The sequence below is a fragment of the Balaenoptera physalus genome (assembly GCF_965194825.1).
Source record: "Balaenoptera physalus genome assembly, chromosome: 20".
In the NCBI taxonomy this organism is placed as follows: Eukaryota; Metazoa; Chordata; class Mammalia; order Artiodactyla; family Balaenopteridae; genus Balaenoptera; species Balaenoptera physalus.
The window spans coordinates 44593939-44737096 of record NC_138901.1 but is presented as its reverse complement, the minus strand read 5'-3'; the positions used below and the strand labels follow the sequence as shown (position 1 = coordinate 44737096).

The 143158-nt window shown below is 52.2% G+C and overlaps 1 protein-coding gene across 1 annotated transcript; it reads left to right on the top strand.

Annotated features, from left to right (window-relative positions):
* Nucleotides 1–30305: 30305 nt before the first annotated feature.
* On the top strand, nucleotides 30306–87587 carry TMEM132E (transmembrane protein 132E). The gene is made up of 9 exons (XM_082441578.1): nucleotides 30306–31937; nucleotides 70511–71444; nucleotides 72930–73076; nucleotides 73338–73530; nucleotides 74194–74337; nucleotides 76812–77017; nucleotides 78837–79125; nucleotides 80082–80273; nucleotides 81200–87587. Exons 1-9 carry the CDS (start codon nucleotides 31871–31873, stop codon nucleotides 82253–82255), a joined length of 3228 nt encoding a protein of 1075 aa, XP_082297704.1. The 5' UTR covers nucleotides 30306–31870; the 3' UTR covers nucleotides 82256–87587.
* The last annotated feature ends 55571 nt before the right edge of the window (nucleotides 87588–143158 follow it).

Below are 143158 nucleotides of genomic sequence, written 5' to 3'. Positions count from 1 at the left end.
ACCCCTGGGCCGCGGACCGGTACCCATCCGCGGCCTGTTAGGAACCGGGCCACACAGCAGGAGGTGAGCAGTGAGCCAGGGAAGCTTCATCTATCGCTCCCCATCACTCACATTACCACCTGAACCATCCCACCTCCGCGCCCCACCACTGGTCCATAGAAAAATTGTCTTCCACGAAACCGGTCCCTGGTGCCAAAAGGTTGGAGACTGCTGCTTTAGGGGCATTTTAAGCTACATCAACAGGCGTCAATCTTTTGACTTTTTTTGGCTCCATTTACTAGTTTCTGCCAATGTCATGTCCCTGGGCAGTGAAAAAGTCACAGAACAGAATTTAGAGTGAGATTTACAGAACATGACAAGATTTGGGAGAATCATCATTTTGAATAAGCAAGTGGACTTTAGCTCCCTTTTTTTCTTTTTCACAACTATTAACTTTAAAGTGACACAATAATTTTTTTCAGTAAGAATATAGCTGCTCACGGCCAGAATATTATCCAGGACATCTGACCTTAAGGCTACAAGGAAAACAAGACAGTGGGAAGGAAATTATGGAAGGCATTATGCTGAATTCTGAATTTTGTGACATCTGCCTTATTTTGGTCACTCAAAATCTTATTGCATTTGAAATGTCTGGGTGATCCCTAGACCAATTCAACAAACTACAACCTAAATCTGGGATGTGCCTCACAATAAATGACAGGATTCTTAATCAGAACGTGATTCTTAGACTGAAAATGCAATCATTTTATAAAAATGCTGTGGTGTACTATTTAGCTATATCTTTATAATATGAATAAATCTACCTGAGGTTTCCAGCCTCCTCCCTGCTGCAAAAAAGACCCTGGGTGATGGGATGAATGAGCAAAGGTCTCAATCACAATCATGCAATTGATACAATGATACAACAGTAAGCTTCCCGGGGCAGGAGTATCCAGCTCTGCCTGCAGAGATCAGGGAAGCCTTCCCAGAGGAGGTGACTTTGGACTGAGTCCTCAAGGATCATTAGGATGTTGCCAGCCCAGGAAGAGAGAGTGAGTGGAAGGAATTCCAGGCAGATGGAAAGGCAGAACCCAGTGCACCAGATGCCTTCCATGTGCCCCTTAAAATCTCTCTCTCTCTGCTCTGCTCTGGGTTCCCTGGCTGTACTGAGTTTGACCAAAGGGATGCTGAAGATGCCAATGCATTCCCTGTGTCAGCGAGGATTGATTTCCTGCCTGAATTTCGTATGGTGTCCTTACATGGCCAAGAGAGACAAAGACAGAGAGAGAGAGAGAGAGAGAGAAAGAAGGAGATCATTTGCCTTGCGTCCTTTTTTTAAGGGCACTAACTCCATCATAAGGGCTCCACCCTCATGACCTGATTACCTCTCAAAGGCCCCACCTCCTAATACCAACAAACTGGGGATTAGGGCTTCTATGTGTGAATCTGGGGGTCTGGGGGACACAAACATTCAGTCCATAGCAGCAGGTTATAAACAAAGAGCCCCTGCTCACCAAAGCTCTTAATTATTCCAGCCTTGAGCCAAAAATCCCATCCTGACCCACCAGGAAAGCAGAGGTGAGACAGACACAGCTGTCTGCCTGAGTTCCAAATGCAGGTCTGAATAGGTCATTTCAGGCATTTTCCCAGAAAGGGTTGGAAAGCTTGTCCAACACAGGAAAGTCAGAACGGGGTCAGTCACAAAGCCAGAGCCTGTGGTCTCAGAGAAGCTGCTCAGAAACACCAGTGCCTCCACTCTTCTGCCCTCGCATCCTCCTGACCTTGGTTTTGTGGCATCTTTCCAGATACTGCCAGCAAAAGATTCAAAGACCAGGATAATAGTGCTCGGGATTTAGTACATATCAGAACTCGGGGAGCTTATTGAGAATATAGACACTGAGATGGTTACCAAGCTGCCCTTGTGGCTCTGAGGCACACCAGAGTTTGAGCTCACTGGACCAGGGAAATCCTGACATGGGATAAAAGAATGGATTTCTCTATTTGGTGGATATTTCTTACTGTCATTACTATTACTAAGTCACTGAAGAACTGAATTTTATAGCAAATGTTTATAACAGTCAAGTAGAATAATAATAAGTACCAACAATGACAATATCACAGGACTTGTATCTAGCATGTACCAGGTTCCTTACATGCATTAAAAATGCATCCTTATATAAACAAAACATAGTATATACATATAGTGGAATAGAATTCAGCCTTAATATTGGATACAACATGGATGAACCTTGAGGACATTATACTAAGTGAAATAAGCCAGTCCCAAAAGGATAAATACTGTATGTTTCCATTTACTCAAGATTCCCAGAGTAGTCAAACTCATAGAGACAGAAAATAGAATAGTGATTGCCAGGGGCAGGAGGGAGATGGGAGTACAGAGTTATTGTTTAATAGGTATGGAGTTTCGGTTTGGGAAGATGGAAAAGTTCTGGAGATAGATGGTGGTGATGGTTGCACAACAATGTGAGTGTACTTGACGTCACTGAACTGTACATTTAAAATAGTTAAAATGGTAAATTTTATGCTATGTATATTTTAGCACACACACCAAAAGAAGACATGCTTACAACAAAGCTGGGCTAGGAGATGAATTCTGAACTTCAGAGTCGAGGGAGTGTGGGTGTGAATCCCAGCAGTCTCAGTGATCTTTGGCAAATACAACTTGACCTCTCCGAGCTTCTACTTTCTCTTCTGTGATATGGGCAGGGAGGGAGACCAGGACAAGAATTAACGTCTCAGGGTATTGACAATGGCTGTCATTCCACAAACATCAAGCCACTGTCCCACAGCCCTGTGAGGTGGGTGGGTGTTATTAGCCTCATTTTGCTGAAAAGGCAGTTTAGACCCTGAGAGGTTGTGTGACATGTCCAAGGTCACACAGCTAGGATGGAAGTGGTAGGGTTCCAAATATAAATATGAGTATAAAACTGGGCTCTGTGTTCCGTACTCTGTGATCCCCCAGATACCCCTTGAAGCACATGCAGAATCTCACTTTGGACTTGAGGACCTGGAGGGTGCAAACCCAGGTGCTTGATTTAGGGCTTATCCTTCAGGTTCTGATATAAAATGTATTGTTTTTGAGGCCAATATGCAGCATCTCTCAGTTTACGGGCCTCCTTTATATTTACAAGTCCTATGAATGCACAATTGAAATAGACCCAAAAAATGTGTCTCTAGACTCTTACGTGCTTGGAAATCAAAGCAGAGCACATCAGTGAAGGGAGAAGTTGTTCCGAAAGCTGAAGTCTAAATTATGGGAATCAAGTTGAAATCTCAGTTCTGGGAGTAAAGTTCAAAATACACAGCGAGCCAGACAAGATGACAGGTATCGCTGCCAAGAGAAGGGAATGGAACTTCAGCAGAAGAAAAACAAACTCAGTAGAGTTCTCCATCTGAGAACTCAAGGATGCAGGTTTTTCCATCCCTGCCTCCCTGCCAAAGGCAACACTACACAGAACCACAGAGATTGCGCTCACCTCCAGGGGTTGCCATTTGCACGTTCAATAATACAAATGGCGCCCCCAAAGCTATGCAGTGTGGCAGCCCTCTCTGCCTTCAGGTTAGGGGGATTTCTAAGGATATCAGACACGGTGGGCATCCAAGGAGGATGGTGAAGAAAGACGTGGGAAATGTCCTGACTTTCTTAGAACTTGGAGATCAGATTTTAGAAGGTGAAAGAAATACCATCAATCTGTATGGAACCCACCGTGTGCCTCCACCATGCTAGGCTTTCAGCCATTTTGTCTCATTTAATCCTCAGGAAGAGTGTTCAGAGAGGTTTGGTAACTTGTCTACAGTCACACAGCTAGGGAGTGGTAGGGCCAGAATTGGAACCAGGGCAGTGAGTCCATGTCAGCTCCTCTCTATCCAGCTGCCAGCTGGGAAGGCTCTGAACCCGTCTGGACGTGGATTCATCTAGGCCAGGCTGGGCTACTGAGCCACTGCGGGGAGATGCAAAGAGGAAATTAAGCCACAGAAAGGCAACCTGAAGGGTTCGGGGAGAAACAGAGCAGGGGAAAGAGACCCAGTTCCTCTAAGCCTTGAGGATTGGGGGGGACAAGAGTAGGGGTTGACCGGTTATCAGCAGCAGGGGTAGAGCTGTCTTAGTCTGTTCCCTCTTCCCTGAGTCTCTGCCCTTCCATTTCTCACTGATGAATGACCAAGCTGTCCCCTGGATCCTGCACATCCTGAAGGTGGCTCTGTGGAAGGACTGAAATGCAAAGCTCTGAATGGGGGTCAGGAAGCCTGTCACAGGCACTTGGGTCCAGAGGTAACCTGTGGGCTCAGCACTGTACCAGGAGACAGAGGTCTGAGTTCCAGGCCTGCCTTGACCACTTTGGGTCTGACTTGGGCATGTATCTCTCCTCTCTGAGACTCCATTTCCTACCTCCATTCAGTGTAGGCATGTTGTCTTAGATGGTTATTTCTAAGCTTTTTCCATCTTTAATATCCTTTGGTCCTAGAATTTACCTCTGCTTCAATTAGAAAGGCTAACAGAAGCCTTCTCCAGGATGCTGGCCTTGTTTTGCAGGTTCTCTTGGTCTGAGTGGCTCAGCTGTGTCCTGCCCTGTCCCTAGCCCCACACTCCTGGGCTCAGGCTTCGTTAGCCGACCGACAAGGGGAGAAGGACGGGAGGGGAGCAGAATTACCTCACCTTCCTGCATCCCAACACCTCCCTACCTTTCTGAATTTTTAAAAATGCCTTTGCTCAGAATTCATCAAAGATTCATCAGGCTTGGGATTGGCCCAAGCATTTGCCTAAGGAGCCAAGTGGAAGTGAAATGAGAGAGGAGGCCAGGGGGCCGGCAGGCTGGGCAGGCATGTGGGCCTCCAGAGCTGCACTGGGGGCTCCGCCGGCCCTGGCTCTCTCGCTCGGTGGAGAGAGACAAAGGAGGCGCCCTGGGCACCCAAGGATGCTCGACCCCGGCTCTGGGCACCCTGCCTTCAACAGTGTGGGCTGCACCTTCCCCAGAGTGGGAGTACCCCTGTCTGCCCTCCAGTTTTACAGGAGGCGGTGAGGAACCATGGGGCAATGGTGGGACCCCGCTCTCCACGGGAAGCCAAGTGGGTAACGTCCCAGCTGACTGTCAAGGAAGGCATTTGAGAACTGCTGGCATCATGTCCCAGACGGGGCAGGTGCTGGGGCAAGGGAGAGGCCATGGGTTAGGCTCTCTGCTCCTGGCTTCCAAGCTCCCTCCCTCATCTGCCTTCAATCTTTAGTTTCTATAAGAGATGCTCTTTGGGGAACAAAAAAAGGGAACCATTAATGTTTTAAAGCTTGCAAATCATTGAACAATCTACCCCTTCATTTTACAGACAAGGAAACTGAGGCCCTGAGTGGACAAATGACTTGCCCAAGGCCATTGGCCAGTCAATGGCAGAGCTGTGACTAGAGCCCAGGGTCCTGGCTCCCAGGCCAGGAGCCTCCGCCTTCTCCACTGGCCTCACCTTGCTGATGCCTTTGCGTGGCTATGTCCCTCCCAAACCAGAGGTGACCTTGCAGCAAGTAGGCAGCCTGCCTGACACGGGAGAATATTCCCCAGGCCAGGATAACTAGGTTGGGCGGATCTTCAGCCAATGCCCATGATGGAATATTCTGAATTATGTGTGCCTTGTCAGCGGCCTGGCTCGGGTCTTTCTGCAGAACAAAGTGAAGTTCCTCCAACCCCAACAGATACTTGGATTTCAGCTCTCAGAGCACTGGGTCATCTGGTTCAATTCTCAAGTTTTCAGAAGACACTGAAGCCCAAAGAAGCCATGGGTCAAACTGGCACGAGGTTTCCCAGGTCCCAGGTTCGTGCTCTTTCTGCCACATCACCGCCCCTCCCCAGGGTCTCTGTCCTCCTTCGGAAGTATCTCTCCGCCCCCACTGCCACCTCCTCCCTTAAGAGGTGTGACAAGGCCAGAAATCAGAGCAGACCCTCTCTGGGGGGTCTTCACTCCTCTGTATCCGAGAGGCTTGGCTGGCTCTCAGCACCAGAACACCCACCGCGGACCTAGCGAGACAATAAACCGTGATAATCATGTTTTTAATAATCGCCTGGAGTTTGTTTAACATACAGTCATGGCCGGCAATAAATCCAAATTAAAAGCCCAACTGGGAGGCCTAAGTTAAGCTTCCTGGTGGGAAACGGAACAGCTGTGGGAGAAGAGGGGGTGGGAGAGGAAGGGTGCGGCCAGGAGAAGGGGAGCGATCTCCCTTCAGGGCTAGGATGCCCTCCGGAGGGACAGAAAGGCGACTGCAGGGAAACGGGCAGGTCCAGGTCTGGCCCCAGCATCAACCTCAACCCTGGCGCGTGTGTTGCTTTCTTAACCCGAAAGGATTTCTTCAATGGTCCAGGCAGAGAAAATATCTAAGTTCCCAAACCTCAGAGCTGTAAAAGAGACAATATTCATCCCCCTGCCTGGAGGCACATCGGCTCCATATGGCAGGACCTTGCTTGTCATACTCAGTTCTGCTTCCCCAGACAGTCAGCAAATATTTGCAGAATAAACAAATGGATGGATGAATGCGACTGAATGCTTCCCCTTCCATTTATTAATTGCCTCGGGTTTTTTTCCCCCTTCAAATATCTACTGTACCTACAGCACCTGGGGATGCAGATGAGCGAGATCTCTGCTGTCTAGGGGCTCCCTGCCAAGGGGACAGGAAACTGATAGATGATTCTGGTCTGTTTGATGCACGCTGAGAGAGAGTGCACCCAAAGGGATGGAGGGCAGGATTCACAAGGGCTTCCAGGAAGAGGTTTCTTGAAGCCGAGTCCTGAGAGTAATTAAGTGTTAAGCTTGGTGGGGAGAGAGGGCAGGGTTGGGAGGTGACCCTGACCTGAGAATAGTGTTCCAGACAAAAGAAACAGCATGTGCAAAGGCAGGGAAGCAAGAGAGGATGTGGCAAGTTTAGAGAACTGAGGAAAGTTCCATGAAACTGAAGAACAGAATTAGGGCTGGAAGATGAGGAGGGAGGGAGGAAGGGAGGGGGTGGGGGAGGGAGGGAGGGAAGGAGAGGGAGGGAGGGGGAGGGGGAGGGGGAGGGAGGGAGGGAGGGATGAGGGCAGACTTTGGCAGGGCCCAGATTGTGAGGCCTATGTGAGCATGCTAAAGAGTTTGGACTTTATCCTGAGGGCAAAGGGAAGTTACTGAAGGGTTTTAAGCCCAGCACGAACATGACCGGAATTGCAGTTTGGAAAGCTCACTCTGGCCACAGCGTGAGGTAAGGGAGCCTGGGGCCAGGCAGAGTGGTTAGGAGGCTGCCGCAGTGATCCTGGCGAGAGAAAGTGATGGCCTGGACCAGGCAACCGCAGGGAGACGGAGGGACCAGGACACATCCACGGGGAAGGGTCAAGGATGGTGGGCAAAGGGTCATGGCAACTAAACGTGCGAGGGAGGAGGGGGACTCCCAGGTATCGTGGGTAGTTGAGCAGACAGCTGTGATGCTGAGGACGGGAGCAGCGACACGCCTGGCAGAGGTACTGGGTCTGATGCAAACATCTCTTGGGGAGAAAATAGCCACTTGTCCCAGTGCCTGCAAACTCTACAGGGAAGATGGGCGGAACACGTCTGAGCCAGCCAGACAGAGCGAGCCCACAACACAAGGCCACCCCCCTGGGGAAGATGTGACTGAAGCAGAGGCAACATCCAAAACCTAAGGGGTTACTTGCTGCAGAGCCTGCAATTTCTACAGGAGATGTTCTTCCAGACATCTGCCTTCAGTCCAGCTTGCTGCTGTGACTTGCCCAGTGTCCCCTCTGGAAGGCAAAGTTTTGACTCCTACAGTGTCGAAGCTGGAGTGAGCCTTCAGGAAACATCTCAGTCAACCTCTTCGTCTGACAGTCTTGGAAACTGAGGCCTGTTGACTTGCCCAAGGTCACCCAGCAAGTTGGTGGCTGAGCTGCAAAGAGTCCAGGCGTCCTGACTCCAGGCAGAGATGGTTTACAGTGATTGCTCCAGTTGCATGCAACTTCCCAGCCCTCTCTGTGCCTCAGTTTCCTCAGCTGTAAAAAGAGAACCAGCTGGGTTGGAGGTATGGGTTGAATAAGAAGACACACATGAGAGACCTTTTGAGCCGGAAAGCACCGCAAATCAATAACAGCTTTATGCTTCCATTATTAGTTGTGTTTTTTTTTGTCATTATTACTTTTTTAACAGATACTTGGCCTGTGCCTGTTCTGTACCAGCTATGCCTCTATACACCATGGGGGGTGCAGAAGTGACTGGGACAGGGGCCGCCAGTGGAACTGCACCCCCACCCACCCACCCCCCGCACTGGCTCTGCACGCTGGAGCCTGGCGCATTTCAGCAGGTGGGTCCTTCCTGCTGCCTCTGGCCTCACCCACACTCCCTCCAGGACACTGAGATCCCACCCAGACCCATCAGCCCAGGGAGGGGACTGCTCGCAGGCCCTCCAATATTCATTCAACAATCCTTTGTTGTATGCTGGTCTCTCTGCCCTCAGAGAGCTGACAATCTCATTGCCCTGAGGTGCACAGCCGTCCCATCTGCAAACATATCGCATTTCCCATCACACTTAGGATAAAAAGCCCAAACCTTCCCTTGTCTCAGGGCATGGTCGACCACACTGACCTCAGGTGCCAGCACTGCCTCTCCCTCATGTCACTCCAGCCACACGTAACCCCCATCTTTCTTCAAACATGCCAAGAATGGTCCCACCACACGACCTTAGCACTCACTGTACCCTCTGCCCGGAATGCTCCTCCGCAAATACCCACACAGTTCACGCCCTCCCTCCATTCAAGTCTCTACACAAATGCCCCCTCCTCAGAGAGGGCTTCCCTGATCACCCTAGCTAAAAGGGCCGCCCCTGACCCCTCTCCATCCTTCATCCTGCCTTACATTTCTTCAGAGCGCTTACCGTGACCTTCCTCTTAAATGATTTAGTTTAGATTTTTATTTGGTTATTTATTTACTATTTGTTTCTCCCAATGGAACATAAGCCACATGAGGTTAGAGACTTGGTTTTATTCACTGCTTCATCTCAGTGCCTAGAACAGATCTCCATAAATATTGGTTGATTGATTGGTTGAGTGAATAAACGAATGAAGTCAATCCTTGTGGCCCTCAGGCCATGAGAGAAGCAGCTACTGCATATCCCAGTTTCTAAAAGGCATTTCTTGAAAACATCTGCACAATTCTGAAATGTAGATATGTACACTTACAGCAGGGTTTCTTTTACCCCCAAAGCTATTATGAAATCGATGGTGCATCTCACAGTCAATGGCATCTTCCAACTGAGGAAATGCACAAGAACCCAGAGAGGCAGGGACTCGTCCTCCCCAAGGAGACTTGGTGGAAACTTCCCCAGGCAGAGCACATTTAGCAGAGCTTTGAGGGATGAGTGAGCGTTTTCTGTAATGAGATTGTACAATAGAAAGGACATTCCAGACCAGAGAAACAGCACGTGCAAAAGCACATCTGTTATCTTCTCTCCTTGCGAGGTGAGTAACATTATTATTCCCATTTCACAGATGAGGAAACTGAGACTACCATTTCAGCACCTGCAAAATGCCTGGTCCATAATGGACACTTAATAAGCACTTCATTTTCCCATAAACATTAATTGAGCATCTATTATGTGCAAGGCCCTCAGCCAGGTCCTATTTCTAAATAAGGTCTACGCACGTCATGCTCGTTCTTGTCCCTCGGCATAGAGGCCTTCACTACCTGAAAAACTCCCCTGATGCTTCAAGATGCTGCTCAGATGCCCCTTCTTCTGTGGCCTCCCAGAGCAGGACCTGTCACTCCCTCCTCCGCTTCCCTCCTACTCTGCAGGGCCCTCTGCAGAGCATAGCAGGGTTCACCTCTGCTTCCCCTTCTTCTAGGGCAGAGACTGGGCCCAGCATGCCACCTGGCACACAGTAGGTCTTCAAAACACGTTGGTTAAATGTGTGAATGAACGGATGGACAATCAAGTGATCCACAAAAAGGTGCTGCCCTAACAGAGACCAGAATGAAAAAGGAAAACTAGGCAGAGCTGAAATATGTGTCAGGGAAGGCCAGCCTCGGCCTCCACCTCTGGGTTCAGCCAAGCCCTGGGGTGCTCAGAGCACAGAGGGAGGGGTTCTGGGCTTCCTCCAGCCAGGGGCAGAGGATGAGGGAGGCATTCATTGAGATAGCTGTGCACGGTGCTTTGAACGGGGACAGAAAGCACTTTCCTGGGAGGAGAGCGGGGCTGAGGGGGTTAAGGACGGCCAGGCAGGCTTGTCCTGACAGCAGCCACGCCCGGGGAAACCAGGGGCTGAAGTGCTCATTTAACAAATGGATCTGGCATTCCACAGACCTTCACCAGCAGAACAAAAGTAATCTTTGGATTTTCAGTTAATTTGTTCTTTTAATGGATCCATCTTGTTATCAGCTGTTAAAATGGGCTTTCCCCATTAGCTGCTGGAGTCCGGCAAGGCAGCTGGTTTCCTAGCCCCTCTGCCTTAACAAGAAGCAAGTGGGCTGGCACCTATGTGTCCAGAAACTGGGGGGGAGCAGGGGGCTGTTAACTTGACAACACACACTAGCTCAGGGGCATTTGAACCCTATGGACATGCACAGTGAAATTTACACAGGATATGTTGAACACAGAGAGTCATGATTCCCACTAGTGTCCACACTATTCCTATGTGTATAAAAAGGCAGAGCTGAAAAGGGCCTTAGAGAAGACTGAGCTTAAAGCCCCTCTTTTGACAAAGGTAAAAGCCCAGAGAAGGAAAGCAACTTTCCTGAGGCTGCACAGCACCTTGATGCCAGAGCCGGGCCTGGAACCCAGGTCTTCTGGTGCCCAATTGCTGTGGTCTCCTAAAATATCAGCTGCAAAGGCTGCTCCAGCTTCCTCAGAACTGGGGTTCCCAGCAGTCCCCTAGGGTTCCCCTTCTTGTTCATTTTCCACTCCACCAACCTTTCTCTCAAACATAAACCTGATTATGGCATCACAGCTCAGCTTCCAATAGTTATAATAGTTACGCTCCCAGGCATGTGTGCAGCACTTTACAGTTTACAAACTGCTGTATCTCATTAACTCTCCGTCTCAAAGGTAGGCAGAGCTGGTATTATTTTAATCCCCATTTTCCAGATAAGGAAGCCCAAGCTCAGAGCTATTGGAAAGATAAGGCCAGGATTCAAAGTCAGGCCTCCCAAATCCAAATCCCAGTACCCCCAGGGCAGCGCTGTGATTGCTAGGTGCAGAAACCAAGGGTCCCTCTCCTAAAACCAAACTCAGAAACACGCGCCTGCAGGCACACGCACATGCGCCCATCACCCCAGCACATGTGTCTGCACAAATGAGCAGGGCTGGAGTGTGTGTACAGACAAGCAGCCTCCCCTCCACTCACATATTCCTCCCCCCAGCCAAGGCTGGCCCGAATCTGCCTACACTCCGGGCACTTAATAAGCAAAAACATCAAGTCACTCAATCAATAAGCTCAGCTGTTGACAACAAGCGAGGGCTGAGAGCTCCTAAAAGCTAATAATGCTTTGAGCTATAAACATGGCCATTAGCCGGGTTCCCGCCCTGCCAAGCTGGCTCTGCTGCTGTGGACAGGGGCACCCGCGCCTGCAGCCAGAGGCCATGGCATTTTGAGGTTGGCTGAACCCACTCGGCCTGCCCAGACTGGTCTGCTGCTGCCATACCCCTCTCCTGACTTGAGTACCCCTGGGGAGCCTTTCCCAGGACCCAAGAAGCGGCAGCCAGGCTGAGGAGGCCCCAGCTGGATCCCGCCAGAAGAACATGTGGGAACCCTGAGGGCCACCTCCAGGACTGTTAACTTTGAAACTCGTGCTGTCTCACAACCACCAATGCCACCCTCGGGAAGCTGCCAGGGAAAGAGGTGACACACCCAGGCTTCAGGGAGATGTGCTTCAAAGAGGATGCCTGACTCCTGGCTGAGCCATTTACGAGCTGCAGGACCTTGGGCAAGTCACTTAACTCCTCTGTGCCTCTGCTGCCCCTTGTGTAAAATGGGAATAACCACCGCCTCCCAAGGTGATTGTGAGGCTTGAGTGTGATCCCTGCACCTAGCAGAGTGACCAGAACAAGAAAGGTGCCTGATAATCGAGGAAGGAGGAAAGTGACCCCGGAGGCCACCTGCAAGTGTGGGAGAAGCCAGCACTGTTGGAAGGTGGGAGAAACATGAGCCAAGTGACACACCTTGATGTCAGACATGGTCAGGCAGCCGGCAGAGGGTCTGCCTGTTTCCAGCTGTTTCCTCCAGATGACGTCTGATCTTAAAAACTCTCTTCAGCCAGGGCAGGTGGGGTATTAGCAGATCTGGACAGCACAGGAAGACAGTGACCTGCCGGGACACCAGCCCTGGATTAAGGAGGGCACTGGGGTCCCATCACAGATCTTAAATCTGGACACAAGATTCCACCAGCCTCTCCTTGTAAATGAATCAGCCCCGGCAGGGAGTTGCAACATCTGAGGGTTGCCCTTAATTAGTTGTTGTTTCAGCAGATAGAATCAGGGAGCATGTACTCCCCCAGCTTCCCAGAGGAAAATAATATGCCTTCTTCGTAAGTAAGATTATTTGAAAGTGATGTCAAAACAGAAGCCATTTTTTTTTTCCTCTCTGGAAATCTCTCAGCATTTCTGACTTTCCAGTGGTTTCTCCTATCTGCCTGCCTCTCTCTCTCTCTCTCTCTCTCTCTCTCTCTCTGTGTGTGTGCGTGTGTGTGTGTGTGTGTGTGTGTGTGTGTGTCTTCTCTGTCTCTTAATGTCCTTTTCTGTCTCTCTCTGTCCCTCTTTGTCTCTATTTTGTCTCTCTTTTATCTCTGAGATTGTCTGTGTGCACGCATGAATGTATATGCAATCTTATTTCTCCTACTATTGACTCTTTTCACCCAGTTCAGAATTTCTGAAAATTTTTGGATAAGAGTTCCCACCTATGACCCAATATTGAAGGGGGGATTACCTTCGTGGGGTGATGGTTCAGGACCATGGACAGAGTTTCGCGTTGGCCACCCAAGGACCTCCAGGCCCTGAGGAAGGCGTCCTGGATCGGGGTGAGTGGGGTGGGAGGAGGCTGGGCAGGATGTGAAGAAGCCCCTGGAACTGGTGAGGGAAGGAGAGGAGGGGCCTGAATTGATGGGAATGGGCTGGGTTGAGGAAAAGAGTGAGGATAAAATCATAGTGAGGGTGGAGGGCTGCATGTACCAGAGTGAGTATAAGGGGGTGAGGCTGTGAGTTCAGGGCTCCTGAGCGTGAGTGAGGTCAGCAGAACTGTGAACAGCCGTGCGTGTGTAAAAGAGCATGTGTGTTCATTTGAGTGGATGTGAAGGCAGATACCAGGGATGTGCCGATGGGTTAGAGTCAACCCAGAGTCAGAACTGGGCGGCTTTCAGCCTTTCTGTTCCCTCCTCCTTGCCTTCTGGGAGGCAGCAGGGGCCACTTGCAGGGCTCAGCCCCAGGCAGGGGCTGAGTGTCAGGAGAGCTGAGCTCACACTCAGGGCTCCGCTTGTGGAGGGAAGGCAGGGAAGGGAAGCAGGCCATTCCACCAGGCTGGCAGGTAAATATTTAGAGGACTGTTTCCATGAGTATAAAAACTCAGCCCGTCTGCTAGGCTGTGTTTGCAGAGGCTGGGAGGGGAGAGCTGGATCTAGGCCAGCCAGGAAGCCTGTTTAAACCCTCAGACACACAGCTCCCCCAGCCCACGCTGCAGCGGCCTTCTGGCTCTCAGACACACACACAGGGCACTCGGCCCACTGGCACACACGCCTGCACTCACCAGCACCCTGTGCGCGGGTACACGATTACGCACACGCACACACACACACCAGCCACGCTGTATCACATACACAACCAGACCACACAGCTCACATATCATTACAAATACATCCACAGTGGCCCATACAACTCACACAATAACACATGCACACACTCAGTTCACGAGGCATTACACCCACAAATGTACCTACGACTTAAACACACAGAAACCAGTCATCATAGACGAAACAATATCACGGGTGGACCAGCCACATACACAAAACGTATACATGAGCCCTCCCAGGGACCAAAGTAGACTTTAAAGAGCGTGTCACTTACACACCCAAGTACAGGCGCACACACACAGGCACTGAACACTTACGGACTCACGTACCTTTGACATCATCACAAACACAGTTTATTTATCAAAGGCCCTAGATGCGTCCTGCAAATTCACATGCTGTCTTACCCGGGCAACTCACCACCCTCGGGGAGGCTTTATACGGTAAGAATAATGTTTATAAGGTAGTGGTTAAAAGGCTTACTCTGGAATCAGACGGCGTGGGTTAGAATCCCACTTCTGCCATTTATGAGCTGGTCTTGGAGGGGGGGCGTGTAATAATTCAATGAATTCATGAACTTAGAATGGTACCAAACACATGGCGAACACTCAGCAAAGTCTATCTATAATTATCACAGAGTTTACATATATAATTACTGTCCCTATTTCATAAGGAAGATGAGGCCCAGAGAGTGGAAATGACTTGTCCAAAGTCGTAAGACTGATGACAAATATGGCGGTGGGGATGATGGTGATGGTGATGACATAACAGCAGATACTTATTTTGCTCTTATGAGAGCCAGGTACTGTTCTAAGTACTTTCAACCTATATTATCCCAGTTAGTGCTCACAACAAGCATAGGAGGGAGGCCCTGTTATTATCTCCACTTTGCAGTTGCAGAAACTGAGGCACAAAATTGTTGAGTAACTTGCCCCAAGTCACACAGTAAGGGTAGAGCAGGAGGTCGTTGCAGAGTCATTGCAGAGTTAAGTAAACCCTGCCCTGCCATCTTGCCCACTTACTTCCCAGCCACCCTCCACATGAACTGCAGGCCCCTTGAGCGATACTGCGGTTTCTCCCTGTGACTCCTACTCTCTCCATCTGCAGGGGCTTTTCTTACCGACTGTCAAGACCTCTTCTCTGGTTTGCATTCTTTCCTAAGAATCTCGGCCTTACCCTTGGTCCAAGGTGTGGGAAACACAAGGGGACTGGAGCCAAGAGCCTAGATTCCACTCCCTGTTCTGTGACTCAAATAACCCATGGCCTGGCCAAGTTCCTTAACCTCAAGTTTGTCATCTGTGAAATGGGAATGCTGTATCTCCCCCGGAGAGATTGAGCATATTCGTGAGCATGAATAGTCTTTGCAGACTATAGAACCATCTATAGACATTGATGACAGCGTCAGGGAGCTAGGAAGCTCCCAGAAATCTTGGCTCTCAGATTCAGGCTCTCAATTTAACTTGGTGGGAATGTCCACATATCCTGAGGTCTTTCTAAGAAGTGCTTAGGGAGCGACATCCCAGGACCAACAGGTGCCTTGGAAGCAAACTGGCCTACATGCCTTTTTACAGCAATGAGGAAAAGGTATGTCTCAGGCAGCATGGGTCACGTTACACCATAGTAACAAATAGCCCTCCAATCTCACTGGTTGAAACCACATTGTTTCTTGCTCACATTAATATCCATCCCCAGTCAGCAGGGGGCTCTGCTCTTGGTCATCACTGGACAAGACTGATAGAGCAGCTACCGTCTCTCCTGTTGCCAGTCACTCTACTTGAAGGAAAAGAGAGCTCTAGGTCTCACTCTGGCAATTAAGTGCTTGGCCTGTAAGGGACAGGTGTCAATTCTGCTCACAAGGCAGGAGTCAGAACAAACACAGAGCCCCATGCGAGGGGACCAGGCAGTGCAATCCTACCATGTAGATGGGGACGCTGGGAATAACTGGATAGCAGTTCTGATGGAGGAGGAAGGAGGCAGCAGCTGTGACAACGCCAGGGTGGGCTGCGCCCTGCACCCACAGCTCCCGGGGGGGGTTCCAGCCTCTGTGGTAAGCAGGCCCAGTCCTGTGACTCATTCCCTCCCAGCGACTTTCCAGAAGGACATGGGCTGTGGAGTCCCAGACGCCTGGATTTGAATGCTGGCTCTGTGTGACTGCGGGACGGTTATATCAGTGATGCTCTGTGAGTATCAGTTTCCTCATCTGAAAAGCAGGGTAAACTCCCTGCCAGAAAGCATGGCATGAAGATAGCACCTATATTGTGCCTGCCACCCTGCCTGGAACATAGAGGGCACTCGACAAATGGTGGCTGATTCTCCCAAGGACTAAGGTACTGGAAAGACCCATCCTCCACCCTGGCTCCAGTCTCTGAGCCTGGCTTTGCACCATCCCCCCGCCCACGTATTCCCCCTGCTGTCATGGGTTTCCACAGTCCCATCATGCTTTGTAGTGAGGCTGACCCATTCCCCGCCGGTGGTACCAGACCCCGTGGAAGGAGAAAGGGCGATGCTGGCTACCCGGCAGAGGGTGATCCAAAGGAAACCTCAGTGACTGGTCTGCTTGCTCCTTAATGAGGAAAACAGTCATCACTGAAACCTGGGGACTGGAGAGGGAGAAAAATGTTCCAAGCGGCACAGATACCCGATCTTGAGCATCTTGACCTCCACAGAAGGACCTCCACAGAAGCTGGGAAACCCCCAGCTCAGGTAGCCAGAGAAGGTGGGAGCCTATCCTCTGCAAGCCCATCCCTGCTCAGCTTCCTTATCTTCTCTCTCTATGCTTTCTCCCGAGCTCCAGGCTCATAGGCCCTTTTTGTCCTGGACACCCCTATGTCCGAGTCCACAGACGGCCCCAGTGAAACCCGCCAACCTCATTCGTTGTCTGTCCCCAGCCCACCCCAACCTGGTCTTCCTCCCACATTCCCGCTGTCCATGCAGGAACTTTTGAAGCTATTCATTCGGTCAACACGGCTCTAATGCTGCCTGCATGCCAGGCCCCGTGCCAGGAGCTGGGGATGCTGAGATGAAAGACATGGTCTCCGCCCCTGGCAAGTTCTCAGTCTAAAGGGGAAGACAGACCGGGACCAAGCACCACAGGGCAATTGTAGGGGCACGCTGGGCAGGCAAAGGTGTGACCGACTTTGCAGGCGAGGCAGGGGATGGCCAGTAAAACTTCCTAGCAGAGACAGCCTGAGCGATGAGCGTCCTGGGAATATCTGGGAGGGGGCATTCCAGGCAAAGGGGATAGCACAGTGTTAAACAGCATGATGCATTCAAAGAATACAGTCCTCTGTGGCTAAAGCATTAGGTGCAAAACTGGAGGAAAGGAGTGAGTGGGGGAAACGAGGGTGCAGACAAGCAAGTTCACTCATGTATTGCCTTGCTGGGTTCCTTCCTCCACCAACGGGGGCGTTGTTAGTAGGAAACACGTGAGACAGGTGGTCTCGCCTGGGAGCTGGAGCTCTCTGGGGATCCCCTAGCAGAGCCCGGGGCCACCCAAACCTCCCACCTGCGCTGCTGCTTCCTCCTAGCCTGTGCTTGCCGTGACCCCTTCACGCTCTGCTTCTGCCTCATATTTCTGGCCCCTTTCACGCTCTCCAGTCCCCTGCAGCCTTGGGTGGCCTGCCCTTGGGTTAGGTCCGCCCCAGGTACAGCCAGCTGAAACCTAGGGGGTCCTGTGGCTGCTCCTTCAGTGGGGGCTTTGCAGAGACGACACTGACGTGGGTGGAGGCAGGAATGAGCAGCCCAGGTACCTCCAAGTCTAGTGCTGCAGCAATTCCAAGCACTTGGACTCTGAGGGCCATGGGAAGCCGTAGAGAGATTCCGAAGAGGGAAGTGACAATGCTGGATTCGTGAATGAAACAGATGATGGGAAGATGTGAGTCATGGCCGCAATGAGTACGTGGCCGAGTAGAGGCTGGGGGACACTCAGCAGGGTGTACACAAGCTGAGCTTGAGCCCAGCCTCCACCCCAGGGTAGCAGAACCTCTGTGGCCGAGAACTGACATGGGAGCCTTACGGGAGGGAAGAAGCCATCCCCAACCCTCTGAGAGGGCGTGGGGAGCCCCTACAAGTCCCACCCCAGCTCCCTTATGAACGCAGCCTGAACCTGCCACCCCACTTCCGCTGCATCCCATTTTTCCGGACTTAATGTGACAAGGGCAGTGGCAGCCAAATCAGCATCATTGCTGCCGCAAGGACCGGGCTATAAAGAGGTACGAAGCCATGGTGGGAGTTCCGGCATCCTTCCTGGTATCCAAATAGAAGAATTCCACGACCCGAAACTCCACACGCGGGGACGTGCACATAGACACAGAAACACCCAGGAGCTGCCCTCACAGCCACAGCCTTTCAGAAGCACCTCGAGGTGCCCCTGGCTGTCCCTTCTTTAGGCAGTTCTCACTCTGAAACAGGGCAGGGGGCAGGCAGAGAGACCACCAGGCAGAGAAGTAGCCGTTCCATCCTGCTTTTCCTCCTGGGCTTTGGCCTCTTACATCTCCTCTGACATGTTCTTGGTTGCTTTCCTGCTTTCTGTCTCTGTCTCTATTTCTGTATATTCCTGGATCTTAATGAGTCTTTCAGCTAGGTCTTCCTTGGTCGCTCTGGGTCTCTTGTCTGTCTTGGTCTATATGTGTCTATGTCTCCATTTCACTGTCTTTTTCTATCTCTTCCTCTGTTTCGATGACTTTTTTCTGCAGCACCATCACAGACTAGCAGGGTAGAAAGAGCCCATAGATTTCATCAGGCCCAAAATGTACTTACGGAAATGAGGAAACCGGAGCCCGACAAGGGGAAAGGAGGTGGCCCTGGGCAGACACCTGGGCTTGTACTATTATGGCCAAAGCCTCTCTTGTTGTAACAAAGCTAGAGTCTCCCTCCCCAGTTCACGTTGATGCCAAGCAGGAGGAGGACACACAGGAGAGAGAGGGCGATGTTGATTCTGCAGCAGCAAGGCGGGGGCAGGAAGAGCGTTGAGCCAGTGGACAGACCCAGTTCTAGTAATAGCTTGTCCGTGAGCATGCCGTTGAACCTTGGGCATGTCACTTACCGTCACTGAGCCTCAGTTTCCTCTGCTGTGAAATGGAGATAATCAGAGCAACCCTGTCTGCTTCACCAGCCTCTGATTAATTTTTTATTAGAGGAAGGATATGGAAGTGCTTTGAAATAAACTGTAAAGCATCAGGCAGGAATGGAGGGCAGGACGAGGACAATGACCAACGACCGATGATAATGATGATCCTTGATGTGGATGGTGACAGTGGCGATGATGGTGGTGGTGGTGGTGACAGTAATGCTGGGAGAGTGGTGATGATGATGGTAATGAGAGTGATGATGGTGATGGTGGTGATGACGGTAATGCTGGTGAGAGTGGTGATGATGATGGTAATGAGAGTGATGATGGTGGTGGTGGTGATGACGGTAATGCTGGTGAGAGTGGTGATGATGATGGTAATGAGAGTGATGATGGTGGTGGTGGTGATGACGGTAATGCTGGTGAGAGTGGTGATGACAGTGATGCTGGTGAGAGTGGTGATGATGATGGTAATGAGAGTGACGATGGTGAGGGTGCTGATTATTGTGATGACGGTGACCGTAGTGATGGTGTTGATGAGAGTTGATAATGATGATGGTGATAATGGTGATGGTGAGAGTGGTGGTGATAACGGTCAGGAAAGTGATGATGGGGATGGGGATGATGGTGATGGTAGTAATGACGGTGACAATGGCGATGGTGTTGACGAGAGCTGTGATGAGAGTGACTCTGGTGGTCATGGTGGTGATGATGGGGATCATGTTGACAGCAACCAAACGTAATGTCTTGGATTCAGCCTTCTGAGGCTGAGGTGAAAAACAGCGGGTATTCTTTGCAGAGAGCAACCCCCTCCAATCCCACCTTCTCCTTTAAGTCACCCCAAACTGTAGATCCAGCCTCCAGCCTTCTCATCTCCTCCAGTCCCTCCCCCGCCGTTGCCACTCTAGCCCAAGCCTGTGTGTCACCTCTCTCTCTCTGCAGCCTTGGCTCCCCTTCCCCAGCCACCTCCCCAGCCTGTTCTTTCCCTCGACTCACTCCTACGCCCAGGCAAGGAGAGGAACCACACTCGCCGTAGCTCTTTATACCCGGGAGCACCTCACATTTCTCCTGCCTTGGCCTCCTTCCATTCCCCACCGGCCTGCGGTCAGCTTTCTAAGACGGGAGGTAAGATGGACAGGGCCCAGCCTGCTGCCCACCCCCAGCTCTTCCTCAACCCCTGGGACAGGACCATGTGGGGTAGAAGAGGGATGATCATGAGATGGCACCAAGCCCAGCTCCCTGCCTCAGTTTCCCCACAAGAAAGTGACCTCAGTCTCTGGAAGCGATGAGAAGAGTTTCCTGCCCAGCACAGGTGAGGGGCAATGGCTTCTGAACTCAGTTGCCACCCTGCCAGTACTCAGCAGGCCGGAGCCAGCGGGGTGATGGGAGGCTGTAGGATGGGCTGTGTCCTACCTGTGTCCTGGGACGACCATGCCCTCTCCCACGGCCCTCCTCTCAGCACAGGGAGGGGACCAGAAGGGATGGAGAGCAGGAGGGAAACAGCTGTCAGCCAGAAATGAAAGCTGAGGTTTGAAGCTCTGGTATCCTCATCCCCGTAATGCCTCCCACCGTGTCACCCTCTCTCACCTGGTGCCTCAGTTTCCCCTTTGCAGTAGGCAGAAGCCCGCTGGGTGTCCTCCCTGAAGATATAGACAGGGGCTGGCAGCCTCCCACCACCCTGGCCTCCCCAGGGTCACTGGCAGACTCCCCCGCACCTCCTTCCCCGCCTTGGCTGCTCCTTTGACAAGCACCACCGGGAAATCAATCATCGCAGCAGAGCCAGGCCCCGGCCCCTGACATTCCAATTAAGCACTTCACTCTGACCTTGGTTGCATCATCTCGGCTTGGAATAACGTCATCTATCTTCCCTAGATGGACGGAGCCCACAGGCCAGGCCGGGGGGACAGAAGTGCCCCACCCCCTGGAGAAAGCCTCACCACGACAGGGACACATTTCAATCACGAGGAACTGCGGCACTTTAGGAAGAAAAGCTGTCAGCCTTCCCAGGGACAAGCATTCATCTCCCCAGGAGGAGAAAAACAGCTTGGCCCCTGCCAAGGGGTGCCCCATGTTTATGCCTCTGCCCTTCCCATTTGTCGGGCTGTCACCAGCCAGCCGGCCAGCCGGGAACTCTGGAATCCAGGGAAGTGGCAAGTGGGGGGATGGGAGACCAAGGACAGCGTCTGATGGGACTTAATTTGAGGAGGGTGGGGCCCCTGGGAGGGGTGCCCTTGCCTGATGGGGCAGCTTCAGCCCTTCCATAAAGCAGCCCCCAATTCGAGCGGGGAAAGAGGGGTCCTGCCCCGGGGCCTCTCCCGGACTGAGGACAGTCTTGCTGGGGCAAGTCCCAGACTAAGCAGGGAGGCCTGCCCTCGGGAACCTCCTTTCTGATGGGAGCGGGGGGCCATAGCCCTGCCTCGTGGAAAGCCCAGTCTGAGAGATAAAGTCCCTGCCCCGGGGACCTGCCCTCCACCCCCCGACCCCTGCTCCCAGACTTAAAGGGCAGACACAGCACCTGCCTTGGGAAACTCATTCTAAAGGGCAAATGCAGTTTCTGCCACATGAACATCCCCCCGGGACCTCCACCTTGTGTGCCCTGGGGATGGAGAGCCCCTCAATTCAGGGCTGCCCAAAGGATCTTTGGCATCAGGCAGACTTGACCTGAGTTCAAATTCTAACTCTATGCTTTCCTTCCTGTGCGTCCTTGAACCAGTGACTCAGCCTCTCTGAGCCCCCTTTCTTTACCTGGAAAACAGGACCTGCCTTGCGGAGAAGGTGGTGAGGCTGTGTATGTAAAGCATCTAGCAGAGTGTCTGGCACACGGGGACCCTCAGTGGAGGGCAGCGGCCTCCAGGGCAGGCTAACTCACAGGACCGGGCAGAGAAGCAGCCCAGCCAGCTCAGGAAGCCTGGCCCTCGAGAGGGGAAAGGAGCCCAGGTCCCACAAGGTAGTAACCGAGCCAGCGGTGGGACCAGGAAGGGGGCCCCAACCTACCGCAGCCCTCCTTGGGCACCAGCAGATTGTGCAAGACCGGATGCCCAGGAAGTTTACTGAATATGACCTAGAGGCTTAGACTGCGGGGTCGGGGGCCAGGACCCACCACCCAAAGCGACTCCAGATTTAAAACTAGAATCTATTACCCCAGAAGCAACAGAAGAGTTTCCTTGGACGCACCCATCTCCAAGGAACTGCTTCTGTGCTGGCACTGCTTCCTTTGGGGTTATTTTTAGCTTGTTTTCTCAGTAATGATTCTTTTGGGTGGATTTCAGGGTTGTAGCTGTGTGCTCTCTGAGAGATGGGAGCGGTATTCATACAAAAAAAAAAAAAAGGAGGGTTTTTATTCATAGTAATTCAACTGGATTTGTAAAGTTATTATTAAGCATTTGTCACCACAAAAGTCACTTTGATTTGGCTTTCCTTGGAGCTGTTCTCCCTGCCCAGTTTTGCTTGCTTATCTTACATAGGACGCCTAGGAAGTTTAGGGGGCCCATCAAGAACACACAGAAAAAACCAGAGACCACTCTTCACAGAAAGAGAGAGGAGAAGGCAAACCCTTTGGGGTTTGCCTCCCAGAGAGGAACTTGATACTGATAATAATGATACAAAACACGCACGAAGTACTCTCCAGTTACTGCTCCCAGGTACTTTGCAACACTGCCACGTAGGTACTATCACTATCCTCATTTTACAGCTGAGGAACTGGACAGGAGACGTTAAGTAAGTTGCCCAAGGTCACATAGGTAGTAGACAGCAGAGCTGGGATTTGAACCCAGGCAGTTTGGCTCCAGGAATTAGACTCCGAACCACCTATAGACAGCCCCTGGTAACTGTCCGTGAGATTCTGAGAGACAGATGGGGAGGTGGAAACAAAGATGCTTTCGCTTAGCCTGAGGATGGGGTGGGGGGCGGAATCTCCAAGCGAGGAAACCACTGCGGTGGCCCCAGACTCTCTTTCAGTGTCCCCTGCTGCTGGATTCCAAGGTGGACTTAAGGAGTGCTGGGGAGATTATCTTCAGAGGGCATTTTTAATCCTATGTGCTCTGAGCAGGTGAAACGAACACAGGCTTTACGGGCAGACAGAATCAAATCCCAGCTCTCTCACTTTCAAGCTGTGTGACTTTGAGCAAGTTGCTTTGCCTCTCTGAGCCTCAGCTTCCTCATCACTAAATGGAGATAATATTTACATACTGCTCAGGATTATAGTGAAGATTCAAAAAGGTAATGGATAAGGAGACACTGCAGGACACTGGTGTCCAAACTATTGCCTTTTCTGCCCTTCATTCATTCATTCATTCGTTCATTCATTTGTTCGTTCATTCAGTAAACATTTATTAAACACTTAAGGCATGTATGGGACTGTGTTCAACGTTGTGGAAGACTGAAAGATGAATAAGACATAATCTTCGTCCTTAAGGATTTTATAAGGAGAAGCTAAGAGAGCGGGTGAATTCCAACTACAAGGCAGACAGTGATTAATTCCCTCTGGAGTGATGAATAAGGCTTTGCAGAAAAGGCTCCATAAGGAAGTGAGGAAGGAGGAACAGGTATTCCAAGCAGAGACAACCACAGGCAAAAGGCACCAAGGCAGAAAAATGTACAGCCTGTTTGGGGGAGAGTGGCCAAAGGGGGAAAATGTATGTATCAAGCAATAAATGCAAACCTGAAGAATTGGGAATTAATCCTATAAGCAGTGGGGAGCCATAGATGGTTTTATAGCAAGAGTGAGACAGGAAGAAACTGAGAATCAGAGTTGGGAGGTGGGGTGGGAAATTAAAGCAAGATTCCCATGTTAAGGGAGCAGGAAGGAGAACCTGGATTTTGATCCCAGCTCTGAAATGAGTTCCCTCTGTGAAGTCAAGCAAATCACCCACTGCTCTGCTCTCGTTCCCACCTGTAACACTCATGGATTTCCTGGATGGCCTCTGAAGATCATACAAATCTGTGGTGTAAGGGCTTCCTCCCCCTTCATGGCTCCCCTCTCATCTTCCCCAGCAGCTTTGGGCAGTCTCCACCCAAAGCAAGAATCCTGGGCACTGCCAACCCCAGGAGCCAAGCGGAGCTGGCTCGAAGACTCTGTGGGCTTGCAGGCGACAGTTGGGGAGGCTCTGGGGAGAAGTCGGGCCCCTGGTTCTTCCTCTTCCACCTGCACCTGGCAGCCAAGTTGGCTAATGAGAGAGAAGTTGAGTAAGTTGTAGGAACGTCACGAGTTGACTGCCATTTAGCTGCTGGGCTGTGGCAAAAAGCGCATGCTTGCTCACTTTGTATTTTTCTCTCTCTCTGGCTCTGGCTCTCTACTTCTCTGCTTCACATTTGATCAGAGCTCTGCCCTGGAATTAAGGGAAGCTCTGTTGGGGGTGGGGAGGAAAGGATGGGAGAGCAGAGCCCAGCCAGCATGGCCTGAGTCCAAATCCTCCCTTGGCTGCGTGCCCAGGGGTGGTCCTAGCTTACTGTCCCTGTGTGCCAGAGGGAGGAGGGATGGGGGACGCCTAGATCAGGGTTTGGCAGAGAGTGAGAGTTGGAGAGAGTGTGCTACCTGCCGAGGAACTCAAGGTGGAGTGCCCTAGGGAAATGAGAGTAGAAAGACCCTAAACAGACAGTTCAGGGGCCAACTCATTTTGCAAAGAGATTGTGTGTGTGTGTGTGTGTGTGTGTGTGTGTCTGTGTGTGTGTCTGTGTGTGTCTGTGCACCCGCATAAGCTGATAAGATGCTTTACAAGCATTTCCGAGTCTGTGACCATGTACATGTGAAGTTGTGTGTAACTGAACATAATAACCCTGGGAGTGCATGTCATCACAGGCATATACCTTTGTGGGCAGAGGCCGTGTGCCCGCTTGCCTCTCCAGCATCCCGCCCCAGTGCCCCCCCTTCCCAGCTCTCCATGCTCCAGCCTGCCGTTTCCTGATCACACTGTATCCCCTGCCTGACGCCACGCCCTTATAAAAGCTGCTCCCCCTTTCTGTAACAGCCTCTTCTCCTCTCTCTTCTCCCCACTCCCCTGGCCCACACCAACTTGTCTTTCCTTCAGCGCAGCTCAAAGCTCACCTCCTCCAGGAAGCCCTCCCTTTTCCTGCCCCTCTTTGCAGCCCCCACAGCCACTGTGCTTCCCTCTATGGCAGCACTCACAGCCACCCTGTGTCATAATCCCGTGCATCTGCCCAGTTACCTCTTCCACACAATGGTGAGCTCCTTGAGGGCAGAGACCATTTTATTCGGCTAGCATAGCTCCAGACACATAGTAGCTGATTAATAATTCATTTATTCAATAACCATTAACTGAGCACCATTAACTGATGTCAGGTGAGGGGCATACCATGGGGACAACCTCTCTTGGGTCTCCCCTTTAAAGGAAGAGGTAGACAAATCAACACACTCTGATGTGTGCTTAGATGCAGGAATCAGGGCCTTAGAGGTGCACAGAATAGAGATGGATGGGGTGTGGGCAGTGTCGGGGAAGGCTTCAGCGAAGAAGAAATATCCAAAGTGAGATGGAATGAGTGAATGAGGATGTAAAGGCAATTACTAAAACTGGAGGCCAAGGTCTGGGTTAAACCAGTAGCCACAGTGAATCAGGACTGAACCCCTGAAATAATGACCTGGGGAGCCTCATTCCCTCCATCAAAGGGAAGATTGATTCCCAAGTCCACGGTGGCACTGAGCCGGGTGTTGAGACTTTGGGGATGGGAACACTGTGGGGAGGAAGCTGGGCCCATCCTTACCTGGGATATACTCCTGTCTGCGTCAGTAACTGGCTGGGTAACCTTGGGCCAGTCACTGGCTCTCTCTGGGCCTCAAGTTTTTTTAATCTATCAGATAGGAAGGGGGTAGATTCTGACCTAATCGAGAACATGACCTCATCTCAGAGGATTTACTGTGTAGTGACGACTGGGTGCTCACGACGCAGGGAGAAACTGGGCAGAGGGCAACGCGATCTGGACTTGAGCCCTGACTGATTCCATAGCCTCTGTTCGTTCCTTTTTTCCATGAGGTCATATAACCATATCACATCGAGTCTGGGAAGACTCTTGAGCTGAAAAGTTAAGATGGGCAGGATGTTAATTGGTGGAGAAGAGCACTAATGAAACAGGGAGTACAGCACAAGCAAAAGTGTGGAGGGAGGAATGAGCCTGGCATGAAGAGGGACATCCCTGGTGATGCTCTAGCTGGCGTGGCCTGGCTGGGGCGGAGGGTTCAGGCTGGGGAATAGCAGGAGACGCAGATGGCTCTGTCCTCAAGTCTCTTGGGTCCCAACCCCGCCCCCACCAGTTACGGTGAGATTGGCATGGCAGCTGAGGGAACTCCAGCCTCAGCAGGGAATAGGGCACGGTAGGAGTTGGGACAACCAAGAGGCGCATCAGGGGCAAAGGTGGCCTGTGCAGTGGACTCCCAGGCTCTGGAAGGTCAGGGGAGTGAGGTTCCAGGCAGAGCCCTTAAGCGAACTCAGACCCAAAACCTGATTATAAGGACCAGGTAGGATCAATGACCCAGGTACAGAAATAAACGAATATGGATAAATAATCCCAACAGTCTATTTTGTTGAATACATATGCCAGGCACCATTCTGGGCACTGGGGTACACTGGTGAACGGTTCATATAGAAGAATCTTGGCCTCTGGGGAGCTTACATTCTATCAAGGGAGATGGAGTAAATAAACAAATTGTAAAATTAAATGTCATCTGCTATGGATCAAACTATAGCAGAGCATGAGGATAGAGCAACGGGGCAGAGTGAGAGTTGTGTTATTTTAAATCAGGTGGTCAGGGGAGGTATCTCAGAGGAGGTGATAGTCGAGCAGTGACCTGAATGAAGTAAAGGAGCAAAACATGAGGTCTAGGGGAAAGGCGTGCCAGGTGGAGGGAACAGCAAGTACAAAGGCCCTGAGGCCGGGATGGGCTTGACATATTACTGCAGGGAGGCCTTTGTGGCTCCAGTGTAGTAAAATAGAAGGAGAGTGGTAAAAATGAGTTTGGAAAAGCAGCTAGGGGTCATATCATCTAGGGCCTTGTATACCATAGTGAGTAACGTGGTTTCAATAATAACAACCGTCAACATTACAGAGCACGCATTTTGCCCAGTACTGTTGGGCAATCAGTATGCATTAGCTGTAAGTGGCTGGGGGTTGGTGTGATATCCATGTTTAATCGGTGAAGAAACGGAGGCTTGGAGAGGTGAGGCCCTGAGCACCTGCCCTTAGCTGCTGACATTCTCCTGGCTTGAGGATCAGTATCGGTCCTGAGCTGGGAGGTCAGCCTGCAGGGGGAGGCAAGGTGGTCCAGCTTCAGGGTTGAGGCAGGAGGTTATTGTAATAGCTACACGTATGCAATGCTTGACTGTGTGTTAACTGGGTGTATATCTAACAGCATGTAGGTTTGAGTCTGCGTGTTGAAGAAGGGGAGGCTGCAGGAAGAACACCCTCTCATCACAGGCTCCTGTGGCCCCCAAGAACCCCCGTGCTGGCCTCCACAGCATTGTCCCTCCCTGCACAGAACGGCCTGGTTATGCCTGGTGCCCCACTCACCATAAGCGGCTCCAGCCAGGAGCAGTAGCTTTCTCATCTGTGTAATCCTGGGAACTTACACCTCACAGTAAAGTTGTTAAGTGGGTGACATACCTGAGCTGTGGCTCTGCTGCCTTCCAGCTGTGAGACCCTAGGCAAGAAACTTACCTTCCTGAAGCTCAGTTTTCTCATCCGGAAAATCGCAATAATAATAATAATAATAATAATAGTAGTAGTAGTAGTAGTATCTACTTAACAGGGCCCAGATAATGCGTGCAAAATGCCCAGCACAGTGCCTGGCATGTTAAAAAGCACTCAGTAAATATTAGCTGTTAATAGGACTAGATGCTCAATATGGGTTTGTGGAACTAAACTCTTGAAGTTCCCCGTCTGGGTCTTGTCTGCCTATTCAACCTATGTATTCTAGTACCTAGCACAATGCTTCACACACATTTTAGAGCTCAGTAAAAAAGTCAAAGTATCTAAGACAATGACTGAATTAACAGGCCTCAGTATTTGCAGCTGTAAAATGAGAGGGCTAGCTTAGGAAATGTCTGAACCCCTCCCTAGCTGAGCCAGACCAGGACCTCAGGGGGATCCCAGGAGCAGCCCCACACACACAGTGAGCGCCCCTTAGTGAAGGCCCACACTGACCTGTCCTATCTCCTTCTGCGGGCAGGGCTCCTGAAAAACAGGGGCAGATGTCACGGGTGCCACCGTCGTGGCAGGTCAGGCAGTTTCCGTGTGGGTCCCTGATGGGCCTCCATGCAGGGAACAGGGCCCAACTTCTGCCCGGCTGCCTGGCAGGGTTTGGCAGAGGGTCCATGAAGGTGGATCCACATTGAAGGTACCGGAAGAATCTGAGGCTGAAATTACATATTCCCTACTGATAGCAGGCTGCCCCCGCCCCCCAACCCTTCCTGACTCTGGGTCTCAGTCTTCTCCATAAGATGAGCAAAAATGCATGCATTTTTATGCCACATACTTATCACAGCTTGTAATCAATCACAAGTTTAGTGTCTGTCTTCCCCTCTAGAATGGAAGTTCCACGAGGACAGGCTAGGTCAGTTGTGAGCAGTGGCTGTGATATCAGAAATATTCACCATACTGTTGTGAAAGGGAGGGAGGGAGGGAGGACGGGAAACTGAGTGGGCAAAGGGAGACTGGATTCCTATTACTTAAGGGCTGTGGGTTACGGGGGCAGGGGTAGAGAGAAGAACCGGAACACTGTGCCCAGTCTCCAGAGGAAGCTGGGAGAGTGGACTGAAATCGCTGACCCACATCACCGGAGCAGTGGGTCCTCAGCTCAGAAAAGCAAACTCGTGTCTGTCCTCTGGACTTACTCTTTCCAAGCCCTGTGCCCCTTCCTTGTGGGGAGGTGGGCAGAGGTAGGAGACCTTCCTGCTTCCCTCCTCCTCCTCCTGGACACCACCCCCCACCCCCGGCCGGTCTCAGGAGGTGGTTTCTTTCCCCCTTTCTCCCACACAGGGCCTGATGGCTGGCTCGCCTCTCAGTGGGATGGTGAATAAGCCCTTGGGTGACACTAATTGCCATCAGGCATTAGAGGCCTAATGAGAATCATCTTCCTTGACGACACCAGCACCTTCCATCCCCAGGGCCGCCAAGAGCCCGGCCAGCCCTCCCCACGCTGCACCTCCGAGCTCCAGACAGACGTGGGGTATGGGGAGGGGCGAGAGCCGCTCTCCGCAGGCCCCCGTGCCAAGCTGAGGCAGCAACAGCCAGCAGCCGGGGAGGAGGGAGGCTTCCGGGAAGGCTCCAAGCCCATTTTCCAAAAAGAAAATGTCACTTTTCTAGATGAAAAGGAAACTCACAGTGTCGAGAGTTCTAGGACCGAGACAGGCAGATGAGGGACAGAGACGAAGCGCCCCAGCTGGCCTTGCTCTGACCTACCTCTTCCCACATTCTGTCTGGTTGAGTGAAGAGATATGGGGGGCGGAGGGGTGACCTTCAAGATGCATACACCCACCCCCCCGCCATAAGAGCTATGTCCATAGGATTGAAGACCCTCTTCCTCCAGAGTAGAGTGGGATTGAGAGCCGGTCCTTGGGGGTTGAGGCGTGATACCCAACGATGCTACAAAATCATTTTTATTGATCCAATGCCTGGCTGACAGTTGACGGTTGACTCGTCTGGTCTGATCTGGGTTGCGCTCGAACAGAATGGGCCTGATGGTGGGAAAGAACGCCACCCCCCACACACACCCCTCCCCCTCGGCAGCAGGTGCCTGGGTGAGTGTGCAAGAGGACAGTTCCCCACCCCCACCCCATGTCCCTTTAAAGGCTGGCAAAACAACTTGTAGGAAGGCATGTCCCCTCCTCTCCGTGTCCCTCCACCCCCAGCAGCGGACAGGTTTTCCAGGAGCTGCGTCCCAGACCCATCCCCAAACGGAGCTGAGCCGGAGAGCGCGGCCCGAGAGGGGCTGGGCGCGGCAGCTCGGCTGATTCCCACCCAGGGCTCCGAAGAGCCCCACGCAGACTCTGGGGGTGGGGATAGGGTACTCTCTATGCGCGCCTCTATCTGAGAGGCTGTAAAACACCTCTGGCGCCTGGCGAGGAGAGAGCATCCTTTGAAAAGGGACAGCAGTGGCTGCGGTGGCGTCAACCCGGGGGGAAATGCGGCCGCCGCAGCCGGCCGGCCCCACTGGGGCCCCAGCGCTAGCCTGCTCTGGGGAGGAAAAATAAAACATGAAACAGGGGTTAGCGGAATCGTGAGGTCGGCCCTTGCCCAAGTCTCGTTAAGGAGACGCGCGCACTCCCAGGCTGGGAATGCGGAATGGACACGTGGACAGAGGAGGGGGAGCTGGGGCGCGAGGCAGGGCCGGGCGGGGTGGGGGGGGGGCGTCTCCGTGGCGCGCGAGTTGTGGGCCGCGCGCTCCGGGGCCACGTGACCACGGGGAATCGGGGAGGGGAGGGGAAGGGAGCGAGCGCGCCAGGCTCGGCGCCCGCTACTGCCGGGGTGGGCGCTGAATCCCGGACGAGGGAGGAGGGCGGGAGAGCGCCAGTGTGTGTGTTTCTCTCGAGTCATTTACGGCGGAGCAGCCGGCGCGATCGCCGAGGAGGCGGCGGCGGCAGCGGCTGCTTCGTGCAACTGTGGCTCCCCCCACCTCCTCTTCCTTTTTGCTCCTTGATTCTTCTTCTCCCCTCACACTGGTCCATGGGGAGCCGGCCCCCCTGCTGGCACCTCCTCTCCACTCGGCTCCGTAGGAACCAGCTGCCGCCTCCTTGGCCGCGGGCTGCGCGGGCGCCCGGTGCCCCGGCCCCTGGCGTGGCGCCCGGGTCTCGCTGCCCGCAGCCCAGGCAGGCGCGGCGCTCCGCTCACCCAAACTGACTCCGAGAGAGAGAGCGAGCGAGCAGATGCCCGGCTGCACCGAGACATCGGGCATCCGGGGGCAGGGCGGGGGCGGCGGGGAGGAGGAGACATCGGAGACTCTGAACCCCGGAAAAGTTCAAGGTTTGTTCAGGTTCCCCCGGGGAAGGCGAGGAGCGAGGCGGAGCAGCGTGGCCCTCTGCTGAGACAGCGAGACCTGGGAGGAGAGGGGGGCGACCCGGGGCTGCAGCGGGCTGGCCGAGCCCCTCTCCATCCTACGACGCTCACGGCCAGGAGGCTGGAGTCGGCGCACGGGGCAGGAAGGGCTGGGGTCAGGCGGAATAGCCGGGTTTCCCGCTCACTCGCTTCTCCACACCCCATCTCCATGGGGCAGCCCGTTCCGGCCGCGCCACCCTCGCGCCAGCCGCGGTGCCGCTGCCCTGGCAGGCGGCGCTGAGCCTGCCTTCGTGGAGCCCGGGCCCTGATCGAGACTGGCGATAGCGCGCTGGAGCCAAGCAGGGAGCTCGGCGAGGGGACAAGCCGCGGGCTGCCCATCTCGGGCATTCGGTCCGGGCGTTGCCTCGGGTCGTGGCGACCCGCGTCGCCGGTCTCATCACTGCACAGAAACTTTTCCTTCTCCAGATGGATTAAAGTTGCCTGGATTTTCTCTTTCTCTGCGAAAGAAATCATTCATTTGCACCTAACCTGGGATTTTTATGCTGGAGCTGCTGCTGCAGGGCGCTCAGAGGAAGGAAGCCGCTCTATCCATGTGGGGTTACTACCGAAACCGAAGAAACTGGGGTTTGCATCGGAAATCTGCACCCTCGAACGAGTTCGGATTCGAGCCGGACCGCGGGGCTGTGGAAACCGACACTTGGCCCTAGGCAACCCGCGAGACGCCAGTGGCCACCCGGCCCCAGGGCCGCACGTGCGGCTCCCCCCTAGCCGCACAGATCCTGCAGGGGGCACCAGCCGGGAGGTGGAGCTCCTCCCGCCTGGTGCTGCGACCCCACCAGTTCCGAGGGTGTAGCCGGCGGCGCCCGGGACGCCCCCTCCCCTCAAAGTGTCCCCGAATTGCACTCCCTGGCCCCCAGAACCTCAGCAGAGACAGCCGGGCGCCACGGCCACCCTAAGTTGGATGTGACCAAGCCCAGCCTGGGCCCAAGTCGTCGTCGACCGTTGCCCCCTCGGCCCCCTCCCGCTCCCTCCTCGGCCATGGCCCCAGGGATGCCGGGCCGCGGCGGCGCCGCCCTGCTCTGCCTCTCGGCGCTGCTTGCCCACGGTGAGTATCGCGGCGCGGACTCGGGAGTGAAGATGCGGCGGGAGCAGCTGGAGGGGGCAGAGAGGAGCCTGGAGAAGGAGAACCTCCACCCCCGGACTCGCAGCCGCCGCTCCCAGCTTAGCATCTCGGGCGGCAGCTCGAGTTACCTCCAGCCCCCAAACCCTTCGGCGGGAGCGGAGGCTGCGAGGCCCGCCCTGCGGACCGAATCCGGCCCCGGAAAAGGGCGAGAGGGGGTACCGCTCCAACCTCCTCCTGGTTAGAGAGCAGGGTCCAAACCCGGGAGTCTGGGGGCGTGTCCACCCACGGAAATCTAAAGGGACCCGAGGGATCCGCTGGATCGCGTCCGGGCCGCCCCTCCTGCCACTCCCAGCCCGGCAGCCGGCGGGGCTGAGGGCTGCTGGGGACCGCGGGGATCGTGTCTACCCCCGCCCCTGGCGCGCAGGCCGGTGCGGGGCCGCGCCGCCCGCTGCCTCGCTTCCTGCGGCGGTCCTGGAGAAGGGAAGTGGAGACGGGCCCGGGGATCGCCTGCCCGCCGTCCTGTGAGCTGCATCTAAATGGCCGGCTTAGCCGAGCCAGAGGGCGGGGGTCTGGGCAGCGGGCGCAGGCCCGGGCGGCGGGCCGCGGGCGGAGCGAGCGGGCTCCGCGCTCTCGCGTTCTGCAATCTGTTGCGTCTGCTCCCCGGGCTCGCCCCGGGCTCCGCGGTAAAGGGGGTGGGAGAGGGAGGAGCCGGGGTTGGCGCGCTTTGGCAGTGGGACAACAGTGATATGGGTGGGGGACCTAGTGTCGCGGAACAGCCCCCCAGAGTGGGAACTCAGATCCGACGGGAGGAGGCTGCAGCGGGCCTTCCGCAAGCTGGAGGCGCTCCAGGAGGCGAGGGGCGCTGACCGAGGAGGGAGGGAGAGAGCTGGGGGGGGGGAGGGGAGAATGGAGAAAGAGAGGCTCTCTGCCCCCTCCCAACGGGAAACGAACGGAGCGGGCACATAGTTCCCCAACCAGCAAGGGATGGGGGACTTGGCTGCCCCACGCCGAGGGGTGAGCCTGGACAGCCTGGAGAGGGGCTAGCATGGAGGGGGCAGTGGGCTCTCCGCGTTGGCGGAGGACCTTCCATGTGCCCTGCTCAGCTTTTGCCCACGGCTGCCCGGTCCCTAGGAGCCTGCCTGGCGGGCCGTGAGCGCGCCCAAGGTCTCTAACCAGCGGCCTCTCTCACCCAGACCAAGGCGCCTTCTCAAGGTTGAAAGAATAAGGAGAAGGATGGGTTCAGGGAAGCTAGGGTCCTGAGGCTAGGATGGGGTGGGGAACAGGCTGACCTCCCTCTACGAGTAGATTGGTTCTCCCCGGCTTCAGGGAGGGGGTGGCTCGGGGTTGGGAGGCTGTTTTGCGTTCATTTCACCAGGCACAGCCAACCTCAGTTCTTTATCAGAAGACTGGGCAGGGGGAGTGCTGCTGGGAACCAGAAATCTCGGGCTCCGTGTGCAAGACTGAGGGCGGGGAGAAGGTGGGGAGAGGGGACTCTGGATGTCTGCGCACTGGAACTGCAGGGGCTAGGCTTGTGACCCGGACCCAGTGAGCAGGGAGTTTGGGGGCGCAGCAGGAGGAAACCCAGCTCAGGCCTGGGTCTAGGCGTGGTTCTGCCCCCATCCCCTGCGTCTTGCTCCCAGAGCTCCCTTCCGAAAGCCCAGCCATGGCCTCACCTCCAGGCAGCTCAGACACTCTTATTGGGTTCCGACGGCCCACCTTTCTGACCCCTCAGCCTCCAATTAAGGATCCTTTCCCCTCCCTCACCTGCCAGAATCTTGTCGGCATCCTAAAACCCAGCCCCAGTAGGGCCTTGCTGTCCTGACATTGCTTCTCTTGGAATGAATCTGCCTCCTCTTCTCCTTAGATGTCGGTGTCTTCTCTGTACCCAGTTAGTCCTGGAGTGGTGGAGGCAGCTGGTGGGCTTATACTGCTCTGTCCCCCACAGCCAGCGCTTAGCACAGTGCGCGGGACACCCAGGGCCCAGGATTGGCTGGTGATTAGAAGGAAGCTATTTGAGGAGGTAGAGCATGGGTCCCCCACTGGGCAGGCATTTCCCCCTCCTGATTATCTGTCTCCCTTTACAAGTTTCTTCCCTGAATCCCCAGCCCATGCCTCAGACTCCCCTTCCTTAGGGAAGGGTACCAGCAGATGCTCAAAGCTTGGAGACCCCCCTCCCAGATGGATAAGGCCAAAGAAGTTCCTCCCGCAAAAATACCATCTCGCCTGGGTTTCCCCTTCAGGAATACCTAACACCCACCCACCCAAACCATGCCTTTATCAGGAAAAGCGTACATGGATTTAGTCTCATTTCAAGCTAACTCTTGGTAGGGTTTTCTGGGCTCTTCAAAGATGCTGGAGCGGGGATACAGCTGCACTTTTTCGTGCCTGGCAGGCTACCGAGGCCACAGGGCTCTGACCACACAGCCAGACCGGGAGCCAAATAGCCTGGGTTTCTGACTCTGGCGCCATCGGGCAGGGTGACCTCGGGCTGCCTCCCTCATGTTCCCCATCTTCCCCAAGCAGTGTGGCCCCTGGCCCATCCCTCCCCTTCTCACTCTCTGCCAGGACTGCTGGGCAGATACCATGTGTGAACGGAGCCCCACTACCTTTCAGGGCCCAGCTCAGCCTCTGGGGTGGCAGGCCCTACACTGCTGTCAGTCTCAAGGCTTCTGCCAGAAACCATCTGAGAAGGCCACTTTCCTTCGTCTGATCTCTGGGGAGGTGTTCTGCTCCATTTCTAGTTTGGATAGGAGTTTAGCAAGGCATGGTGGTTCTTTAACCTGTTAGAGGACTGATTATGTCAGCTTCCTACTCAGTAACCTTCACTGGCTCCCCACTGCCTGTAGGATCAAGAATACACTCTTTGCCCCCTCAACATACAAGGCCCTCTGTGATCTTGTCTCAATCTACATCTTCACTTTTGCGGTACTGTCCCCTCTCCATCCTCCGTGCATCTTATGAGATATCGCTCCTTTCACCTTCCTGCCTTTCTGCTTTTGCACCCACCAGCCCCTTCATCTGGAATACCTTGCCTCCAGAAATCCTTACCTTGCCTTCAAAGCCCAACTGAAACATCACCTCCTCCAGGGAGTCTGCCTAGATTACCCCTTGACTGCTCATCAGCAGCTCCTAACCCCCAACAGAAGTAATTGGTCTCTTTCCTGTGCTGCCTTGGCCCTTCATGCTGCCTTCCCAGCACTCCCCAGGGACGGCAGTGTGTGTGTGAAGGGTATGTGTGGGCATATTTATGGGCATATCTATACATGTACCCCTCCTGATCCCCACACACTTGCATTTAGGGCAAGAGCCATGGCTTCTTCGGTTTTGCCCCACTCTCCAGTGCTTGACACATAGTAGGCACTCAAAAGAAATGAATGGGGTGTGAAGATAACTCTGTTGGGGGCCCTCGAAGTGTCAGTTGAAAAGGGAGCTCTGGGGTGTGAGGCAGAAGAGGGGAGGGGAAGGAGACAGACAGAGACACCAGGAAGAGAGCAAGGGGATGGGAAAGAGCCGTGCCATACCTCTCGAGTGGCCCGTACAGGATATACGTGTCTGGGGTGACGTGTTGTAACACGGATGTGAATGTAGTGTCCCATCATGCTCCGAATACATGATCTCAAATGTATGTGTCCTCACCTTTGTGGTCACCAGCCTGGCTTCTCTTCCAGGTTGTGTCCGTGCTCTCCCCAGCCCACCGATTACCCAAGTTCTGGGCTCCTTTGGAGATGGAGGGAGGACACAGCAGGAGGACAGGGTCAGTGCTGGCCTTGGGAGGCTCCCTCACCACTGGGAGTGAGGAATGATGCTTCCCCCTTCCCCCTCTACACACACCCATCTTCCTGGCCACATGGAGCCCTATGCCACAACACAGCCTTGTTAATGTTTAAGACCAGTAGGTGGGGATGTGTTATAAACTTGGTGGCAGAAAATGAGCTGTATTGGAATCCATTCTGAGGATAGTGCTTGGCTGAAGGAGGTAAGGCCACTTTGGAACACCAGGACGGGACCCGGGCATCTCCTAAGCCCTCCCTGGGGGCTTGTCTGAAAGTGATAGACCCCAGGCCTGAGATCGGTAGTGAGTGCTTGTGATGCTGCAGAATCTGAGAACTGGAGAGGCACCAACTCCAACCTGGGGCAGAGGGGATGGGGGGCGCGGTGGTCTCTCTTCGTTGCCCTACCCACAATGATGGCCGTTCACAACACCGAAACTAAAAGAGATCACAGAACCTGCAAATCCTACCTTTGTGCGGATGTGGAAATGGACACTCGGAGAAGGAGAGGGACCGGCCAAGGTCATCCTGCCAGTTCATTCTGGAACCAGGACTAGCGCCAGAGCCCAAAGGGGTTTCCTAGATTGGAAGTCTGCTCCAGGCCCCTCGGCAGAGATTCCACCACCTCTGTCGTCCCCTCTGTCTGAGGCTTCGGCTTCATACAAAGCTCTCTGGCCTCAAGCTAGCCTCGGGTCCCAAGCAGTCGAGGTAATCAATCACCAGTAGTGTTAATAAACCTTGCCAAGCACTACAGAGGGCACATGGAGGGGCTCAAAACCTGATCTTCGACTCCTTTTCATGAGCTTGAAGTCCAGTTGGGGAGATGAGAAAAAGGCCCCCGTTCTGAAATTCAAGGCGTTCTGGATCCCTGGGATCCATCATTTAGAGGTTCAAATCCTGATTTTGTCATCAACTTGCTGCGTAACCACAGGACAGTCACCTCCCTCTCCAAGTCTTGCTTTCCTCCTCTGCAGAGTGAGAGGAGGCGATGCCCGCCAAGCCCCCTTCCAGCTCACTTGTTCTGCCACAGAGAAGCCTCTTGTCACCTCCCTTGTCTCTCCGCCCCACACCCATGCTCCTTCCACAGAGGCCAGCCACAGACGCTAGCAAATGGATAGGATTCTTCCTCCCCGTTCCCTCCCCAGGGTCTTCCTTACTTCTTCCTTGCCAGTGCTCAGCACAGAATTTTAATACAAGATTAATGAACCGGTTGTGGGGTGACTTTTTTTTTTTTTTTGAAAATAAATTAATTTTTCTATTTTCCTGCTCTGTCGTTTTAAATGAAAAGTGGGCCTCCTTATCATCAATTCAGCTGGCGGTGCCATACTCCAGCAGTCCCCAGGGATGGGGCAGTGTATCGGGGAGCACCGACTCTCTGCCAGCTATGGCATCAGTCTCTGGAGGACCAACGGGCTGCCGGGGAGGGGGCGGGGCACGCACTAAGACAGGTGAGGCCGGTGTGGTAACAGAGGGGACAAGCCACTCTTGGGAGATAGGCTGAGGGTCCAGAAGTCATTATCTCCTTTCCTCTGCCAAGTTTGCCCCTCTCCGCTCCTCCTCCACCACCTCCCCTCCAGGTCCCCCCCTCCACTCCACCGCCCCAGGCCCTGCTGGCTGTCAGACAACCAAGCAGGATGAAGTGGAAAATGGAAGCAATTACCTGGATTATTCAATGCTTGTTGCACAAATGAATGAACTCAAGAATGAATAATTCAGTGCAGAAGAAAAAAAGGGTAGAATAGGTAATTGAAGAAAACCCTTTTTGGTCCAAATTATCTAGATAATTATCTGCCTTTGGAAAGTTCTGCTTTTTATCAGACTTGAATCCTTCCTGCTGCATTCTCACCCACACCTTTTTTGGCCCATGAGACTGGGCAACTGATTACTCTCTTCTCTTGAGTGACTTCCTGTTCAACTCAAATTGAAGGGCGGTGGGCAGGTCGTGTGCTGGAGGAATTTCTCAGCTTCTCTCTGTTTCCTGAGCCCATCTCCCAGAATCCTCAGAGCTGGGAGAGTGATGTGCCCAGGATCACCTGGATAAATGGATGACACTCAAAATGGCCCAGGTTCTCAGAGGCACCCCATCCAAGGATCCAGGTCTGGACAGCATCAGACCTTACAGGGCGAGTCCTTAACCCTGGGAGAGAACAGGCAACCAGGACACCCTCAAGCCCAAATCCCTCCCCAGGAACACAGCCCCAGAGGTGGTCAGCCCTTAAACAGAATCAGCCAGAGTCATGTTGAGTGACAATCTCTCTGCTTTTCTGAGGGAGAGAAGGGGTGGAGGGGAAATGGTTCCTGCCCTTGGGGATCGCTATGACAAGGGAGTCATTCCCATCTTCAGAGAGGCCCTAATCTGATGAGGGAGGCGCAGCCCCAGCCCTCCAAGGTGGCCTTTGTCCTCTTGCACATTGAGGGTCCGATGGTGAGAGACAAGATGACCACCTTTGCCCAGAGGTTGTAGGACCCCACCTTGCAGGCCTCCACCCACCCTCCCCCAGCCCCCAAGACTGGTGGGGAGCCTGGCTCAGGGCCAGAAGCAAATGTATTTTTGGTGGCTTGGTACAGATGATGCAGCAGACTTGTCACGGAAGGAGAAAGGTGTCGGTGGGAGCTGGCAGTGCAGCGCACTCAAATGCACACCCACACGGTCACGGGCACTCACCCGTACACTTGAGGGTCCCAGCAGTTCTTTGGAGTTTAGATCCATGATCTCATTTGGTCACTGGGAGACCAGTGACCGCCAGGTAAAGGCAGCAACTAGGATCCCATTTTACAGAGGGTAAAGCTGAGGCTCAATGGAGACCTGGCCACACCAGCTCTTGAGGTCAGGTTTTCTGACCATGAATACAGAGGTCTCCTTGACGTACCCCTCTGTCTCATGCACACAGGGAATAAGCACAGATGGGGACTGACAGCCACGCGCCCGCATACCTGAGCGAGGCCCACCCATCTGGCTGCACTCATCTCTCCAGTCCTTTACATGGGTCACGTGCTTTTCCATGTCAGAGCCTCTGTATATACTGTTCCCTCTGACCAGAACACTCTTCTGCCCCATCTCCTACTCAGCCTTTAGGCCCAAGTGGATCCACACTTCCTCCAGGAAGCCTGCCCTGATTCTGAGTTAAACAAAGACCCACCAACCCCTGCCACTCATTTCCAATTTGCTCTCTTTGTAAACTGCACTGCCTGGCCCCCTCGCTGGCATTAAACTTGAATGGACCTGGAAGTTGTGTGCCCTCTTCCCGGTGCTGTATCCCCCGGGGTCTATTGGGATCTCTGGAATAAAGTAGGCATTTAACAATTTGTCAGACGAGTCGCTGAATGTACACTTGTGCACATACGTGTACGCATAGACCGCTTCCCTGTCTCTCAGCAAGTATTCAGTTATTGCCTACTGTGGGCCAGGCACTGTTCCAGGCACTTGGTCTTAATCCATGAATACAGCAAAAAGCCCTGCACTCATGGAGCCTTTATTCTTGCAGGGGACAGAGAGGAGGCCACAGTAAATAATAAATACATACAATAAGTAAATTATATGTCAGAAGGCAACAAGAGCTGAAGAAAATAAAAGAAAGGTAGGGTATGGGAATTGGGAATTCCAGCGTGTGTGTGTGTGTGTGTGTGTTGGGAGGGGTTGTGCAGTATTAAAATGAATGTTCACTTGATTAAATGTCATTAAGCAGACTTGAAGGAGGCAAGGGTGCATACTAAGTGAATAACTGAATATCACATTGGGACCAGTCCTAGGGCAGGGGTGAGCTTGACCATTCAAGACAGCAAGGAGGCCAGAGGGGCTGGAACACAGTGCAGGCTGGGAAGGGTGCAGGGAGATTAAGTAGGGAAGGGAGGCCCTAGAAGATTAACTGGTAAACTGAGTGAAATGGGGAGCCATAGCAGGGTTTGGAGTGAGAGTGACCTGAGCTGCTGGCAGCTGCAGGCTGGCAGAGCTCCAGACCTGTGAGGATAGGGACCCCACCCCTTGTGCCACAGAGGGGACCTCTATCTGCTCTCTTTAGCTCCTTGCCCTGCACAATCTTGGCTGTGGCTCTCTTTCCTGCCACCGCGCGGCCACCCCATCGGAGGCAGGACCAGGGTGTACAGGGGGCAGACTGCTGCAGAGACCATCCAAGGATTTGCAAGGCTGGCTTCCAGACCCGCCCAGCCAAATTAGCTATCTGGCCATCCAGACCTCTTCCATGGACTCAAGCTTCCTGTACGTAAAATGGGGCTGCAGCAAAATCCAGTCTGCCTGGATCTCTGAGAAGTCCCACAGCGACTCCGGATTACCTGTTGCTTTGACCTCTCTGCCTGTCCCTGTTTTACGTCTGCAAGTGCTCAACTGGTGGCCCCTTCCTCCCATGACTGGCCCCCTGCCACCACAAGACCACTGCAGCCCATGCCTCTTAGCCAACGAGGTGACCTGCCCTGAGCTGACCCACTGCCCTGTCATGAGTCTCCCCAAGTCACCCCAGTCTCCCCTGCCCTGTCCCTTCTGGGGAGAGACAGGCATGTGGGGCCTTTGTCCAATAGGAAGGAACTCTTGGATTGGAAATAGGAAAAATTGCCATTTTCTCAGCTGCCAACACAGCAGAGAAATGATCTCAGTTTTCTGTGGCTGTTCCCGACAGGAGAAAAACTGCCAACCGCCAGCCCCGTGCATGAGAGGTCTGAGATGCTGAGGAAAGGGAGCTGGAGCTGGGGGAGGTGGCAGGGTGAGAAGCCGGGGTGGGAGTGGGGCTGGCTTGGTGCAGAGGACTGAGCTCCCCACTTGGCTGCAGTGCTCCTGCCTGGGAAGCCCTTCCCCACCCAGTGCCCGCCGACCACCCACCTGGGTCTGAGCAGCTATTGAACTCTCTAGTTATCTTAATAGTCACTTCTACTAACTGAGCACCTAATATGTGCCATGCCCTGTGCTGGGCACCTTTGGAGCCAGCAGACTGTTCGGTCTCTCCTTATATTCATAGTTCTCCTTGACCCTCACCTTTTCCCTGCACTCGGCTCTAGCACCAACCTGCCTGGCTTTGCCCATCCCCTTGTGATTTCTGGGCAAGTTACTTAACCACTGTGCATGTTTCCTCATCTGCAAATGATTATAAAAATACCCAGCTTAGAGGGTTGTTGTGATGAGTCATTATTCCAAGTCAGATATTGAGAATAGTGCCTGGCACAGAGTGTCTGAAAATGATAGCTCTCAGTATGATTGTTATTAATATTATCAGCACATGCCAGGCACTGTGTTAAGTGTGAAAATGAAGAAAATACAGGGCCTGTCCCACGAGGAGCTTCTAAGGCGTTGTCCTGGGGAGATGAGCTGTTTCTCCACAGATTGTGATAAAATTCTGCCATAGACACGTTGGAAGGGATACAGAGTTATGAAGGGAGAAATCGCGTATCTGCTAGAGAAATCAAGGAAGACTTCATGGAAGAGGTGCCACTGCAGAAGGCCTTAACCCAGGTTCAAGAATTCTGCCTCTTAAGACTAATCAGTCAGCATCCACTCTGTGTCCGAGACCCTGAGGAAGACAGAAACATAGGGCAAAAATGGTCCCTAGCCTACCAGCTCTGAGTCCAGCATGGGAAGAGCCACAGCTGCCTGTGAGGGAATAGCAGTCAAGGGGGCTAAATGCAGCGTTACCTGGATGATCTCTTAAGACCTCTCAGAACTTTGACCCTGTGCTCCCTGGAGCACTGGGGAGCTGTGGAGTATTGTGGAGTGAGGGAGTGGCTTGATCAAAGCAGGGATCTAGCAACAATGACTTAGCTGAGGGCAATTTGCAGATTGGAGCAATATTGAAGGAAGCTGTTCCAGCAGCTGATCTGGGAGTGAGGGCTCTTGGGATGGGGAATGACCATTAGAAGTCATCAGAGGTACCACCACATGGCAGACAACTGGGGAGACGAATCTGAACGCCAGCTCTGCCACTTAGCAGCAGCCTGACCTCTCATTTCTACTCCTTGGTTTCTGCCTCTGTAAGATAGGATGGCGAATGGGGAGCCTGTAGCGTACGGCTCAGTATTTGGAGCTTTTTTATTATTTTAGCAGCTAAAGCCCAGAGAGCAGAAGGGACTTGCCTGTGGCTCACAGCCAGTTCTGACCCCCTTGGGTGGGGACGGGAATGTCTTTATTGTCTGGTCAGGAGTACTGGGGAAGGTGGCCCAGTGAGAGCACTGAGACAGACAAGATCTCTCTCTCAATTTTTAACAGAGGCCCAGCCTCCCTCCTCTTCCCTCACCCTGGCAGCCAGAAGCTCAGGGGTCCGATCTATCCAGGGTCACTGTCAGTGACTGAGGCTCCAGGAAAGCCTCAGAAGAAGCCAGTCACGTCAGACTGTGGTTTTCGAGTCGCCCAAAACCAAACATAGGTTGGAATCGTAGCCCTGCTGCTGTGTCGCTAGGTTACCCGGGAGCACTTGCCTGCCTTGTCTCCCTGAGCCTCAGCTTCCCCATCTGCAGAATGGGCATAATAGCATCACCTCTCTCTGCTGCGCTGCCACAAGGATAAGAAACCAGTGTACATGGACATGCCCAGAACAGAAGCTGTGTGCCTGCCCAAGGGGCTCAGGAAACAATCAGCAGGTTTGTTTCCTTCCTTTCTTGCCCGGTGCCAGGCCTCGCTGCCAGGAAGCATGTTTAAGACAGTGCCAAAGAGTTCCCGGAGAGCTGTTTTTTGGTGGTTTGGTTTTGTTTGGGGTCTTTTTTTTTTTTTTTACCCTCGATGCCCCCTAGCAACATGTTGCTTGTTTTAAAAACAGCAGTGGCCAGCTGCCGGCCCCTCTCCCTCCCCCCTGCCTCCCTCCTTCCCTTCCCAGGAAAACAGCTTCAAGCATCGCCCCCACTTTCCAGGGTCTCTCCATCCCAGGGTGGAGGAGGCCTTCCTGGGAATGCAGCTGGACCCAGAGCACACAATGCCAGGGTGGGTACCTGGCCCTTGAGGCCACGGCTTCCCAATATTTGCATCTCCTCTATGGCAGCCCCCAAGGTGGGCATAAAGGCTACCTGTACACCATCAGGGCAGGCAGCCTGTGCCATTGCCAGAAATCAGGTCTAAGGATACAGGGAGATTCTGACGGAGCCCAGGCATCTCTGAAGCACTTCTGCTGCTGCATCCTGCAGACTGAAAGCTCATGGACACCCTGGTCCCAGAGCTGACCCCTCCCGCTGCCCATCCTGTAGGGGTGTGGGGGGCTGGGTAAGGAGAACAGGCAGAACTCAGTGCGTGGTCTCTGTAACCATTTATAGTTCATCGTGAGCCCTTAGGAGTCGCTCAAATGTCCCAATCCACCCAGAGGACCCTCGTCTCCCCAGCCTCCCACCGGGTTCCTCTGTCCCGGGTGTTCTTTCAGCCAACTGCTTGCCTTCAGACAAATCTTTTCCTCCCGCTGCAGTTTAGTTTCCCTGCCCGTGAGAGCAGGGTTGCCGTGCTGGGTCAGTGCCGTCCAACAGAAACGTACCACGAGCCACATGTGTAATTCCAATTTTTCTAGTTACCACGTGAGGAAAGTAAAATGAAACAGGTGAAATGAATTGTAGTAGTATGTTTCAACCAAAATATTCAAAAGATGATCATTTCAACATGTAATCAGTGTAAAAATAGTTAATGAGATTTTTGCATTCTTTTTTCTCCCTTTTGTGTTACATCTTCGAAACACCCCACGCAGTTTACACTGTCAGCAACACATCGCAACTCCGTCACAACTGGCCTCATTTCAACTGCTCAATAGCCACACGTGGCAAATGGCTGCCATCCTGGAAGGTGCAGGGCTAGGAGCTCCCCAAGGGCCCTACCACATTCTCCCCTTGGAGGTATTTTCGGGGCCCTGGAGTTAGTGCTCTGGGGACCGGTGAGCCCTGGGGACTCTCTGGGGTCCTTCTCGGAGATTCGCTGCCCAGCCTAGAGCCCTCTCAGCTCCTCCCCAGCCCTGGCATGGCTCCTGCTGGCCTCGGGGACTCCCATTCATGCAGGCCGCAGCTCCCAGATGCCCCCCAGAGGCCACGCTCCTTCCCCCTCTTCCCGGAGATGCTATAGACCATAGGCCCGATCAAGTCACCTTGAACTCACCGAGAGTGAAAGCCAGAGTCCTTCAGGGGCTGACAGGCCACACGAGTGTCCCTTTTCCTGACAATACCTCTCTGGCCAAATCTTCCCTGTCACCCACTCAGCTCCGGCCACACTGTCCTTTTTGCTATCCTCACCCATGCCAGGCGCCGAGCCTCAGGTCCTTGCTACCCCTCTGCCTGGTCTTTTCCTCCAAATAAGCATGACTCATCGCCCCCCTACCTCCTTCAGGTCTGCGCTCAAATGCATCTTACCAGGGTGGCCCTCCCAGCCACGCCCTACTTAAAACAGCCCTGCCTGCCCCTCACTCTGCCCCGACCCTGCTCCATTTTTCTCCCCCTGACATACTGTATAGTTATGTTTCTGCTTGTTCATAGACTGACACCTCCTCCCCTTGGAATGGCAGCCCCACGAGCAGGGCCACACCTATTCTGTTCACAGCTGTATTCCCAACTCCTGAACCGGTGCCTCGCCAGAGAAGATGCTCAGTACCTATTGTGTGAAATGAATGAATAGAAACGTTGCTCCTTCCCCTCCTCTCACCCTTTCCACCTGGGTCACCACCCAGAAGAAACATCTGGGCGCTAAATGAGTGACAGGGACCAGAGGCGGGGGATGTTTATTCCTTCCCGCCTGCCTGCCTTCAGTCACAATTAGCTGCCACATCCTTGCTTTGCGGTCTTGGAAAAATTACATCACTGCCCTGTGGCTCAGTTTCCACATCTATAAAATGGGATAATAAGAGTACCCTCCTCACAGGATTGGGGTAGTGAATAAATAATAAATGCATGGAATGTGCTTGGAGCAGAGCCTGGCTTGTAGTAAGTGCTCAGTAAAAAGTAGCTACAGGTTGATTCAGCTCTTGTTTTTGAACACCTGCTCCACGCCAAGCACTGTGACAAACACTGATCATGCAGCAGGAAGACACGGTTACCAGCCAATGTGGGTCGAGGATGCAAACAATTTCAGTGCAGGGAGCAGAGGGGAAGGCAAACAGAGACTGGCTCACCTGGATTTCGGAAAGGGGCAACCACTGCCAAAATCTCTGTGACCTGGTGCATTGAGCTCCACATGGGGTGACCTTTGTGGAGCAGTCACATGGGGTGACCTTTGTCCACCTGCTACAGCAGTGGAAAGACTACAGCACTCACTGCAGCCAGGGAACCTCTACTCTGTCACCGACCTGGAGGGAGTCACTTCTGTTCCCTAAGCCTCAGGCTTCTTATCTGTAAAGTGGGATAATAACAAACAGCACCTGCATCTCAGATCATGGGGATTCAATAAGCTGATGTGTAAAGTACCCAGCACTGCCCAGAGGCTGGATAGACAGGAGACGCTATCAGTACCCTCCCTGCTAAAGAACTGGCCAAAGGGAAGAGAGAGGGTGTGAACCTCCTTGAGTGGTGCCCTGCGTGCAGCTAGCCCTCCATCAGCGCCTGTTGGTTTGCACTCTGAAATTCTCCCTGGACTGTGGCGCAGAGGGGCCGCTCAGTGGGGGGAGATACTTAAAGTTAGGGGAGGTAGATGGGAGCTTCAGGCCCCTCTCATCCTGGAACCATCCTTATCTGAAAGATGGGGAGATTAAAGTCCAGACAGGGGAACGATCTTAGCCCAGCACACAGCAGTCAGGCGTGGCAGAGCCGGACCTGAGACTCAGGTCCCTGCTCCCAGGCCAGTGGGCTTGCTGTTGTGTCTTCAGAGGTTTTGCATGAGGGTGTTGGAGGTTGGGGGCAGCGTGGCCAACTATTGCTGGAGGAAGCTGGTCGGTCACAGATTGGGGCTCCCCCCAACACCTCGTTAGCTTCCCCAGGGGCGTATCCAGGGGAAGAGCCCAGCAGGCATGATGTTTACATGGAGTAACCAGATTCCATCTCCAATAATCGCATCACAAACAGCACGAAATGTGAACTGTGGGGAACACTTTGCTAAATGTATGACTGGTTTTCTCATTTTCCCTACATTCCCCTCCCTAGGACCCCCGCCTCTCCTCTTCCACATCATGCACACATGTACACACACACACACACACCTGCATTCCCCATGCCATCCCGTTTGGGCCTCTGATACCAGCCCAGTGAAGGCCACTTTTGTCCTTGTCCAGCCCTAGAAACATGACTTCTCTGTCTGGGTGGTAGGCAGGAGATGTGAGTATTTGAAGGTCAGGTTCTCAACCTCGAAGTGTCCCACTGTTCCCCACCATGACCGAGGCATCTGGAGCCATTGGCAGTTGAAAAATGGCTACACTTTATGACTTTATTACAGGTAATCCTCACTGCAAAGTTGATTATCATGATGCCCATCATGTGGATGAGGAAACTGAGGCTTAGAGAGGAGAAGTGATTGGCTCAGGTCACAGAAGAAGAAGAGGCAGAGAGACTGTGTCTTCCACTCCCCCGGGCCCTAATCTCCTGACTCTGGAGCTCTGGGTCCCAAAGCCCCTCCTCCAGGCCCCAATATCATAGAAGAAGTGACACACTCATTCAGCTTGATCCCAGTATGGTCAACTCACCCATGCAGGTGCCCCGATCACAGAAGGGGAAACCAAGGCAGGGCGGCTGGCTCACCCACCCGTGCCCCCTTCCCTCTTCCTCATGTGTCTCAGCCGTCTCTGCCCAAGATACACCACCCCGCACAGCCATCCCTTTTCCTCGGTCCCTGGCTGCTGCCTGGGGGGGATCCCAGGCAGATATGTCAGACCAGAACCCTCCCCCAACCCACAACCTTCAGAATCCAGAGTCTCCTTCCTTCTCCGTATCCCTGCAAAGCCGATCTGCATAAAACCATCCCCGGGCCCTGCCTTTAAAACTCTTCATCTTTTCTCTTCTCCCTAAATGGCCCCTAAATGATTTCTGTAAATTGCTCTAAGTAGCTCAAAAAAAAAGAAATAATAATAACTCAGCGACTGGCTGCCTGACCAGAATGTCGATGGCTCTCCTCCTGCCTGGCCGCAGCTCCCAGGTCCTTGCTGCTGGGCACCCAGACGCATGCCCCTCTGCAACACACCCAGGAAGGGGTGCATTGCCTCTGAGACCCAGTCTTGCCTCCTCTCTCAAGCAAGAGGCTGCCCAAGTCAAGTGCATCCCGCATGAGACAGGGAGCTCCCCCGGGTAGCAACATCCTTCCCTTCCTTTCCCTAGCCCCAAGACTGCAGACTGTCCCAGGAGAAGCTGAGCCTCTCTCATCAGACTACGGGCTTCCCCAGGAGAGACTGTGCCTGCCCCATCAGTCAGGGGACTCTCTCTGGGCAGGGCTGCGGGGGGCACTCGGCAGCCCCCTCTGATTCTAACTTTCCTTGTTCCGCAGCCAGTTCCCTTACAGGCCCTCATTTCCTTCACCCCGGATTAGAAATCTTGGTCCTGATTCCTAAACTGAGATCTGTTTTATTGATTGATTCATTCATTCATTCATTCTACACAGCTTTCCTCAATACCTACTGTGTTCCAGACGCTGACCGGACATGTGTGTCCTTCTGTAGATTTGGCCCCTTTGAGGCACTCACCCCTGTGACCAGAGCCCCCAGACATGGCCTGGTTCTCCATGGAATAGGGCATCCAGCCAAAGGGCCCTGTGAACATGAACCCAGCCTCAGCCCCTGGTCACCATCATGATCTCCTGGCCTCTTTTCAGTGTGGACCAGAGAGGGGTCCCTCTTGGGGAGCAGAGGCCAGAGGTGGGAGGGAGGTGCTTCCTACGAGACCCCAGCCTGGTTCACCCTTCCATCCAGCCCTCTCCTCACTTCCTTCCCATGGAGCTCCACCATCTCCTGGCCACTGCGGGCTGAGATCAGGGCCAGGAGACCTTGATCCAAGCAACCTAGCCCCCAAAATGGTGGTGTGGCCTTGAGCAAGTCCCTTCCCCCTTCTGGGTCTCAGTTTCCCTTTCTGAGACGTGATAAGATTGGACTCAATCATTGATTTTCTGGGTTTTTTTCTTTTTTGGCCAGAGAAATACATAATATATATGTAATATATAATACATGATAGCATACAAAATATGTTATATAGAATCCAGATGATATATAATGCAGATCAAAGCAGAGCTGCTGCTTGAATGGAGAGCAGCGGTGTCTCACTGAGTTATCTGCCCCACCCTCTCACCCCATGGCAGCCCTGGAGACCCCCAGAGAGCCTAGCTGGCAAGGTCTGGGTTCACTTAGCCCACCACTGAGGCCCTGCCACTCTGCCATTGGGGGAATCTGGGTGGTGCTGTTGATGGGGGGTGGTCCCTTCACTTCTGCCACCGATTCCCTGGGACCCCACTCTGTTTCCCAGTTGCGGGGGTAGCCCGTGAAAAGAACTGGCTCTTGCCAGCACCCCCTAGGACCTTTGAATGAGTCCAGCCCCCAAGTAGAAAGGCAGGCACGAGAGCCGCTCAGCAGCCGGCAGGTGAGGCCCAGCCCAGGACAGGAGGCGGGATTGTTCCAGATCCACACAGCCCTTTGTCATCCTCCCTGCACTCTCTTTGATGTGCAGAAGGAGGAAGGAGGGGAACAAACACAGACACAGCCCTCCACTTCCTCTCCGATTTAATTGGAACCCAGTTAAGTGAATAATTGTTACAAATGTGAAATCACCTTCCACCAACTTGGGGGTGGGAGCGTGCGCTCAGCGTGAGCCTGTGAGACCCAGGGTGGGCCCTGGCCCTGGCCCAGCAGTTTAGGGTTTCCATGGGGTGGGGAAGTGCTGACCTGCAGAGCTCCTAACCCCACAGTGGGAAGAGCTGCAGGGCGGTCCAATCCAGCCCCTTTTGCAGGAGCACAGCCTCGGGCCCCCAGCCTCCGATATTCACGTTCAGCCAAACTGTATTGACCCAAGATGTGGACTCGCCATCCCAGGTCCCACAGACCCTTGTCTGATCGAGTCCAGGCAGATGGAGATAGTGTCACCGTGGAGACACGAGCGTGGGTCCCAAGGAGAAACAGAGAGAGGGAGGGGAGTGGGGAGAGAGGGCAGGTATGAGTTTTGGTCGTCTGTGGGTGCAGGGGCAGGGAAGGAAAAATTTTGTGAGAAATAGAACAACCCAGGCAGTGGTTCTCAATCTTGGCTACGCATTCAGGATTTTTTTTTTTTTAATAAATGCTGATGCCTTGGGTCCCAGCCTCAGAGATTCTGGATTCACTAGCCTGGGGTGTGGTCTGGGCTCCCAGGTAATTCTAAAGGGAAACCATGATTGAGGCTCACTGCTAGAGCACGACTCCCTAAAAATGGTAGAGGGGGTGGGAAAAGAGTGAGATTCACCTCTCAGGACCCATCCAGAACTTCTGGATTAGTTTGGCTGGGGAGGTGCCTGGGAACCTGCATTCTATAAAGCTTCCTGGAATTAGGATGATCCTAGAGGGGTCGCCTCAATGCTGGGAGTCCCGGTGGGGAGGGGAGACTTGGAAGCTCCAGAGGAGAGGGGCCCTGGGAAGGAGGAGGAGTGTGGAAAAGGTTTTGATGATTGGACTTATCCTATTTTTAAATGATTTGCACAGAGACTTCTTTTCACTTTCTCTCTCATTCCCTTTCTCTCCCTCACTTAGTCCTCTGTCCCAGGACCCAGAACTCAAGGTAACACACTTAGAAACACTATTCAGTCTCATTATACACATAGTAGGTGCTCCATAAATATTTATGGAATTAATTATAGGTAATGTCTCTTTGGTGGGCTGGCCTGGAATGTAACTGCTATTGATATTATTGTCTCTATAGAGAAAGGTGTGGAAATGTGTTTCCCAGTTCTAACAGCCAATTTTCAATGAACTTTTGATAAGTGGCCCACTTATAAGTTGGAGCGAGAGAGAGAGAATGTTCTGCTCTCAATGAACCTAGCACGGACTCCACCCTTGGGGGTCTGTACTGTGTAATATCAGCATCCAGATTGAAGCCAGTGGAGCATTTATGGAGACAAAGAGAGGGACGTGGTCAGAAGGAGGGGGGCCTGAGTGGCGGATGAGAAGAGAAGCAGGAGGGAAGAGCCCAGAGAAGGGCTGACGCATAAGGGCAAGCAGAGCCATGGGTGGGAGGGGCAGGGGCTAGATTGTGGCCAGGGCCAGGACAGATCAGTGAAGTACACAGAGCGCGAGGGTACTTTTCGAATGGCCTCAGGTCTTGGTCGGGGATGCAAAGACAGGTCTGGCAGATCAAAGATTCCAAGCAGGAAAAATAGAGATGCAACTGGAGAGGGGTTGAGGTCACAGGAGGCCCTGAGGTCACAGGACCGCTGACCTGGAGCTCCTGGGCCCAGGCCCAGCTGCCAGTGGGTGTTGTGGGAAGGGAAGAGGGTTGGTCCCCACCAAGGAGCAGGCAGTCACCAGGAGGGGATTGGGGGGTGGGGGAAAGAGTGTCCTTCCCGCCTTCTCACGGCACAGGATTTTGGCAGTAACAGCCAAGAGTAATCTTGGTAACGGTGTCACCGGAGACCAAGGAGGGCTCTGGCTCTAAACCTTCTAAGGGTTTGCAGGAGACCCCGATTTGATCACCACCCTAGCAACACCCCAGTCATCACGGTGGAAAGCGGAAAGAGAGGAGAGAAGCCGGTCCAGAGCCTGGGGCGCCTTCCCTTCCGTGAGCCTCTGTAAAGCGCAGGGATTGGGCAGCATTTCTGAGAAGGCTTGCTGGTCATTTGGCCCCAGTGGATCCCTCCCTCTCCAAGGGGTGGCCATTGAGCTCAGAATGAGGGGCTTGGGAAGAACCCCCAGCTCCCGGGGCCGCCCCCCTCCCAGATCAGGCTGTCTCTCCTGAAGCCAGGCTTAGCTCTACAGAGTGCTCTGACCTCTGGCCTAAGGCTGTCTTTGTCCCCAAAGTCCCAGCCTGACTTCCTGCTGATGGAGGACTCCAGGGAGGCGGCCTTCACAGGGGAGATGACCCTAGCGGCCTTGGGGGAGGGCGGCTGTCCCTGATCACACAGGGGTGACAGTGATTAAATGTACCAGCAGCTGGGCCACTGGGGCCCTCCCTGCTGCTAATTTGGGTCAATTAAGCCAATTTGTCTTTGTTGACTTGAAGTCCCTTCTCTGTAATGGCTCTGGCCCCTCTGGGACTTCCGAGGAAGGAAGGAAGGAAGGAAGGAAGGAGGGGGCAGTGCCCTGGCTACACGGCTGCCTCTCTCCCACCCCGTCCCAAAGCCCTGGGTTCAGGGACATTCCTGGACCTGTGGCCCCCGCCGTGGCACTGCCCGAGGGCCTCCACGGCTGTCCTCCCTGCAGCCGCCCTGTAAGGCAGATCTGGCAGGGTTAATACTCCTTCCGCAGAGGAGCGGTTGAGGGTCCTCCAGGGAGGAGGAAGCGCCAGGTTAGCGGAAGAGAAGTGATCTGAGCCCAGCACTTGGTGCCCTGGGCCAGTGCTCCTCTTGCTGCATCCTTTGGACTCTACAATCTCCTCCAGGCGCTCAGTCTGTGCTCTGGCCCCAGGGGAGCCCTGCTGCCACGGCCCCCAAGGGGTTCCAAGGAACACAGTTTGGAAAGCACTCCCTTACCCCATCAGGCTCCACTTTCCACAAGAAAAGGGAGGCAGGACCAAATTGGTGTCTCCAGAAAAAAGCCAGCTGCCTCTGCTGGGCCTCCCAGCCAAGCAGAGGTCAGTCTTCTAGCAGGGGTAGGAGGGCTGCCTGGAAGCTGGGCCCTGTGAGTCAAGGGCCTGTCTGTCTCTGGAGCAGAGGTAGTGAGGCTGGGCCCCGGCCTGGCCTCACCCAGAAAAGGGGCAGAAGCAGCAGCGTTTTTGGTGAGAACTGAATTAGAGGCCCGATCCCCAGACTGACACGCAGCTCTGTTCACCCTGAGTTGTGTGAGCTGGGACAGGCCCCTTCACTCCTGTGGGCCTCAATTTCCCATCTCTCGTATTGCAGGGCCCGAAGAAGTTAGGCTAGGACCCTACATCTCGCCTTTGCCGAGTCCTCCTGGAGGTGATGGGGGAGGAGGGGGAAGGGGCTGGGAAACGGAGTGCTCCCTCTCTATCTCCATTCGCAACGGGTGACACTTGTCACATTGGGAGACTGGCAGGGAAGAGGGAGATCCAGAGCTCCCTAGTGTCCCCTGCAGCTCAGGTTTCATCCCCATGGAGCCAATCTGGGCCTAACACTCAGGGCAGAGGGAGGGCATGGCCCGGGCAGTGGTTTCTGGAGAGGTCTGTGGGGGAAGAGAGTCTGGGAGCCGTGCACCAGCAGGGCCAGCACCCACCATGGAATTAGCCGAGCTTCTCTTTCAGACCCTACCAGTTGGCTGCCTTAACCTGTCTTGTGACTGGAATCATGTACACCAAGGGCAGAAGATGGGGAAGCAGGTCCAAGTGGGAGAGAAGTAAGTGAACTATCTGCAGAGAAATGAGAGCCACCTCTCAGGAGATCTTTCTGGAAGTGCTGGTGCAAAACAGCAGAAGCAGCTGCGGGGGGCTGGATGGTGGTGCTGTCTCTGCACACCCTCCGCATCTGAGTCAGCTGCCTGCGGATCCGTCCCCCTCAGAGACTACCTGTGACCTCTCTGTGCCCCGCCTGGCACATGGAAAGCCTTTGAAGGACCGAGTAAAGGAATGAATGCATCTTGAGGAAGATAAAGTCCTGAGTCTAATGAGAATGAGTTATTATTAATAGCCCTGCTCACTTGTATCACCAAGCACTTCTCTGCCAGGCACCACGCACAGGACTTGCATTCATCCTCATGGCAACCCCATGGAGTGTCTACTACTGTTGTGGGCCCTTTAGAGGAGAGGTGGCAGAGGTTCAGTCAGGGTGAGCAACTTGCTCAAGGTCACACAGCTGGAAAGAAGCAGGCCTGGGATTCAAAGCCAGGTTTATCTGAGTCTGGAAGCTAAGCTGCAGACTTCTAATGCCCACAGCCCAGCTACCCAGAATCCCAGGGCGAGCCTGGAGGGCCAGCAGATGCCGAGGCAGCACTGAGAGGGACGTGCTTATCCCCCACTGCCTAAAGAGCTGCTTGTATTTCCTTATGTAATCAGCCGTGAAGTCCTAAGTGAGCAGACTCAGGTCCCTCGTCCCTGACTCTCACACGGGCCATTGGGGCCCTCAGAACATGAACTGTAGGATGCGTGAGGCTCAGCACAGCTCCAGAATCACGTGGCTCTTCAAAGCTCAGCCCAGCAAAGTTGTCTCCTTTTGGAATAAGAAGGCCGGGTGTACTCAGCACCCTGACCTCGGTGGTGGGGTCAGCGGCGCCGATGGAAGCCCTTCCCTCATTATCTAGAGCAGGCCCCATTGAGCCAGCCTCCCCGAAAGACACCCCCAACCTCAAAGCAGCCAGACTCCATCCTGCTGTCCCCCTTGGGCTGCAGAGAACCGCCCCATGCCTCCAATAAGCTATGGCCTTATCTCCAGGCAGAAGAAGGGCTGAGACAACCCCTCAAAGCACAGGATTCCATGCATCCAGGAAAGATTTATTAGTCAGCTACTACCATGATAATGCCGCATAACATACTGCCCCAAAATTCAGTGGCGTAAAACACGGCGCATTTATTTCTTGCAAGTCTGCAGGTGTCTTGGGTTTGGCTGTTCAGGACTGGGCTTGGCTGGCAAGACTCCAAGCTGCTGGTTGATTCCTTCTGTCCATGTTTCTTGCATCTTCTTTGGACCGGGCACTACTTGAGGCTTATTCTTCTCCTGGCGAAAAGGTCCAATTCTGCAAGTACATTTCAAGCATCTATGTGTGTTTCATTTGCTAAAATCTCATTGGCTCAACAAATTCCCCATGACCAAGCCCCGAATCAGGAAGTGGGGAAGTAGACCCCACCCACCACAGGCCAGGGCAGGGGTGTGGCTGCATCATACTACTGCAGGGCCCAGAAGAATGGAGATGCTAATTCCGTCTACCATGCAGGAGGAGAGTGGTCCACAGTAAGAAGTGGAAAGGGCCAGAGCGGTCACAGGCATAGAAGCTGAGGCCCAGGGAGGAGACAGGACATGCCCAAGTCACACAGCAGAGGCCGGGCAGAGCTGGATACTCAGGGTTCTAGATCGGTTCTGCCTCTCGGCCCTGCTTCTCCATGCTCAGGAACTTCTATGAGGCCCGGTCCCTGGGAGGGTATGCCCGGGGAGCCATGGGACCCAGCCTCATACCCTTAGTATGTGCTTGTGTCCCCTGGCAAGAGGGGGGGACTGGGCCACCCCAATCCCATGACCTCTCCAAATAAGCAGAGATGTGGCTATTTTTCTCTAGCTGTAGTCCCATCTGCCATCCCTGGCTACACCTGCCCTGCCCGAAGGACAGCACAGGGGCCCTCTTCTCCCCAGCTCGGCATCTCCCACTCACCCCTCCCTCTCTCCTCCTTTTCTTGCCTCCTTCTTTCTTCCCGTGCCTTCCACACAGCAGACGGCAATTCCTAAGGACGGCAGCCTCACAGAATCTCACAGTTGAAAGGTCATCCAGGCCAACCCTCTGCTTGTACAGAAGCCCCTGTGCAGCATCCTCGATGGAGATCGTCAGTCTCAGGTGGCTGGAATCCTCTCGGGGACGGGGATACCTCACAAGGCAGCCCCTTCTATTGCTGGGCAGCTCTGATCCCAAGAAATTACCAGCTCATTCTTAGTTCCAAGTCTGTCTCCACCGTAATTCTGTTCACTGATCTTCATTCAATCAATATTTAGGGAAACCTTACTGTGTGTCAGCTGGGGACTAGAGATACAGAGATGAGGGTCACTGACCACATGCTTAGGGGGCCACAGACCGCTAGGGAAGGCAGACAAGGGTGCAAGGTGACAAGTAGGGGATCCATGGTTGTCCTGGGAAGAACACCTAACCTTTCAGGGGCAATAGACAGAGCTCTTCCCCAGGATGCCTTGGTGCTAGTCAGACATGGGTTTGAACTCCAGATTTGTTATCTGTTACCTGTGACCTTGGACATGGCTAGGCTGTAGCATCCTTCTGCATAAAACTGGGATAATGGATACATGCTCTCATGGAAGAATGGAAGGTAAAGGACAGAAAGCACTTGGCACACGGAAGAGCTCCATGAATGGTATTGTCGTTGTTATTGTTGTTAATTGCACACCCCAAGATGGAATGAGCATTTGGCATGTCTGCACTCATGAAGTTAAAACTCTGACCTTCAAAGTGAGACTTTACACTGCCCCCAAGCTGGAGTGAGCAAAGAACTGTTGGGAAGGCGACTCTGTTATCTGTCTTCTCGTTGCTTCCTCCCAGAAATGAGGACCAGCAGCGAGACCCCAGCTATGGGTGATCAGACCACAGAAGAGTTAATGCAGATCTTTTTAGCAGAGATGGGGGAGGAGGTGGCCTCAGCATTGAAGAGGATATCCTCTGTTTTTGGGCAGCCTCTTCCAGAATCTGAGGGCTGTAGCGACCTCAAAACTGTCTAGTTGGATACCCCCATCTGAGGCTGGGAATCAAGAGGGTAAAGACGATAAAGATGTGACACAGAAGCCACAGTTCCTATCTGGCACTCACAGTAGACATCATTCATCGATTATGGATCTCTTCTTACCCTGAGTGAGGATTCAGAATCATTCTCAGCTCAGATTTTTTGATAGCAGCCCAGATAGACTTCCTGGAAGAGGTGGAATTTCAGGATCTTTTTAAACGGTGTGCGAATCACAGTGAGAAGTGGGGAAAGCATGGTCTAGGTGTGGAGTTTGGGGGATGTCTGGGGAGAATCCTGTGTTCAGTTTTGCACGTGGGCTGGAGGAGAAGCCTTACAGCTGCTCTGCTGTCTGCACAGGTGCTGGGCAAGGCCAGAGGAAGGGGTGAATTAAAGTGGAGTGGGATGGGGATGGGAGAAGGAGGAAGAGGAAGGCCACTGTGAGCAGAATGGGCTATCAGGTGGGGGGCGGGGGTTAGCTGGAGGAGGTGCCCGACAGGGGTTTCTGCCCCTTCACCTCAGGATGCCAGGAGCTAAGCCCGGGGCAGAGAGCCCAGGCCGACCTGCCAGGTTGTTGAGGTAACATAAGCTCAGGGAAATTAATTACAGCACTTGCTTCTCATGCTATGTATCAGCCCCTCAGAGCGGCAGCTCCATCCATCTCCCCTGCTTTTGCCCCACTGTCTTGAGTGTATGTAGTGTGTGTGTATGGGGCGGGGCAGGGAGACAAGGCCAGGTACCACATCCTGGCGTCACTCCCCTGCTCAAGAACCCTAGTGGCTCCCCATCGCCCATGGCATGATGGGCAGACTTTTAAAGGCATAGGAGCTATTATTCGTGTAAAAGCCTAGGTGACTACAAAAGCTGATCAGGATGGCTGTGAACCCTCCTGCTGCTGAGCCTGAGACACTTCCATGGAGCCCCAGGGCTCCACAGAAAACAGTTTGAAAACCCCTGGGATAAAATCCACAGATGCCTTCGCCTGGCATTCGAAGCCCTTTGCCCCCTGATGCCCATTCAGTCTCAGCTCTCCCTGTGACATGCCACGCAGTCCAAAGCTGCCTTTAACCCCTGGCCCCTTTGCCACCCTGTTCTCTCTACCTGAAAGGTCCCCAACCCCCACCTAGGCCCCATCACACCCAGGCAGCCGTTGAATTTCCACCCATTCTTCAACACTCTACACTCAAATCACTCCACCTTCTTCAAGCAGTTCTTGTGTAGGTATCTGGCTTTTCTTCAAACACCCAGGGAGCTCTGCTCTTCTCCAAAGCCTTACAGCACTTCCTACCTTTTATTTATGTGGTTATTTATGTACTTGTCTGGTCTCCCTGTTAGCCAGCAAATTCCTTAAGGGCAGAAACCATCTTCTCTATCTCTCTCTCCCTGGCAGTTCCCAGCAGGGTCTTGAGCAGAGAAAGGGCTGAATAAATATTTATTTGTTGAATATCTTTATTGAGTGTTAGTTACAAGCCCTACTACTGTACTAGGCAGTCAGGCTGCATAGTGAAAGGCTCGCTCCCTGCCCTCAGCAAGGCTTCTGTCTAAGAGAAAGCAAAATCTGTAAACCAACAGTGGCAGCACAGAGAAAAAAAGTACAGAATGATTCATGTGAGCAGCTCAGAAGTCAGGGCCTAAGCCAGCATTGGGGGAGGGTCAAGGAAGGCTTCATGGAGGAGGTGACACCTGGGAGAAGTCAAAGGACAAGTGACACCTACCAGGTGGAGTGTGAGGGGAACAGCACAGCAGGCAGAGGGGACAGCATGTGTGAAGGCACGGAAGGCAGGGAGAGCGTGGCTGGAGTTGCCCAGACCCAGGTGTGTGGGTTGGGGAGTGGGAAGAGGTAGAGCAGATAACACAGAGTACTGTGGGAAGAAGGAAACATTCATGGGAACGCTGGATGGGGGAGCAGAAAGGGAAGCATCCCACAGGGAAGAGGAATGGGCTGCAATGGGGCAGGAGGGAGATGTGAGACCTTGGGTGGGGCTTTTCTCCTCTCTGAACCTCAGTCTTCTCATCTGTAAAGTGGGTGGTTTGAAGCAGAGTCTCGAAAACCTCTGTCCAGCAGTGAGTTAGAAATACCAACGGAGCAGCACCTAGACAATCAATGTGATGCCAAGAGAAACCAGGTACAACAGGGCCTAGGCTTTGAGGGGTGGTCAGGGCAGGACAGAGCTAATCAGGGAGGGCTCCATGGGAGACATGGGGGGCACCTGTGAGCCAGGGTCTGTGTGAAGCACTCTGCATGGATTCCCATGTTTACCCTTCACGACACCTGTGTTCATTAGCCCCATTTTGTGGATGAGGAAGTCGAGGCTCAAAGATTAAGCAACTTGAATCCAGGGCTGTGATTTTGATCCTCTGAGTCTCTCCCCAATGGGCAGGCAGAGCTCATCTTCCAGGGGCTCCCATCCCCCACCCCCTGCCTGGTAAACTGGCCCAGGCCTCAGAGTCACCCCTGCACACATTCAGTTCTTCCTTTCAGGCCCCATCAGCACCCTGTGGGCAGAGAGAGGGATGGTTGGCCTCCTTCTTAGGGTGAACAACTGTGCCAGTTTGCCCAGGACTGAGGGACCGCCCCCACCCCACCCCAAGGATCAGGAGTCACTTCCAAACCTCAAACTGCCACTACACCTCCAAGACCTCAAACAAATATCTGCCCATCTCTAAGCCTCAGTTAAAATGGGCATCAGAAGAAGGCTCCTGTCTCTGGACTGTTGTCAAAACATCAGAGATGGTTCACATAAAACGCACTGTGGCCCAGCAAGAAAATCTTACCTTCATAATCATGCCCACCTCCAGGGCCGATCTGGGAGCATACTTTAGTTGATTGCCTAGTCAGTCCCCAGCTTCCAGGCTCCTTATAAATATGAGCTCAGGGAACTCAGGAGGGCTGATGGGGCCTAACCACAGCTGTGTGTCCGTGGGCAAGCCCCTTAACCTCTCTGAGCTTTGGTTCCTTCATTGGCAAAAACAGGGATGCTAGTTCCGGGGGTTATTGTGAGGAAGGTGGGAAGGTGGGATCCAGCCCGGTGCCTGCACTCCATAAGCGGCCTCTAAATATGAGCTGGCCCGCCCTACACCTCTGGGGCCCTGCTGTTTGCTGTAACCCTGACCCCTGACCTGGTGGAATGAGCTGGAAGAGTGATGTGGTTCCCCAGCTCCCCCCTCCTCAAGGCCCAGCTCCAAACCCACCCCCACCCTGTCGCTCTATCTCTCTCTCTCACACACACACTTTTTTCTTCTGTTGTTTGCGGCTAATTGTTTATTAGGAGATGCAGGCGGCTGTGCCAGTGGGAAGGCTCAGCTTGCTCCGCTATAATTAGGATAATGCACATTAGTCATTTAGTGTAACTCAGAGAGCAGCCCCCTCCCCCGCGCTCCCCTCCCCCGCTGCTCCCGCTGCAGCTCGCTCAGCTCCCAGGCTGGGCTGTACAGGTTTACAGGGGTTCCTGGGGGGCCTGGGCCACCCCCCCAGCCTCCCTCTGCTCACCTCCTCCACGGGGGCAGTGACTCTTCATCCCACTGGCCACCCACCAGGCCGGGGTTACCTCCTCTGTCTCCCTCTCTCCCCACCCCGACTCTCCCCTCCTGTTTCCTTTCCCTCTGTACCTCTCAGTCCCCGCCCCCATCCTTGCCTATTTCTGCTCTTTTTCTCTCCCTCCCCAAGCCCTCCCTGGCAGCCTGACCAGCGGTCTGGTTAGGTAGGTCAGCCGAGTAGGTCAAGCCCGGGTTTCCAGGTCCTTGGGGGCGGGGCCAGTTCTCCTATACAGGGTGACCTCCCTCAGACCGGCCCCCTTGGAGGGCGCCCGCCCCCCGCTGCTGTCCACCCCTCTTCCCTGCCCCAGGTCCCTGGACCTTGTTTGCCTGAGGACTGGACTGGCAAAGGCAGGCCTTTGTCTCAAAGAGGCCCTTCCCGAAAAGACCACATCAGGTGGCTTTGCGCCAGGCCCCATGGGAGGCCAGTGTGTTTGGGGGGTGAAGGTGGGGCCAAGAGGGCTGTGGGAGCAGGGCCCTCTGTCCACCAGGGACAAGGGGCTGTTCCCACAGCTGCCCTCTGCCCCTGGTCCCATAGCCACCCGCAGACCTGGCAGCAGATGAACCAGACCCTCTCCCTCCCCCGCTGAGCCCCACCGAGCCTTCTGCATAACAGAAGGGACCTCACATCTGGCCCATTAAGCTGGGCAGACTGAGGTCTGGGGCCAAGGGTGTGCCCTGGCCTTGCCCGCTGTTGCTGGGGGCAGGGGTGAGGATGAGCGCCCCTCCAGATTTTCAGAAATAAATTATAAAAGAGGTGTTCCCGGGGTGAGGGCTGCTTGCCTGGAAATACAAGGCCTCCTTGTCTTCAGGAGCCTGTTTGAGCCTCTGGTCCTGATCCTGAGATCACAAATGCAGAAGGACTAACAGACAGACACATGCTCACAACTGACAAGGGCAGGGTCGCTGTGCACTTGGAAGGGGCAGAGCTTCCGTCCCCGGAGCTGATGCCCCTCCTCTCCTGCCCCCGCCCCCGTCCCCGCTCCCGCCCCCGCCAGGAGCCCTCCCTCTGAGCTCAGGCTCCTCCAGCCCAGGGACACCATCTGAGTTGTCCATCTCAAGGTCCTCGCCCCCAGGAGGTCTATATCACCACCTCCCGGGCTACCCTTCCTCACCCTCTCTCTGTGTCATGGGCCCCGAGGCTCTGCACCCCAGTGGCACATGTAGCTTACAGGATCCCACGAGAGCAGAAGCTGGAGGAGGAGGGCGTGATCCCCGGCCCAAACAGCCTCTAAGGACCGGGAGACCTTTCCTCGGTCTCCCCTTGGGATTCCTTCCGTCTGGCAGCGAGGCTCCGGAACGGTAAGAAGGTGCCCCTGGGACGACCAGGGAACTGAGAGCCCTGTTCCCGTGGGTTGTGACCTACCTTGCTGGGTACCCAGCAGGCCTTCCCCCAACCCCCCAGGGCCTCAGGTGCCCTCCAGGTGCTCTGGAGCAGGACTGGATGCTCATTTCCAGCACATAGGGGCTGCCCCAGCAGTAACTTCTTGGGGACCCATGGCAGCCTGATCTTCCAGTGCCCTGGTCCTCCTTTGAACCCCGGGAAGCATCCCTAGCTCCCAAGTCAGCTGAGCTCGGTTCCTTCTTTCATCCGCCAGCATCTGCTCCTTCCCTCCTCTCTTCCTCCACCTACATCTCTCTGATTTCCTCCTTTGTTCTCCAAGACAAGACGAGACAAGGGGGCATAGCTGAGCAGTAGCATCTGGTCCGGTGGAGGGAAGGATTTTAGGCTGAGGAAGCAAAAGGAATGGCCGGGAGAGCCCTGACTCAGGAGGTTGTGTGGGGATCTGTTTCATGATGGTGGTAATCACACCCAAACAACAGCTAACCTTTAAAGAGGGCTAACTGGGTGTCAGGCATGACTGAAGTGCCTTGCAGGTAATCTTATAACATGAGCATTTCATTCTTAAAGCAACCTTCTCAAAGAGGGGCCACTATCACCTCATTTTACAGTTTAGGAAACCCAGTAGAAGGATGCTAAGCCACGTGCCTAAGGTCACACAGCTAATAACTGGCAGAGCCAGTCTGACGGGAGCCTTCCAGACCCTCAGTTTCTTTATCGGTAAAATGTGGGAGTAGGGACCCTGCCATCCCTTTAGCTAAGACATGGGGAGTTCCCAGGCAGATAGGAGGAAATGACCTGGCCAATCACCAGTGCTGCTGGCAGTGAGCAGGCAGGAGGGAATTTAGGGCCAAGTGGGGGAAGGGGACCCCTCCGCTGGGCCCTCCCCCAGCTTACTTATTCCAATGTTGTGCTCCAGCCGGGTGGGGCATGGGGACAGTATTGGAGAGCTGCCTCCGCAGGATTTACAGCCTCCGAGGAGACAGCAGGAGCCACTGGGGGCTGTGGGTGGCGGGAGCCTTCAGTGGCCCGCCCTGACCCCGCCCCCGCGCTGCAGGGGGTTCTTACGTATTCACTGGCTGGATGTCCTCCCCTGCAGCTCCTGCTGCTGGAAGCCCAGCCCAGGCTGCAGGCACACAGTGGCCCTCAGTGTTGGGGACACAGGGGCCAGAGGACCGGGTTGATGGGGGACATGCAGCCCTGCCCGGAGCTGCTTTGGGAAGGGGCAGAGCCAGGTGGAGGAGGGAGATGCAGTGGCGCTCAGGGAGGGGGTGGATGTCAGGGAGGCACCCACTCCTCGGCTGGATTCCTCCTCCAAGGGGTGGATTACCGCAGTCCCGCCTTGGGTGGGAACACGCCGGTATGGACCAGCCTATAGGCATCTCTGTCAGCTTGGAAAGAGACAGAAGCAGCCCCACACTAGGTGCCGGTCTTGGTGAACAGATCTGGGGCTGGGTTTTAGCATCTTTGTGCAAGATCCAAACTGCTCAACAGTACGTAGAGGCCCTGTCCTAGCAGGGAGGGCGGGGAGGAGGGCCATGTTTGGGACCACTGGGCCCAGCTGTCACCTCCCCTTTATCCAGCAGCCCCTGCCTGCTTCAGAACCCACCAGGCTTCCCTGCAGACATGACCCCTGCCCAACCCTAAGTCACATATGGCAGGCTGAGCAGGGACTAGCCTCTTCTCCTAGATGAGGAAACCGAGGCCCAGAGAGAGCAGGAAACTGCTCAAGGTCACATAGAGCTTCCTGGTCTGGGTTCTTCACAGCCCCCAACAGCTAGCCCTCCTTCCAGCCTCAGCGCTGCTTTCGAGGTCCTTGGGACATTCTGCTTCATGTGCCTGTCACCTCTGTACTTGTCCTATTTAACTTAACAGACTTTGACAGGGGACCTACCATGAGCTAAACAATGCACCAAGTGCTGGAGAAAAGCAGGTCAGCGCTTCCTTCCTCTCAGAACTAAATAACCAATAAGTGATGACTGAATGAATGAACAGTGATCACTGACTCTGTTCCAGGAACTACACCAAGCAATTTGCTCATTTAGTCATGACAACTCTATGAAATAGATTCTATTATTCTCATTTTACAAGTGTGGACGTAGAGGCTCAGATGAGGTTATGTAACTGGCCCAAGGTCACACAGCTAAGAAGTGTCAGATCCGAGATTTGTATATGAATCTGTGTGGCTCCCAAACCACACAGGTAGGTTCTTTCTTCCTTTCTTTCTATTATTTTAATTCCCTTTTTTTAAAAAAAATTCTTGGAATAGCTTCAAACACTTTCCTTCATTTTTAATGACATTTATTGTTTTCTTTCTAATTTTACAAGCAATACATGTTCTTTGCAGACAACTAGAAATACACAAAAGCATAAAGTAAAAAATAACAATCACGCATAATCCTCACCCCCCCCAGAGATAACCACCAATAGCATTTTGATGTATTTCTTCCCAGTGTCTACATAAAAACTGATACCATGCCATATAACCAGTTTCTCACCATCCTTTGTTTAGTTCAAACTATTTTGGGAGCATTTTCCAACCTGAGTAAAAACTTTTTGGAAACCTCCAAGCTTAGCCATTTGCTTTTATTTAACAATACCCAGCCTTTGGACATTTAGGTTGTTTCTAATTTTTTACTAATAAACAGAACATTGTGGTGAATATCCTTCCACATAAATCTTTGAGCTGATTTCTGCTTCTTAGATTCCCAAAGGCAGAGTTACTGGGGCAAGGAGCATGAACGGTTTCAAGGCCTTTGAAACATATTTTGAAATTGCTTTCTAGAAAGCTTGCCCAGTTTACCCTCCGACAGTAGGTCATGTGATCGCCCCATATCTTAAAACCCTTACTAACACTGGGTATCACTCATTTAAAAAATAAAACCTTTCTCAAGACATAGGTTTTTTTCCACTTCAGCACCCCGCTCTGGAGTAACTGGTATATTGGTTGCTAATTCCCCATTTTGCTGTTGGAGAAATAGGGCCTTGGGGTGCAGAAACGACATGCTTGCCCTGGGTCAGATCCACCCATCAGCCAAGGAAGAGCCGGGCTGGAACACAGCATCCCACCTACCAATGAGAGTCCTATTCTACCTCTTCAGGGTCCTCAGTGCAGAGTTTCCTCCACTGCCACTGTCCTGGGCCAGGGGAGTGTACCCCCTAGGTCACACCCCTCCTGTGGGCCTGGAGGTCTGGGTTGGGAGGGGTCACTGTGCATAGCCATCCCTGGCCTCTTGATCCTGGACCGCATGGCCCCTAGTGCTGTCAAACCCAAGTCCATGTGCCCGACACCCAGTGAGGCCAAACAAACTGAAACGTTGGAGTTTGTGGAGCAGAGAAAGGTTTACTGCTAGGGCCAAGCAAAGAGAATGGGCAGCTTGTACTCAAAAGACCTGAACTCCCCGATGGCTTTCAGGCGAGGGTTTTTTAAGACGGTGCTAGGGGAGAGGGTCAGAGGATGCGTGATCAGCTTGTGGACCTTCTTCTGATTGGTTGGTGGTGAGGTAACAGGGTGATGTTTCCAGAATCTCAACCTTCTGATTCCAGCCATTCTGAGGTCTACATGCTTGTGGTCAGCATGTAGTCACCTGGGTGGGGGTCTTAGTTTCAGTAGAGCAACTCAAAGATATGCATCAGATTGTTATTTACATCCCTGCGGGAGGAGTTAGGAGCCCTGTGACTCTATTGTCCAAATCATTAACTGCTTGTGCCTGCTCTGTGGAACTCTGGGAAGGCCTAGGAGACCGAAGCCTTTTTCCTACAGACAAGAAATGGGGGGACAGGGAAAGGCTTTTGTACCCGGGAGGGCCCTCCAGGGTCCTGCTCGATTTCACCAGCATCCTCACCACCTACATCAACCCTGGCTCTCGCCTCCTCTCACCCGTTCATTCATCCCTTTGTAGAATTGGCACCAGTGTGTGCCCAGCACTGTTCTGGGCTCCGGGTGCTTCATCTTGCACCGTCAGCATCACCACGTTATGCCGTGCAGGTCATGACCCCTTCAGCATCTCCCAACCCTTCCTGCTTAGCGCTGTGTGGTCCAAACTCCTATGATAATATCAACGCCTGGGATCCTTAATAAACACAGATTACCAGGTCTCTCCCCTGGATATTGTGATTGTGTCTGCCCGGATCCAGCCCGAGAATCTGTTTGCTATTGCGTTTTGTTTTCTCTGGCTGATTCTTAGATTCAGGCAAGTTCAGGAGTAAGAGCAGAAGGATCCCCAAGCACACCGGACATCAGGTGTGGCCCTTACACACACACACACATACACACACACACACACACATACACACACACACACACACATACACACATACACACACACACACATACACACACACACACATGCACACACACACACACACACACACACACACACACACACACACGTGAGCAGGCCAAGCCCTCTCCCAGAACAGCCCCGTGCCCTCTGGCCCTGCTGGCACGCCCTGCTGTGCCCCTCAGCCTCAAACTCACCAAAGCTGATGACAATCTTATTTTTTCTGATTTACAAGCGATTAGTTTTAATCTGGGGACAATTAGAGATAGAAGCAGGAGGCATCTGATCTTGATTAGAAGCAGGGAGATGGCCAGAGGCGCCCCCTCCCCCAGCCTGCCTGACCCTAGCCTCCATGCAGATTCATTCATTCTATTCTATAGGTTGGAGAGGGGGGCTGGCCTCTGTGCCTGGGGAGAAGGTGTGAAGCTTAGCTGGGGCTGGGCAAAGGCCCCTGCTGCACTCCCAGACACCTAGGACCAGCCTGAGACGAAAAGGGAGGGCCTCTATCCAGCCAATGGCCCTGAGCAGGTGCCCCCAGCCTTATAAGAGGGTAGACTTGACATTTGTTAAGCACCTACAGTGTGCCACGCTGGGCACTATGCAAAGCTGGTCCAGACCCAGTGTCTGCCCAGATCCCAAGCCAGCTGGAAAAGCAAAAGCATAAACAAGTACCTGCCTTCTGGTGTTGGATTGGAGGTGGCTTTAGAGACGAAGGGGCCCATGGACCAGCACCCTGCCCCCCAGGAAAAATTCACAGAAGTGGCTGAGACAGATCATTGATTATTTGCATCTCACACTTATACCAGGGCCAAGCTCCTGATCAGCCAGAGCCAGAGCTGGACAGAACAAAGCAATGGTGGCAGTGGAGGTATCCGGGAAGGCTTCAGGGAGGAGGTGATGCCTAAGCTGGGCATGGAAGGATGCGGGGACCCCCACACCCCACCTCCTGGGCAAATCTTCTCTTGGGTGCTGGTAGGTCCAGTGCCCTTCTTTAGCTCCAGTGAAGCTTCTCTTCATGCCTTAGTCTCGTTCTGGAACAAGAAGGGAAGGATGAAGGCTGCTGGCTCTCAGCCGAGCATAGTCTTGAAGTGGCCCCAGGATGGTGCTCCTAAGGGTCCCCGAGGTGGGCAGGTTCAGGGCCCAGGGGAGCTGGTGGCAGAGGGGATGGGTGGAGGTGGGGGAAATGGGAGTTCAGACCTCTTACATCCACAGACACCTCACCCTTAGTGACCAAGCTGTTAAGAGCTGGATGTGCCCTCCAGGGCTGAGGGAGGAAGGAGCTGGCTCAGCTCAGCTAGGAAGGGTCACATGCCAGGCACAGTCATGGGAGGGGCTGGGAACGCCTCAGCCTCCATCATTATCCCCGCCTACAAAAGCTGCATGATCCCAGCCTGTCTTCCTCCTCCACCCCCATACGGTATCTCCACATCTTACTGGGGAAACTGAGGCTGTGAGGGACAGAAATAGCTCATCCCCATTTATTATTAACCCGCTCTGGCTGCCATGACAAAGTCCCAGAGACTTTTACAAAAACAACAGAAATGTATTTTCTCACAGTTCTGGAGGCTGGGAGTCTGAGATCAAGGTGACAGCAGGGTGGGTTCCTTCTGAGGCCTCTCTCCTTGGCTTGTAGACGGCCGCCTTCTCCCTGTGTCTTCACACGGTCTTCCCTCTTGTGTGTGTCTGTGTCCCAGTCTCCTCATTTAAGGGCACCAGTCATATTGGATTAGGACCCACCCATATGACCTCATTTTAACTTAATTACCTCTTTAAAGACCCCCGTCTCCAAACACAGTCACATTAGGAGGTGCTGGGGGTTAGGACTTCGACGTATGAATTTGGAAGGGGGGCATGTAATGCTGACCATGAGACATGATGAGACAGGGAGAGCCCCTTCCCTAGGGAGACAGAAGCAGGGAAGCCAGACCCAAATGATTGCTTAGGCCCAAGGTCACCTAGACGGAGGGAGAATCCGACTGCTGTTCCCAGGAGAGGGGAGGCTGCTGACAGGAGGGCAGTGCTAAGTCTGGTCCACAGGGCGAGCTGGGCTGAAACAGAAGTCAGCAGGTGGAGCCTGGGCTCCGGGGAGCCGAGTGGAGCAGGTGAGAGGCCCGGGGACGGCCGGGGTTCAGAACTACCTGTCACGGGCTTCCTGGTGGGGGGCCTGACGAGCAGGTGTGTGCCGGGCTGTGTATGAGCCTGAGTGTGTGAGTGTGTGTGTGTGTGTGCGTGCGCTCCCCCCTCAGACTGGAGGGAGTTGTGTTGGGTGTTTCCAAGGCAGGGCGGGTCCAGGCCCGCAAGTCCACCCCAGCGGCACCCCCGCAGCACTCCTCCTCCACCTCTGGAACCGGCCGAGCTCGGCTCTGGCTTGACCCTCCCTTACCCCATCCGTCTTCCTGCAGGGAACCTTCTAGCAGCTTTTCCTTCCCAAGCCCATTCCACGCTCCATGATGCCCGGAGCGTAGAGCTCCTTGTGAGATGCCGGCCAGCGTGCACCTCAGCACACGCACGTGTGCACACACATTCACACATCGTGTCTCCAAGAACTTGATCTGCTGGCAACTCCCCCAGTCTCCCCTTCCTCCCGGCAGCCCCACCACACCAGACGGCTTCCAGGGCCTCCCCTACCTCCCTGGGAAAACTTGGGCCCAGAGACATCAAGCAACTTCCTTCAGGCTCCAGAGTAGTTGAGCCATAGAGCTGAGATTAGTGCTGGGGTCTCAGGAACACCCCCGCCCCTGCTCAGCCCACAGAGGGGTCTCAGGGCCCCAGAGGATAGAATGATTCCTCGGTGGTGATGGGGGGCGGTGCTGTGTGTCACAATGACAAGTGTACAAAAATGGTAGTACCCTAATACCATCTTTTCTGGCTCCCTTTTCTAAATGCTAGTTGCCTTCTTAATGTAAGTTGCTTCCTGTTTCAGAAACTCAGTCTCCTTATCTGCAAGGTTGCTGAGAGGGATCAAGAACCCCCAGCCCAGCAACCCTGCCCTGACTGGCCATCCGGTCTCCTCTGGGTTGCCCTATGGAGGGCGCTTTCATTAGCCCATGGCATCCAAGTCAGTGCTGGGCAGCTCATTCAGACAATTGCATTCATTCAACAAAAATCTGAGGGCGGAGGGGTGCACGCAAGCACGTTTCTCCAATCCCTTTCTCCGCGCCCCTCTGAGTCTGCTGCCTATCTGGGGCCCCGCCCCACTGTGCCTCCAAGGGGTCCAGATGGCTGGCCCTGCCTGAGGTTGGGACGGTGAGAAGGCCAAAGGGGACTAAGTGCCTCTGGGGTCTCCCGGGGATGGTAAACAAGACAGGGCTGGTGGTTCTGACATCCACATCCCTACCCTGTCCACCCGGCCTGAGCACTGACAGCTCAGTGACAGCCGGTGCCCTTCTCCAACCCCAGCAGGCCAAGCACGGTGGCCTCTCCCCATCTCAGCTCAGTACCTGCAGGTCCTGGACATCCCACCACCTGTAGCAGTGCCCCCTCCTCCCCTTGGTCTTTCAGCTACTCTCAACATCCCCGTGAGGGGGCTGATGTCACCTCCTCAATTTTAGAGATGGAAACCAAGGCTCAAAATGGGAAGCAAGTTGCCTCGTGAGCGTGGCAGGGAGAAGCCTTGAACTTGAGTCCTGAAGCCTCCGTTTGCCTGCTTCCTGCTGCTTAGAAAGCAGTTGGTTGGCTGCTGTGCCCTGGCCCAGGTCATTACCCCAGATCCCACATGTGTGCCTGGGCCAGCTTTGCCCCAGGCAGCAGGGACACCTTCTCAGACACTCCAGTGGTAACCGTGGGGCAGGGATTCCATGCAGCAGCAGGGAAGGCTCCCGTCTCTCCAAACGCCTTCCTATTCTCATCTGGGACCAGGCTGCCCATCTCTGCCCCATCATCGGCACCTGGCTTACCTTGCAGGGCTGCAGGACGTCTAGTGGAGGAGGGTGGCCTGAGAACAGAGTTCTCCTGGGAGCAGAGGGACCAGTCTGATGGTTAAAGCGTGGGCTGCCTAGAGGACCAGGGACCAGCCGGTCCTAAGGACTGCTCAAGCGGGGCCCTAAGGAGCCACACAGACCAGGTGCCACTCCTCTTAGGACACTTGACCCAGGGCCTTTGTTGTGCCCCAAGCCAATTGCCTCATTTGTTAAATGAGAAAATTAAACCACAAATTTAAAAACATCAGACATAGACACCAGAGCCTCAAGGGCAGGGAATTTTTAGTTCATCGAATTTATGAGGAATTGGGTGTGAACGTTTGTGGAACCATCAAGGTTTCATTGATGGTGGTAACATGATAATATGCATAAGTGGCAAGTAACCACCATAGCACTGATTAGGAGTCTCCTTGGGACGGAGGTCTCTGCGAATCACTCAGTGTAGATCAACCGTGATTTGTCAAAGACTTGTTCAGTGCAAGGCCTCGTAGATAACTCTCACGCAAGGCAGGATGAGAGTTTCCCTCAGAGAAGGGCAAAGCTCTGAGGAAATTCCCAGGAGTAGAGGTCATATCTTGGAGGGCTTCGTGGAGGAGGTGGCATTTGAGCAGGGCCTTAGAGGAAGATTTGGATTTGGATGTGTGCAGATAGGATAGGAGAGAATCCAATGCAGAGGGCACAGCATGAGCATAAGAGGGGCGATAAGGCAGCACTGGCGAGCGCTAAAGCCAGAAGTTGTCCAGTTATGCTGGCAGCAGGAGCCTGGGAAGAGGAATACTGGGGAAAGGGGAGCCTGGAGCTCATTGTAGAGGGCCCTGAATGCCACTCTCAGGCGCAAGGTGAGTTCTGTAAGCAGAAGGGAGAGTCTTTAATAATACACGTTTGCACTGTGTTACACAAATCATAGAGCAATTTCTTGATTCTCGAAAACAAATGACAACACAACATCAAAGGTGAGAAACATGGCTCAGGGCTCCACTGGAGTCTCTGAGAACATGTCCCTGCCCCCTGCAGGGAGGCTGGCTGCAGGCACACATGTGGGGTCTGGGGTAATGACCTGGGCCAGGGCACAGCAGCCAACCCAACGGCTTTCTAAGCAGCAGATCCAGAGCTGTTCTCAAACCTCAGACCTCCCCATCTTGGTCCTTCCTGTTCCTTAACAATGTCCAACAGGTGTTGAGCTGGGAGTGAGGAGCCAACAAGGTCCGATCTGTGTCTGGGAGAAACAAATCCCTCTGGCTGCTCTAGGGGGGAAAGGTATGCCAGGGAAGGGAAGAGCTGGGGAGAGGTGAGACCCACTTAGACAATGTTATGTTGTCATAGCGACAGGAATGAAGCCGAAGCTGGAGCAGGGGCCTGGGGATGGAGGTCAGGGGCAGCCGGGGACAGACCAGAGAGCCAAGAGGTAGAATTGCTACAGCTTGGCGGGATCCTGCGAGGATGCGGTGAGTGGCCAAGAGAAGGGAGACGTCAAGCCCGAGACCCCAAGGCCCACGTTTGGGTTTGGGGGACGAGGATTAACTTCCCGGTGTGTATTTGTGGGGTGGTACATATAGGCAGTAGGGGGCGATGTGGGATCCCTGGGGACCCTGCACCATCTGAGGCAGCTGGAGCAGTAAAGGAGTAGAGGCTTGGGTTTGAAAGCCAGGTGGCCCCAGGTTCAACTCCAGCTGCTGGCCCCTTTCACTCATGTGACTTGGGTAAGTTATTTAAGCATCCGGCACCTTCATTTGTAAGAGGTAAGAATAGGCTCTCCAAAAAGAGAAGTTACTGACAGAAAACTGGGTGAATCAATGGAGATCATAATAATACCTGGTTCAAAGGCTTGATGAGGATCAAATAAGCCACTGCCTGTCATAATAATGCATGAATAATAGTTTAATTTTAATAAACAATGTTAAATCGTTAAATACATACTGTACTGTACCATTAATAATGGTAAGAGTGAAAACTTATCGCCTCAGCGTCACCCTTGCTCTTAGCCCTCTACGCACATGACTTTGGTAAGTCCCCACAATAGTTCTTTGAGGCAGAAACAATTTTTATACTCATTTTACAAATGAAGATGCCAGAGGATAAAACCTCTTTAAAGCTTCACAACTCTTTGTACGGGCATTAGCTTTACCCCTGCATTGCAGATAAAGAAATGAATCAGCAGCAAGAGGGCAACTAACACACCAGCAAAGGTGGAGCCTGGCTTGGAGCCTTGAGGATGGAGAGCAGGGCTGAGCTCGGCTCGGCTGGGAGTGGACGGCCCTCTGTAAGGGTGGGAGGCTGGGGTGCCCTGGAGTCCGATCACAGCCTCTCCTGACCACTCTGGGGTCTTTCTTCTGTCTGTCCCCAGCCTCTGGCCGCTCCCACCCGGCCAGCCCCAGTCCTCCGGGGCCACAGGCCAGCCCCGTGCTGCCGATCAGCTACCGCCTGTCACACACGCGGCTGGCCTTCTTCCTGCGGGAGGCGCGGCGCACGTCCCCCACGGTCACCAACGGCTCCCTGCAGCGCTCCGAGCCCTTCGTGGTGTTCCAGACCAAGGAGCTGCCCGTCCTCAATGTCTCCCTGGGACCCTTTAGCACCAGCCAGGTGGTGGCCCGGGAGCTCCTGCAGCCGTCCAGCACCCTGGACATCCCCGAGCGCCTGACGGTCAGCTGGAAGGTGCGAGCCTTCATCGTCCGCCCCCGCGTGCCTGCCTCGCAGCCCGTGGCCCAGGTGCTGTTCTACGTGGCCGGCCGGGACTGGGATGACTTCGGCGTCACCGAGCGGCTGCCCTGCGTCCGCCTGCACGCCTTCCGGGATGCCCGGGAGGTCAAGAGCTCCTGCCGCCTCAGCGGGGGTCTGGCCACCTGTCTCGTGCGGGCCGAGCTGCCCCTGGCTTGGTTCGGGCCCCCGGCCCCGCCCGCACCACCCACTGCCCGCCGCAAGTCTCCAGATGGGCTGGAGCCCGAGGCGACAGGGGAGAGTCAGCAAGCCGAGCTGTACTACACTCTCCACGCCCCGGATGCATCGGGAGGCTGTGGAGGAGGAACACGGCGGGGTGCCGGGCCCGGCGGCGGGGCCCGGGCCGAGAGCCCCACCCAGCACCCCCTGCTGCGCATCGGGAGCATCAGCCTGTTCCGCGCGCCCCCCAGAAGGACCCTGCAGGAGCACAGGCTGGACGGCAACCTGGTGATCCGCCTGCCTGACCGGCCCCTCAAGCCCGGGGAAGTGCTCAGCATCCTCCTCTACCTGGCCCCCAACTCCTCCTCTCCCTCCAGCCCCAGCGTGGAGCACTTCACTCTCAGGTAGGGGGGCATGGGCGGGGGTCTGGCTTCCCTTCCGAGGTCAGCTGCACACCTGACCCCTTGTAGGCGGATCGCCCAGACCTGCCCATCCAGCCTCCTAATCCCCGTTCTTCCAGTTATCACTTGAGCAGCTTCAGGAAGACAGCTCACTTACCTGAGCCTCAGTGTTCTCATCCGCCTAATGGCCACAAAAATGTCTGCCCTGTCCTCCCTATCTCACAGAAGGGGTGTCATGGTGAAGAGGAAACATCCATTTTCACAAGCATGGATATCCAGAATGATAGAATCGGGGCTGGAAGGGCCCTTAGACATTAGCGGGTGCAACTCTCCTATTTTACAGATGAGGAGACTGAGGCCTAAGAGGAGAAATGGAGATCAGAGAGCAGCCCCTTGCCTGGGAGCCAAAAGATGAACAGGAGAGTGTCCGTGTGTCAGGACATTTGTCTAATCCTGGAGTGGGGAGAAATATTTTCAGGAGTCCTAGCTCTTTCTTTGTGAAGGATACAGTTCACAAATTCAGAAATGCCGTCAGTCATATCACATCCCCACAAACAATAATGATGTCTCACAGTAGGAATCCATGGTTTGAGCCATGTTGGGTGATTCTGAGGATATAAGAAAGGCCCCACCAAAATGCTCCCCACCAACCCAAGCACTATACATGGGACCTGAAACAGCACCATTAACCTCCAACTTCTTTAAGTATTGCCTTCTGTCCTGAATGTACTACCTTAAAGTTCAAGTATTCCTGGACAGAGTCATATCTAATTCAGTGATTAATACCTGAATGTGAATATGAGTTAAATCAGTCATCAGAGATCTTGGGCTGCATTAATAGGAGTAAGGTATGTAGAATTAGGGAGGTGATAATCATTCTGCTTTAGTTAGTGTTAATTAAAGCTGAAGTGTTGTATTTAGTATAAGACACTACACCTTATGTATTCAGAATGTCCAGAAGAGGGTGACTAGGATATGGGCGACTTGAAACTATGGCAAAAGAGCAACAATTGGAGGAACTGAAGATTTTAGGCCTGGAGAAAAGAAGACTCAGAGAACACCTGCTCACCTCCCTAGGTGTCTATTCAGGTGGAAGAGAGTTGTCCTCCCTTCCCCCAACAGAACCCACGGCTGTTCTATTTCAGCTACATACAGGGAAGAAGTTTCTCCTTTTAGGGACTTTCTAAAGATGTAATGGGATGTGTGCAGAAATAGTGAGTCCCCTGTCACTTAGGTATGCAAGTAGAAGTTAGGTAAATATCTGGCAGAGATATAATAGAAGGGACTACAGCTTCCACTAGGGCCAGAGGTTGAAGCTACATGAGACCAGATCCCCCAAATTAGTTTCAGGCTTTGAGTCTAGAACTCAGGGTAACTTACTCACCTGCTCCCCCTTCTCCCAGACCCAGCCTAAGGATGGTAGGCAGGTGGGCAGCCCTTGGACCCCAAGCTGACCCTCTCCCTCTTCTTCTTCCTGCTTTGTCCCAGGGTGAAGGCCAAGAAGGGCGTGACCCTTCTAGGAACCAAGTCACGGAGTGGCCAGTGGCACGTGACCTCGGAGCTGCTGACTGGGGCAAAGCATTCAACAGCCACCGTGGATGTGTCCTGGGCCCAGGGCACACCGCTGCCCCTCTGGTGAGCCAAGGTGGCTCCTCTGCCCGCCTCTTTGCAGGACAGCACCAGGGAGGGGTGGGGGAATTCTTGACGGAGGAGGCCAAGCCGGCGGAAGGGCTGGGGCGTACTTTCTGGGGACCCTGGAGGCCAGGCTGGGGAAGGCTCAGAGGGCCCCAGGGAAAGGCCACTGAGGAGGGCTAGGGTCCTCAGCGAGGGTTTCGGAGCTCCTGAGCTGCTCCCAGCCCTTCCTCCTGGGCTCTCCTCCCTTCCCCCACCACGCAGGGAGGACCAGGGGCCCCTGGAGATCCTGCAGCTGGACTTTGAGATGGAGAACTTCACCAGCCAGTCAGTCAAGCGGAGGATCATGTGGCACATCGACTACCGCGGCCACGGTGCCCTGCCTGACCTGGAGCGGGCTGTCACCGAGCTGACGGTCATCCAGCGGGATGTGCAGGCCATCCTGCCCCTGGCCATGGTGAGTGCACTCACAGGAGGCAGGTGAGCTCTGCGCCTGGTGCTGGAGTGGGACAGCGGCTGCTGAGGGGCACGGAGGTGGGAGAAGTCACCATGGAGGGGCCGCTTGGGAGGGAGGGGGGGCTTCCTGGATGAGGTGACCATGCAGTGGAGCCTTGAAGGTCCCATGGAGGAGGGGATCATTCAGTCAGAGAAGATGAGGAAGGTGCTTTAGGCAGGGGATCTCCTGGGCAAAGGTGTGGTGATGGGAATGGGAATAGTTTGTTCAAAGGAGCAATGGGTTTAGGAAGAGTGCCGTGGAATGATTGCCTGGGACCAGCCCAGGGGCACATGGAATAGCCAGGCAAATGTGCTGGACGTTACTCTGAGTCTGGAGGAGCATGGAAGAGGATGAGAGGAGATGGTGGAGGATTGGGGAAGCATTGTTTTCTGGCAGCAGAGTGGGGTAGACCCTGAAGGCTACCACCGGAGTCCAAGTGAGCAGAGCGTCTGAGAAGGCACGCGAGACCGGCTAGATGCATCTGTCTGCCCACGTCCCCACGGGAAGGATACGCATCTGAGGAGTGGGCACAGCTGGGAGCTGCCGGGGCTTGGCTGGTGGTCCTGGGAGAGCAGGGGACCTCAAGCAGCTCAGCAGAGCCCCGCCCTCCTCTCTTCCCTGCAGGACACAGAGATCATCAACACAGCCATCCTGACTGGCCGGACGGTGGCCATCCCTGTCAAGGTCATTGCCATCGAGGTGACCGGCCTTGTCCTAGATGTCTCTGCCCTGGTGGAATGCGAATCTGACAATGAGGACATCATCAAGGTGAGCTTCCTGGAGGTGGGGGAGCCTGGGAAGAAGGCCTCAGGCCTTCAGGGGGAGTGGGAGCCCAAACCAGAGGGGAGTTCACATCCCAGGCAGGTCCCCTTGGTAGGCAAGAGGAGGGGAAGTGGCAGGGGGTGAGGGGAAGAGCATCCCATGTCCAGCCTGAGCAAGGGGAGGTCCTGGAGGGCTTCCTGCAGGAATGTGGAAGAGACCTTTTGGCAGGCTGAAGGGAGAAAGCAGCATTGACAACTTGAATTCAATCCCCAAGTCATTACTGAGCCCTTGCTGTGTGGCAGACACCGGGCAAAGCAATAGGGGAGGGCGTCCTGGGGGGTCTCAGAGACATGCCCTGAACCTGGGTGCTGGTGACCAGGTGGAGGAGATCCAGCCCAGGGAGGAAGCCTCCAGAAGCTCATGAGTTAGGCCAGGAGTGAAGGTTGTGTAAAAGGACCCACTCCAGGAACACCCACTCCAGGAACACCCACCCCAGCCCTCCACCTCCCAAAGGCCTTGCCCTGAGCTCCTCCCCAGAGGCCCCCTCTGGGCAGTGGGTCCTCCACAGCCCAGCAAACAGGACGTTGATCTGACTTGATTGGCCCAGTTTGCTACCTCCCCAGGAGGGCCTCCAGATTTCCTCTGGCTTTGGACAGTGGTCAGAGGTGAGATGCGGGGAGGAGGCAGTGGGGTGGGCAGTGATGCAGGAGGGCATCCAGCCCTGGTCCCTGTGGGATGGGTGAGCTGTCTGCCGTGCCAGCCTCCAGCTGGTGCCAAAATCAAATGATTGGGCAACAGAATCTGTTTCCTGTTCCTATAAATCCTTCAGCAGGGGGAGTGGGGATGTCGGTGTCCTCCTCCCTCCCTGGGAGTGTGTGCTCTCTCGCTCTCTCTCTCTCTCTCTCTCTCTCTCTGCTCTGCCCTGGATCCCTCCTGGTCTCTGGAGCCCGAGGCTCACCTCCTCCATCCCCCCATCCAGGAAGAATGTCCCCCGAGTGAGCCAGAGCAGACGGCTTGGTACCACACACCCACGGCCTCCTGAGGACTAGAAGCCTTGCCAGGCCCCTGGGGCTTGCCACTGCTGGCAGGCTGGGACCGGGAGAAACGGGCCTGCTCCCGAGAGCCCTCACCCAGCACCTTCCTCTACCACCCAGACCCCCACACCCCCGCCCCAGAGCAGACCAGAACAGTCACCGTGGCTTGGATACCAAAGGGAATTAGCAAAGATTCGAAATGGAATTTATTTCCGTTCTCAGTGAAATACTCTCAGGTTCTTCCGGGAGTTTGCCAACATTCTAAATGGGATTTGCCAGCCTTCAGCTGGAATTCTCTGCCTTCCCAAGTGGGAACTGAGCATTTCTAGCAGAGCCACCGTCCCACTCCTCTCCACCCACCCCCTGAGATGATTAAGAGAGCTCGAAGGAGTTTGGGACCGTCAGGGGCTCATCTGCACAGATGAACCACAGTCCCAGCCCCTCCCCACCCCCACCAGAGCCTTCAGGTCGTCATCAGCCCATAGGCTGACTGATAGACCCTCCTCCAGACTCAAGGATGTGCACCCGGGGGCGTGTCCCAGTAGGAGCGCCTAAATGCATTGCACACAGGATTCACTCCAGGTATGCCAGGCGTGTACGTGGGCACTTACACGGACACCCGTTGCATCTGCCCTGAAGTACTGGCAGGGACACCACTGTGTGTGGGCACAGCTACCCACCAAGATGTGCTCAGTGAGCATATGCTCATCCGGGGAGCCGTGAAGAATGCAAGGTGGCGTCCAGGTGGGCATGCATCTGCAAAAGCTGCCCCCGTGGGTGGCAGTTGTCCACCTGTCTGTGCTTGGGGTTCTCTGGTCCTGAAGTTTCCTCTCCCTTTCCCTCAGTTCCACCCCTGGCTGGAGCAGCCCCCTCCCGGAAATTAACCAGCTGCCCATCTGCCTGGGACCACTGGGCCAGAGGCACCTTGGAGGAGCTGTGGGCCTGCCCCTTCTCCCCACCCCCTCCACCTCGACCTCCTCCCGCCCAGTCGCACCCCAGTGTCCTGCTCAGGACAGGCTACTCCTGTGTACTGTGGAGGACTCTACCATCAGACACCTGCTCCAGAGCCCAGGCGGTCATGCTGGGGAGGGGAGCCAGCGCTGGGGACCCTCAGCCTGAAGACTCCCCCAAGGTGTGGCCTGGCACATCAAAAGCAGCCCCTTACAAAAGTATTGGTACACTGGCTTCTTGCCAGGGAGCAAAATCCTCCCAAGGTAGCCACTAAGAGGTGATCTCTGGAGCAATGGAGTGGAAGCTGACACCTCCCAGAGGAATTAAATTAGGGGCCTTCTCCCACCCAGCCCCTCCCCTTCAGCCTCCTGTGACTGGCACTTTCTCTGTCCAGTGGCCTTCTGGCCTTCCTTGTCAGAATGAAGTCCTCTGCACTGCCCCACAGGATGACCTGTAGGGCAAGACAGGCCAACCAACCTCTCTCCCCCTCCCCAGGTATCCAGCAGCTGTGACTACGTGTTTGTTAGCGGAAAGGAGTCTCGCGGTTCCATGAACGCCAGGGTCACCTTCCGCTACGACGTCCTCAATGCCCCCCTGGAAATGACAGTCTGGGTGCCCAAGCTGCCCCTGCACATTGAGCTCTCGGATGCCCGCCTCAGCCAAGTGAAGGGCTGGAGGGTACCTATCCTTCCTGACCGGAGGTATGGCCCCTCCAAACACGGCGGATGCTGGGGATACTCATGGGTGACACAGCCCTGGCACAACGTCTGATCTGCATGTGTGTGTAAGGCCCTAGGTGTACACAGTCTGCAGGTCGGTTATGCAATCAACAAACTTATTGAGCAGCTACTGTGTGCCAGGCACGGATGGGGGCAGGGAGGGGAGCAGGTAAGTGTGGCCAGAGCCTGACCCAGCTGAGCTCTGGGTCCATCAGGAAGCCGTCTTATATATACCATGGAGCGTGGTGGATGAAGGAAGCCCTGAGTACAGGGAAGCAAGTGGCACAAAGGAAAGAACCACCTCTTCCTCCAGAAGAAGTCAAAGCAGGCTTCCTGGAAGAGGTGACTCCAGAGCTAAGTCTTAAAGGATGAGTGGAAAGGAGTTGGCTAGGGAGACAGGGTGAGAGTAGTCAAGCAGCAGACAAAATGGAGCAGAAACACCAACACAGGTGCTCACACACCTGTACACACGTGCCCCAGCCTGGGCACACCAGGGGCACACTTGTGAGTACATCAGCCAGGCACACGGTGACCCCCACTGGGCTCCCTCACTGGGATACAGGCTCACACACCCGGGTGCCCATCTGTGGGGCAGGTCCATGTGTACTCAGTACACTCCACTCACCCACTCATCGCTGCTGGAGAGAGAAGCCAGCAGGGAAGAGAAGAGAGGCAGAGTGACAGGCAGCTAAGAGCGGGAGGGGCGGAGCTGGAGAGAAAAACAGGCAGCCTAGTGAGAGTTGGGATCAGTTCAGTTCTGCGGAGATTTGGAAAAGCAAGGCAGCATAGACCAGAGCCTCTTGAACTTGTGTGCGACTTGCCCAAGGATGCTGTTAAAATGCAGATTCTGATTCTGTGAAACTGGGATGGGGCCTGTGAGTCTGCATTTCAGGCCAGCTCCCAGTGAGGTTGATGCTGCTTTGAGTAGCAAAGGACATAGTGAACTCTGAAGCCAGATGGCTTGGGGTGAAATCCTGACTGCTATCTGCTAGCTGGGTAACCTTAGGCTACTGTGCCTCAGTTTCCTCATCTCTAAAATGGGCACGTTAACACTTAGCTCAGCGGATTGCTGTGAGGATTAAATTAGTTAACACAGGTAAAAGAGCCCTCTATGTGAATGAATATTCTGGTGGTTAATCCTCTGAAGCACTAGCCAAGCGCTGGCCACACCCTTCTCTCTCTCCACAGCCCGTTTTCCTGGGTGAATCTCCTGATTTTTGCATTTTTGGCAATCTGGATAGGCTGAGAATTCCCCAAATTGTCAAGTCCTGGTTCCCTTTTGCCTGCCAGTTCCTCCCTCCATTTATCTGTCTCCTCTTGCATTTTACTCTGAGCAGCCAGAGGAAGCCAGGACACACCTCCCACACTCTGCTTGGCAATCTCATCAGCTAAATATCCAAGTTCTGTCTGCCACACAGCTGTAGGACACGACATAGCTAAGCCTCCTGGCACTTGAGCAAGGATCACCTTTGATCCAAGTTAGAGCTGAGCCCAGGGCCCAGCAAGTGCTCAGTGCTGAGAAAGAGCCAGTATTTGCTAAGATTTGATGCCAGCTATTCACAGGTGTGGGCGCAGCCAAGCAGGGGACACGGGGTGGGTCGGGGAGTCAAGAAGGTACCTTTCTAGGAGAGGAAAGCCTGGGACTTCGGGCTCCAGGCTTGTCAGAGACAGAAGGGATGGGCCAGGGAAAGCCTTCCACCCACGGGAGCCGGGGAGGGGCTGGCAGGGCAAGAGGGAGGGAGGGACTCGTGCAGGTCAGAGCCGGGGTGGGGAGCCCTGACTCCAGGCCTCCCCCACCCAGATCAGCCCGGGAGAGCGAGGACGAGGACGAGGAGGAGGAGGAGCGCCGGCAGAGCCCGAGCCGCGGCTGCACCCTGCAGTACCAGCACGCCACTCTGCAGGTTTTCACCCAGTTCCACACGACGTCGTCGGAGGGCACCGACCAGGTGGTCACCATGCTGGGCCCAGACTGGCTGGTGGAGGTCACCGACCTGGTCAGCGACTTCATGCGGGTGGGTGACCCCCGAGTGGCACGCATGGTAGACGGCAGCACGCTGGCGGGGCTGGAGCCAGGCACCACGCCCTTCAAGGTAAGCAAGGGGGGGGGGAGGGGGGGTGCGGCGTGCCGGGAGCCTTGACACAGACGTTCCTAAGACAGCACTTCCAGCGCCTCGGCCTCGGGGAGCAAACCCAGACGGGCCCCCAAACACACTTTCTTCCCCCACCTGCCCTTCTGCCTGAAATTCTACCATCGAAGGTCAAGAACCTTGGCGAAGCTTCACCCTCCGGGCCTCACCAGCCTCTATCAACCTTGCAAGGCTCAGTGTGGCCCCTGAGAGAGCCGTGGCTGAGGGGGGAGGAGGTGGGAGGGCCCAGCCAGCGTAGAGGCCAGAAAAGGGAATTCTGGAGATCTGGGGACTCAACTTTGACCTTCCTCCTTGAGAGCTGGATATCATCCATCTAAGAGACTATGAATAGTGACCCAGGGGCTGAAATCTGCCTGCAGACATATTTTGTTTGTAAAACGATTGACCCAACCGTTTAAAAATTGGGAGGTTTCTCATTTTCTAAAAAACGTAAATTTCTGGTTTTAGAAAATATGAATCTGGCAGCACAGGGTCTGCATTCCTGCCTGGCAATCATCAGCTGGAGTCAGTACTGCTGCCTTTTTTTACATGAGCACGAGTTCTCCCATTTGCCCCAGTGCCCACCACTCCCTTTTGTCTCCCTGACATTGAGGCTGACCATCAATTGTGACTTATCACCCTACGGGAGGGCTGTTGTTTTCTTTAGAATCAACCCACCTCACTCATCTGTCTTCCTGCCTGGCTCCTGTGAGCCTTTGACCCTTGCTTGGCCTCTGGACCCTGGTTCCCGGTTGCAGACCTAAGGCAGAGCCCAGGAGTCCTGCGTCCCAATCTGCCCCGCCCCCTGGGCTTCTCTTCCAGCAGCGCTCAGATTCCTCCCTGTTTGGGGATTTGGGGGGTGGGGGGCGGGGTGTCCTTCTCTCCTGGCTCTCACCCATCCCCGCCCCACCCTGCCTCAGGTGGTTTCCCCCCTGACGGAGTCCGTGCTTGGGGAGACACTGCTGACAGTGACAGAGGAGAAGGTCAGCATCACACAGCTGCAGGCCCAGGTGGTGGCCAGCCTCGCCCTGTCCCTGCGGCCCAGCCCCGGGAGCAGCCACACCATCGTGGCCACCACGGCCGCCCAGCAGACCCTCAGCTCCCTCAAGCAGGTAACTGGATGCCCAGCGGGCCAGCCTGGGGGCTTGGGGGTGTGGAAGGAGGACTTGCAGGTTCTGGCCACGAGCCCCCCAGATTAGGGCTTTGATAATGGAAGATCGATCTACCCTTTGTGCCCTGCACGCCTGCCCTACGCCATGCCCCACCATCTGCCCGGGAGTCTGGCCAAGGTCTCACCTCCTGCACCTGCCATGGTGAGATGCTCCTGCTGAAGGTTCCCACTCTTGCATTCTCAGAGGGCCCGTCACCTCCGCCTCCACCCCCCGGAATTACCCTCACCCATCTCTGGACCCCCAGCTCTAGCCCCCCCACAGATACACCAGGGCACTGGCTATGGGACAAAGGTGGAAAAGTTACAGGTGGAGGCACAGGGAGGGAGAAGGTGGGCACTGAGCACCGAGCCAGAGGTCAGGACACAGGAGTCCTCTGCCCCAACGTGCTTCGTGACCCCAGGCCAGTTGCTTGTCTCTGAGCCCTGCTTCTTCATCTGCAAGGAGGTCAGCTCTCAGAAGGTTTAACAAACAGAGGACAGTGCTGGGGTTGAGTATGTGTGCATTCTCAGCCTCCACGTGCCTGCTGGGGGTGATCAGGCATGGAGATACGGTGTGACTCCTGCAGCAGAAGCGATCTGAGTTAGACCCAAGGCAGAATTTACCATCAACTCATCCGGGGGAGAAGGGCAAAGTGGGCAAGGACGTTCTCGGGGCAGTACGGGGCCATAACTCCCTGTACTGAGTTGAGTGGGAGAACTCCCGCTCAGATAACCATTCCCCAGCACCCACCGCCTGCCAGGCACTGTTCCAGTACTGGGAATACAGCAGGGAGCCAGAGCACCTCGGCCCTCACGGAGCTCAGGACCCAGCAGGGAAGCCAGCAGGAGTAGATCTCTGATTCCTGTCCTCTCCTCCTCTTCCTCCAGGAAGCCCTCCTGAGCCTCTGGCTCTCCTACAGCGACGGTACCACAGCCCCACTCTCCCTCTACAGCCCCCGGGACTACGGGCTGCTGGTGAGCAGTCTGGACGAGCGCGTGGCCACAGTGACCCAGGACCGGGCCTTCCCACTGGTGGTGGCTGAGGCCGAGGGGGCCGGGGAGCTGCTCCGTGCGGAGCTCACCATTGCCGAGAGCTGCCAGAAAACCAAGCGCAAGAGTGTGCTGGCCACGACCCCTGTAGGCCTGCGGGTGCACTTTGGGCGGGAAGAGGGGGACCCCACCTACGACTACCCCGGCCCCAGCCAGCCAGGGCCCAGCGGGGGCGAGGACGAGGCCCAGGGAGCTGGCCCGCCGGGCACTGCCGGATCCCTGCCCGAGGCCGTGGGCCCGGGCACCGCCAGCCCGGCGGTGCCACCCACAGAAGATTTCCTGCCACTGCCCACCGGCTTCCTGCAAATGCCGAGGGGGCTGACGGACCTGGAGATCGGCATGTACGCGCTGCTGGGCGTCTTCTGCCTCGCCATCCTGGTCTTCCTCATCAACTGCATCGTCTTCGTGCTGCGCTACCGGCACAAGCGCATCCCGCCCGAGGGCCAGACCAGCATGGACCACTCTCACCATTGGGTGTTCCTGGGCAATGGGCAGCCGCTGCGGGGGCAGGGGGAGCTGTCGCCACCCGCCAGCAACCCGATGGAGACCGTGCCCGCCTGCTGCCACGGCGACCACCACAGCAGCGGCAGCTCGCAGACCAGCGTCCAGAGCCAGGTGCACGGGCGGGGCGACGGCTCCTCGGGCGGCTCGGCCCGGGACCAGGCCGAAGACCCCGCCAGCTCACCCACCTCCAAGCGCAAGCGGGTCAAGTTTACCACCTTCACGACGCTGCCCTCGGAGGAGCTGGCCTATGACTCGGTGCCCGCCGGCGAAGAGGACGAGGAGGACGAAGAGGACCTGGGATGGGGCTGCCCAGATGTGGCGGGCACCGCGCGGCCCACTCCGCCCCCTGACCTGCACAATTACATGCGCAGGATCAAAGAGATTGCGTAGGGGCGCCGTCCCCTGCCCGCCACGGCGTGGGCGCTGTGTGAGACCCAGCCAGGACCCAGTTCACACTTGACATGGGCCGGCTGAAGTGGATCTTATACTTCGGCCCCTGCAGCTTTGCTCCTCCCTGACGGCCACCTCCTTGCCTCACACCTTACCCTCCTCCGCCCCCAGAGGTGGAGGTGCCTTCCTGTTGGAGCTTGCTAAGAGGAGAGCAATCCCAGCCTTCCTTCTACCTTTTCCAACCCTCCTCCCATCTTAGACAACCCCCCTGCCCCAAGACGGGGGCAAGGAGGCCAAGCTTGGGCCGAGGGGCCACACAATGCCCTGCCCCATCCCCCCACGTCCCCTGCTTCCCCCTGTGTGGGGGGCTCTGGGGGGTCTTGTGTCACAGGCTGCACAAAGACTTCTCAAACCACTATTCAGGGATTTCTGTCCTGCAGGGTGGGGAGGCGGCAGCTGCCTGCCCTGCCAAGATCTTGCTGTGGACAAAACATTTGGGGGGCAGGGGATATTTGTAGCATCTGCTGGCTTCTGGGTGCCCCCCATTTCCTTCCCAGGACCTGGGAGCTGACTCTCCAGAGGGGTCTGGGGCCAAGCCAGGCGCCTCTCTGAGATCTCAGGACTCCATCCTGTGCCCCCAAGGGCTGTGGGCAGGCCCTCAAGGGGGAGGAGTCCTTGGTCCGCCCCAGAGCACTGTGGTCTGGGTGCCCGGGAGCCCTGGGTGCCTCCCGCCCACCCCTCAGCAAGATCAACACTACGCCTTAGCCGCCCCTCCCGCTCCGCCGAGCACGCCTTCCTCTCTGCAGGGGCAGACACCCACCCCCGTGCCAGGCGGAATCCGGTGGGAGGGGGAGAGGGCACCAGGCAGTGCTGGGAAGGACCCTGGGAGGAGCAAGGCAGAAGGGAGCCCGCGGCTCCCCTACCCCATCCCCCAGCCACCCCTCTCTCGGGTTCTACCCACCACTGTGTTGGATTTTTCTTAAGTAAATGGAGGCGACCAGACTGGGCGGGGGGGCATCAGCTCCCGGAGAACAGGCAGTGCGTGGTGGCTGGTTCTGTGTCTCTTCCTTGCGTGCGGGCGCGCGCATGCACACACACACACACACACACGGAGGTCACGCTAAATGACATGAGATGGAAACACGGCTGAGCCACCTGCGGTCCTGCTCCTCCTCCTCCGACATCCAGGTCCCTTTAAACCCTATGGTGCTGGGGGGATGCTCACCTCTGGGGATAGAGGGCTCGCTGAACCAGAAATGTGCCCTTATAAAGAGATGCCTCCTCTAGGAGAAGGGTAGGAGGGTACAGAAAAAGGAGAGAGGTGAGAGGGTTGTGTGCACACCTGAGCTCACTCCAGTTTCCTCCCCTGCCTCAGTCCACCTCTGAGAGGGCACCCCTCCTCGTCACCATCACCACCTCCCAGGGAGGCCTCTCTTCTCCAGGGACTGATGGAGACAGTCTGGGGGTCTCCAAGTCAGAAAGCCAGGCAGGAAAGAGAATGGCTGTTGGGGGCTCCTCCCTGCTCGGTGGGCCATGGGCTGGCCCCTCGCCCCTCATGGCCTCCCATGGCCCTGGGAGACCTCTCCCCAGCACAGGCAGCAGCCCCAGGGACCACAGGAGACCTGGGGAGAGGAAGAGCCCGGCCAAGCCTGCCTGGCCAGCCTCCAGTGCCCTGGACAGGTGGCTACAGCAACCAGCATCTGCCCCAGAAGGGACCAGGGGCAGGACTAGTGCTGCGTTGGCACCTGCCCCAAATAGCTGTTGCCCCCGCAGAGAAGGAAGCCTGCCTGTCACGATTCTCTGCTCAACCGATCGGGGCAGCCCCGGGGCTGCCGTGAGGATTAGATGAGATCGTGTCTGTAAAGTGCTGTGTGCGGAGCCCAGAAGCAGACAAAGTTCCCGGCACAGACCCTGGCACACAGAGATACTCAGTAAATGGAGTTTGTTGCATCCAGGTCTTAATGTTCAGGTAAGATATGGGCCTGAAAGAAAGACTTGAGATTGGCCGGCTCTACCCAAGATGTGTTGGCAACAGAGAGTAAGTGTAGCTCAGCGGCAAGGAAGCCGGGAGCTGCTGGAAAGCCGTGCAGGGCAGAGCGTGAGGGCTCTCCTGGAGTGTCCAGGACATCAGGTACCTGCTGTTCAAATGTGCCCTGACGGTGCCCTCCTAGAGGGTCCTAGGGGGCGGGCAGGGGGGCCCTCAGTCACTTTTCATCACCCGTGGTGCCCGGAATTGGCAAGTGCTCAACGAATATTTGCTAACTCAAGTTCAGACGCAAACTATCAATGGCTTCCCTGTTATCCTTCACTTGGTGATTTTCCATACTCTGCCACCTCACCACTTATCTGCTCAGTGTTCCAGAGAGAGATGAGGAGAACATAGATGTGTGTCAAGGAAGGATGAACATCCCAGCTTGGGTGTGTGTGCACAGGAGGGGTGCTGGTATGAAAGCTGGAAAGTGGATCCAATTCATTCATTCAATGCATTAAGCTCCTACTGTGTGCCTGCTCCTGCCAGGAAAAGAGGAGGCAAAACTGTGGGCTTGTCGCCAAGGAACCCCAACCCCGCGGGGAAGATGGACATAGCAGCTGGCCATGGTCGCCTGGGATGATTGATGATAGAGCTTTGCCCTGGGTTGGTGGGGCGCAAAGAAGGGAGGGGGAGACATACTCAAACTGAGTTTGCTGAGGACAAGGCCAAGGACATTCCCAGAAGGGAGAATAGAGGGTTCGGAGGCCCAGAGGCTGCATACTTGACACCATGGGGCTTTCTTTTGCTGCCTTGTCTCTGCACATGCTTTCCCTGTGCCTGGGCTTTGGGTCCCTGATGATGGAGAAACACACAAAATGTATATGCCGAAGAGTGGAGGCCAGAGGGAATATGGTGGGTTCAAAATGGATTGGGGAATCAGGCTTGACTTGAGGTTCAGATCATTTCCCTCTTGCTGGGTGAAGGAGAGAAGGGTTCGAGGGGCAAGGGGACCAGTTAGGAGGATGCTGCAGCAGAAGGACATGGCAACAGAGAGCTGGTGGACACAGTGGCATTCACTGCAGGATTTGCCAACTGCGTTATCCCACGTGGGAACGAGGGGAGGACATCAGACGCTGCTGACACCGAGATCTCCTTCCCAAACGAACCTCAGAGAACACACTGCTCCCGGGAAGACCTCAGAAGCTTTCCTAATGGTGGTTGCCATCATCCATGCTTTCACAAACGGGGAAAGAGGACCCCGAGAGGGGGAGCGGTTGGTTGATAGTCACACAGCGAACCTAGCAGCAGGGCCAGAGCCCCGCCTGCCGCCCTGGCTTGCAATTTGTGTCCCTTTCTCTTCATTCCTCACCCCCTGTCCGAAGGCAAGAACTCAGAAGCAATTGCTAGAAATGGCGAGACCTGACCCTCACGCGGTTCAAGAGGCAGGAAGCTTGGAGGCAACGAGGCGGGACATTAAGTTAACAGCCCCTGGAATGGCCCTGGCGCTGAACTCCTCTTTAAAAATTTGTCTTCAACCCCAAAAACGAATCAAGGGACCTTGTAAAGAATAGTTATTGACAGAGAGCTGCTCAGGGAGCGCCAGGGAACCAGGCCCATGAATCAGCTTGCTGGCAAAATGAGATTTCTCCGACAGCGGGGGCAGGTGACGGCAGAGCCGGGGTGTGGAGAAGCCGCCTTGAGCCTGTCCCCTGCCTGAAGTCAGTGCTCGGCTCGGCTCCCCGCCTCACCCCAACGCCACCCAGGACGTGCCTCCAAACCTGTCTTCAACAAATATTGACAAGCACCTACTATGTGCCAGGCACTGTGCCCCCCTTAAGAGAAAGCTTCAGGGAGAAAGGGACAGACTTGGAGCCAAGCTGAGAACATGGCAAATACAGTATATGGGCCAGGAAAGGAAACTCTCATCCAAAGGGATAAAACTTCCTAAGACAGGTTGGCAGGGACTCCTGGGGTCTGACGGTGCATTTGCTGTGTGACCTTCAGCCAACACATAACCAGCTCTGGGCCCTCATTTCTTCACTTGTATAAACGTGGAAGTCACCGCTACTAGACAGTATTCACTGACCTCTCTGAAGGGGCTGTGCTGTTTTAGCACCTGTACTGCACAAAAGTCCAGGGAGATAGGAACTACTAACTCCTGTTTTATAGATGAGGAGACAGGCACACAGAGAGTGACGGTAATTTGCCCAGGGTCTCCAGCTTAGAAGTAACCTCCGGGCAGCTACAAACCTACCCTCTTTCTGCTGCATCCTGAAGCAACTGATGATGTCAGCAACTGAAGGGAAATGATGTTAGAAAGATCGGAAGGTGCGAGGGGCATACAGAAGGGCCTCTAAGGATTTGATGTGCTCAAGTGATGGGGGCAAGGCTGTGGGACCCCCATTTAAGGTATAGACCATGGATAGTGTTGGGGGGGCAGATGGAACACAGTGAACGCTATGGCCTCTCTCCCATTTTTAGAGGGAAAACACTCCCTCCCCTACTAGAAGCTCCACCCCCAGCTGACTGTCACAACAGACAACCATCCAACCCTCTCTTGGTCACCTTTGGAGGAGAGAACCAGCAGGGCTTTCCTGAGCAAGGTGTTGAGCTGGGCTTGTTAGGAGAGTGAGCAGCACAGACAGGGAAGTGGGTGTGAGTTGCACCTGCCCTTTCCCTTGGGATACCGGCTGTCCCTTCAGCCTCTGGAGTATAAGCAAGAGAAACTGGGAAGCTGAGGCCATGCCTTAGGCCCCCACCCCGGCCACGGTAGCACAGTGAGTGTTTATTAAATACTTATCATAGATCAGTCGGAGTGCCAAGCACAGGGGAAGCAGGAGGATTAAATAGCCATCACTAACATTTCCTGAGAGCTCATTCCACGCTAACCATTTTATGTCCATCATTCCGTTGAGTCTTCACAATAACCAAGTAAGGTAGGTGCTATCACTATATCCATTTTATAGATGACAAAACTGAGGCTCAGAAGTTATGTAACTTGTCTCATGTCACACAGCAAACAAATAGCAACGCCAGGATTCATACCCAGGTTACATTGGCTCAAGTCTCCTGTCTTCCCTCTGCCCCACACTGCCCTCCTCTGTGGGAACCGGGAGTTCAGAGAATGATTCTGACAGTGTCAAGGGCACTGGGCTGGGAGTCCAGGGCCTTGGTGGGGGTTCTCTCTCTACCAGTGACTAGTTGTGTGGCCACGAGCCTGGCACTGCCCATGTCTAGAACAAGCCGGGACCCTCAACTAGAATCCAGGGCCAGATGGCCCCCTCAGTGCCTTCAGTCTTAATGGTTTTCTGGTCTGCAGGTGTGAAGCCCAAGGCACCGCCCAGCCCTGCTAGTTTCCACCTTCCACCCTCCACCCTCTTAGAGATGCTGTGGGCAGGAGGGGGTAACAGTTTCAACCATCCTCAGTGGTTCTCCAAGCTTTGCCAGCTCTGCCATCCTCTACTTGATGCTGCCACTGGCAGCTGCTCCTGTGAGTTTGGACTTTGCCAGATTGTGGGGCGGGGGTGTCCATAGGGAAGGAGCATGGGGGGATGGGAATGGTAACCATCCCTGTGTCTGCCAGAGAAGCAGCGAGTCGCAGGGCTAAGACAGAGCTTGAAAGTTCAGCTTGTGGATCCTCTGCCCACAGGGAGCTCCCAGTCTGATGGAAGAGACCCAGATTCTGTTCCATGGGAGCTCCCAGTCTGATGGAAGAGACCCAGATTCTGTTCCATGGGAGCTCCCACTCTGATGGAAGAGACCCAGATTCTGTTCCATGGGAGCTCCCAGTCTGATGGAAGAGACCCAGATTCTATTCCATGGGAGCTCCCAGTCTGATGGAAGAGACCCAGATTCTGTTCCATGGGAGCTCCCAGTCTGATGGAAGAGGACTGGGCCGTGTCCTATAGCAGCTCCCAGTCTGAGGGGGGAGACTGACACAACCAAAGAAATGCCACCATGCATTCAGTGAAACATACGAACAGGTGCTAATAAGTGCAAAGTAACCTAGGTATGCACTTAGCCCACAGAGCAGAAGAAGTAAAGTAAACGTGGAAGCTGGGAAGTTAATCCAGAAAGGCAGCCTGGACCAGGGCTGTAGGTGGGTTGAGGGGAGGCATTAAGAAGGGTCTACCAGATGGCCAGGAATTCAGAAACAAACAATTGAGGGTAAGGAGGTGGGATGGATTTACCCCAGTGGTTGGGGGATGGAGCCCCACAGGGCCCTGGCTAAGAGGAGTGGGCGCGGGAAGCGGGGGAAGGGACCCTCCCTCGGGTGACCCTGGAGAAGCCGTGGGCTGCTTAGGAGAGAGCTGCTTGGCTTCCAGTGCCCTGGCTCCCCCGCAGCTGCAGCGTGACCTTGCACGAGTCTCTGGCCCTCCTCTGTGAGAAGAGGGGTCTGGGCTAGATGCTATCTGAGGACCCTCCCCGGACCGACCCTCTGTGCCCCCATCCAGAGCCCAACCATGAGCCCATCTATCAAGTGGATTCAAACACAGAACTCAAAGTGCCTGCCAGGACTTCCCCGGGGCACAGACGGGGCCTCAGCCCCTGGCGGAGCTCCCAGCCCCATGGGGCAGGCCACTATGGGGCTCCCAAGAAGAACAAGGTCAGAAGGGCTTGAGCCCCAGTTCTGCTGCCATCTTCCTGTGTGACCTCAGGCAGCCCCCCAGCCCTCTTTGGGCTTCACAGAAGGGCTGGAGGTGCCCTTTCCCTCCCGACCTTCTGCAGTTCTAGAATGACTTTCTTTCTCCTCCATTGCAAAAGCTCCCAACAGGCCTCCTATGACTTGTACTGGGGCAGGGGCTCTGGGGCTGCTTCCTGTAGCTTCTCCCATCAGGAGGGGTCCTGCCCGTTAGGACAGTTGATTGGGAGCAAAGGAAAAATGAGCAGTGTCCTGGGAGTGGACCCCTGTGCTCCTACTCTATACCGAAGCCAGTAGCCCAGCCCTGGCCCTGAAATGGACTCCACCTGCACACCCCCACCCCAGGCATGTCAGGGAGGAGGGAGGGTGGAGGGATGCCGTCGGTGGGAGGTAGCAAGTGAAGGGTCCTGCATGCCTCCCCCTTCTCAGCCCCTTCTTATCATGTACACCCTACAGCCACCTCGACGCACACAGTCCACCCCTCCAAGGGGCACAGAGGGTGAAGCCCACCCCTCCCCTGATGGGATGCAATTCATCAGCATTGACAGAAGCTGGGATGCTGTTCCAGGGCCTCCTCCCTCACACACACTTGCCCACGGGGTCCTTCTTCCACAATCTCTTCCCCGCCCCCTCTGGGCTCCGTTCCAGATTCCAGATCCCCTGTGAGATGGCTCTCTATCAAGGGAAGGGGCGGGCCCAGGGGAGGGGAGCTGGACTGTGGCTAGCCCACTGGGCAAGGACCACATCCCCCAGGGAGGGAAGAGAGGAAAAGAAGGCGAGGAAAGAACACTCCAGCAGCTGCAACATCTCGAGGAAATCTCCAGTGATGCTAGAGCCACGGGGTGACCCTCCGCCCCAGCAAACCTTGCTTCAGGAACAGACACAACAAAGCACCAGATGCATCCAGCAATTAAAGTGCTGCCTTTGTTAGAAGACAAGGAACTGGGCTCTTGTGGGCGGGGCAAGTAGAGCACGTGTGCACACGCTCCTTACACGCACACAGAGCGCGCATCACAAATGCACTCTCTCCGAGCAGCCTTACTCATTCACACGCCTGCCAGCCTCACAGGTGTGCACAAGCAGGGGCATGCCCCTCACACACACACACACACACACACACACACACTCCCGACATGCACACGTATACACACACGTATGCATGTACACTGCCAGTTGGAGCCAACAGCTCCAGTGCAGTAATAACCAGAAGCAGCTAGTGCTTGATCACATGATAGGGCAGAGCCCGCACAGCCCCTCCACCCTGCCAGGAGGGAAGGCAGAGGTCACGGGGGTGGGGGCCAGGTCCAGAGCTGTGAGTGAAGGATGGGTGGACCCAACAGAGAGAGGTTGGAATAAAGACAGATGGCACTCTGGGCTCTAGTGTACCCATGGGGTGTCTGCAGACAGGGGCAGCTGCCCATCCTATAAGTAACCTTCAGGGGTGGTGGTTTGTATAGAAGCTTGTTGGAAGGAGCGGGGGTCAGGAGCACATTTACCCCATACTTAAAACAATAACTAAATAGTCTCACAGCACTCTGAAGAATACCCATTTACATGCAAGCCATCGCTGAGTTAATTACAAAGATTCTTATCTGTTCATTAAAGCAGACTGGAGGGCCTTCTATTTGGAAACACTTTGCAGTTAAAGGGACTATGTTATTAACTCTAATGAAATGATTTATTCTGGGCCTGTGCCTGGTGAGGTGGAACCAGAAGCCCTCATTCAGAGGGTGTGCCCTGGCTCCTGGGCTGACATTCTTTGCATGGAAGCCGGGAATATTTCTGGGAGGAAAGGGACAGAGATCCTGGAGAGATTATTAAAACACCTGTGGATGGAGAGAGCCCTGCTGAGGCTGGCTGGGAGGAAAGGGCACCCCGGGTGACTTGGGGGTCACCCTAGCCAAGCTGGCCTAGCACGGAAGCCAGTGGAACTGACTGCACCCTGATTCAGTTCCCTGCCTATGAAATGGGGATTCAACAGCACGTACTTCAGAGGGGTCTCGTGAGGATTAAATAAATTATTGCCCGTGACACCCAGGTAGAGGGAGCAAGGTGGTCTAATGAGGCTCCGTCTCAGGCCAGGGTCCGCCACCAGGAGCGTCTCCTTCCCAGTGTGGAAATGTAACCCAATGTAACAAGCTCCGGGGGTCCTCCCAGCCTCCAATCCAGCATCCCAGCTTCATCCAGGGGCAGCTTGACCCTGGGGTGGCCCTGGGTGTAGGAGGCAGCTAAGGGTACTCCCAGGTACGGAGGGCCCACCGGCAACAACAAGGAACCAGGATCCCAGCAAGGGTGGGGCGAGCAGGGTGGGGAACTCACAGGGGAGAAGGGGCGCTGAGAAGGGAGGGCCCGGCTCAGGGGAGGTGGACCAGGTCTGGGGTCTGAATTCAAGCCTGAAAGCGGGCCTGTTAGCTGGGGGTTTGTGGATGGGCTCAGGGAGTCCACAACCTGTGGAAATGGTACATGAACTTGAGGTAGGTATGGCCAAGAGTTTAAGTTATCACTCCAGGCCCTACGCACCCCTGCTTCACACTGTAGGGTCCCAGTAGAAACCTCTCCCCAGGTCACACCTAAAGGGGGCATTTCTACAGTCAGTGAAGCCACTCATCTCAACAGGGAGTGGAGGTCACAACCAAAATAAAATGGGACCAAATCTCCAGCCCCAACTGGCCCACAAAGGATTCCCAGATTAAATGGAAATGAATTGGCACGTGATTCTCTTTGGGATTCTCTATGCTCTGGGGCCGTCTGCTAGAAGGGGAGGAAGGGGCAACAACTTTGATTCTTCTCCACTGGGGACCCACGGAGGCTGGAAGGCAGCCCCAGCTGGTCCCCAGCCTACACAGTGGGCAACTCCCACATTTCCTGGCCCACCCAAACCCACAGCCACTAGGCAGGCATGACAGGAGCTATCTTCAAAGGCCAGATTGGAAGAACCCTACCTTTGACTGTTCAGGCTCACCCCTACCTGTGACTCAGTCTCCTGTGAAATGAGGTTCTACTGTCTCACCTGGATTGTTTCCCGGGGTGGGTAGGATGGAAGAATGGGAAGGAACAAAGTCCAATTGGCCAAATAGATAGAAAAAGGTATTAGGAAGTTCAAAACCTCCTTCTGGAAACAACACAAGGAGGACTTGTGCTGGCAAGGGAGAAAACTCAGAATCTAGCAAAGACTCAGAAGCAAGAGAAAGTCCTGGGGCTTTTGGAAATTCACCAGGGTTCTCCCCCTGAGCTCGTGAGCAAACTGGGAAGGCAGATGTGGCCTAATAAGACTTTGGACTGTATCCCAAGGTCAACGTGCATCACTGGAGACTTCTACAGAGTGGTCCAGGAAGATTGGGTTTTGGAAAGACGGCTATGATGCAGAGGGATGAGGAAGGACTGGGGCCCGATGAGTGATGGAGCTATGCTAGGTGTCAACTGAGGCCAGGAATGGAAATGCTTTCCCAAACAGCTCTCTTGAGGTTCTCAAATCCCTCCTTTCAATTATTTATTCCTCTAGATTCCCTAAGGTCCAGACCCCCAAGAGTCTCTTTGCCCTGGGATAGTCATATCATTTAGTAAGAAGAAAGGACTTTGGAATTAACAGGGTGGGTTTGATTCTTGGTTCGGCCATTTACTTCTTGCAAGTCACTTCAAATCAGTATCTCAGTTACTCAGTCTGTAAAACGGGGCTGAAGTGGGCCTCTTCCCAAGGTTCGTGTGAAGATCGATGATCTTTTCCACACAGTCTTAAGGCACATAGTAAGTGCTCAACAGATGTTGGAATATTACTAGCATGTCTTTAAATTCCCAGCACATGACCCATTACCAGCACTGGAAGGAATCCATTCCAATCTTGGAAGAAAACAAGACCCAGAGCAAGGGAATGATTCGCCCAGATTCCTGGAGTACATTGATAAAGGAGCTGGGATTCGAATCCAGTTCTCCGGACCACCATCCCATCTTCCCAGCTGCCTCACTCCCAGGCGGACTTGACCTTGAGGTATTTCGGTGAAATGACTGCCCCTTATCATGCTTTCAGACCGTGTCAGTTATCAGGTCTAAATCCAATGCCTTCTCGCCACCTCTCCCCTAATCACAACCCCATCTTCTCTCTGTCAGGGAGCATCTGCTTCCAAGTGCCGTTAAGACCTAGGCCGGGGGTGTTGCAGGGGCCGCTCGGCGGAGTGGTTGGATCTGGGGGGAGAGGAGGCGAGGCACCGAGGAAGGAAGGATGCGAAATGCTCATCTCGTCTCCACTCTCTCCCCTGGGCTCGGAGCCTGGCTGAGGGATGGGCCTGTGCTCTGTCAGCAGCCTTGGTCCACGATGGATGCGGAACCTGGTAGGATGGTGTCGGCAACACTTGGTGAGATTCATTTTCCTGCTGTGAGGGGAGAAAAATGTGGCCTCTGTGTCATCCATCTGCCCTGCAGCGAAGTGGTAAACAGGCGAGCCTCACGGAGAGCAGCCTGGAGCTGAGCCTAGCTCAGCAGGCCTCCCACAGGGGCTGGGAGGCCGGGAGGAAGTGCCAGGATTCATTTCCTTGGGTGCCCAAGGCCGGGAGGACTCCTGAGTGTGGCCCTACGGGGTGGGACCCTTGGTGGAGTCACACACACCTTCAAGAACCAAAAGTTAGAGAGTGAGATGGACCATGATTCCATCTCATAATCCCAGGGGAAAATGGCTGGGGTCCCCCACGTTCCTGAAGCCCTGCCTTCCCCTGTGTTGGGCTGCTCCTCTCCTCGTGTTACCCGTGACCAGCTCACAAGTCACCTACTCCAAGGAGGCTTCCCAGATCCTCCCAGCTTTATCTCTCAGCACTCAGTAGTTATCTTAGGTAGGCTTTAGGTCACCGAATAACTTGTATCTACCTCTGCCCCGCACAGCCATATCATTTCTGAGCCTTGATCCTCCCACCTTTCCCTGTAGTGAGTTACCTGCATTCCAGGGTAATCAAGGACTCAGCTAGAACACTCGTAAAACCAAAGTTCACCATTTCCCTCCCAGGTCAGAGGCCACCCCTTGGCAGTTTCTATCAAATGCTCTTGTCAAGTACATTGTGCTTCCAGGAAAACACCTAGACACTTCGAGTGGGGTTGACTCTTCCTTCTCCTGGCCCGCCCCATCCCTTCCTCCCCTCCCCACACCCCATCTTTTCTTCCTGTACCACCTTTTCTCAAGTCCTTGTCAACGATCCCTACATCTGTTCTTGGCACCAAAGTGCTTTCATGCCCACTCTCCTGTCTTCAGGCCTCACTTGCTAAGAAGGGCTGCAACTATAATTATTTCATTTAACAGATGGGTTCCAAATGTTCTATTCCATTTAATAGATGGGAAAACTGAGACCAACACAAACACAAGTCTTGCCCACGGTGACACGAAGTCAAAGCAGGGACTGGGGCTAGATTGATTCTGAACCTTCAGAAGCAATCCCTTTCTACATTTTTAAAGTTCTCAGCCCCATCTGGAGGCCCTGCTGGCTCCTTTGTCACCAGCAGGGACAGGGCCAACTCCAGAGCTCTTTCTATTTTCCCACTCCCTTGTTTCTACCAGGACCACTACAACACCTTCCTACCCAGCCTCTCTGCCCAGCTCTCCCCACTGCAGCCTTTGGCTTCAGAATCACCTCTAATCTGTATCTGATCGTCGTGCTGCCCCTCAGGGATGCTGCCCTCCTCCCCTCTCCCTGCCCTATGTAGGTGTGCTTTGCGGCAGGCAGAGGGGGTGTTGCAGAGTTAAGGCTTAGGCTGCCCCAGGTGAGAGGTCCTTGCAGATGCTTCTGATCTGCCTCCTGAGTGTCCGCGCCCCCTCCCCACCGCGAGGATCCCCTGGGGAAGGGGGGAGGGCAGCTCATCCACGCAGCTACATACACCAGACTTTGCTTAAACCTCCTGGTCTTGTCCCCATCTCTTATCTCCCAGCCTTTCACCAGGAGAAAGAGCGTGCAAGGGAGGACCGGGAGACCTGGGTTCTCTCATTCAGTGCCCCTCTTAGCCGGGCCTTGGACCATAGAGACAGTAGGGAGGTGACAGCCCAGCCGAGCCCCCAGGATCCACAGATGAGCCCCCAGGATCCACAGATGAGCCCCCAGGATCCACAGATCTGCCGTGTGGCATTGGATGAGTCTCTCCCCTCCCCATCTGTTAAGCAAGACGGAAGAATCCAGGAGCTCTTAGCCCCGGGGGCCGGGGGGGAGGGGGGTGTCGGAGGCACGGACACTTTAGAGAAGCTGATGAAAACCACGCACCCTCCCCCCACCGCTTTTCTACTTATACAAAATTTCACACACTACTCAGAGGGGGTGGTGAACCCCTAAGGACCCTCCCATGGGCTCCCCCTTAAAACTCCAAGGAGACTACTTCAGAAGCCCTTGTAAGATGGTTCCGAAGGACCCCAGCTTCAGCCCTTTGAGGCGCACTGCTTCCACGCGCCCAGGAAGAGCAGTCCGTGCCCCGGGGCTGCAAGCCCCAGGAAAGGTTAGGGGAGGGAGCGTTTCTCCCTCATCCCTCACCTGGGGTGTTAGTGGAGCCGGCAGGACCATTACTCACGGAGCCAATCTCTCGCTCCAACGCTGGCCCACCCCCTCCTCCGAAGAACAAAATTAAAAGAGATTTGTCCTCGAGCTGCGACAGCTTATCCTTCTCTCGTCAGCAGCGAGGAGTTCCTGGGCCAGCAGCTCGGGGCAGGGATGCTGGCTGAGAGCCTGGACAGGAGGTTCCATCTCCTTGGCCTTGGTCCTCCTGTTCTCAGCAGCCATCTCCCTCCAGCCCTCTCCTCCTGTCCCCCTTTCAGCCAAGGGACATTTTAAATGAATTCCATTTAAAACTTCAGAAGCAATCCCTTTCCACATTTTTAAAGTTCACGGCCCCAGCATTAGGCTCTCGCTCTCATCTGTTCACGCTTTCGTTCAACAAGTAGCTCAATTTGTCACTTCTTTGCCGAAGCGTCTCGATCCCTCCAAGGTGAATTATGGCGCCCTGCTTGGAACCATCAGAGTGAGTGCTTGCTCGAGGCGTCACACACTTGTTCCTCAGAGTGAGGGCTCCAGCAGCCAGCCTCTCTGCCTCTCCCAGGCGTGGGGGTGAGCTACTTGAGGGCATGGACCGTTTGCATTCATCTTTGCAACTCCGACCTGTGCCTGGCAAAGAGCACATGCCAACCTGGCAGACCGCATCTCCTGATGGTGGGTCCACCAGGTGCCCAGCACTGTGTAGCCACAAAGGGGCTGACCAAGAATGATGCACCTAGTAGAAGTGACAGGTGCAGAATCCAACAAAATGCCACTGTGACCAGTGAGGCAATAGGGGTGGGCACCGCCATGCCCACACTCTGCCCTTTATCTACTTACCCTCCATCTCCGGCCACACTGGCATACACTCAGGCTCCCCCAGGCAGACAAGGTCCCCAGCTCACCAAGATCTCTTGGCAGTTACCACCTCTGTCCAGGACACTGGGGCCAGAAGAGAGAGCTTAGTGCCAGCTCTGCTCCTTGAGAGGATTGTGGGAAATTCCCTCATGGCTATTCTTACAAAGGATGAGGAGGGGCTGGCAGAAGGGAGGAAGGGAAGAAGACCATTCTCTCAGTCTGCCCCAACCACTTGCTTACTCCAGACTCACTGGTGAGAGAATATTATCCCAAATTATCCCAAACGCTATGGGAACAGCAAACTCACTGCAAGAAACAACTGAAGCCCTCAGAATTTAACTTGGAGGACCTGCTTTCTGGGACCTTCCTACCCCCCTAGATCTCCTCCTTTGAGGGGCTTGCAACTGCAGCAGAAGTCTAGATGGAATCCCCATGGCACCCAAGGTCTCAGTTCAACAGGCCCCAAGGAGGGGAAACCACTCAGACCCAGGCAAGATCCTGCCCTCGGTTGGCAAATGTCTTAAAGCAGCAGGTAGCAAATATATCAGGCTTTCAGGCTGTATGGTCTGATCTCTGTTAAAATAACTCTGATCTTTTAGCCCAAGAGCATCCATAGACAATACCTGAACAAGTGGGCATGGCTGTGCAGCAATACAACTTTATTTACGAATCCAGCAGCTGTCTGCTGGAACGCAAATATCACACACACACACACACACACACACACACACACACACACCCCTTAAAGAACACGTGGGCACCTCTTGTCACTCAGGATTGTTATGTTCAGCGCTGGCACGTATAGCCCCTAATCCTAAACCCCTGCTCTCACGATGAACACTGTTCAGGCTCCAGGGAAATGGGTCTCCACCTCTTTTGCTCTGGGTTTGCTGAATAAAAGACAACAGAGTCAGAATGCCGAGAACGTTTCTGGGACCTTCTGCTGCCGCCAAACGGCTCCACTGGATGGAATGGAGAACACGGGGCACATAGGAGCCGCAGAAGCACTTGGGTAAGATGAGTTAATTAGCTTTTCAAATCCTTGCTCTCAGATAGCATGAATGCAAAAGATTCTTGAAAACCAAAGTATCATTTCCAAGCAATGCCAAGTGTCCTTTTCTAGCTGTCTGACTGTTCCAATTAACGGTTCTGGAAGTACTCACAATTCTCAAGTTATTATTTGTAGTTGACAGAGCAACTAAGGAACATTTTGCTACATTCAACAATTCATATTAATCATATGGCATAAATGTAGGTCTAGATGTAAAAAGCATGACACTGATTCATTACATTAACAAAAAATTGTACTTTTAACACTAGAGTTGTGAACAATTTTTTTAAATAAAAATATTTAATAATACTTAAATAACTTTTCAAAATATTTTAAAAATTTCAGGTTAGTGAAATAATTTTTATTAATTTTTATATTCATTAATTACAATGGGAATTGCACCTTTTAATTTTAATAGATCATTTTTTAATACTTTGATGAAACATATATGAAAAAGGATTAGTTTTTAAATATTTTACTATCATTTGAACTTAAATGCTTAATGAAAATATTTTCGAATTTTGTACGCTTTGAATAAAATTGCATTTTATTTTTTAATTCTTTAGCTGAGCTGTCCAATAGAGTATCCATTCTCTACATATGACAGTTGAGTACTTGAAATGTGGCCAGTTTGAATAGAAATGTGCTGCAAGTGTAAAATGCACACTAAATTCTGGAGACCTTATATGAAAAAAAGGAACATAAAGTATGTCATTAATAATGTTTTATATTGTTTACCTGTTTAAATAACAGTTTGGACATCTTGGATTGAATACATATATTATTAAAATTAATTTCACCTACTTATTTTTGCATTTTAAAATGTGGACTAGATTCTATATGTGACACATTTGTGGCTCACGTATTTCTATCAGATAGGGCTGCTTGAGATCATTACTGTCAAGAGAACACAAATTATATGACAATCCTGATTATAACAACAAAACTGGTGATTTTGCTGACATAATGGCAAAAAAGATAAATTTTAGGGAGTAAATATGTGATAATTTAAGCATGATGCACATCTTTTTTTACGTGATTTTAACACTGATTTGTTCTAATTTTCTCATGGTTCTGATGTTATCAAGTCTTTTATGGTTGTATTTGAGGTATTATTTACATACAGTGAAATGCCCTCGTTTTAAGAATACAGTTGGATGAGTTTGGATCAGTGTAAACACCTGTACTACCAGCCCCCTAATCCAGACATAATACAACTTCATCAGCCCACACAGGTCCTTCACAATCCTTTCAATCCCAGGGGCAACTGATTTTCTGATTTCTACCATCATAGGTTCATTTTGCCTGTTCTTGAACTTCACATCATCAGAATCACGCATTATCGCTTTGGCGTCTGGCTTCTGTTATGTGTCTTTATTTTATTTCTCATCCAGACATTGGCCCCCACCAATGGGACACCAGGACATACATGCACGGTAATAAATAAACTCTTTGGGATTTCCCACCATAGCTCTATATATTCTTTTCAGTTTTGTCATTATGAAGGTGTATTTGCCTGGGTAGGGGGCTAAAACATATTTTATTTGCCAGTCTAATAGCTGAATCAATGACGTTTTGGTATTTAAACGTGTGGTATGTGGGCCTCCTTTGCACTCTTGCCCTGGGCCTTGCAGATGGTAGGCATGGGCTGGCCGAGGAGGGAGTGAGAACGGAGGCCAGGGCTGCAGGGGACCCTCCACCTCCTATGGTTCAGGAGTCTGGCCTGGCAGGTGGGACTCAGCCTCAGGGCTTCCTCGGAAAGAATGCTCCAGCTGTCTGAGGGCCAGAGGAGAAATCCCTTACAGAGGAGACAAGTTCAAAGGTGGAAAGTTCAGGGTGTGCTGGAGACCCATGAAGGGAGGGGCAAAGCAAGGGGTCCTGAGGTGCCGAGCTAAAACAGGCACTGCTCATTCGACCGACAAATACTTCTTGAGAATCTGTTGTATGCCCTCAGTGTGCTAAGATTTAGGCTGATAATGGAGAAAATGTAAATAACAGATGTCCCCTCTGCCCTCGTGGAGCTTACAAATTGGCAGGAGATAATCAAATAGTCACATCCACGAGGGATAAAACCTACAGAATCTAGCCCAAACTTTCTAGACAGACACTCAAGCCTTTGCTCCGGCTGCACCCTCTGCCAGAGAAGCCCTTCTGGCTCTTTCTTCCACCTACAGAAGCCCCTGCTCATTCACCGAAGCCCGGCTCCAAATGCCTCCCCTCTGCGAAAACTTCCCTGGTGTCTCCTATCTGAATTTTCAACCCCTTCCCCTGAGTTCCCAGGGCACCTTCCTCACACTTCTGTAATTGCACGTGTCATGTTTTGGGGGTCATTTGTCTCTGCCTCTGTACCTCCCACCACTGAGGGGTCGGGGAGTGGAGAAAGAGTGATGTGCTTCAGGGCTGCAATTGAGACCTGGTTCCACCACCTAGAAGCTCTGTAATGCTGCCCAGGTGAATTATTGTCTCTGAGCCTCAGTTTCCTGGTCTGTACAATGGGAACAATGATAATTACTTTGCAGAGTTTTTCTGAGGATTAATTAAGTCTATGGCACAGATAGATGCTGAGTAAATATTAGTCCCTGCACACCCCCCCATGCCTCCCCCCTTTGCTTAGAGGTCCAGGACCCTCTTAAAATTGGAGCTGACCACCCTCACCTGGCCTTATAGCCTCTGCATCCAGGCCAGGCAGATCAGATAGGCAGCTAGAACGGGGAGTGAGGGGCACAGAGACGGGCTGGAAGCTCAGGGCTCCTGGGTTCCCTGGCCCACAGAGTGATTCGTTGGATTGGTTCCCATCTGCATGTGGCTAAGGGTAGGGAAGAGGCGGCTTCTCTCGGCAGCATCCACGCTTGGAGTCAGCTGCCAGGGTGGACCCTGTGTAGTGGCAGGACAGGCCCAGAGCAGCTGGGATCAAGGAGGGCACTGCCAGGAGCAGGTCCAGGCTGCTGGAGCACCACCCAACGCCGCTTCCCAAACCCCACCTTCTCTCCATTCCCGGACTGTGGCCGCCACGCTGCCAACTAGCCTGGCAGCCCCTGGCCCCTCCGTTTCCGGAGCAGGCTGGGGGTCCAGGACCTTGCCAAGCCAGCCGCCGCAAGCTGAGGTGCCCCTTCCTGAGCCCCGAGAGTAAGGCCCCTGTCCATCCCGTCACCAGGCTCCAGGCTCCCAAACTTGACTACAAGCTATCCTGGACCAAAGCCCCAGCCCAGGCTCCTCACCCCACTGTGGGTGTGAGAGGACAGCCCCCAGCCCAGACAGAGAAGGCAGGGCGAGGGTCTTGATCTTGAGCTCACTGCTCCAATGCTGATTCATTCTTTAACCTGGGCTTGCGTATCCCTTCTCCAGGTCCACTTTCTCATCTACAACACGGAAAGAATAAGTTCTGGCCTCCCTACCTGCCACGACTCTGTGATTGTGAAATGAGACCACGCAAAAGGATGCATTTTACCTGTGGGTCCACTTGCTGTGTGACCTTAACCAAGTTGCTGCCCTTCTCTGTGCGTCAGTTCTCTGAGGCAGCACTAGGACAGGACGAGTACAGTGCTCCTTCCCCTCCTGGCCCACATCCCCATCTCCAGGAGAAGGGAGAGAGCATCTCCTAGCAGCCGCAGCCTGGGATAAACGTTAAGTTTCTTTTCTTGGCCCATAGAGAAAGCCGAGGCTTGAATCTCACATAACTCCAATCTCCAGCCATCCTCGGAGATGTCCCAGGAGAGTTCCTGTGTCCTGGAGGAAGTCCGGGGGGTTCTTGTCCTGAGAGAGAAGCTCCCAACCAGATGTCAGCTCTCCTACCAGCAGCCAGCCTTAGCTGGGCCCTTCCCCTCCCTCCCAAGCTAATTATCGCCATCCCTGGCAGCTCAGACCTCCACACCTGGCCCAGCTAAGTCTCTCTCCTTCTATCAGTCCTTCCCTGTCCCTCCACTTATGTCATCCAAAGTCATTACATCCAGTGGGGATTCACTGCCAGCCTGCTAAGGTCCAGGTGCTGCGCTAGGCAGGGGTGACACACGGGGAAGTAAGACACAGCCCTGCTCAATGGGGCATCTGGACAGAACTGACCCCAGTGATCCGAGAACGATGTGCTATCTCACAGGTGTATAGTAACAGCCAACATTTTTTGAGCACATCCCAGGTTCCAGGGACAGGGCTGAGAGATTTACAAGTATGTCCCCTGGGAACATCACAGCACTGTGAAGGTGGGTGCCATTACTTGAGTGAAATGGTCCCAATGTCATTTCAGAGATTTGAACACTTAGAGGCTATCCTTGCTCTAAGAGGTGGCAGAGCCAGAGTTTAGACCCAGTCTGTCTGACTTTTAAGTCCCTTGTTGTGAAGATAAGCTACTTATAACACCGCAGCTGAGGGATGAGGAGCATTCCATAACACCTGGGAGAGTCTTGAATGCTAAAGGGAGGTGATGTTCCAACAACGGGCCTTGGTAGATGAATAGGACTTAGCCATGCAGGCAAGGAAGGAAAGGCTTTCCAAGCAAAGGGAACAGCATGGACAAAGGCACAGAGGCACAGAGGTGCATGACAGGTCTGGGGAGCACCAAGCTCTTGGGTGTGGCCAGACCCAAGAGAAGTCAGAATTATTGGTGCCATGCAGGTCCTCTTGTGTCATCCTCCCCCCTTAACCAGAAAGAAGCTGAGGCCCGGAAGGGCTCCACCCCCAAGGCCAGGCAGCCAGAGCCGAGTGTGGGACCCCAGCCCCGGGTTTCCAGGCTGGGACTTTGCTCCCATGTCAAGCTACCTCTCTGTTTCTCCCCTCTTCTCTCCCTTTCCCTCCTCTTCTCCCTCAGTCCCTGCAAACCTTCCCTTCCTTCCTTCCCCACCCCCACCCGCCTGCTAAGGAGGTTCCCAACCTCCTGTCACCCAGGGCTCCTTCTCTCTCCATCTTCTCCTACATCCGGCCTTCCATTCACTGCCTGCATCACCTCTAGTGTGCTTTGTCCGTGATGCAGAGGGCACCTTCCTCAGCCAGGGGTGCCGTTGCACAGATCATTTTACTATTCCACGTAGAGCGCTCAGGTCACGAACTGCTCACCTACAGGTAAAAGCAAGTGTCAGATTGCCCGCTGGATTCAGCCCGCTTCCGGGTTGGGCACAGGTGTGCAGTTCACGGTCCCTGCAGGTGATGCCCTGTCACTGGGAGTGGACCAGCCAAGCCCAGAGGCTGCCCATGCAGACATGCAAATGCGGGGCCCCTTTTCTCAGCTCTTTCCCTAAACCCTCGCCCTGCTGTCATTCACATCCCCACTGATAATAATGCAAATAATTCTTGCCCATAGAAATGCAAATTGTGTTCAGAGGTATGCCATTGATTGTTGTTCTGTGGATACAGACTAGATTTGTCAGTTTTCTCAACTATGTGTGAATTCATTTCAGGACGCCTTCTTTGACTCTATACGTGAGATAATTTGAATTCTCCTTTGAACAGGTTGTAACATCTCATGGGGTCCCTAGCTAATTAATGAGTTAAATACAGTCTTTGACACATGTTCATTTTGTTCCGGTATGAGAGTCATGATGGTACTTTTTCAAAATAAATTATCCTTTAATACTCCTGCAGCCAGCTTGGCATCTGGAAGCTAGGATGGTGGGGGTTAGGGACAGGGTGCCCCTGGTGGCAAGAGCGTGACCCCCAAATGTCTGACTGGCCCCAGTACTGCTGCTGCCAGCTACTTGTTCCCTTGTCATCGGGCATGGCGGCGGGGGGTGAGGAGGGAGGTGTCCTAGTGATTCTTCTCACGAAGTTTTTGCTAACAGAAGCGTGGAAAGACTTCAGTGCTCCCTCCCGAGCAGAAAGGGGCCTTCTTCCCAGTCATGGGGCTCACAGAGGAGGGCTCTGGAAAAAGGGGGTGCAAGATCTTTTGCTGGGTTCCTCGGTCATTCATTCAAGCAGCATTAAATGAGCACCTACTATGTGCCAGGTGCTCTGAGAATACAGTCAACCAGGAGGGTTCCCCCTTCTGGTCTCTCTCACCTTCCCTAGGCCTCGGCCCTGCTGTCACTCATCTCATAACTGGCCCTGCCTTCAGATGGGGCCTTAAGGAACCAGAGAGGCCCTATGTTTCCACCCCCAGCCGCCCAGCAAGCCTGGCCCAAAAATCCTCTCATGGGATGCAAGGCTCCCAGACTCCTGGGCAGCTGATCTGCCTCAACGGCCACTCCCTCCCCCAGGGGAGACTTCCTTACACTGGGGTCTCCTTCCCCAGGGAGGAAATGGGCATCTTTTCCTCACCAAAACCTCTGGGTCTTTAGAGCCCCAGTGTGGGTCAGTGAAAAGAGCAGCGGGCAGCGTATCATACACCTGTTACTCTCTGAGTGGCCTTATGCCAAGGTGCCGCCTGTCCGTTTTCCCACACTGAGGACACGATCATAAGAGCCCCTACTTCATGAGGCTGTGAACGTGAACTAGGACCACGCTGAGAAGTCTCAGCACAGGGCCGAGCACACAGTAAGTTCTGAATAAATGCCGGCTGCGATCATTGTTGTTATTAATTATTAATCCCCCCATAAAAGGCTAAGTGGGGTCAGCATTGTTAATTCCATCCTATAAACTGGCAAATTGAAATCCAGATGTTAAGGAGATTCAAAATGTCTCTAAATCTAAGTTCAAGTACAAAGCCAGAAAGCAAGGACTGGGGATCCCACACACCCCAATTTGGATTCACCTCATCAATTCCCCAGAAGGAAAAAGGACAGGGCCATTTAATGAGTCAATGGGGCCGAAGGATCATACTGGCTGCAAAGGCCCAGCCACCAAAATCCCAAGAGTCCTGTGCCCAGTTTGCTGTGTCTACCTTGGTGTAGTTATGGGGCCATGTAGGCAGCAGGCTGCTCCTGGCACCGAGGCTTAGAGCTCCAGGCAACCCCGCCAGGGAGTGTGGAGGCGGAGACCCCTCCACCTGCCACTCTGCTCAGGATGCTTTCCCACCCGGCCTCCACGTCCCGCTACGGGCACCACCCTGCTGCGAGATGCAAGCGGGTCTCCCGGGAAGCAGATGATCTGAAAGCCCCCTTGGAAGCTCGTTAAAGAGCTTTTGGAGGCTTGACTGCAAGATGGATGGATGGATGAACAGGAGAGTGGAGCCAGATCTTCCCAGGAGAGGACAGTCCCCCTTCCCCGCCCCACTCTCTCCCCACCACCCGCGGTGGACATGTTGGGGCTCAAGGAGGGGAGTAGGAGGAGGTTGTCAGAGTCCATAGGGATGAGATCCTACCCTATTACGGGCTAAGCACTGTGCTGAGTACAATAGGTGACTCTCATGTGGTGCTTGCTCTGTACCAGACACTGGTCCGAATGCTTTACATGTGCTATTTCATTTAGTCCTCACAACCACCATTGGAGGTGAGTAGTATTATCATCTCCATTTTACAGATGAGGAAACTGAGGCACAGAGAGTTTCAGTCACTTGTGCAAGCAAAGCATTAGGCATGCAGCACCTCATTGAATTGTTATCACAACATATCAGTGGTATAAGGGACTGTTTTTTATCACCATTTTATAGAGAAAGAAACTGGCTCAGAGAGGTCAAGTAACTTGCACAAGACCACACAGCTAAGAAGTAGGGAGAATGTGAATTAGGACACAGGGCTAATTCATATTAGCCACCCATACCCTAAGCTCGGGCTTTCCATCACCATGTCATATTGCCGTCAACCCTGAGATGTAGGTGTGTTATCGCCAATCCCATTTTCCATTAGAAGAAACCAGGGTCCTCAGGGTGAAATGACTAGCCCAGGGCGCACAGTTAGTAGTACATTAATCAGGACCAGTGCCAGCATGTCTGTCTCCACGCTCCAAAGACCGCTTTCCAGGACTCCACACACACTGCACACGTGGAGTCCACATCTTCCCCATCAGACCAGGTGCTCCCAGAGTTAGGGGCCTGTCGCCTCTCCACTTCCAGACCTTCCTCACACAGACGCAGCCAGGAGGGACTCCCCATAGAGAAGATGCTTCCTTGGGCACAACTGTCTAACAGGTAGGGAGTTTCCTATCCCCGAAGGTCTGTATCAGAGGCTGGAGGGAAGGTCGGTAGAGACTTGCTTGGGGTGGGCCTCAGTGGACCTGATCTCAGAGAAACTTCAAAGTTCTACCCAGTTCCCAAGAGCTTCCTCTGGAATCCTTGACCCTTGGGAGTCCCTTACGCCCCCCCCTTATGACCTACCCTCTGTCTCATGGTCTCAGCCTGAAGGGTGCACTGGCTCCCAGTCTCACCTCTCTCTGCTCCCCTCCACCCCTGGGTGACCTTGGGCGGCAGGCACTTCCACTCTGGGCCTTGTCCCTGCGGGAGAAGAAGAGGGTCCCACCTTCAAGATCCCACACAAATTGACCCATGAGAGGACCCGCCCCAGCGGAGGCGGTGGGCCCAGGACACTCAGGAACCCAACCCACCAGCCACTCGGATGCCCTCGCACTAGGGTAGGAGACACGTGTGAAAGGCCCTTATGGAAAGGAGATGCCCACCAATGCCTGGGGCCCATGCGGTTGTCTGGACAAAGTACACAGGATGCAGGTGGAGAGATGAAGAGAGAGGGGAAAAGCCGGGGACAGAGACCAAGAGATGGGGAAGATAAATGACAGAAAGAGAGAGATGGAGAAGAGACAGAGAGAGACAGAGATGTAGACTTACACAGACAGAAGCGGAGAAAAAGACAGAGAGCCAGAGAGATTCACCAAGACAGAGAACACACAGAGAGAAAGACAGAGATACACCTACAAATCCAAATATAGACCTTGAGGAAGACAGGCAGTGAGAAAACAGGGAATCTAACAGCTAAAGAGAGAGAGAGGAAGAAGGGAAGGGACGAGGGGAGACACAGAGTGAGCTAAAGGGTAATTTCAAAAGGAAAACAGAAAAGGTGCAGAAGAGACAGAGGCAGAGAAAGGACAGAAGCAAGAGGATTGTCCGGAAGAGAGGAAGAGGAGGAGGGAGGGCAGCGGGAGAAGGTGCAGCCGGCAGAGGCATACTGGCCCCCCCGCCCCGGACCCACCACCCACATGGCTCCTGATTTCCTAAAGGCATGAGAACGATAACCATTAAACTCTATAAATAATTTTATCCACCGAGCCTCCTAAATGGGTTCTCTGTGTCTATGAAAGCTTTTAAAAACCATTTGCTTGGTAAACATGCAGACAGCAAACAAAGGCCTTTTCCTAGCAGCGGGAGGGGAGGCTGGAAGACTAATTAGGCTGAGGGGTAATTAAAAGGGAGAGTGTGCCTGCTAGACCCCTGCCCGCCTCCTCCCCTCCGGGCCTGGGAGCCAGCTGAGGCTGCCGGTCTGGAGCGGGTCCCTGGCTCTTCACCCCACTCCCCACCGTGTTGCTCTCTTCCTGGCTCAGTGCCAGCTCATAGCCACACCCTGGGCATGGGAGGGCCACGCCTCGGCCCATGACCCATGCTGAGTCAGCCCACCTACCCATGGAGAGCATCTTATTCTTAACAGAAGCCTGAGGGAGGTGAAACCTTAGCACTGGTATTCCTATGGATTTAGAAAGTTCTTCTTTGTCTCTAGCCTGAGTCCCTCATGGTTTTCCATGCCCTCCAGCCTTTAGACCTGAGGTTTCCCCCCCTGCCTAAAAACAGACTGGGTGACCTCTCAAGAGAGGCAGTTCCTATCCCTGACTCTAAATCTCAATGTCTGGTGTCAGTCCCAGGCCCTCCTTTCAAATAGGTTTCAAGGCCCCTCCTGTGCCTACCTCTGGACTGGCCCACCTTGTCAATATCCTTCCTAAATCTTCACTCAGAACTGGACTTGCCCAGAGAAAAACAAGCTTGCCCCTGATTTTGGCTGCTGTTGTGTATGAACAGAGCCCAGGAGAAGTTAGCTACTTGGGTATATGTACCTCTCCCAGCCAGCCCCTAAAAAAGGATTACTGCTGCCTGAGCCACTATGGAGAACAGTATGGAGGTTCCTCATAAAACTAAAAATAGAACTGCCATATGATCCAGCAATCCCAATCCTGGGCATATACCTGGCCAAACTATAATTCAAAAAGATACACGCACCCCTATGAATAGCAACACTATTCACAATAGCCAAGACATGGAAACAACCTAATGTCATTGACAGATGAATGGATAGAGAAGATGTGATACACACACACATACACACACACACACACACACAATGGAATACTACTCGCCATCAAAAAGAACAAAATAATGCCATTTGCAGCAACATGGATGCAACTAGAGATTATCATACTAAGTGAAGTAAGTCAGAAAGAGAAAGACAAATACCATATGATATCATTTATATGTGGAATCTAAAATATGACACAAATGAACCTATCTACAAAACAGAAACAGACTCACAGACGTAGAGAACAGACTTGTGGTTGCCAAGGGGAAGATGGAGAGGGAGAGGGAGGGACTGGGAGTTTGGGATTAGCAGATGCAAACTATTATGTGTAGAATGGATAAACAACAAGGTCCTACTGTACAGCACAGGGAACTATATGCAATCTCCTAAGACAAACCATAATGGAAAAGAATATTAAAAAAGAATGTATATATGTGTATAACTGAGTCACTTTGCTGTACAGCAGAAATTAGCACAGCAGCGTAAATCAACTATACTTCAATTAAAAAAAAAAACAGAATCACTGCTGCCTGGTATCAGCTGACTACTTGCTAAACCCCCAGGTCTTTGTCACTCCTGCTGGCCCAGCCTTGGCTCTTGGGACCCCCAAAGCAGGATGTCCTTTTTGTCCCTGTTAAGCTTTGTCTTGTCAGATTCTGGTCTTTGCTCCAATCAACAGAGATGCTCTTAGATCCTGATTGCATCACCCAGCTTATTCGCAGTCCCTTCTGGTCCCGATTCAGTCTCCAGGGCTGGGCCCAGGGGCACTCTGGGGGCACTCTGGGTGTTTCTGGGTACAAGGCACCCTTCTCTCCCCTTGCTCCTCAATGGTGATCTATGTGTGGGCTGCTCTGGCCCTTTGAACTGCCCACTGCCATCAAGCTCCCCATTCATGCTACACATAGTGGCCTAGCTGTGCCGGAGAGCTGGGACCCTGGCGTCACGGGACGGGGCCCACATGGCCCAAGGTGGTCTGTTGGTGCTGAGGCACCTCCATTCAGCCCTCTCTGACCCCACAGTTCCCCGACTCGATAAACTTAGAGCCCCCACACAAGCTCCAGATAACAAAGAGGGAGCCTGCACCCTCCCACCAGCTGTGACGAAGCAGGAGCCTGCCCTTCCGATGTCCAGAGGCCGTGGTAAGCATGGCCACGGGAGGAGAGGCTACTGGATGGTGGCTCGTTTCCCAGCGCTGGTACTTAACAGCTCTCGGCACAAGGCCACAGTCACCCAGGGATGTGGTAGCTGTGCTTTCCCAAACTCCACCTGCGTCAAATTGACAGAGAAGAGGAGCCCAGGACTCCAGCCAGCCTTTCCCTGAGTCCCGTGTCCAGCAGGGGCAAGGGCCAAGGGGGGTGGGCAGTGCACAAGTCCCTGGCTAGAACTCATTCTGGGTTGGCTCTGGGAAAAACAAGTCACCTGACAATAGGCAACATAATTGAGTGTCTTACATAGTGTCTAAGATCGTAAATTTTGTAGGACTGCAGCTCTGCCATTTAGCTGCTGGGTGACCCTGAGAAAGTTACTTAACCTTTCTGAGCCTCTATTTTCTGATGTGTAAACTGAGAATACTACCGCCTACTTACAGGGGTCATCTGGGCATTTGTTGAGGGCGCACTGAGTCCCAGGAGCCACGAAAGGACTGCTTCATTTCTGCCCCACAGAGTAGATGCTGCAGGTTCAAATCCATTTTCCAGAATCCTTGGAACCAGATTTTTGAAAAGTACTTCAGTGCATGTTCTGTTTATTTCATGATGCCTCCAGGGGTGCACCCCATAATCAGAGACATGCATCTGCGGCTAAACGCGTGATTATTGACATGAAGCAAAGCGAGTCAACTCTCTGGTTACAGCCTCACATCAGGTCAAATTTTTCACCAAATGAGTTTTGAAACAAAACTCAGTTTTCCGACATTGTTGACTTCCTGAATTGCAGGTGGACCTGAATTACCATCCCCATTTTTTAGGTGAGGCAACGGAAGCTGGGCTCAGGCTACATTGCCCCAGGACGCCCAGCCAGTGGGAGCAGGGCTGAGGTCTGTCTGCTGCGTCCAGGACCTGAGTCTTTATGTGGCCACCTCACCTTTTGGAGGGATCAGTACGTGATTTTGCCTCTTGCTTCCTACACAGTGCCTTCGTGTCAGGTCCCCCCTTCCAACCTGGTAATCTCCAAGGGGCAAACTGGGGAGGTTTAATGTCTGTGAACAAGGTATTAAATCCCAGACTGGGGAGTGACTTTTGCAGTGATCCAGGGGTTTGTCCTTGCTGCCCTCACTTGCCTTCCTAGCTGGCCTCTCTCTCCAGCCCGGGCCCTTTCCTTACACAGTGCCCAACCCCCAGGCCTCACTCAGGCCAGAGTCAAAGGTCCATTACAGCTTGGTACCCATGGGGGTATGTGTGTGCTTACTTGTGAGCCAAAGGCAGGCATGGAGGGGATGGGACGAGGGCAAAGTGCCCTGCCCTGACACAGGGACTGTGGGTCAGTGGCGTGTCTTCATGGTGCTCTGGAAAAAATCTCTCCACCCAGCCAGGTCCTACCCCACCCAAGTCCTGGCAGGGGGAACATCGTCAAGAATGTAGGCTTGAGATGTCCTCCTGCTGGGCCTCCCCTCTACCCTAGTCCACAGGCAGCCCCTTCTCCCAGCTGCCTTCCCCAAACCCAAAGGGTGTCAGGTTTACTGAAGGTCTGTGTACTGTGCTGTCCCCAGGTTCAACCACCCCTTCTGTCTCTGTCCTGTGGCTGGGCTCCCACGCTGAGATCATTGTATGTGTTTTTTTCCTATTGCTGCAATAACACAGCACCACAAGCTTGGTGGCTTAAACATATTTATTACTCTACGGTTCTGGAGGCCAGAAGTGTGAAATGAGTCTTGGTGGGCTAAGATCAAGGTGTCAGCAGAGCTGTGTTCCTTCTGAAGGCTCTAGAGGAAAATCTGTTCCCTCGCCTTTTCCAGCTTCTAGAGGCGGCCCACATTCCTTGGCTCGTGGCCCCTCACACTGCATTGTTCCAACCTTGCTTTTGCCATCACATCCTCTCTGCCTCTTCTGCCTTCTTCCATATTTAAGGACCCTTGTGATTATTTTGGGCCTGCCTGGATAATATTGGGTTGGCCAAAAAGTTGATTTGGGTTTTCTGTAACATCTTACGGGAAAACCCAAACGAACTTTTTGGCCAACCCAATACAAGACACTCTGCTTACCTTAAGGTCAGCTGATTAACAATCTTAATTCCACCTGCAACCTTAATTCTCCTTTGCCATGTAACCTAACATATTCACAGGTTCCAGGGATTAGGATGTAGACGTCTCTGAGAGGCCACTGTCTGCCTACCACATTATGCCAACAGCCACGGAAGCCAGGGAAGCAGCATACTGAGGGCGAAAGGGCGTGGGCTGGAGAGTACGGAGGTCTCAGCTCACAAATTGTGCTGCCCCTCAATGCTGGGATGACCCCTAAGTAAGTGACTTAACCTCTCTGTGCTTCAGCTATCTCATTCATTCAACAACTATGCATGGACCACCTACTATACAATGAGTCTAAGTGCAGGGGATAATGCAAGGACTTCCTCTCATGGAACTTACTTCCTAGTGGGAGAGAGATAGAAAAGAACCAAATCAATATATTAATTGTCAGGTGGTGGGAATAATTGTTATGGAGGAAAATAAACAGGGGAAGGGTATAAGGACTGAAGGGTGGGGTGAGAGGTTATTTTAGGAAAAGTGGTCAAGAAAAGCCTCTCTGAAGAGGTGACAGTTGAGCTGAATGAAGTGAGTGGATGGATCAAGGCCTGTGAATGCATATCAAGAGAAGGACATTCCAGGCAGATGTGAACAGTACATGCAAAGGCCCTGAGGCAGGAGTGTGCCTGGAGAGTGAGGAGTGGCAAGGACACCAGGGTGGTGAAAGGAAGCAAGTTGTGAGGACTTTGGAGAGGCAATGGGGGTCACAGTAACTAGGGCCTGGCAGGCCATAGGGGGCACTTTGGGTTTTACATCAAATGAGATGGTCAAGTTGAGAGTAAGAACTTTTCAAGAATTAATATTGTGTAAGAATACATAGCACAAGGGCTGAAATATAACAGCAGCTTAATAAACTGAAATCCCTAACTTCCAGGGCAGAGGCCATGTCTCCTCCGTAAGTCCGGGAGCTCCCGCGGGCTAGCCTGTGTCTCCCCCATCGGACTAGGGCATCCTCCCTGTCAGAGCATCTTCAGGGGCCTGCAGGGCTTCCTCTGCGTTCAGCCTTCCTCTGCGTTCAGATGCCACAGTCCAGAGCCCAGCCTTCTCCCAACAGCCTCCAGCATCCGGCCCTGTTTGTGTTTTCTCAGTATTTCCCGCAGCCCCCATGATTCCGTTAGTTTTTGTTGCTCCTTTATTAATTGGCTTTTCTGTCCTTGGGCTTATTTGATTTCCACTTAATTGCTTAATGACAGCAAGGTTTGTTTTTCGTCTTTTCTTTCCCAGAAGAGGGGCAGGTGCTGGAGAATGGGCCAGGCTGGCTGCTCAGGGCCATCTGATCTTCTCCGGGGCAGGCCTCTTCTCCCACCTGGGCTATCAGGTCCCCCTCCCACCTGTCACCCTACGGGGGACAGAGGAGGGAGGCCGGAGGCTGCCGCAGCTCTAAGCTGCACACCAGGGCCACCCTGGGTGTTTGCAGCCGGGGGCTGGTGCTGCGGATCCAGTTACACCCCTTCTGTGGAGCACGGATCTAAGCCACTGGGCTTGGCCTTGAATACACAGCATCACCCACTCTCAGCAGCTGGAAAGTGGAAGCCTGATATCCAGGCTGAGGCCACAGAGGCTCCCCGCGAACTTGCCTGGGGCCACAGAGCCAGCACTGAGCAGCAGGAAAGCCAGCTCTGCCAGATGCAAAAGGCAGGCCCTCCCTTTTCCGTGGGATGGGAGAGTGAACGCGATGGGCTAGGATACTGCGCTCTTGGACCTCACAGCGCGGCAATGAGAGCTGCGTCCACCTAACCAGACCTACTCTCTTGGAGGGGGGGGGGGGAGGGAAGGAAGTTCTCTGAATATGTACAAGGTGCCAGGCGTATGCTGACCTCTTACATTAGCCATATTGTTTAATCCTCATGGCAACTCTAGGAAGAAGTACATCGAACATGATTTATAGATGAGGGCCCTGGGAGGTTAGGAGAGGTTAAGGGGTTTGCTCAAAGTCACACCACTGTTAAGTGTGAGCCGTAATTTGAACTCAGATTTGTCAGAATCCAAATCCTGAGCTCCTTTGAGGCCACCATGCTGGAGACTGGAGAAGGGTCTTATTTTTGTGGGCTGGGCAGGGATGAACCTGTGGATGGCTGGTGACCACTGGGTGTGGGGTTGGGGGGTCAGCTACCTGAGACTGACCGTACTGGAAGGAGGTGGTTTGCTAGGGAATCAGACCGGAAGTGCCCCCTTCATGCCTGTGATCTGGGCTCGGGCCCTGCAGGCAGCACCCAGCAAGGCTGTCTGAGCTGCCCCCTGGCCCTTGAGGCTCTCTCTCTGGGGACACTCAGGGCCTAAACTTCAGGGACTTCCCTTCCACTACACTGGGGCTGCCAGGGCTGCTCAGAAACTTCAGTCTCTCCCTCTCTCTCTCTCTCTCTCTCTCTCTCTCATACACACACACACACACACACACACACGGAATCTGTGGTCTCACAGCCCAGCATTCTAAATCCTGCCCAGCCTGGCCCCGAACTCTTCAGGCTCATTTTCTAACACCTGGCACATCCCAGCATACACACCTCATCCTACAGCAAGCCAGGGGTCTCCGTGCAGGGATTGCTGATGGCCAGGAACGTAAAGCCACTCATACTCACTCAAGGGAGTTTAAGGGAAGCACACAGGACACCTCTCGGGGCCCCAGGCTTCTCTCTGCTCCCTGCCGCTCCTCAAGCACGCCGGCTTTCTCTGCCTCCCCATAGCCCCGCCTGGACATGGGCTGGCACCAATAATGTGGGCTGGCACCAGTTCCCGCCCCGGGGATGAGCTTCCTGCCCACTCACCTGCTCACCACCATCCATCTGACTAGTTCTCAGGGTTCAAATTCCCAGGAGCAGGGCTCTGATTGGCTCAGCATAGGTCAGGGGTCTACGTCTGGTCCAATCAGCTGTGCCGACAAGAGATGGAGTTCTTTGGACATGGGACTGTCCTGTCTAAGGGCTCAGGGTCTCTAAGAGACGGCAGTGAGCCTAGAACAACGGTTGACATTGGGCCACTTCTTGATCCTCAAACAGACCTATACCTGCCAGCCTTTGCTCTTGCTGTCCCTCCACCTGAACACCCTGCCCACAGATCTCTGTCCTTTGTGGTCCAGAGCAGGTTATTTGATTTCTCCAGTCCTCCAGCTGGGTAAAGCCCCTACCCCCAACATCTTGGGATGGGCCGCTACCCCACCTCTCCCCCCATGGCCTCTTCCAATGAGTCATTCCTGGTTTATCTGGGCTCTTCCCCAGTGCACACGGATTTGGTCCTGCCCAGCCCCAGTTTGCCCAGGCACAACGTCCTTACCCCTTACCCTGCACTGATGTTCAAACAAACTGAATAGGGGAAAAGCAATTGCATATTCTGGAGACCCAATCAGGACAGTGAGGCTAACTCACTGAGAGAAACCATCTGCCAGGCTTTTCCGCAGCCAAGCTGACTCCCCCTCTAGCCTGAGAAAATGACTCCTTGCCAGCCCAGCCTCCAAGCTAACCCCACACCCTCAGACCAGACCTATTCGGCCAGACTCCCCCTGAGGCCCCCATCTTCCCAAGTTTCCCATTCTGGGGCCCACCTCCTCCCCTTCTTAACACCTACTCTGAAACTCTCAGGTGCAGGTTACTCTTCCACCCCCTCCCACACCTGCAAAACCTTTTAAAGTAGAGCTCACAGTCAAAATGCTCAGATGCTGAAGATAATAATCCCGTCCTCTTTCACCCCCTTTGTCTGTAGAGCAGGGTCTGACTTAGACTTTCCATTCTAAGCCCCATTAAATTTTTCCCCTCTCTTCTTTTTTAAACACAGGGTAATTTAAATCCTCTTTTCACAGATGAGAGGCTTTCAACTTTGGCAGTAGAACTGGGGTTTGATTTATTTATTTTTTGATCCTCAGAATAGATTTTTTTTTTCCCCAGCCAGAGGGACCCCCTGATCCTCTGGGCTGAGCTCTTGCTTTTACAGAAATGATTGCTCAGACCCAGGAGGAGAGGAGACCCGCCCAAGGTCACAGAGCACAGGTGGGCTGAGGACCCAGGTCTCCTGATGCCCCTCCTCTGGACTCCTCTATTTTTACTCTGCTGCAGATGGTCGTTTTTTATAACTTGCAGCACAACTATGTGCTTAAAGAGAAAAACAGGAGGGAATTAGATCAACGAGCATCACCTGAGAGAAGGCAGAATCCAAACCAGCTACAGCACAGACCAGAACAATTATGAGGACAGTCGCTGTGTGACCACAGAGCTGGTGGCTGGGCCTGGTGGGCAGTGCTAGAACACAGCTGCCTCCAGAGGCCCCTGGCCCCCAAGCAGGGCCTCGGGCACTAAGAAATAGTGGCCCTGGTGCCTCTGCTTCCCTGACACTCCAGGTGAGGCTGGGATCCCAGGATCTACCCTTTGTTCTGGCTGCTGTCATCATAGAGCTCGAGGTTCACTGCGGGCTTGCTAGGTGCCAGGCCCTTTGCACACACACGGTCACATCCAGCCTTCCCAACAATCCCGCGAGGCCGCCACCATTCCACTATGCCCACTCTACAGATGAGGAAACTGAGGCTCAGAGGAACCCAGCAACTGGTTCAAGATCACACAGCAGATAGAAGGTAGATCTGGGATCAGAAGCTGTCTGGCTCCAGAGCCCACACTCTTCCCATTACGCCCCTCAGATTAGATTTTTTGAAGTTCCACAGGTTGGGAAGGAGCCAGGTGGACAGGATCAGAGTAGGACTGAGGGACCATTCCATCCACTAACTGAAAAAAAAAAAAAACGCCGTCTGTCATGAGTGCCTGGGGCCATGCCAATCAGCAGCCGGCTGACCTTGTTGCCGACCAGGGTGGACCCCAGCCGGCAGCATCAGCGGATCAGACACTGACCCGGGAGCAGGCCTTTCTCTCCTTCCCCTGGAGGCTGACCCCGCCTGTGTGGACAGGCCAGCCGCTCCAAGGCCATTCCAAGGCTAAGATACCTGTACACCTGTACCTGAACAGGGGTGAGGCCCTGGACCATGGGGGTGGGTGGCATCAAAGTAGAATTAGATGCAAGCAAGTTGTGCCAGGGCCGTGGAAGGACCCGCCCCCATTCCAGAAAGTCCTGCACTGATGGAGGAGGGGGAGAAGGAGGAGCCGCTGGCAGTAGAGAAATGAAGCTGCTCTCTCCTTAGAGCTTGGGTCTTAGGAGGATTCTCCGTGGGATTGGTGCTCACCCAAGTAAAAGCCCATGGTCTTGAGATGACCGTCAGGGCCCTGTATGACCTGTGACCTCAGTGACCTCAGGCCCTATTCTGTCCTCGGTCCTTGCTCCTCCCCAGCCACATCTGCCGCCTCACTATTCCTCAAATACCCCAGGCACAGTCCTACCCCGGAGCCTTTGCAATTGCAGGTCCCTCTGCCTGCACCTCCTCCAGACCTCACATGGTTGACTCATCTCTTCCCTAGAATTGCAAGTCAGCTCACAGTTGCCTAACCCCACGTTCTTACCTTTTCTACTTAATACCCCTGGCCATCTAGTATGGTATATTTTGTCCTAATGGATGCGTGTATTTGTTTGTCTGTCCCACATAAGCTCTGTGAGGGCAGGGATTTTGTCTGTTTTGCTCTCTTCCTGGAGTTTCCAACAGTGCCTGGTGCATACATGCATCGTCCTTGAATGAGGTCTTCAGCTTTCCAAAGGCAGAAACGGGCATCACCTGGGTCACAGTCTGGGTGGATGTTTGGAAGCGGCAAACACCAACCACTGGTGACATCCAGGCACCTGTAAGACCACCCAACTGTGAACGAGTGTGTGAGTGAGGGCAGTGGGAGGCCAGCCAGAGCAGGGAGGAAATTTCCACCGTGTGGTCCCAATTATCACGTAATTACAGCCTCACATTTCTCTCCACTGCAGCATCTGCTTCTATTCAACCAAGAGGGTCTAGACCAACACTGAGGGGTGTGTGTGTGTGTGTGTGTGTGTGTGTGTGTGTGTGTGTGTGTGTGTGTGAGAGAGAGAGAGAGAGAGAGATGAGAGAGAAGTTTTGAGAAAAACATATTCAGAGTCAACAGGCAGCCACAGACCAACGGCACCCAAAGGGTATGTGCCAGCAAGAACAACTGCCTTTTCCCTTCTAGTAAATTCCCCACAGGGGCTGTGGTACCTGAGTCAGTAAGGAAGTTCTAGGAAAGAGCAATTAAGAGCACCCAAGGCTGTATTTACCTGACATCCAACATCTGGATGAAAAGTGAAAATTCCTCATTGTCAGGGTGCTTTTTCTCTGTACAAAGCTCTAGGTATTTAGAAACATCTGGGTGACGGGCTGGCTGATTCTGCTTTTCATCCAGATGCTCAGCCCGACTGTGGTTTCAGTAGAGACAGGTTCAAGCTAGGGGGAGGGGGCGCAGAGACAGTCGGGGAGAAGGGGCCACAGTCCTGCCCTGAGGAACCTTCTGACCCTTGGTTCAACTAGTCCTTGCCACCTGCCTCCTCAGCTGGAAGGATCTGTTCTCCCCAACCCCTCACACAGCCCCCAAGTTGCACAGAGCTGAGACACACTGACGTTTATGCAACATCTTCCACTGGGAATCAGCCAACCCAGCACAGAATTAGCTGGCATCTTCCCACTCTTGGATTATACAGACAGCGACTTTGATCGAATCTGGCAACCAGATTTATGAATCAGTCGATATTTATTGCGGGGAACAATCCATCTTCATGTCTGGTCTGTGCACACAGAACCCTGCTCCAGGCACGCCCAGAGGCCTTGGTGCTAAATGTTGAGGAGCTCGGGGTGAATACATCTGAGGAGGGGGCAAAGGAAAGGGGTATGACACCATCAAAAACGAGACAAAATATAATGTGAAGTGTAACTGGTAGGGGGAGAGAGGGAAGGAGGTAGCTACCCTATCCATCCCGTGTTCGTCCTGGTCTGCCCTTCTCAACCCTCTCCCAAACCCTCACAACCTCCAGCTAGCAAAAGTCACTATTTTTTTTTGTTGTTGTTAAATTTATTTATATTATTTATTTATTTTTGGCTGTGTTGGGTCTTCGTTGCTGCACGCGGGCTTTCTCTAGTTGCAGCGAGCAGGGGCTACTCTTCGTTGCAGTGCGCGGGCTTCTCATTGCAGTGGCTTCTCCTGTGGAGCACGGGCTCTAGGTGCATGGGCTTCAGTAGCTGTGGTGCGCAGGCTCCGTAGTTGTGGCTTGCGGGCTCTAGAGCGCAGGCTCAGTAGTTGTGGCACACGGGCTTAGTTGCTTCGCGGCATGTGGGATCTTCCCGGACCAGGGCGTGAACCCGTGTCGCCTGCATTGGCAGGTGGATTCTTAACCACTGCGCCACCAGGGAAGTCCAGAAGTCACTAATTATTAATATTCTTTGAAGTCAAACATGTTGCAAAATTTTTATGCAATGCATTCCAGTGAACTGAAAGCGTGTGTGTGTTCTTCTAATTATCTATGCTTTTGTTCTCTCCCCTGCCCACTGGACCATTAAAGAAACTAACTGAGCCTGACCACCCAAGCCCAGTCTTCTGATGGACCAATCAGAGAGCCAAGGTTGTAGCTCAGCTGATGAATGGCCAGGGAAAAGGCTACTCAGGATTCTCTCATTTGCATGCCTGCACTGATTGGCTAAACCACAGCCCCTGTGGTAGAAAGTAAGCTCCCAGTTAAAGCAGAGGGAATCCAAGTGTCCATCCATCCAATGGCAGTCTGTTTATTTTGAGGCGTAGGAAGGATGGTCTGTTACTGGGCTTCTCAGACTAATTGTAAGAAGTGAGGGGTGGAATTTAAGACAGGTGGGAAGAAAGAAGTAAAATGGTCACCTTCTCGTGCCTCCTTCCCAGCCCTAACTCTGCATCCTGCCCCAACTACTCCTGATTCTTCTGGCCCTCTGTGCCAAGGCCACCACCCTTTTGACACTGTGCCAAAAGCCCACCCCACAGACCCTCCCCCACCTGGTGCTTCTTGCAGGAAATACAAGGCACTAAGGGGCACTGAGGAGGGGAAAGGGAGATGTTTGAGGGGCTTAGGAGCCCTCCAAAAATTAAAGAGCAGAGTCTCTACCAGCAGGGAGATGAGAGACACTCTGACCCTTCCTCATTTCTCCAGCCTTCACACCATTTAGGATCATGAGGGCTGCTCTAGGAGTGATGGAGGAGCTGGGGGGCAATGGCTGGGTTGGGGAGACAGGGCCTGGCACCATCTTCACCCACCCACAAAGCTTGGGCCTGAAGTTGAGCAGAGGAACTGCTTTCTTGCCTTATGGAGACAATAGGTCTGGGCGGGGAGGGGCAGGCCAGGCAAAAGAGTCATCTCAGGAACTGACTCCCCAGATGGTACAGACAAGAAATGGGCTGGGCCAGCCCCTGTCTCCCAAATGGGAGGAAAATGGAAAGCACCCAGAGGAGATAAGAGACAACTGTCCCCCACCCAACCCAAGGACCAGGACACCTGGGCTCTTAACCTGGCTCTTGTCAATTACTTCACCCCTCCAGACCCCTGTCAGATGGGGAATCATGGTTTCTCAGACCTACCCCAGAGCTAGTCACACAAGACAATACATGTAAAGGACTGGAATCTCTGTGGCTCCAAAGGACAGAATCTGAACCAATGAGTAAATTTACAGGGGATCAGGCTTACACTTAGTGTATAAAAGAGTTTTCTACATTCAAAGTGCCCGGCAATGGAAGCAGCTCAGTTAGTGATTTAGCACAGTTCAAGCACCCAAGTAGAGTTTGGATGACCATCTGTTGTAGAGTATGATTTCCAGACATTTTCATGCACTAGATGGGAATTTGGGCATAATCTGTTGGCTGCCTCTAACTCTTTAGGATTCTATGATTCATTCATTGAAGAAATGTTTATTGGTTGCTCACTAGACCCATCTCTGTCACTGATATACTGTGTGACTACCAATTTTCCTCTCTGAAGCCAGTTTCCCACATATAACATGAGAGTGTTGGGCTAGTGGACCACTGAGGGCTCTTCCAGCTCTGACAGGCTGCCTTGTTCTAAACGGAATCAGAAGAACTACACAGGCTCACTCTCCACCCCCTCGTTCCCCTCCTTCTCCTGCTTCTTCCCACACTGCCCATAACTTAGCAGAGTTGGGACAGAATGAACTTCTCCTGGCCTGGGAAGCCGTGTAAAACAGATGGGCCTGTTGCCATGGAGACCAGGGAGCCACTTGTCTTGGGGGGCTGGGGATTGGGTGGGGGGTGAAGGCAGGCATGGGTGATTTACTCCTGTAACAGCCCAGCCCAGAATCTACATGAATGTTAAACGGGGTGGCTCCAGGCAATCACTCAGCCAGACAGATCAGAAACCACTTAAGATAAAAGACCCAGAACATCTGTACATCCCAGGGATGCCTGTGACTTCCCCGGCTCCCCACCCCCACTGCACAACCTTGGGCAGGTCAGCCCCTCTCTGGCCAGAGGATTTGACTCAATCTTCCTACAGGCAAAGCTGGAGGAATGCAGGATCTGTCCTGAAGGGAGGGGGGCCAGGGGATATAGGCAGTTCTAGAGGGCACTGGCTGGGGGAACTGAGGGAAGCTGATTTCTTGGGCTCCTTAGAAAAAAACAGTTCTCTGGCAATCCGCACTGTCCAACCACAGATGGGCTGCCCCAGGAGGGAGTGAGCTCCCCAACCCTGGAAGCATTCAAACTGGGCTGGGAAGATCCTCCATCAGAGACTCTCAGGACGACTTCCCCATCAAGCAGGAGACTGAGCCTGGTAGCTTCTGAGGGCAGATCTTTCAATTCTGATATCCTGTGATAGCAGAGGCAGAAGAATATTGTGGTTACAAGTGTGTACTTTGGAGTCAGACAGACCTGGGCTGAGGTCCCAGCTCTGCATCTTACTTGCTGTGTGACCTTAAACAAGTTAACTTCCTCTGAACCTCTATTTCCTCACCTGTGAAATGTGAGGCATAATACCAGATTTATAAGATTTTCTGGAAGGGATTAAAACAAAGCAATGTATCTAAAGTGCTTAGTACAGTACCTAGCCCATATTGAACACCTGATAAGTGGTTATTATTAGTATTCTATAATTAGTAAACCTACAAAGGAATGGGAGCTCCCAGCTGTTTGGATTGGACTCAGCCCAGATGACTGGCTCCTGATCTTCCACTTACTGCGTGATCGTGGGCAAATTTCTTAATCTCTCTGTGTCTCCATTTCCTCATCAATAAAATGAGGCTAATAATAGTGCTCACCTCATAGAGTTATTGTGAGGATTGAATTCAATGTCGCATCTGAAGTGTTTGGGATAGAACCTAGCACAGAGCAAGTACCCAATAGCCGTGTGCTACCATCACCATCACCATCATCACTGTCTCATCCTCATCCTCCACTCTGGTTGTCTCCCCAGTGCTTAGTACTTGTTAGGGCCAAGGGATCGATTTAGAGATAATGGTTCATGAGTAGGCAATGCTGCTTCAAAATTCAGTGGAGACAAGAGAGACCGAAAGGAAGAAAAAGGAAAGGGGGCAGCCTGAAGGAAGAGGCAGCAGAGCGAAGTTGGTAACTAAAGGAGAAGAGCAAGCATTCACAGTGGCTCCACACTTGTAGGGAAGGGAGGGGGACCGACAGAACAAGAGAAGGGACTGATGGGGAAAAGGGTGAGTGGCTCCACGTGGAAACCCCGATCTTCATACAATGCAAATGTTCCATATTCAGTTGACAAACATATCTTGAGCACCTACAGTGCATAAGGCACTAAGAATATAAATATGAATAGACATGTTCCTGATCTTAGAGGAAATGTTTTCAGCTTTTCACCGTTGTGTGATGTTATCAGTAGGTTTGTCGTATATGGCCTTTATTATGTTGAGGTATGTTCCCTCTGTGCCCACTTTCTGGAGAGTTTTTATCATAAATGGGTGCTGAATTTTGTCAAAAGCTTTTTCTGCATCTATTGAGATGCTCATATGGTTTGTATTCTTCAATTTGTTGTGTGGCGTATCACACTGATTGATTTGCAGATATTGAAAAATCCTTGCATCCCTGGGATAAATCCCACTTGATCATGGTGTATGATCCTTTTAATGTGTTGTTAGATTCGGATTGCTAGTATTTTGTTGAGGATTTTTGCAGATTAAAAAAAAGAATGTTTACGCCAAAATGAAAAGGAGAAAAATAAATCAAGAAAAAATAGGAAAAAAATATGAACAGATATGGTTCCTGCCCCCCAAGGACCTTGTAGTATCAGTGGGGGAAGTAAAGACATCCCAAATGCATGCAACAAGCATAACAGATGCTTTTATCCACAGTATCTGTCCAAGTAGCTGCAGAACAAGGAAGTGATTGATTTCACCAGGCTTCAAGGAAGAAGTTACTCATGAACTGAGTAGATGTTCTCCAGGAAGACTGGGGGAAACATAGCTGTAGGAAGGGAAAGCATGAGAGAAATACCAGTGAGTGAAAAGCCATGCCATGTTCTACACTAATAAGTCACTCTGATACTGAGGACTCTCAGATCCAGAGCTGAGGCTGGAGATGCCTCAAGGGACCGTGGCCTGGACAGCAGTGTGGGCCATAATACAGAAGGAGGGAAGGATCAAGAAGAGAGTTGTGTTGGGATGTGGGGACCCTGAAAGGGATGGAGATAGGAGTTTACAACGTGGGTTTGGAGTCAGACACATAAGAGGAGAGTTCGGCTGGGAAAAATCAGGGACAATTCTTCCTTTAAGGTAGGAGGGAAGGAGGAAAGAAAAGCACAAGACATTTTGAAGTAGGGAGTGAGAACTGACAGGACTAGGAGGTCCACCCCTGACCTTTCCAGAAAAGTCAGAGGCAAGGACTTTAGTTAAAAAAAAAAAAAAGTTGGGACAGTATAAGGGGCCCAATGAAAGAGGGACTGTTACTACATTTCCTACAGACATTAGAAGGGTAAGTAAGAACCTTATAAACAACTTAGACAAACTGGACACATTCCTTGAGAAATACAAGTTACTAAAACTGACACAAGATAAAATAGAAAAACATAAACAGCCCGATATCTATTAAATAAAGTGAATTTGTTGCTAAAAATCTTCCCACAAACAAAACTCCAGCACTGGATGGTTTCACTATGAATTTCATCAAATATTTAAGAAAGAAAGAATGCCAATCCTACACAAACTCAGAAAAGAGAGGAATATGAACATTCCTAACTTATTTCATGATGCCAGATTAACCCTGATACTAAAACCTGACAAAGACATTACAAAAGGAGAAAAAAAAATGACAAAACAATATCCATCACATATATAGATCACAAAACCCTTAACAAATTACTAGCAACCAAAATCCAGCAATATACAAAAATAATTATGCATCATGACCAAGGTTTATCCTGAGAATGTAAAATCGTTTGAACGCTCAAACTCACTAATATAATTTACTATATTAACAGAAGAAAGAAGAAAGCCCATATGATTGTTTTTATAAAATCCAATACCTGTTCAGCATATTTTAAATATCTGAGCAAATTAAGAAGGGAAGGAATTTCTTCAATCTGATAAAGGACATCTATGAAAAACCTTCGGCTGACATCATATTTAATATGATTTAATAGACATTCCTTCTAAGATCAGGAACAAAGCAAGGCTGGCCACTCTTACTACATCTATTTAACATTTTACTGGAGGTTTTAACTAGGGCAATAAAGCAAGATAAAGGAATAAAAGGCACAGAAAGGAAAGAACTAAAACTTTATGCACAAATGGCATGATTGTTTATGTAGAAAAACCCTGGTAATCTATAAAATAGCAACTAGAACTAAGAAATGAATTTAGCAAAGTCACAGGATAAAAAAGCAACACTCATTGTTCAATCGTATTCCTCTATACTAGCAGCAAACCATTGGAAAGTGAAATCCTTAAAAATTCCATTTACACTAAGGCCAAACCACATTAAAATACTTAGGAATACATTTAACAAAAGATGTGCAAGACTTATACATTGACAATTACCCCCAAAATTACTGAGATAAGTTAAGGAGAACTTAAATAAATGTTCCTGTATGAGAAGACTCAATATTATTCAAATGTCAATTCTCTCCAATTTGATATATAGAGTCAACAGAATCCCAATCCCAATTTCAAGCAGACTTTATTTGTAGAAATCGATAGGCTCATTCTAAAATGTACATGGAAATGCAAATGACCTAGAATACCCAAGGTAATGTTGACAAAGAAAAACAAAGTTGGAGAACTTATACTACCTAATTTCAAGTCTTGCTGTAAAACTGGTGCACAGTCATCAGGACAGTATGATGGTATAAAGAGAGACACGTCATTCAATGGAACAAAATAGAGAGCCCAGAAATAGACACACATTTAAGTGGTCATTTGATTTTTCAAGAGGGGAACTAAAGCAATTCTATGGGTAAAGCAGTCTTTTCAAGAGGTGTGGCTGGGACAACTGGCCATCAATATAAGAAAAACATGAACATTGACCTCTATCTATCCCACATAATACATAAAATTTAATTTGTGATGAATCATAGATCTAACCTCAAAAGTGAAAACTGTAAAGCTTCTAGACTGAAACGTAGGAGAATGTCTTCATCACCTGGAGATAGGCAAAGTTTCCTTAGAAAGGAGGCAAAAGGTAATAAGTATCAGAGAAAATATGATAATTCAGATTTCATAAAAATTTATAACTCCTGCTCATCAAAAACATAATTAAGAAAACGATGATGTGCAATGGCTGCGAACAGCAGTCTCCTCAGTAGTGTGTGCAACCTGTTGCTTACGTGGGTTGCCTTAAGGGACATTGGAGACCACCCTTTCCGGTGGATGTTTATGTCTGACCTCATGTTGTCCCCAGTCGCGGCTCCAGACAGGTATTCAGGTGCCTTCAGAAAGCCCCAGGACAGGGTGACCAGGGTCCACATTTTCCAAGTCATCATGTCTGTCACACCAAGCTGCAGGACCAGGAGCATGTGACTGAGGTCCTACATGGGGCCCAGTTCAAGTTCCCTGGTTGCCAGAAGATCCATGTCTCCAAGAAGAGGGGCTTTAGCAAGTTTAATGCAGATGAATTTGAAGCCCTGGCAGCTGAAAAGTGGCTCATCCTGGATGGCTTTGGGGTCAAATACATCCCCAGTGATGGCGCCGTGGACACATGGTGAGCCCTGCACTCTTAAGGGCTTCAGCACTGCCCCCTCCTTACTCACACCCACCAATATATCCTACTTCTTGTCCCAAAAATAAAATGGATAACAAGTCACAGACTAGGAGGAAAGAGTTGCAAAACACTCCATTAAAGAACTTGTATCAAGTATATATAAAGAACTACAATGCAATAATAAAAACACAACGAACCCAGTAAAAGGAAGGGCAAATGCTTGAACAGACATTTCACAGTAAGGAAGGTATACTGAATGCATGCCTACGCGATGACCCAGCAATTCGACTTCCAGGTATTTACCCAAAAGACAGGAAAACATATGTCCACAAAAAGACATGTACAAGAATATTCACAGCAGCTTTATCCACAGTAGACCCTAATTGAAAACAACCCCAAATAAACTGTCCATAAACAGGAAGGTGGATACACCAATTGTAACAACTACTTGGTGATACAAAAGGGACAAAGTACTGACATTTGCAACAAAATGGATGAAACTCAAAAATATGATGAGTACATACTATTTGATTCCATTTATGTGAAATTTTAGAAAGGTTTTTTAAAAAATAAAAATGGATTTCCTCTGCAGGATGAGAGCAGTGATTGACTGGAAAGGGGCATGAACAGATTTCCTGGGTGATAGAAATGTTCCATATCTTGATAGGGATTTGGGTTACACATACAAAGCATTTGTCAAATCTCCTCGAAGAATACACTTATAATTTGTGCATTTCACCATTTCACTGATGTAAATTTAACACCCCTCCCCCATATACATGCACACAAAAATACACAAGCAAATATTGAATTCTACTTAATGATATGCATGCTGAAGTATTTGGAATGAAGTATACTGATGGTCTGCATCTTACTTTAAAATATACCAGAAATAAGATGTATTGAAGGCTAGATATATGGATAGGTATTTGATGAAAGAGATACGGCAATATGTTGACAACTGTAGACTCTAAATGCTGAGTACTCAACTGTGAGTACTCAAAATTCTATCCAATTTCCTATATGTTTAAAATTTCAATAGGGGAGTCAAGAGAGGGGTTGCAGGACTGGTCAAGAATGGAAAAAACTCAGAATAGCCTTGAGGTGAGGGCAGTAAGGAGTTTTCAGGATTTTTCAGGGACAGTGAGGGTTCAGCTAGGGTTTATAGCCCTCATCTGTAAGAAAGCCAGTCAGCACGTGTCCCCAAGGCTCTTTTGTCAACAGTCACCCCCCAGCCAGCCTGATCCTATCCAACAGGATATCTGAGGACAGGATAGTTCCATCACATTTTCCATCTCCCCGTGGAGGGTGTCTTCCCCTTTGGACCAGAGGTTCTCCATGGCAGGGTCTCCCCCATCAGACTAGGAGCTTACTTCAAGCAGGACCTAGATCTTCCCCATCACACCAGGATCTTCCTTAGGCTAGAGGTTATGTATCTCCCATCAGCCTGTGAATGGGGACTAATTCCACCATCAGACCAGAAGTCCTCTCTGGATGTATCTGCCACCTGATAGGGGCTTCTCAGAGGGCTGTCAATCATTTCTCTTTATTTCCTTCAAGACTCCCACTTGGGCTCTGCAGCTTGAGCTCACTCAGCAGAGAGGAGGGAGGAGTGATTGACAGTATCCTAGCAGGAATAGCAGGAATAGCTGTAACTTCAATCATCCCAGAAGCAGACACTCACTTATATGGGTTTCACATTTAGCCAGGGAAAAGCAACATTAATTCACTGGAGTGACTGAGACTTTACACACCCTAAAGTGAAGAAATTCTAACGTGAGGTTCCCCCAGCAGCTGTAGCTGGGAAACATCTCCCCCAGGCATCGGCAGGAGGTCACGCAGCTCAACAGCTCAATGGGCAGGGGGAAGCACAGCCACCTCCACACACCTGGGCTTACAGGAACTAAGGGTGGGGTGTACCCAGAGATCCAGAGAGTAAGGGGTGGTGCTGAGGCCCCAGGAAAAAGAACAGGCAAGAGAAGAGAGGGGAAGAGCCAAAATATGTCTCCTTCATTTCCCTCTTTCTCTCTCTCTCTCTCTCATGCATACACACATACACAGATGCAGTTTAAACTTAAAATATGATTCCTGTTCACAAGGGTAAGTTCCCTAGCAACTGATTACACATTTGCAAGGTGTTGCATATAGGACACTAGAGTAGATGCCTGGCTGAGAAACGGAACAAACCTGGTTGCTATACGGGATACAAGATCTATTGATATTTATCTCTCATCCTTCAAACCAGTTTCCCTAGACCCCGCCCCCAACACACAGACACCTCTGACCCCCTATAAATTTGACTAACTTCCAGATTTTCTTTGGGACTCAGCTTCTATTGTCATAACCCAGATTGTTGTTATTATTCTGGGTGAGATGGAGAGAGGACCATCAAGCTGGGCCATGAGAACTAATCTGCCATTTTCTACATCAGAGTTTTTCAAAGTGTCATCTTGTTTGCTTCCAGCAGTAGCAGACTAGATAACGTAAAAGGTCTTTTCACTACAAAACAACTAGCTTCTGCTAAAAGAGTCTTGAGCGCATTTCTGGGGTCAACATAAGTAATAGAAATATGTTATAGTCCCATCCATCCCCCCAAATTCACTGAAACTAAGGCAATGAATAACAAGCAGCAAGACAACTTGAAAGGCAGGTGTTGGAATAAGACAAGGATATCTACTTTCATCATTGCTATTCAATGTTGTACGACTAGAGCAATTAGACAATGAAAATAAAGACATCCAAGTTGGAAAGCATGAAGTAAAACTATGTCTATTCATAGATGACATGATCCTATATGTAGAAAATCCCATATAATCAACAAGAAAGCTACTTGAGCTAAAATTCAGTAAGGGTGTAGGGTATAAGATCAAAACCAAAAGATCAATTGTATTTATACACACCTGCAATGTAGAAAGGGAAATTAAGAAAGCAGTCTCACTCATAATAGCATCTAAAAGAATGAAATATTTAGAAATAAATTTAACCAAGGACATGAAAGACATATACACTGAAAACCACAAAATATTGCTGAAAGAAATTATAGAAGACCTAAATAAATGGAAACATATCCCATGTTCATGGAGAGGAAGGCAATAGTTTTAAGATTGCCTATGCTACTCAAAGTGATCTACAGATTCAAAGAAATCCCTATCAAAACTCCAATCGCCTTTTTTTGTAGAAAAACAAAAGCCAATCATCAAATTCATGTGAAATAGCAAGGGACTCTGAGTAGCCAAAACAATCTTGATAAGTAATAAGACAGAGGACTCACATTTCCCCAATGTCAAAACTTACTACAAAGATACAATAATCAAAAGAGTGTGGTACTGGCATAAGGATAGACCTATAGACCAATGGAGTAGAATTGAAAGTCCAGAAATAAACTCATACATCCATGGCCAGTTGATTTTAAACAGGAGTGCCAAGTCCATTCAATGGGGAAGGAACACTTTTTTCACCATATGGTTCTAGGAAAACTGGGTTTCCACATGCAAAAGAATGAAGTTGGACCCTACCTCACAGCAAATACAAATATTAACTCAAAATGGATTTATGACTTAAATATAAGAACTAAAACCGTAAATATCTTAGAAAGACATAGGGGAAACTCTTTATAACCTTGAATTTGGCAATGGATTCATAGATTTGACACCAAAAGCACAAATAACTAAAGAAAAATACAGATAAGTTGGACTTCATCAAAATTAAAAATTTTGTGCACCAAAGGCATTATCAAGAAATTGAAAAGACAACCTACAGAATGGCAGAAATTATTTGCAAATCATTTGATAAGGGCTAAATATCCAGAATATATAAAGAATTCCTACACTCAACAAAAAGACAAACAACCCAATCTCAAAAATGGAAAAAGGATTTGAATAGACATTTCTCCAAGGAATATATACAAATGGCCAATAAGCACATGAAAAAATGTTCAACATCATTAGCCACTAGGGAAATGTGTATAAGAGCCTCAATGAGATATCACTTCATATCTACAAAGATGGTATTAATAATAATAATAATAAATGGAAATTAACAAGTGTTAGGATTTGGAGAGATTAGAATTCTCGTGCATTTCTGGTAGAAACGTAAAATGGTACAGACTCTGGAAAACAGTTTGCTGGTTGAAAAACCAAAATTTAAACATAGATTTCTGTATGACCCAGCAATTCCACTCCTAGGTATATACCCAAAAGAACTGAAAACAAGGATTCAGATAGTTGTATGCCAATGTTCATTGCAGTAGCCAAAAGGTGGAAACAACCCAAACAACAGGGTAAATGGATAAGCAAAATGTGGTATACACACACAATGGAATATTATTCAGCCATAAAAGGGATGAAGTTCTGATACATGCTACAACATGGATGAACTACAATCATAGCCATATTGGGGGAGGGGTGCACATTGTGTAGGTAGTTGGCTTTTACTCTAAGTACAGAAAGCCACTGGAAGGTTTTGAAGGGGCAAGATGTGAACTGACTTATGTTTTTAAAGAACCACTTTGGAGACAATGAGGGAAGTGGGGAAACCAGTTAGGAGGCTATTGAAATTACCAGGTAAGGTACAATTACCAGGTAAGGTACAATGGTGGCTTGACCCAGGATGTAGCAGTGGATGTGGTAAGAAGTAATTTACATTTCTGTAAATAATGTCAATAGGATGTACAGACAGCGTGGAATTAGAGTGTGAGAGAAGCGGCAGAGTCAAGGATGGCACTGAGGACTTAAGCCTGAGCAAAGGATCAATGGAGTTGACATTTACAGAGAGAGGGAGACTGTAGGAGGAGCAGATTTGGAAGGGGGAAGATCAAGAGTTTGTATTGGGTCATGTTAAGGTTGATTTGCCTGTTAGATGTCTAAGAAGAGTTACTGAGTAGGGAACTGGATGCATAAGTCTGGAGTGAGATATGTCAGAGGTAAGGAAACAAATATTCAGGTCTAAGACACTTCCACAAGGTCACACAGCTAAAAAGTGGCAGGACCCAGGACTCACTCCAAAACCTGGGTTCTTAACCTCTGTGTTATACTGCTTCCCCAGTAACCCATGGTGAGCCAAGACTCGGTTTTTGAGGCGGGAGAACAGAGTGGAAGTTTTCAGGCTGTTGACCCTTAGCCTTGATGACTATAGTTCTCCCTGTCCCAACCTGAGTTGTTACTAGGATAGGATTCATCTGCAGTCCCTCTCAGCATGCATTTATTTGCCTTTATAAGAAAGCATTTCCCAGGAAATGGGCACCCCATGTCTCTCCGTGCGTGTGAGTGAATAGAGTGGGAGGAAGCGAGAGTTGTTGAGGATTTTTTTCTTTCTTTCTTTCTTTTCTCCTTATTATTATTATTATTTTTTTTTTGGAAACTGTCCGGGGGACGTGGTGTTGCTGCTGGTGGTAGCAGAAACTGCTACAATCAGAGCTATTTCGAAGCAAAGAACTAATTTACTGCATGAATGACTTTAGCTCAAAAGAAGAAATAAGGAGGACCAGGAGTCCTAAGGCAGCAGAATAATAGGGTAATTTACACGGAGAGATGAGGGAGATGGGAGAAACATGCAGGGTAATTCTTTTGCATAATCTTTATTTTATATTTTTGCCCTTTATCCCTTTGCCTCTCTGGGCACAGAGCCTCAGTTCAGACATGCTTCTTGGCCATCCTCAAGTTGATCCCTGAAAAAGAAGAAAGGGCAAGGAAGACAGGGCTGCTCAGGCTGGGGAAGAGACCATTGGTCAAGAGGTGGTTTCATGGCTGCTTCCTAAAGCCAGCTTCTGTTAGGAGGATGGTCTGTGGGAGGTCCCCACTGAGCCTTGAGATTGCTGAGGGATTGCAAAGGACAGCTTCATATGCCCAATTGAGTGCAGTGTACAAATTAGATGCTATCTACCACCAGCCTTGGCTGGCCCCAAACTAAGAGCTCACTATTATCCCTGTTATGGACTGAAAATATGTCCCCCCTTCCAAATTCATATGTTGAAATCATATCCCCCAATGTGATGGTATTAGGATGTGGGACCTTCGGGAGGTAATTAAGTCATGAAGGTGGAACCCTCATGAATGGGATTAGTGCCCTTATAAAAGACACCCCAGAGATCTCTCTCCCCATCTTTCTACCATGTGAGGATACAAGGAGAAGTAGGCAGTGTACAACCCAGAAGAGGGCTCTCGCCAAGATCCAACCATGCTGGCACCCCATCCTAGGAATTCCAGCCTCCAGAACTGTAAGAAATAAATTTCTGTTGCTCAAAAAGAATTAAATATCTAGGAATAAACTTACCTAAGGAGACAAAAGACCTGTATGCAGAAAATTATAAGACACTGATGAAAGAAATTAAAGATGATACAAACAGATGGAGAGATAGATATACCATGTTCTTGGATTGGAAGACTCAACACTGTGAAAATAACTATACTACCCAAAGCAATCTACAGATTCAATGCAATTCCTATCAAATTACCAATGGCAATTTTCACAGAACTAGAGCAAAAATTTTCACAATTTGTATGGAAACACAAAAGACCCTGAATAGCCAAAGCAATCTTGAGAAAGAAAAATGGAGCTGGAGGAATCAGGCTCCCTGACTTCAGACTATACTACAAAGCTACAGTAATCAAGACAGTATGGTACTGGCACAAAAACAGAAATATAGATCAATGGAACAGGATAGAAAGCCCAGAGATAAACCCACACACATATGGTCACCTTATCTTTGATAAAGGAGGCAAGAATATACAGTGGAGAAAAGACAGCCTCTTCAATAAGTGGTGCTGGGAAAACTGGACAGCTACATGTAAAAGAATGAAATTAGAACACTCCCTAACACCATATACAAAAATAAACTCAAAATGGATTAAAGACATAAATGTGAGGCCAGACACTATCAAACTCTCAGAGGAAAACATAGGCAGAACACTCTATAACAGAAATCACAGCAAGATCCTTTTTGACCCACCTCCTAGAGAAATGGAAATAAAAACAAAAATAAACAAATGGGACCTAATTAAACTTAAAAGCTTTTGCACAGCAAAGGAAACCATAAACAAGAACAAAGGACAACCCTCAGAATGGGAGAAAATATTTGCAAATGAAGCAACTGACAAAGGATTAATCTCCAAAATTTACAAGCAACTCATGCAGCTCAATATCAAAAAAACAAACAACCCAATCCAAAAAGGGGCAGAAGATCTAAATAGACATTTCTCCAAAGAAGATATACAGATTGCCAACAAACACATGAAAGAATGCTCGACATCATTAATCATTAGAGAAATGCAAATCAAAACTACAATGAGATATCATCTCACACCGGTCAGAATGGCCATCATCAAAAAATCTACAAACAATAAATGCTGGAGAGGGTGTGGAGAAAAGGGAACCCTCTTTCACTGTTGGTGGGAATGTAAAATGATACAGCCACTATGGAGAACAGTATGGAGGTTCCTTAAAAAACTAAAAATAGAACTGCCATACGACCCAGCAATCCCACTACTGGGCATATACCCTGAGAAAACCATAATTCAAAAAGAGTCACGTACCAAAATGTTCATTGCAGCTCTATTTACAATAGCCAGGACATGGAAGCAACCAACCTAAGTGTCCATCAACAGATGAATGGATATAGAAGATGTAGCACATATATACAATGGAATATTACTCAGCCATAAAAAGAAACGAAACTGAGTTATTTGTAGTGAGGTGGATGGACCTAGAGTCTGTCATACAGAGTGAAGTAAGTCAGAAAGAGAAAAACAAATACCATATGCTAACATATATATATGGAATCTAAAAAACAAAAATAAAATTGGTTATGAAGAACTTAGGGGTAGGACAGGAATAAAGACGCAGACCTACTAGAGAATGCACTTGAGGGGTTAAGCTGGGACAAAGTGAGAGAGTGGCATGGACATATATACACTACCAAATGTAAAATAGATAGCTAGTGGGAAGCAGCCACATAGCACAGGGAGATCAGCTCGGTGCTTTGTGACCACCTAGAGGGGTGGGATAGGGAGGGTGGGCGGGAGACACAAGAGGGAGGGGATATGGGGATATATGTATATGTATAACTGATTCACTTTGTTATAAAGCAGAAAATAACACACCATTGTAAAACAATTATACTCCAATAAAGATGTTTAAAAAAAAAAATTCTGTTGCTCATAAGCCACCCAGTCTATGGTAATTTGTTGTAGCAGACCGAACTAAGACCATCCCAGATTCTTAATTTCCCAGCACAGAGAAGATCTGGGCTGGCAGGATGCTTAGAGTGCATTTGGTCCAAGACCTACATATTCCAAGTTAAGGAAACCACAAAGGCCTGGGTTCCAAGTCTTACTCCAGTACGTACTAGCTATATGACCTTGGCCAGACCCCAGAGCCCTGAGTTTTCTCATGTATAAAATCAAGATTGTCATCTTCACTGATATTCGTGAGGATCAAGTGAGTCGATGCTTGACAAAGTGCTTTGTAAACTGCAAAGTACCATATAAATGTGAGTTACTGTTATTATTTGTCAATGAAGGAAATTGAGTCCCAGGGGGATTAAGTGACTCATCCAAAGTCACATTGTAAGTAAATGTAGATGAGAGCTTGAGCCTAAATCTCCAGTGTTCTTTCCACAGGCGAGACAGTGTGGGGTAGTGGTTAGAGTACAGACTTTGGAACAGGCTGCCTTGTCTGCCATTTGCCAGCTATGAGACTTAGGGTAAGTCAGTTATCGTCCCTGTGCCTCAACTTCTGCAAAGTGAAGATAATAATAGTACCTACCTCAAAGAACTGTTGTGAGTTAATATATGTGAAGCGCTTAGAACAATGCTTGCAAGTGGTGTTTAATAAATGCCAGCTATCGCTATTACTCAGGAAATATGAGCTAAGCCCCGGTAATCTCAAAGCATGTGGGGCTCTCCCCTTGTGGATCCTCTCAAATACCAAGAAAGGAGAAGGGAGAGTCATGTGCAGCAATAAGAATTCTGGTTAGGTTGAGTTAGAGCTTCAAGTGTGGTAGAGCCAAAGGGTTCTGACTTGGAGTCAGGAGACCTGAGTTGTGGCCCCAGCTCTACAACCTAAGACAATCTCTCCAAGGTCCAAGTGCCTTCTCTATAAAATGAAGCTGACAATCCTTTCCAACTTGTTCATACTATAGGGTTTTGAGTACACCCAAGTGGAACACCTCATAAAGTTTAAAGTTACCTTTACAATTCCAGATTGGGAACTGTCTGAAAGAAGGGATTCACTTTATACCCCTTGTGTTCAGAGCCTGGCATACCATAGTAGCTCAATTTTTGAGTGAATTTTTGTTTAGAGGTTAGAATGTGTCATTAGTTGTTAGAATTATTTCTGGAGAGCTGTCAACTGCACCTCTTTGCCTTTTTTAGAACTTAGGAAGCAGCAGGAGCCTTACTGCACAAATCCACATCTGCCTTATGACCTGGACAGATCACAGGAGACCTTAAAAGACTAAAGGCTAAAGCAGATGGGAAGAGAGGAGCCTAAGATCAAAGACCAACCCAGAGTTCCTGATGCTGACAGTGACCATGACTCACTGAATCAAGATTTGAGGGGATGGGGAAGGAAACCCCAAGGAATAGTTCAAAATATCCTGCTTCCTCACTGACATATATACACTACCAAGTGTGAAATAGACAGCTAGTGGGAAGCAGCCGCATAGCACAGGGAGATCAGCTCGGTGCTTTGTGACCACCTAGAGGGGTGGGATAGGGAGGGTGGGAGGGAGACGCAAGAGGGAGGAGATATGGGGATATATGTATACATATAGCTGATTCACTTTGTTATAAAGCAGAAACTAACACACCATTGTAAAGCAATTATACTCCAATAAAGATGTTAAAAAAAAAATATCCTGCTTCCTAAATCCTAAAGTGAGCACCACCAATCTGACCTGGACATTAGGCGCATCCTTCCTGGAGGCAGAAACACGGACAAATTGACTTTGACCACATTTTGCTTCCTTGGTTGTGAAATTCAACCTTAGCCACAGTTCTATATGCCCTGACCTTCCCCATTCCAGACCTCTTTGTCCATTCACCATAATTAAACAGCCACAGAAACTCCATAAAGGTCCAGTTATTGCTACAAACAGAAGATCGGGAGTTATTCTCTGTTTCCTGTACATAAATGCTCCTACTTAATGTGTAAAAACACCTATTCTATGATTGAATGGGCTCTAGATTTATGGTTGTAGCTGTTGCATTGCTGTAGCCTGTGCTTTTATGGCCCTAATTCCATACTAAACCTTAGTTTTAATTTTCTCCTCTTACCCTGAAGCCAGAGTTTCCTGGATGTGGGAGAAGGGAGAGGGTTCCTGTCCAATCACTCTAGGCCACCTGTCACAGCAAAAATTCTTGCTAGAGCCAAACCAACCCACCTGCTCCTCCAACAAAGGAGAAGGTCACCTACCCTGTAGGGAGGAGGCCTGAGCAGCCCAGATGCCCTCTGTGTTGGAGGTCTGAGCTTTGAAAGTAGCAAGTTCATCCTCTAAGTGTGTGAGGGTAGCGCCAGCCGTTCACGGCCCCAGGAGATGCCCAGGCTAAGGCAAAGGGAGGGCAGGGGTCAGATAAACAGGTCAAGAAAAGAAGGCCTGCCAGTTGGAGGACCTGACCCTAGCCATAGGTATAGCATCATTGAACAAAGAACAATGGGAGGAGGACAGGTAACAAGCTCTGTCTCTATCCCTGGTGCTGACTCATGCTTGTAACACTTGGTCCTGATTGTTTCTCCCTAACCCCAGGATTCTGGTGACTCCTGTCCAATCTTCCGTTGCTTTTATTTCCTCTCTTGATGACATTTTAGCAATTTTTACACTGCTGTAGACTAAACAGAATTGTAACTTGTGTTTCACAATTGACGCAATCTGTTTCAAGTAATGTTGACAATTCTATCACATTTCCAAGAAAGTGTTTTCCTTTGGGCACATTGAGGACTCCTCCCCCTAACACAGCATTGCCTCTCACACAGTCCTTACCCACGATGCAGAGGTGAGAAGTGGAGAGAGAATGGCATCAGCAGGAGCTATTGGGTGAGTAAAGTTGGTCCCAGCAGGACGCCTCTCCTCCTGAAGATTTAGTATTCTAGGGAGCCACCAAACAGCCCTTGTGGAGCAGAGTGGGTTGTTTGAACATTTCAAATTTTGCAAAGCCACTTAGTGTGACAAAAAAACTCTCCCAGGAGGCATATTTGAGATCTGGAGGGCAAGGATAAAGAGGGAGAAGCCCCACCTCAGCTCCACTCTCCAGACAAGGGAGAAGGATGGACTCACTCTATGAGGAAATCTGGTATTTTACCTGCTACAACCAAGACAGGGCTACAATGGGGAAAAAAATGGGTGATTTGAAAGAACTCCCTAAGGGATTCTTTTAGGTCCCTTCTGCTCTTACCCATGGACTTGTCATTCATTTTGGAGTGGAAGAAGTATGGGCTCTAAACTGGAAACGATAATCTACCACTTGCTAGCTGGTGAGTTTGCGCCAGGTATTTAATCTCTCTAGACTTCTGCTTCCCCATCTGTAAAACGCATGATAACAACAGCCCTCTTCACAGGATTCTCATGAGGACTCAATGAAATAATAAATGTGAAACACCCAAAGCATGATGAGGTCTCAGTGAACGGGCAGAGGGGTTCTCTTCTGTCCTCCCTTCTGCACCTCACTCTTCTCAGATGTACAATGAGACTTTGAACCCCTCCTCAGAAACCCAAAAAGGCAAAGGCCCTTTGAACTTCAGATTTCTGAAGCTCAAATTCTTACCATGCTCTAAAGCCAGGACTAGAGAGAAAAGTGGGCTTTCTGAGGCCAATTCTCATGTTCTTAAGATTTGGGGGGGACATCGTAAGGTCATGGATACTAGTCATTGATAAAAGAATCATTGGCACACCATGGAACAGAGCACCCACACTCATCCAATGGGGGAGAAGAAAGAGCCATTTAAGTAAATAATCTGTTCCCTTTCTGCCCCATGTCCCCATAGTTCCTCTCCATGACCCCTTCCTCCATACACATGCGAATATTTGGGAAAATGGGCATGGTGCTTTCAGTCCTTTCAGGAACCAGACACCTTCCTAACCAATGCAACCAGGTGGTGGACATCACTATAAAGTGAGAGGATTGGAGTAAATGTCCTCTAAGCTCCTTCAGCCCTGATCTGGTTGTAAGTATACACACTGGCTTACACAAGCTGCTTGTAGGCAAGGTTTGAACCTTGTACTTTGACTATGTCACCCTTAGATCTGATTATTGTGCTTTCCATATGTGTGCACAAAACTCGACGACTGGTAAGTGGAAAAAATTACAACTAATTGGGCTAGATAGGCAATTCTCACTGGCCCCAAGGTCTTCAGAACCATGGACAGATCCTGCCCCCAAGGGGAAATTGGCAGAGAAGACTCACAGGGGGAATAGACCAAAAACAAAAACAAGAATGTCAGGGGCTAGAAGAGACCAGAGAGATTTTCTAAATTTAATTAATCATTTTAGAGATGGGAAAACTGAGGCCCAGAGAGGAGGAAGGACTCTTCTGAAGTCATACAGTGACCAAGTATGTTCTTATGACTCCCAGACCTTTTTCTCATAACTCAACAAAGAATACAAAAGTCCAACAACTTCAACTTGGTAAAGGGAGATGATGTTTCTATGTTTGTTCCCAATTTGAGCTTTTCTGCTCCAAATGACAAGGAAAAGGACAAGAGAATCCTTCTCTCGAGGTTTCTTTGTGATAGTCTCTGTCAAACAAATTTAGAAAGTAAGAGTTCCAGTCCTGATCATGAAATGGTACACCACACTCACACAAATCAATATTATTGGGTTCCCTGAGGGTGACTCATCTCCCTTTAAGAGAAAGGCCACCTGAGGGCAGAGACCTTCCTCTTCCCCCCCAGCATCAAGTTGAATACTTGTCTTCAGTCAGCTTTCTGCATTTGAAATTTATATTTTCCCCTTTCAGCCCCCTTAACTTCTTCAGACCAGCCCCTGCTAAGACAAGCATACTATCTTCCTCACCAGCCCAAGAATTCCCTATGGGAGGCGGCCACAGTGTCTCTTTGGGGTGAGTACTCCTTCCCATTGGGAGCTATGCCTCCCTCACTGGGCTCATATTCCCACAGGACAGGGACTGGTCTACCCCAGTAGGCAGAGCCTGGTCTTTTCCTCCTTCTCCTCAATACTTAGGATGATAGTATAAGCCCGGGGAATGGGGGTAATTATAAGAAAATTATACTCGGGCCAGGAGTCCTTTCAGGAACCAGACACCTTCCTAAAAGTGTGAAGAAAGTGCAATACCCAGGAGTCTGAAATCTCTCTCACTACATTTTTACAGGTTCACATCCTACCTCCCATTCTCCTCATCCCAGCCCCAGAAACATCTTCATTAATCAGTGTATCCAACAGCAGGAAAGCATCTGGGAACTTTGGTGCTAAGCTGCTAATTGGGGTCTGTGGCTTGGAGGGAGGGGTCAAAGAAGGAGGAGTTATTGTGCTACAGAGAAATTGTTCAGGTTTCCTTACGCACTGGAGCCCTGAGACCGGGCTGTCTCTTTGCCCCCTTCCTGGCGGCAGTCACATGTCTGCCGAGCTAGAATCGATAGCCAGAGGGCTCGGTGTCTGAAGGTGGTAATGATGAGGTCCTGAGAGGCAAGAAGACTCCACTCTACTTCACTAATGACAAAGGTCAGCCCAGGTGCCTGTATATCCCTCCAAGCCATTCATTGTTCTCAACTTTGGGTTGGGGAGGGAGCCCCAAAGCTCTCACCTCTTCAGTGCAGAAAGACAGCACTAAAAGGGACTTTGGACATCATCTAATCAAATCTTCTCATTTTACAGATGGGTAAATAAAGGCCCAGAGAGATTCACATGGCAATTTAGCATCAACATGTGCCTCCAAAAATCAGAAATTCCAACTCTGGAGCCACAGAGAGGCACCATGGTAAAGTAGAAAAGGCTCTGGATTCAGACAGGACTGGTGTCTAAATCCTGACTCTGCCACCTGACATGCTGTGTTCTTGGGCAAATCACTTAACCTCTCTGAGCTTGTTTCCTTGGTGATGATGGGAACTGTGGGGATTTAATGAGATGGCATGTGTGGAAGAGCTTCATACATAACAGACAATCAAAGAAGGGAATTCTCTTTCCCCAGTCTGGATTTCCTCCACAGCTCCTTCTCAACCCCATCAGCAAATCTGTTCTCCCCACCAGCCTATAGGGCCTCTGCCCTCACCTTTCCTGCCACCATCTAAGTGCCCCCAACTCCCTCCCCCCAGAGTAAGTTGGGGAAGGAGGGTTCTTGAGTCCCTTCTGAGCTCTCTCCCTCCCTGCTTCACTCTTTTTTGTCTTTCCACCCATCTCTGAGGGTGAGCAGAGGTTCTAATACAACCAAGTGGAGGCAGGGAGCAGAACAAGGTGGGAAGAAACCGGCAAGGTCAGCAAGCTGGCCTCTTTGTTCCTGGAAAATGAGTGCAATTTCCATTCCTTTCCATGGGAAGCTGGGTTCAGTGAGACAGCGGCAGCTTAAGGTGTTGCCCTGGTGAGTAATGGCCCCAGCAATGGCTCTGCCCTCCACTTGTACCTCGTGCCCCAAAGATGAACTTGGGGCCAATGAGTCAGGGGGAGCGACAGCTTCAACTCAGCCTCAGCACCCACACCAGCCCCTCAACCCTCTGCAGTATTTCTCTTCTCCCGGGAGTCCCCCAAACCTGGTCTCAGGAGAAGCAGCCAGAGCTCATTTGATCCAGTGCACCAGGGGGAGACGGAGGCCCAGAGAGGGGCAGGGTCTCACCTGAAGGCACTCAGCTGCTCAGCCTCTGAGCCATAGGCCCTCTCTCCCGCAGAGGCTTCGAGACTTTCTGACACTCTCCGGGCAGGCACTGCCGCTAGCCCGTGGCTTATCTACAAAGGAAAGAATGAAAACCCAGACAGACCTAAATTGAATGTTAGCTTACTAGCTACGTGACCTTGGGAAAATTACCTAACCTCAATGTTCCCATCTGTAAAAGGTGACAATGATGGTATCTCTGCAGATTAAAGGATTAAAGGATTGATGGGTCAGCATATTTAAAGTGTTGCACACAGTGCCTGGCACACGGCAGGCACTTAATATGCATGAGTTCCCTCTCAGCCCCATTCTCAGACCCTGTGCAGGTTTCCACTCTCCATTTCTTCCCCAGACATTGCCAGGGGAGCAAGAATACCCAGGTGAGGCTCACAGCCAGTGTGTCCTCCTGCCCCATGTTGAATGGCCTCTAGAGGGAATTAAAGTCCAGAAGTGGGAAATCGTGTTTCCAGAGAGGCCCAGGGGTCCCTCAGGCCTGGGTTCCTACGCAAGGTAAGAGAAGCTTGTTCTGGGTCATGTCCCAGCCTTGAGTCTGAGCACATTTGATCTGGGTGGGATAAGCTAACTTTCTGCATCTGCCCTGCTCCCAACCACCACTGGGCCCTCGGAAGGGCCCCCGAGCTCTGGGCCCGCACATGTGGTCTGCATGGGCATGGCTGAAATGATGCCCATTTGCAGAACCAGAGGAGGACTTGATTGAGAAGAGCACAGAGGAGCCCCTGAGGGGCGCAGGGGGAGCTTTCTGAAGATCCTCCCCAGCCTACGCCCTCCCCCATCACATTCACAGGCAGGTGTACACACGTGCTTGGAGACGTGCTACAAGCTGCATCCTGCTGAGCATGTTGATGGGCGCTGCCTGCAGGTGAGTAGGTGAGTGGGAGAAGACCCCCCTCCTGACTCATGGCCAGTGCTTCCCATCACTCTGTGTGTCCCCCATGGGACTCGTCCCACCCAGGGAGGGACATCCAGAGTCCCGGTTCTCATCTCCGAGCCTCTTGGCAGATGGCAAACCCAAAAAGGGTCAACCAACATCACCCAGGCTGGAAGTGGCAGATGTACGGCTCGAAGCCATGACTTCTGAGTCCAAATCCAGTGCCGTTCCCAATGAAGTGCAGCGCGCACACAAGAACACACATGCGTGCCGGGCCCACACACACCCTCACCAGCACATGGGAGTGTGTGGCCAACATTAAGGGCTTACTCTTGCCAGGCCCCATTCTAAAGGGTTATTAAGTCAAGGTGAACCCTTTCAACACCCGTAGGAGGTAGGTACCCATTGTCCCCATTTTTCAGGTAAGGAAACTGAGGCACAGAGACGTTAAGTAACTATTCAAGGACATAGAGTTAGAGCCTAAAGATGGATCTTGAGAAGTCTGGCTTCAGAACCAACCTCTTAATTGCTCTGCTATCTCTGCCGTACTGGCCCTTTGCACAAAAGGACACACACACACACACACACACACACACTGGGAGCCACTGGGAGAGAGGCTGGTTTGGGCCCTAGAGTTGACCCCCTTCCCGGGAAAATTGCAGAAATAACTCTCGCCATGATCCCTCTCCCCTGCCCAGCCCACTCAATGAGAAAAAAGCCACCCACCATTCCCCTCCCTTGCCCCACCGCCATCTCCCTAAGGCCCCATCTCCTTGGTCCCCCAAGGGCCTCGATTACATTGCAAAGATGTCCTGGCAGTCAGGAGGCAAGAACAGAATGAAATATATGTAACATCTTATTAGTAAAGGACATCTGAGCCTCTAATTAAAATTTGCCTAATGACCCAACTTCTCCGTCATTTTCGCTCTCAGAGACATTAATTTAAGGTGACAGGTACTTAGGCAAAGGGAAAATTAATTTTTCCTTTAAAAAATTAAAGGGGAAAAGAGTGGCCTGCTCCCTTATTTATTGATTTCTCATTAAAATGTTTATTTTTCAAACTTCCTCCCACTCTTTCCCAATAAAACCTGACGTGGAGAATAACTCAGTGAAGGGAAGAGGGTGGAAGGACAGCGTCATGGAGGTGGGCAACCGGGGGGCACCCACATGCCCTGCGGGGAGCGGGCAAGCTGCTGCGCTGGGCAGGGCTGGGTGGTCCCTCTGCCTAGGACCCTGGATGGTCACTGAGAAGCTGGCTATTGGTGCTGGGATTCCGGGGCAACCTGTTTTTATCCAAGCTGTTTGACTTGGCTGAGCCAATGGTGCCTGTTTCTTCACAGAACAGATGGTGGGCACCTCTCCCTCAACACCAGGCTGCAGTCTAGCTTTCTGCCTGGGCATAATTCCCCGGGCAACAGGCTGCAGCCTAGAATACGCTCTGCAGGTGCAGGGACCCAGTGTGAGATGCCCAGGGAGGCGGCCGTGGTCTGTCTACAGGACCCCTGTCCCAGTTCTCGGCCTCCTGACTCCCCAGGTCTCTAAGGACAGAGGAGGCTATGAGCCAGGGGTGGGGCCGTCCAGGCAGGGGAACAGGGCACATCCTGGATGATATTCCAACCTCAGAATATAGTCTGCACAAACCCATTGGGGATTGGTCTAAAGAACGTAGAAACATTTCCCTCCCCTTATGTATTAATTTGTGTCCAATAGTCTCCTCTTCAGGCTCCCTGGTGCTTTCTGCCTCTGCCCGGGGGGCTTATCCCATCTTCCTCTGCATATCCATATCCTCCCCAGGAGCTTTCTGCCCCCGCCCCAGTCCCCAAATCCTTCTGCTGCTCTGTCCTCATTCTTCAGGATGTTAGCTTTCAACCAGGGTTCCTGGTAGACTAAGGAAGAGAGGGGCAGGGGGAGGAGAGGCGAGGAGGAAAGAGGGTCCCCCTTTCTAGAGACCAGAAGTCTTGTTACTATGTTACTAACTTCTGCCTCGTCTGTCTCTCTCTCTGCCTCTCTTCTCTTTGTCATCCTCTCTCTCTTTATTTCCCCCTCCAGCGACATGACTGCTGCTGGGAAATCTGTCAGGTTTTGCTTCCTGGGGAGCTGAGGAAGGCCTTTCTAGCAATTAGGCCAAGGCCTCTGATCCGAGAGATCGCTGAACACCTGGCCAGCAATAACTCGCTCCACTGAGCTCCGTGGGGAGGCAGGGGGAGGGAGAGGGCCGTAGTGGGGGCCTCCCTCCATCTCCTGGCCAAGGGAAGGCCAACCACAGCAAGGGCTGGGGAGGGTGGTGGATGCTACCGTGGGCATACGGGCCTCAAAAGTCCTTCCCCACAGGCCACCTTTCCAAGGGCCACTGGCCCCGCTCGGCCCCCACCAGCCCCCCTGAGCGGCAGTTCCCCTGTCACACAAGGGCCAGGAAAGAAGTCAGTGGTGAGGCCATGGGCAGGAGGAGCCATGTGTGCAGGGCAGAGTAAAGAAAATGGGATTTGGAAGCAAAAGACCCAAGGCCCAACTTCACCCTTTCCTTCCTATGTGATCTTGAGCACATCACTTCTCGCCTTTGGGCCTCACTGGCCTCGGAAGTAAAATGGGAATGTTAATAACACCCACCGGGGGCTTCCCTGGTGGCGCAGTGGTTGAGAATCTGCCTGCCAATGCAGGGGACACGGGTTCGAGCCCTGGTCTGGGAAGATCCCACATGCCGCGGAGCAACTGGGCCCGTGAGCCACAACTACTAAGCCTGCGTGTCTGGAGCCTGTGCTCCGCAACAAGAGAGGCCCACGCATCGCAATGAAGAGTGGCCCCCGCTTGC

Coding starts and splice junctions, on each gene's coding strand:
- TMEM132E (XM_082441578.1), top strand. CDS start 31,871: ATGGCCCCAGGGATGCCGGGCCGCGGCGGCGCCGCCCTGCTCTGCCTC. Junction 73,531..74,193: donor CCATCCTGCCCCTGGCCATG/GTGAGTGCACTC, acceptor TCTTCCCTGCAG/GACACAGAGATCATCAACAC. Junction 74,338..76,811: donor ACAATGAGGACATCATCAAG/GTGAGCTTCCTG, acceptor CCCCCTCCCCAG/GTATCCAGCAGCTGTGACTA.